The sequence below is a fragment of the Colossoma macropomum genome, unplaced genomic scaffold (assembly GCF_904425465.1).
Source record: "Colossoma macropomum unplaced genomic scaffold, Colossoma_macropomum, whole genome shotgun sequence".
Taxonomy (NCBI): Eukaryota; Metazoa; Chordata; class Actinopteri; order Characiformes; family Serrasalmidae; genus Colossoma; species Colossoma macropomum.
The window spans coordinates 20,661,333-20,804,039 of record NW_023494800.1 but is presented as its reverse complement, the minus strand read 5'-3'; the positions used below and the strand labels follow the sequence as shown (position 1 = coordinate 20,804,039).

At 38.1% G+C, this 142,707-nt stretch overlaps 1 protein-coding gene across 1 annotated transcript; it reads right to left on the bottom strand.

Moving 5' to 3' along the window:
- Window positions 1–26,342: 26,342 nt before the first annotated feature.
- Window positions 26,343–139,650, bottom strand: LOC118820565 (teneurin-2). Its single transcript, XM_036588925.1, has 5 exons — window positions 139,442–139,650; window positions 60,083–60,360; window positions 53,479–53,485; window positions 29,357–29,628; window positions 26,343–26,431 (listed from the first exon to the last, which is right to left on the bottom strand). The coding sequence occupies exons 2-5, from the start codon at window positions 60,309–60,311 to the stop codon at window positions 26,343–26,345; spliced, it is 597 nt and encodes a 198-aa protein (XP_036444818.1). The 5' UTR covers window positions 60,312–60,360; window positions 139,442–139,650.
- Between the last annotated feature and the right edge of the window lie 3,057 nt (window positions 139,651–142,707).

Here is a 142,707-nt window from a genome sequence, read left to right as displayed (position 1 = left end):
TTGTTTTATTGTTGAATATGTACTATGTAGCACGTTCTATGTGCAGAAATAGCATTTTAAGATTAAAAGATTAACACAATGCTATAACAGCACTGCACAGCTCGATATGGAAAGTTTATCCAGACTAAAAACCAATTTTGCAATGTTGTTTGAAACTACTGCATGATGACTAAACCTAAAGCATAATTTAATCTTATACTCAGTTTTATATTTTACTCATCCATGATCTAATGATGACTGTAATTGTCACAAAATACCATCCCATAAGGTTTAATTAGCACTTTGTGTGATGATGTGCCATTCTGGGTCAGTTTTCGACAGAATTTTGTGGGACTGGTTTTGGACTCAAAACTTTGTGATGTGGTTTGGGTCGAGTTCAGACAATACTTTGTCAAGCTCAGGTTGGGTTTAGACTTAAAACCTGATGATGTGGTGTGGGTTGGGCTTGGACAGAAACTTCTTGAGTTGTATTAGAGCTTGGACCAAAATTTTATGCCTGATTAAAGCTCTGGAAAGTTAGCTGTATTAAAAGGGAAGCGAATGAAAGCGAACAAAGTTCAACTAAATCAATGTTTCGATTACAACCAATAATGAAAGTTAAATGCACTTTCTGACCCAAATTATTCTCGTGGTATTTTTCAAAGATGCATTGTATTTATTGTCTGTATTCCACTACTGTATGAATACGTCCTCCTGCCACATTTGTTTTCAGTGTATATAAGAATTGAGTTGCATCAAAATAATGTAATCAAATTGAATCATGTTGAAATTTAAGATTTAATGACACATTAAATTGTTTCCTAGAGAATATAATCATATTGCTGTAAGATCAGAGATTTACACTTATGCATTTGGCAGACACTCTTTTCCAGAGTAATTTACAATTTAATCTTGTTACAGAGGTAGGCAAACATAGCGTCGCAAGTCTTGCCCCAGGACACTTTGGTGTACTGTGATGGTGTACCTGCCTGGCGGGGAATTGAACCCCAGTCTTACCCCAGATTTTCCCCAGCATTACCCACTATGCTACACCGACCACCGCCCTGAATCTCTGAAAGAACATCACAGCTGTTTCTAGTTTAATTCTAAAAGAGAGCATGATAAATTCACATAGATGTACATCATGCATTGTTGATACTGCAATAGAATAATCCACTGATCACTGAATGAGACATTAACTCATTGAGATGATATTTAAGATGATATGAGATTAAGCAGACCACCAGAAGCACAGACATAGAAAGACAGAGAGAGAAAGAGAGTATGAGCATGGGACTCCTGCAGGGCTACAGAATGGTGGTTATGTCTAAAGTCTTGCTCATTTGCTGATAGAGGTGCTGGCTGAGAAGATTTTACTCACAGAATCACAAGTCAATGTGCTGAGCAGCATAATAGCTTCATTGCCACATAAGCAGGTTGTTACTACGCACCACATGAGGCAAAATGGGCAGGAGGAAGAGCATATGAGACAATAACATGCCGACTCTGCTGGCCCTCTATCACTCAGCAGAGGCTCATTTGGCCAAAGTGTTTTGTTGTCCCACCCCACCATATAAGCAAAATCCCTGAACACTGCGCACTTCTACAATCTTAAAAATAAAGGTTCCCAACTGGTTCTTGGCTTGGATAATTGGTACAAGGAAAAAACATTTATTGACCTAATTACACTCCGCCCACAAATGCATTCTTTCATAGCAATTGTTATGTAGCTTTCTATTATGAGGAGGGTCTGTTGTGGGGATTTGGAGACCACTCTGGTGAAAATGTTTAATGGCCTGCAAAATGCGGAAGAACATCTTGTAAGGTTGGTTGTGCTTCGGACTACTTCCCAAAGTGGATGAATCTGATGATTGAGCACATTGAAAGAGAATTCAAAGAGAACTTATTCAAAACTTGGTGAAGGACAGAGGATCTTCAGAGGATGTACATGAATTATCTTTTGTCTTCATTTCATCAGTATAACTGTCATTATATCAACTACTATACTACTGCTATATTTTTACTAAAATGACAATAATTATAGAAATTGAGATCTAAACATCATGCTAGACCTTGTTTTTCAGCCCATGTGTGTGACATTAATATTTAAAAACATATAACCGCTGAGTTTTTATTTAATCTTTACTTAACATTTTGCCATGACCCGAACTGGCCACTCTTTATTCGCGGGAAGGGGGGCAGAATGCACATTTGGTGCAGTGCATGCTGGAGACTGAAGTGCATGTCAGGGTAAAACAGGCTAGTGAAAACCAAAAATTAAACACCTTTTGTAGGCTGAATAAGACTGTGTTATGGGCCTTGTGTTTGAGATATGGCTTTTAAAGCAGAATTTAGAACCATTGGCCAACTGCGTGCACACAGGAATTAGACCTCCGCATTTTACCCATCCGTGCAGTGAAACACCCACATACATGCACACTAGTGAACACACACACACTAGGGGGCAGTGAGCACACCTGCCTGGAGTTGTGGGCAGCCCTATCCTCAGCGCCCAGGGAGCAGTTGGGGGTTAGGCGCCTTGCTTAAGGGCACTTCAATCATGTCCTGTCAGCTCAGGGGATTGAACCAGTGACCTTCCAGTCACAAGGCTGGCTCCCTAACCTCCAGCCCACGACTGCCCCCAAGTATTGTTTCCAGTTTCATAGGGCAACTCACAGAAGCACAAACACCATACACCATATTTTTTTTACGTTTTTTCTCCTGACTCAGTAATGCTTCTTTTTCCATTTTTACAAAAAAGTCCTACATAGCGCAGCTTTAAACTTTAAAAATGTTTGGCACACTTCACAAAAATGATTTTTCAAAGAACCATAAATTGAAAGAAATTGTTCTTCAAAGGAAACCAAAAGTGGTGTACTACTACCTCCTAGCAAAGACGAAAAGCTGTGCTGCCTCTCATCATCTCACCCTCTGATCCATGGTGGAAGCTGACAGCTTCTGAGAACTGCTGCAGTAATGGAACGACAGCCTGTGTCCACATAACTTAATTGTAGGTGAGGAAATCTTGTTAAAGAGACTAGGCTGACTCTGCCATGGCAGACAAAATCGTGAACAATATGTTATGACATAACTTCATGTCAAATCAATTTTAGACCTACAGAAGGGGAAAAAACTAGCTAATTCCATTTCATTTACACAGACAAAGCCAAATTCCTCAAACTCATTATAAATGTTGCTCAGTGATGGCTTTAGAATGCAACCGAGAGTAAAATGTTTGCGCAAAATGGCTTTTTCAAACGGCAATCATTCAAATAATTTTTCCAGAGCTGGACGGAGGAGGCTGGCGGCGTGCCGAGAGAGGCTAATTGGCCTTGGGTTTGTTTAAAGCATTGTGATTAATGAAGTTTCTAATGAGAGCCTTATGATGGAAGGAGCTATCCATCTGCCACCGACTGCTGCATTCATCGGGGACAGCAGAGACTGAGTGGCCAGGATTATAGCGCTGCGGGATGGGCACGGGCATTTTTCTTCTGCTGCCCCACATCTTGATATGGCAGGCAGTCAACACAGAAATCAGTCATGAGTGGAGCCCTCTGTGTAGCAAAATGACCACAAACACCAACAAAGACACGTCTCCACTGAAACCACTGAACGCCACACACAGTGAATTGGAATTAGTGAACACCTACACACACACAAACACGGTCACAACAGTGAAGTGAACTTACTGAAATGGTGATCACCGAATACATCTTCATCATCAAAGTATGCTTTAAATGAAAGACACAAAAGCAAAATAAAGATGACAGAAATAATATGAAAAAAGCAGATAAAGCAAACACATCCACACATACAGAAACAGAGTGAGTGGGTGTGAGTGACAGAAAATAAAGAACACCTCTGTACATGTCAAACTGTCTAAAATTTAATGGGTCAGTGACAGATAGGTCACCATTTCACTCTTGAGAGGTTTTCAACATGTGCTACTTGCCAAATTATTCCAATGAGTTTACATTTGCAGGAATAAAGCAGTTATTTTAATATAAAAAAGTAATTTTATACATTTTTAAAAATATTTTTGTATAAACACGATGGTTCACACATGCACACACACACACACACACACATATATATATATCATATATATATATATATATATATATATATATATATATATATATATACACACACACATTTTGGAGACAAGGTTTTCTTCCAACAACAGTGATAGTGGTGTAATTTCAGACTGTGTGTGTGTGTGTGTGTGTGTATATATATATATACAATGTGAAATTACACCTGTAGTAGATAGCTATTGATTATTTTTCAAAACTTGAATACTAGGGTATTCCAAATAGTTGCTAAGGTGTTGCTATCTGGTTACTATGGTATTCCAGATGTGGTTGGGGCTTTGCTTAGCAGTTGAAAGATGGCTCTTAGGATATTGATATGGTATTAACAGTTGCTGGTTGCGAAGGTATCCAAAGTACTTGCTTGAGTGTTATCAGGAGGTTGTAAGGATGTTGCTAGCTGACTATGTTATCATGGGTGGCTATAGAATTTCAGGTGGTTGCTCCTTTTTCCTAAGCAGTTCATGTGTTATTCCAAGTGGTTGCTAGGCTGTTGCTATGTGGTTGCTATCATATTAGAGGTTGTTTGCTAGGGGGATACTATGGTATCCCAAGTAACAAGTATGTAAATTTGTATGTAATATCTTTGAGTGTGAGGGGTATTTTGTGACATCACCTGTGGCAGTCAGATATGAATTTTCTGAACATTCTGCTATTCATTTCTTAACGCCTTTGAAACAACTTAAACCGAAAAGTCTACTCGGTTCAAAAAATCATCGGGTGATCGAGTGTTTGATGAACTGGTGGTTCTCTCTATAAGCTTAAAATGATGTTGGCTTTGCAAAGAAATAAACAAAGAACAAGAAAAATGTGTCCAGCAGAGAAACACTTTGCAGTTTCAACAGCAAATTTATAAAGGTTAAAGTCAACCTGAAATCAAAATGGACGTTTTCTATCTGGTCCTTGGTCACATTAAATACAATCTGTTGTGTCGTATCATTCAAAAGACAAAATCATTGCTTGTTGATCAAAGTGTAGGGATTTTGCCCGCCTCTAAATGCGTCAACATGCTGCAGCAGGTGGGTAAAAACGATGGAATATCTGGTGTGCATCAAGCATGTAGCTGATTTCTTGTGGGTGCTGTGTTAAACTTGCTATTGCTTGCTATTTCTGGGACAGCAATTTGTTCTTGCACTTGCGCAGAGTAAGGGTAAACATGCACTGAGAAACTCAGTCATTGAGCTAAATTCCAGCTCTTTTTATCAGATTCTTAATCAGATTTCTAGGTCTTAATCCAATCTAAGAAATCTGAGTATGCTGTTTACATGACCTCTTGAATGATTAGACAGCCGAAATCCGATAATGACTGGATTATTAAGCGTATGTAAATGCACTCACTTTTGAGTAAAGTTTGCAAAATACTGTCCACCTGATTTCAACACAGAAAGTTTGGAAAGTTTGTGCAGAATATTTTGAAGCAATGATTCCCGTTAAAATTTAACAGGGTAGGATGTCGGAGAACACTCTTGTGTGGTCTGTGTTTGCATCTTAAAACATGAAGATGCTTTTGATCCTCATTTTGTTTTGATGAAATTTTACTTTCAAGATGTTCAGAGGACACCATCAGTGCTTTCACATTTGCTCCTCATTTGGATATGGTCTAGCATCCTTTCAGAACAGACAGACATTAGAGAATGTTTGTGTGTATTAGTGCATTAGTTTAGGATTTAATCTTTTATTCAAAGCAGGTGTCCTGACCCACTGGATATGCAAAACAAGCTGATCACACGAACATGACAAGCTGAATCAAAGAGTGAAAGTGCAGGCTCTTTCAAACTTATCCACACTCTGCATCTGATCAGTACCAGATGAGTTATAAGAGCGTCACATCCTCAAACTTTATAAGTTGCAGTTATCACTGATTTTGAATATTACCAACTCACCGAAACAAGCAGAGAAAGTTTGATGAAAGTGTGGAGTCTGAACTTTCAATTGGTACCACATTTTTGTAAGGAGAACTGGAGATATTTTATTATGATTTGAATTTGAGAGAAAGTTATTGTTGTGCTTGTTTTGTGGAAAGAAAAAGACTTGCCTTACTTTTTCTTGTTTTTTTGTCATTTATTGACATCAAACCAAAACATAGAAAAAAGATATATCTATATATATATATACGCTTTTTATATATATATATATATATATATATATATACATACATACATACATCATCTAAACCGCTTATCCTTCTGGGTCGCGGTGGGGGTGCTGGAGCCTACCCCAGCTGTCATTGGGCGGAAGGCAGGATACACCCTGGACAGGTCGCCAATCCATCGCAGGGCTATATATATATATATATATATGTTTTTTTTCCTGATACTGAAAAATGAATTGTTTGTACTTAGTGGCTGTTTTGACTGGAAATGAAAAAAGTAAATGAAGTAGTCTTTTACTTTTGTACAAGACTACATATATAAAGGAAAATGTTGAACCATATAGAGGAGTTTAAAATTCTTTATTATTCAACAACAAACTGGCAGAAATACATGTCAACTGACAAAACGTGAATCTAGGCCATTTTAAAGCAAAAAAAAAAAGGATTTTGGAAACCATTAGTGAAAACCACTAATTTATCATAGTCAACATCTAAGGTAAGAAAGAAAGAAAATCTTAACATTGTACTGTAATGTTATTCATCATTAGACATTAAAGTAAACTGAGTGCTAGCAAATACAGTCACCCAGTTAAAGTTTAACCTAATTTACAGCAAACATAGACTTGCCTGTTTAGTTTAGCCAATGGTCAATAGATTATTTAGTTATATTTAAATAGTACAGAAAATCAACAGCAGGTTTCTAAAGGTTAAAGTCAACCTGAAATCAAAATGGACCTTTTTTATCATGTTAGTTCATGCCCAGGGTCATATTAAACACAATCCATTGTGTTACATCATGTAAAGGATGAAATTCTTGTTTCTCTCTAGTCTTTGACGGAAGTGTAGTGATATCTGCTCGCCTCTAAACACCATCTGACGTTTGGTTGAGTCACCATGTGGCAGCGCGTGGGAAAAATGATCCTAAACAACAATATCTTAGTATCACCCCATCACCCTAACCAATCATCATCATCACCTACACTCCTGGCTGACCTGTATGTCAGCAGACAGCCTCCTTTTATCTCCTCACTCTCTCACTTTCGGTTTCTGGAACGGTTGTAAAATAATCACTTTGAGTTATTTCAGCTGGTTTACACTGAAAACCAGTGTTCATGTTAACCGGAGTGAGGTAGATCAAATATCTGGCAGCATTTGTGCTGTTTTCTAAAGTTCTCTGCTCATCTGTGACACTGTGAGACTGTGAGGGTTGTCTGACGATGTCCATCTCTTGCTCAAATGTTAGGTTACACTCATACATGATTTATTTAACCTGACATTTTTTCCTGAAGTCTTTTTCTCTTGCTTTTGCAGTGAAAGTGTAAGAAAAGCAAGAGCAACACGGATACCAACTGCTAACCGGCACTTCGCCTCATCTATGTCTTAAAAATAAATACTGATTAAAATTAGGTTTTCAATAGTTAATAAATTGTCTTTAAGAAACTGCAGAAAATACACATCAAAATACTGCAGTGCTTCATTTTTTGACTAAACATGGTTATTTTTATTTATTATTTTCCTTTGCCTTTTCTGCAAAACCGAGACATCCTGCATCTGTGTTCATTTCCTTTGGGAACGCCCACTTTTTACAATGCAGCGAATACTGAAGAATAAAATCATGTCCCGCCCACAATTATTTCGCTCAGAAATACGTCACATAAAAAAAAAAAATCCATCCTGATTTCCAATTTCTGCTTACTTTAAGGAAGCAAACTCTTCAGGAGTAGCTCTTTTACTGTAGGAATTAGATGGCAGAGTTGGGGCAGTTTGGTGGAACTAAGAAACCTTATGAAACCAGCTTCTCTCAAGAGAAAACTACAAATAGATTAAACCACAGTACAAAGAAAACTCATTGCCACTGTAGCACCATTCAGATGAGCGCGATTCTTTAGAACGCAGTTCTTTTATCCCCTCACATTATCCATGGGTGGTTTGTCTTGCGCAAAGGACAAGGGCAGACCCCATTAAGTGGCAAATTGCCGTCTCACAGCTTAATCAGTCGGCATCAGCATTCTGCAGGGAACATATGAAAAGTCATTATGGTCAAATCAATTCTCAATTACCTCTTTTTGCTGCCTCCATCGACACATTAAATAAATGCCCGCCGCTGTCACCGCTACTTCTGCTCGCCAGGTGACAGCAAAATGGCTGCACATGCGTTATTGGAGCACCCAGCAAATGCTGGTGGATCGTAAACAATCGTGAAAAAACAGCACGGAGGGGAAAAGGGACAGCTAAGCATCAAGAGCAACAAGCACCATTAGTACATTCATTAGTGCTGTCACACCTGCACAATAAAGCAACGGCTCACTACACAGTCGTCACGGTGCTCTACACGCATAGGCACACACACACACACTAAGGCACAACTCAAATCCACCTCTTTACTCACTGCTATTCCTCCCTCTGAATTCTCACACTGATGTAATTGGTGGTTCCTCTGCTATATTATTAGGGTCACTTGCTGTTTGCTTCTGCACTGCTTCTGTTCTGTCCTCTGTCCCTTATTTTGATATTTTATAATATGTTTGATTGTAATGTTTTGGCTTATTTCTTTCTTTCTTTTTTGTTCTTTCCTATTTGGCACCCATGAGTTTGAAAAGCTCAAATATTATTAAGATATAATTAAACATATTACATACACAGACAGAAATATAATGAAAGTCAAACATACTCATTCAGTAGGAGTGACATCATGCGTTAATCATTATCGCAACATCAGCCTTGGCAATAGTGATAGTGCAGCATTCTGATGAGCCTCTGACCAATGACTGATGCTTTTTCCATGTCTGGATGAATTAAGGCATTTAGAGACAAATAATCTTGATCAAAAATATGCTAGTCAATCTTTACTCACATCAAAGGGTTCACTGATGTGTTTAAAAATGGTGTGCAAAAGTTTGTGACCAAATATATTTTTGTTGATTTCTGAAGTGAAAAGAAATAACGATAACCTCTAAAGCAAACTGTGTTAAAATATAGCATTTTTTTGCATCTTGAAAAATTGAAAAAATAGAATAATGACAGTGGCATGTGCAAAAGCCTGGACACACTTCCAGTTGCAAGGTCTCAAAACTTAATTAGTTAGGCAGGTCAAATTCGATGACAGTTTCAGAGTATAACAAATTCTCTGACTCCTAAAACCTTCTGCTAACACTCCCCAACCACGGGCTCCTCTAAGGCTATAAAAATACATCAAAGAGCCTCCAGCTTGCAATTTCCACTGTCCAAAAAGTCATTAAGAAGTGGAAGTTAAGCGGAAGTGTGGAAGTCAAGGCAAGACCTGGAAGACCAAGAAAACTCTCAGACAGAACTGCTTGTATGCTGGCCAGAAAAAAGGCAAAGCAAAACCTTCACATGACAGCAAAGGACCTGCAGTGTTGTAGTGTTCTACAGTGTTACTTGCATAAATATGTTATGTATGGAACAGTTATTAGAAGAAAATCGTACCTGCAACCTCATCACAAAAGTCAACACCTGAAGTCTGCAAAACAACATCTAGATAAGACAGAGGCATTCTGGGAGAGAGTGCTGTGGACTGATGATCTAAAATTGCAAAGGTGTGTTTGGAGAAAAAAGCAGCATATGATGAAAAGAACACCTTGTCAACTGTTAGGCACAGGGATGGATTTATTATACTTTGGGGCTGTGTTGTAGCCAGTGGCACAGGAAACACTGCACAAGTAGATATAAGAATGGATTCCACTAACCATAAACGACCATGATCCAAAACATACCATAAAATTCACAATGAACCACTTCAAGAAACACAAGATGAAGGTTTTGGAATGGTCTTCCTTGACTTGAACATCAATAAATATCTGTGTGTAGATCCTAAACATGCTGTGCGAGGGCCCAAGAAGATCCCAGAACTTAAGTGTTATGCAAGAAAGAGTGGGTAACAATTTTTAAAACAAGAACAAAAAGACTCCTAGCTGGCTACAAAAATATTTGCAAGCTGTGATCTCTGTCAAAAGAAGTGATACTATGTCATGATTTAGTAGAGTTTCCAAACTTTTACACATGCCACAATTGCTGTTTAATTTTTTTCTATTGTTTAAGTTAATCAAATATAAAATAACAGTGTTAGAGTGCCACAAAGGTGTTATTTTGTTAGAGTTACAGTATTAGTGTTGGAGTGCTACAAAGGTGTTATTTTGTTAGAGTTACAGTGTTAGTGTTGGAGTGCTACAAAGGTGTTATTTTGTTAGAGTTACAGTATTAGTGTTGGAGTGCTTACTTGTTTACTTCTAGTTTAGATCTTTTCATTTAAAAAACATGAACAGAAATGTAATTTGGCCAGAGGTGCCCAAATGTGTCCTTACAACTTTATAGTGAAAGGCATACAGCAGTCTCAAAATATAGCACACATATATGTATATACATATGACCATATAATTTAGTTCTAATCAAAATATTGGACACACATTTTAGCGGTATTTGGTATATATAGTTTATTGATCTAATCTTTTGGTTTTAAAATATCCTTTGTTTTTCTATTATCACAATAATTTCCCCCCAGTATCATCCAGCCCTAACACACAGATAGACACACACAGATGCGCACACACACACACACACATTAAAACACACTTGAGGCTCTCACACCTTTTGTGTAAATGGATGAATAAGAAATATGGTGTTTTTAACTTTATGCATTTGTCCTCAGTGAGGCAGAATGTCTCCATTTGTCCTTTCATGTCTGTAAAAGGACAATTTCGTCCATGTTTCACGCAGAGAAAATGCTCACAGAGGGAAAGGCAGCAGAGGGAGTGAGTGTTTCCACACAAGGCATCCTTAACCTGGGAGCTTTGACAGAAGCATTACTGGCTATGGTTTCAAAAGCTGATATGATGAAACACGGTGGAAACCTCAGCCTTACAGTAGTGCTAGAGTGCTACAGCTGAGCGGCATAGCGGTTAAAAACAGGCACCGACCCAATCATATCGGCACTACCAGACAGCGAAACGAGTAGAAAAATTTTGGTGCCGATGTTTAGTACACTGGCACTGTGAAAACTGTACAAAAGGCCCCGACCCAATCATATCAGTGCTGCCAGGCATCTAAACATGGAAAAGTCCTGGGCCCATCTTCGGTACTTTGGACAAAGAAAACTTCACAAGTTAAACTTGTTTGTGGCTTGTGAAAAGCTCAGTGAATAATTTAAATCCAACAAATGTCTAATGCTGTTTTACTGTGTCGTCTAATCGGTAAAGTGCTTAAAGAAACGGCTCCTCGTCACTGTACTCAGAGCTGATGTCTTCTCCTCATCATCACACTGGCAAAACACACCACAGCCCACTAGATACTAATGGACACGGCATTAACCGCTATCAGAAAGGACATATCAGTAACACTTCACTGCCTTATTTTTTCAATATAAAGAACAGGTTGTTGTGTTTTGTAAATATTTTACAAAGCTTGCAAACTAATTAGGCTTCAGTTAATGCTATAGCCAGCCTGCTCACAATCAAACAATGGTTCAGCTGTTATAAGTTTGATGTAACTGGAAAACAACACCCATTATAGAATAATTATCAAATTATACATACACATTATATATTATTTTGTTTTTTGACCTGAAATGTCAGTTTGCAAACTAATAACTACAGTTAAATTGACAAAATCTTTAGACAAATATCACTTTACCCATTTAATTTTATCCTTTCTAAAGGTATCAGTCATCAAAATATAATTCACAATGGCTACTGTTAATTATATCAGGTGACATCTAAGTACATGTAAACCATTCTCAGTACATTTTTGCACAAGCAGAGCCAATTATGACTGAAATTTGCAAAAGTACAATTATCGCATCACTCTTTTTGTTGTATGAAAAAAAAGCAGTGAATTGTGACACCATTGTATCATATCAAATTAGGAATCTTGTAAATTGTTACACACCTAATATGAACAATACATGAAGAAATGCAGAACAACAGCTGAAGTCAAGGACAGACCTGGGTCCGTATTTTTGAAGCTTCTCAAAGTAGGATTATAGATCCAGGATCTGTTCTTGTCAGTAAAATTTTAGTAAATATGAGGGGAACCTGATCTTAGTTCAGCACTCCTACTCTGAGGAGCTCTGTGAATACAGACCCAGAGATAATTTCTTAGGGCTGGCTAGCTTGTTTGCCAGCTAGATGTCCTCTTTTAAGACAAATAAAACTTCAAGTATATTTACACATGAACAGGCTTTCTGTTAATTTGATACATTAGCCTGATACATCAATTAGATTAAACAGGAACGTACAGTTAAATGTTAATGCCCTAATACATATGCCATTATCTGTATTGTCTCATTAAAGTTTGCTGCAAGACTTTATGTAAAAGATGACGAGTCCTCCTCAATTTCTAACACTGCTCTGATTAGCTCCAGTGTTAGCCTTAGCATTAGCTCAACAGAAGGGGCAGCTTCTGTCACTAACATCTCTTTAATTAGAAATTAAAAGTTGCTGCTTTAACATCGAGTGACTGAAGGATTTCCCTGGTTTGATTGATGCAAATATGTTTTTTTTTTTTGGCTTGCTTTAAATTGGCCTACATGCCTATTTTGTCACTTGTCAAACATGTTTATTTTTGAATAAAACAATGTTGTAAATGTACTCCTCTGTGTGCTTCTGAACGTTACTGAAAATTATGATGGACGTAACATCAAGGCAGGAGCTTCTAAGAATGTTGCACACGGTCAATTAGTCTCACTCTCTCTGTGTGGGTAGGATAGCCTTATCTCTCTCCTCATCACTCTGTGTGATGCTAGTCTGCATGGAGTCTGATGTAACAGCACTGGCAGTTAGCACTCTCCTCTAAGTGTGCTGAGCTGTCTATTGCCATTGCATCGGTGGCAGTGCCACTTCAAGTGACTCAGATGAAGCACTGCTAGCCCTCACCCTCTCAGCTTGGCAGCTTCGTTTGATAGGGGTTGCATAGACTGGTGGACTAGTCAACTAATAAATAAATCGCCAATAAGTCGGCACTGTGGGCAGCAGTCAGCTAGTTGAGGACAGTGCCTGAAATACAGTGCTGGTACAGTGGGGCAGTGAAGAGGCAGGAAGAGGAGAACAAGAATCGTTTTTTCTGCTTAACACAAAACCCAAAGTATTTCATTACAGTGAAGTACAACACAAAATAAACCAATTCTGCTGCAAGCTGCGCAAGGCTGTGCTGTGAAACAGTCGAGGGTAGGGTTTGAGAACCGCAATAGGAATGTGCACAACAAAAACAAACTTGAGTACTGGTCAGCAAATGCACAAGAATATCTCATTGAGTGGTTTCTTAAACAAACGTTCGGTTCCCATCGGACAGCGCAAGAACCAGAGCCAGTTCAAATTCTCTGTGAGAGGTTAGATTCTGAGAACTATGGTGATTTAAGCATGCATTTTACATCACACAGGCTGTGTACGTCTGTGGGTGAATGCCTGAGGCTAAAACGTACTGAAATGCAATAAAAAACTTTTCTGTAGTGCATCTTACACCTCAAACCACAACAGCTGCTGCTAGAACCAGCCCCTATTAGCAAGCTAATAGCATCATAGTTGTCACTGATGCCCATAACAATCATTTTTTATGTGGTAATGGCAATAGTTGACTAGTCAACAAGTTAGAATGCACCATTGTGCAACCCTAATCATATGATAGAGCTAGACGGCATAAATTTCAATGACCATAATGCTGAGAAGACTGGGGAAAATACTCTGTTACATGAATCTTTTTAGAGTGTAGGCTTCAGTGGAATTTAAATTGAGGTTCCTAATGTGTGCAGACATTCATATGAGCTACAAGATGTCTCAAAATATTCATAACTTAAACCATGTCTTCAAACTGTGTGCCAAGACAGCTCCAGACACATCTTTAAAGTAGAGATAAAAAATCAAACCAATTAGACAAACTGCCATTCAGTTTGAAAAAATTATGTGTTATTATTTGTTTGGTCTAAAACTGTGCAGCTGGTCATCAAATTAAATACTGTATGTTGTCTTGAGATGACTTATGGCAAAAAAAAAGCCAGATAAATCTCCAGGTACATCTTCAGATGTAAAGTCTTACATTAGAATGTTTTGATAACACATGCTTTAAGACATCTTGAGATATTAGTCAAGACGTTGCTGAAGGCATGCACGACTCATCAAACCAACATGACAGAAAAAGATTTGAACTATAAATGATATATGCTGCTTGTTATGATTAATCTAATTCAAAGCACCTCACAAATCAGTTGTGACTCCACATAATACACCTCTAAAGAACTTGGTAAATATGCCTACTTATATAATGATGTAGTTGCTTTTAGATTCTCAGATGTGAAGGCTGAGGGCTGAAGGAAGTATAAAAAAAAAATATGGCATCAAAACATATTGGCCCATATTTCTTTCCCTACACTGCAGCAAAATACAAACAGTATCTCAACAAATGTGTTGAAATAAACTATATATGTGTATATATATATATATATATATATATATATATATATATATATATATATATATATATATATATATATTATGTTTTGTTGTGTTTTTTAAAATCTTATTTCTTGGTGATAAAATACTTTGTTGTCTCTAATAAAATTTATTCTGCTCTTTTTGGGTGATGTAAACAGTAAGGATGGATAATCTACAAAAAGCCTACATGATGATGGTATTATGACTCTCCACATAGTGTACATTGAACCAAAGCTGTCCCAGGACACAACAGCCTTCTGGAATGCAAATAAAACTAGAACTAAACCTAGAGCCCAGTGACATAATATGTTTTTTTTTAATTCATTCATTAAGAACACTACTTGCTGGTGTTTTTTTCAGGTGCTCAGTAACAAAAAGTATCTAGTATGTTTTTTCTATTTACAGTTTTATTTATTCTGAGGGCCATAAAGTCATTCATTGAATAGCAATGTTTAAAACAGAAACCTTGCAAATCACTTTGTAAACAGTTTTTCATTCACCACTAGGATAATGCTAATTTCCACTAGTGCCTCTATGGGATTTTCTATGCAATGTTAGGGCCAAGAAAGCGGTAGTGCATATTCACATTTTCTTCCAAGCTCAAGCTTAAGTACAGTAATTTGATACTTGTGTGGTGAATATTATGTTTGGTCAGTGTTAAGTTTGGTCAGCAGGGAGACCCTATAAGCTCAGCTATTAGCTGATGAGGCACTGAATACAGTCGTTTTATTGACCACCCACTAATTATGAATTGAAGCGTGTTTCATGTTAACGATATGTAAATGTGGTATTGGTAGGCAGGCGCTTGATTTCACCCACAGGAGTTAACTCAAATTTTTTCACTCAAATCTCTGCTTGTTTCTCAGCATTAAAGGCAGTCAAATTTGCACTGTTTTTCTATGCAACTTTAATGAATAAGGGCCAATAAGTATTGTGTTACTTTTATTCTCAATCTTTTATCACTCGTATCCTTATTATGTTGTTTCTGATAAATCCCTTGTAAATTTCCACATAGGATGGGATGGGTGGTAAAAACCTACTTCCCTTTGTCAATTCATGCTACTGCAAAAGCTTTCAGTAATCCCTTTACACAGTAAGATGGAACATGGGTTACTGGATATGCACTTTTTAAAATCTATTTGTATAAAAAAAAGTAGTACACCGCACAAAAATAATTTTGTCAGATTTTCAAAATGTCTGAAAGTCATGAAGAAATATTTAATAGTTCTTAAAATATATGTTCTAATTCTACAGGTTCAGAAAATTGTGTAGGTACTGTGACCTTATTCATACATATTTATACAGTGTGATGTTGCTGTTGTCAGCCTCTAGCTCGCAATATTACCCATTACTGGCTCAAAGCCTCTTCCACATGCTGCTCTGTGCGTCACTGGCTGAATTTAGCAAGTAAATATCACAGCAAATATCATGATATTACAGTGTATTTCCCACTCCTGTATAAATACATCACTCAGCCTATTCATATCACCATCTCTTCTCGTAAACTATCCGCTGCTTAATATGGCTTATGTCGTGCTGGTACCTCTAAATGAGCTCATGTTCTATAGCCACAATTCATCATTTTCATTAAAGACTCATAAAAATGCCATCCTTATTTAGAATGTCACTTCAATTTTACCTGCAATCAGGCAAATAATTAAGCTAATGTGGTTTTAATCATTTGCTTGTGAGCTACAGTGATATTCAAAGGTACTGAAGGCTTGAATGAACAATCAGCACACTTTGTGAGTGAATAATGATTATGAATGTATGTGACAAAATAATACAGTAGGCATAACTGAACTAAATGATGAGTAATTGATGAGATACGCAGAAGGTTCTAAAGGCCCCCAATCAGCAAAGGGAACTTATTCACCACAACTGGCAACCAAGCATGGTAACCTATGGCAACCTGAGCTGTTAATGGCAGGAGCAGTTTTGATTGTGGAATATTTCACAGAAGGTACCTCACTGATTCATTCCCACACACACATGCATGCACACACACAAGCCTTCTCACACTTCCAACCCACCAAAGCAACACTGCCCTCATTATGTTTCACACACTGGTGGTCTAGGAAATCACAGCTTTTAGGTATTCACTGCTATTTCTGAAACATCTACACCCATTTAAAGATCCCACGAACTATTACACTAGTTTAACTTAAGCAGACTGGATTAGTTTATCAAGTGAATGTCTGTAAAAATAAAATAACAATGATCAAACGTGTCCATCCAGAGGGCAATAAAATTGCAACAGGAGGTGTGAGTTTTGGGCTGTAATTTCTACAGCTAGACCAGGGGTCGGCAGCCCAAATGTTAAGAAGAGCCATTTTGTCCTTTGAATAAAAAACAAACCACCCTGGGAACCACAACATTTTATGTTCTTCTTACCATCTTGGCTGTAAATATGTCTCAGTATGTGCTAATGTGCTAGTATAGGCTAAAAAAATGATATAAATGAAAACACAGTCTTACTTTGCTCTGCTTCAAGCTTTAGCTCAGCATTCTCGCATCTCCGGCAGGATACATTTCCTCAAAAGTAGAACAGTTTCTTGTAAAATGTCTCTTAACGTTCGACTTTTTATGAAGCTGAAGTCAGCTTTTCATTCGCCAGCTTCTTGTTTGCATTTTGCCGTTCCACCTTGAATGGTGCCTGAGGAGCTAGAGTGTAACTTCTGCACCATTTATGGTGGAATGGAAATATTCGAACAAGAAGCTGACTTCAGCTTTGCGACTTTGTAGTGTTTGACAGTTTCTCATTGCAGATTAAACGTATCAGCAAACCGGCTAGAATGCTTAGAAATGCAAATAAGTCCATTTGTCTCCAAATTATCAATGTTCATCTTAAATCTTCCTCTTTGCCTTTTCATTAGGTACTAGCTAGGCGAGATTGTTGTCTGCGTTGATATGGTGACCAGCAGTCTGTATGCCAACCTTAAAAGGTTGGTGAATTAGCAGTTATACATTAACTCCAACTCCAACAAGACCATTTGTTGTTACAACTGTGTACGAACGATCAGCAGAGCTACTTTACTTAAAATGAGGATTATTTTACTTTTAACTAAAGATCTAATTCTGCTGTGGAGCCACGACAGGGCAGTAAAAGAGCCGCATGTTACCAACCCTTGGGCTAGATGTTTGCGTCACATGTGGGTCATATGATCACGCTCTATTTGCTTGAAAAATGTAAGATATTGTGTAGCTATGTGAGCAGAAAGTGACTAAAAAGACTAAATAAGGCAAATAGCAGTGTTCACAAAAACTAAATGATGCAACATCTGTCTGGAAAATCCACAAAAAAACACGGACATGTGTATCCGAAGGAGGCTAAATTTATCAGTGTCTGCTGCGTTTGGTGAAAGACAGTATGCAATTCAGACTGTAAGTTCCTCAGTGGAGGACGGAGAAAAACACTGACAGGATCAATCCTGATGGAAATAAAATCACAGGGGAGCACCTGTAAAACAAGAAATTACCCCAGCACCCCATGTAAATATGATTAAAATTACAAATTTTCAAACCTTTTAAACTCTTGTTTTCCAGATTCTCCAAGTTGAGCTTGTGTGCTTGCAAACTTGCATAGTGTGGTGTCGAGTTGGTGTTGGTGTTATGCTATGTATTTAATGCCTGTCATTTTTACTGAATTCCAACCTACCTAGTTACAATTAGCTACAACAACACAGTCCAGCCTGGAAGTGTAGCATTTTATACTGTGTCGGGAATCCACACTACAGTCTAGATGTATTAGTTTGCATGGAATTGTTTTCCCAACATGCTGAAAAATCTGTGAAAACTCACAATAGTTTGTAGGCAGAGCATGGATAAGCAAAATTCTCTTTTAGTTACTGTGGCTATGTCCATCAAACTTTTAAAACAAACAAAAAGACTAATGGTCCAAAGTAGGGCTGTCATGATTCTGAAATTTTAGCATATGATTAACTGTCATTTTTTGTGAGAAACAAATTGTCTTTTGTTGTTGCTAGCTATGTTTACTCAGTAGCTAACACAGTTTGCATTGTTAAATCAGTACTGCGCACACACTCACACAAATGTCTGCAGATACACAGAACTATGTGTTGAGTTAAGCAAAGCTACATGTTGATGAGGGTGAAAATATAAGCAAAAAACAAAAACAAAATTAACTACAAAACAAAAAAAAAACACTTATTGTTCCAGCATAAATGCTAAAAACATTAGAATGAGCTACACAGTTAACAAATAAACACATGTTACTCAGCGCTTCCCTCTAAACATGTTAGAGCACCAAGTTATGAGTCAGAACCTTTTTTTGTATTCATAAGCCATGTAATGTCTCAATGAATGAAAATTATTTACATTTATTTGCCTATTTGTTGCAGCATAATATAACTGTAAAATCTAACAACTGTGGAAAATGATTGCGTTCATCTTAAATAATTGTGATCATCTTAAATCACTGCGATTAGGTGATTATGTAATAATTGTGACAGGCCTAGCCAAAACCAAGACAAGTCTGAGTGCCAATGCTTTCTGAGACAATAAGAAAAAAAAAAAAACATCTACAGCTCTATGTTGTAAACCTCTTGGTTGACACTGATCTTATGAGCATGCACTTCTACTGTGTACCGGAATAGCTGCTTTATTAATTAAGACTAACTTTATGCAACCATTAACTGTCACAATCTACACAGCTCATGCAAACTGTAAGTAAAATACTGACCTTTTCTTAGCAAGCTACAGACATAAACCAATATTTTCAAACTTATTTTAATGAAGCTAAAGTCCACAGCATGTATAATGAGTCTGCTCTGTCTGCCAGCGGTCTGACAGTACACTGTGAAAGTGACGACTTGAAAGAGTCTGAATAGCAAACACAGCCACACTGGCATTTTAATGAGTATTCTTTTTTTTTTTCTTTTCTAATCACACGACTGCTTGACTTTGACAGTGACGTGAACTATGTATAAGCAACAGCAGTGAAATTCTTGGTAGACTACAGGAAGACGGGAGGAAGAGGAGCGGAGGAGCTTCAGATGCCAACAGTGATGCTGGCAGCGCGGGTTGTCTGTGGGTTGTTTCATGACTTCCAGTGCCATTGTCTGCTCTGACTAGGTAAGATGACCTGTGACCGGTCATAAAAGCAAAATAAAGTGGTAATGAGTACAAGTGTAGCCTGAAGGTGCCGGATTTATTGTATCATCAAGTCATGCACTCACTGGCCCACACACATATACATGCATATGCTGAACACAATGCCATGAGACCACCACGGCTAGTCACACAACGTTTTCTTGATCAAATCCGCCTCTTGCTTCACTGTCCTTATTAATTAGCTCCCATGGCGAGAATCCATTAGTGGCCAGAGTCTTGCTGCGTTCACATTTAATTCAATCTACACAAACGCACAGACTGACACACATGCACATGCAGAGGATCCCTTAAAAGAAAAAGGAAGACACATTAAAACAGGCCACAGAGATGGGTCTTCTGTGAAGACAGAGCTGCTAGGTCTTTTTCAGAAAGAAGCACAGAAGGATAAGCATAAAAAGAAAGGGTGAAAGAAGGGGAGAGGGATTACATTTCTATCTCTGACAAATAAGAAAGGCCTCTCGCCAAGGCGTCTGAAGATTGGGTGGCGCAGATCAGTGCCGAGAACAATGTAAATGATTCTTCTGATGGAACCAGCAATGCAACTCTCCCCAGCATGAAAGCACGCTGGCACTTTTATAGCTAACCATTATCACAATCGCCCCGCCATAGACATAACAATAAATCACAAAGGCAGCAAGTGCTCACAATCACTACAGATTACAAACATGAAAAAATGCCACAGTTGTTCATCACTAATCAGGCGGGTTGGAATGATTAGTTGGCAAAGTCAACATGATCAATTTAAAAACCTTAAAAAAATGAAAAAAAAAAGCTCTACAATGCTATGTTCATATCTAAAATGATGCAGATTCCACTTATGTTTACATTACTGGCCTCATCACTGGGTTCCGTTTTTTTTTTATCTGACCTTTAACTTGACAGTTCTCACTGAGGTAGGTAAGTGACTCAAATCTGTCATTAATATGAACAAACGTGTCCCAAAATGACCTGTATGTACACATCCTAATCAATAATGGCACGTGAATGAACCACATGCATCATGAACAACAAACAAACTAACCAGCAGAACAAGCCTTCGGTATGAAGATAATCTGCTCAGCTGTTCATTATTAGAGTAAGACGAAGGGGAAAAAGGGTCAGATGCTTTTGCATTCACACATGAATTCTGATCTGACTGATTCTCACCACGAATCGGATATGTGTCTGAATTAGGACCACATATGAAAGTTGCTCGGATCTGATTTGAAAAGATCAGATTTGTGTGTCCACACAGCTCTGAAAACATCAGATCTAAGTCACATTAAGGCAAAAAAAATCAGGCAACTTCAGCCTGTTAATGTGAACATAGCCTAAGACTACCCTTATAAGGAGTTTATAAATGGTTTAAAATTAGTTAATTAATGGTTATTAATTAGGTCATAAACACCTTATAATTAATAATAAGTACTTCTAATTAATGAATAATGAAAGGCAACAATGATCTGTAATAGGTGATGTACATGAATTTCTGATGAATCTGAAAGGAATAATAGTGATGAAGAAGACAATAAATGATAAATGTGAAAACTATCGACAAATGTGGCCCAGAATAAATCATTTAAAAGTCAGAGGTGTCAAATCAGATTTCAACAGAGTTTTTCAGACAACATCATACATCTTTACTTATTGACATCACACCCAAAGAGTGAAAAAAGGAGATCTAATTTGATTTTTAGGTCTCAAATGCAAAATCAATATTATACTGATGAAGATATGATGACAATAGTAGACCATTCACCTGCGTCCTCAGAAGACACGTCTGAGTTACTTTTCAAGGCACTCACAATCACCAGATCTGCCTTCCTGATTCATTTATTATAGGCTGAAATGTATATATTTGAAAATGTCACATTACATACACGGTTATTGCCATTTGCCAAGCTGCTTTAGGACACAGCTGATGACTGGACTGTTAATGTAACATCAAATTTCATTACATCATGTTATGAACAACACAGAAACTACTTCATTTATTTTTGCTTTATCCATAGAGGAGAACTACAAAAAGCCAGCTTGTCTTGGACTTGGATGTTATTCCTTTCTTGTCTGTGCACCTTTCAAAAACAGAATTTTTAAAACAGAAGTCATGTGCCTTTGATAAAGGCCCTTATTTAAAAGATATGAATTAGAACTTGGGGTAGGTGTTTTATGGTTTTATAAAAGAAGAATAATCCTTTTTTATTTTTTCATTTGCTAAATGTAACATATTTGTATTTTTCATTTGCTGAATGTAACATAATTGTCAGATGAATATCTGCAGGTTTTTATTTCAAGTACTGAGTCATTAGTGGGGAAATCTTGGTCAAAAAAAAATCCTGTCTCCTGTACTCCAGTCCCCAGTTCTGTGTAAATATTTAATAATAAAGCCAAAACTACTTTGAACAAAAACTTTTTACATTAACTTACACTGAAAGTTAAGAACACACATAGAATGGTGAAGTTACCATTTTGTTATAAAAGGGCAGAGATGCAAAGCAAAGACAGTGTTTCATAGCAGTGCACTGAAGATGAGCCCGCGTTACATTTTCTGCTACTTAGATTAGTTGATTAATTGAAGAAAAAAAACAGTCGATAAATTAACTGAATACTGCAGTAATTGTAAGCTGCAGTCCTACTAAACATTAGGGATGATCCTGCCACAAAGATGACAAAGGAGAATGACAGGAACGTCTCAAATTAACTACAAATTACATGCACATCCCGGTAACTACCAGTGCTTAAGTGATCACCAGTGGTCACAAACCCATGCTACAGCACCACCACCAACACGAAACCCATTATTACTGAAAGAGTAAGGCTCTGGGAGAGAACCGTGGGAAGTAGAAAAAAAAAATGAAAAGCTCCTTTCTGAGGAGAACATAACATTACCTGTTGAGCAGATAACATGCTCTTAATAATCATGAAAGCACTTAATAAGCAGCCTTCCAAAACTCAGAGGGAACAGCATAAATTTGTGTCAACACTCCTTGAAAGAAATACATGCAAATTGCTGGGTGATATGGGAAAAAGACTGCAATAAGGAAAGTGAAGGCAATCAAGAGGAAAAAGAAAACATGATTAATTAGTGTTGTGGCATTTATACAGGCAACAAAAATACTGTATTATGATCATAATACAGTAAATAAATGATTAATAAGTGGTGAGTTTGGTGCATAAGGTGTTGCATATATCTCAGTAATAGACAATTGATTTGTATTAGTGCTCATGGAATGGACATGTCTGCTGGCCTCTGTCTGAGCTTTGTTGGTCACATATTCCAAAAACTCTATTATTACAGCTTCATAACTGAGAAAATATATTTGTTGCTTCCTTTTGTCATTAATACCACTTTGTGGCAATGTTACATGTCATTGTTTGACATCATTAGCTTTAAAACCAAATCTCTAAAAACACCACCATTACATTTTCTTTTGGGTACGCTTACATTCTCATTGTTGCTCTTTGTTTTTAATCCATTGCTGTGTAGTTCTAATAGTCAACCAATTAAAGCTAACTGAAGTCAGATTATGCTCTGTAAAAATGCTTGCACTGATTGGCTGTTTGCAGAGTGAGACAGGAGATATTTTGGAGAAGACTATATAAAATAAGCCACTTGCAAAAGTAAAAAGAAAATAAGTGAATAAACAGTAGTTTTCTAAACCTGGATTATAAAAATATTTAAAGCTTTCATCTTTGAGACAGAGGTGTTTCGTCCATCCTTTCACTGTGAGAAGAAAACGCTATGGGTCTGAAAGGATGTGTAGCTGTCAAGAAGTCATCACTGAGAAAAAAGAAAGAGACCAAAAAGAATAATATTTGAGCTAGAACACTGAATCTGACAAAAAATATCAGCTGCTGGTTTTCTTAGAACTATGCACTATCCATCCCCGAGTCCAGACCTCAATAACACTAACCGTTTGGGATTACTTGGACTGTGAGAAGCAGAACATGCAACCAACTTCTAAGACTGAACCTTGGAGTGTAAAAATTTGTCTGAAACTGAAAGCAAGTCTCCTAAAAGAATGGAAGCAGTAATGAAGGCAATAGGTGGACACACTAAATGCTGAAAATGCTGGTGTTATATTTAGTTGTTGAGGCTTCTGTGTAATTTTCTGCTAAATATATGTTTTCTCCATTTTTCCTGGTGGTGAAAAATGACATACATAATTGTGGTGTGAGACTGGAAATAAATAAAAAGGTGAGAAATGAGATAAACAATTTTCCATTTACATTCTTATCAATGCAGTTGCAGTAAAACAATAACGATTTTTTTATAACGTTATGACAGGTGACTGTTGCTATTTAGTGAAAATTGTGATTACTATCCAGCTCTGCACAGTTGTTCAAACCCACCGAACATGAATAACTCCTCCTTCTACATCCTATCCACAGTACTATATCCTGATGATATAGATAGATAGTCTTTCAAGTCACAACCTCCAGTGTGCTACTACACAATCACTACCCTGCCCTCGTCCAAGAACCCAAAGGTGACTCAATCAGTCTGATCCTCTGGCACTCACCCCATAAAGTGTAACTGCTGCCCCACTGATATTCTTTTTTTTTGCAGAATGATTTTTCTGCACAGCTGTTTTATTGCACTAATGTGTTCTTTTACACTAATGTGAGTACTGCACAGCTGTTGCTTGTAATACCCAAGCAGAATGTATTGAATATGATTTTTGTACACAGTCTACATTGCTTATTTGGAATGCGTACTGCCTTAAAGCAAAAACATTTAAACATTTAAACAAATTTCCTTATATCAAATATAGTTGATAAGCCAAGACATCTTCAGTGTCTGAGGTTTTCTTCTTTAGTTTTGCAGTAGTGCTGTGAGGCTAATGTAGCTCACAAATAATGAAAGCTTTTGTAGACCATTTAGTATTGTGCCAAAGACAGATAAAAGCGTGAACAAAATTCAGGATTCTGCTACTGCTCAATAGACAAAAGCATGTCATTCAGTATAAACCTCATAGTCACATATGTTTGAGATTACTTAACAATCTGACACGGTTTGAAGTAACTGCATGATAGTAAAAGGTAAATATAGCCACAAGCAGTAATGCACGGGGTCCAAGCATTAATCAACTCAATGAGGTGTAATGTACCAGACTGTGGCTTTTTCACAGACAGAAAAGGAGTCAGAGTTTATCAATATGTCATAAATTATCATTATTATCAGGGGCCTTCAATAAAGATATACACATGGTAAACTGACAGGCTACCTCAAAATTGTTTGTAATACAAGCCTAACAAGTTTTGTCTGAATTAGAGTAAGAGTTCATGAGTTACAGCTGTTTTAGTCAACATTTCACTGATCCAGAAGGATTTATTGGTGTATTGTTTACAAATGTCAATATATATATATAGGTACATAGGTATATATATTGGTTTGGTACACACTTACAAATGATAGTTCTTCAAGGGTTTTATTAGTAAAGAAAACACGAACACTCAAAGAACACTTTGCATGATTAAAGGGTTCTTTGCATCATGAAAGGGTTCTTCAGATTGGTGGAAGATGAGTTGTAGATGGTTCTATATAGAACCTTTTTGAAAGGGGTTCTATATAGCACCAAAAAGGGTTCTTCGAACGATGTCAAGTCTGTAACAACAGAAGAACCCTTTTTGGTGCTGTACAGAACCCTTTTCAAAAAGATTCTATATAGAACCATATAAAACATATTCTCCATCAATCTGAAGAACATTTTAATGAAGTAAAGAACCCCTTAATCATGCAAAGCGTCCTTTGGGTGTTCATGGTCCTATAACGAACCATTTTCTTTACTAAAGAACCTTTGAAGAACCATCTTTTTTAACTATGTATGAGCCAAGGATTCTAGAAGCATGGGCCAAAATGTAAAACATTAAATGTAAGACATAACAGATGTATGCTGTAGCGTCCCCTTTAGTTTATTCAGCCTCATCCTGTGTGCCTGAGTAGTGGAAAGGGGATGCTACCACCTGCTCAAATATCCTGTCTGTATGATTTGTTTTAGAGGAGAACAATAACTTTGAAAAAGCAAAAACAATAGGGATCCAGTATCTTTAGTGCTTGGACCCCTAAATAGTCTACCTTAGGTTCCATTACTTGCTAGCTACAGACATCTAACTCCAATGCAAAACTAAAAAAGCAACCTTCAGACACAAACCATGTGTTGGCTGATTGAAATTTGGGGAAATGGTAAAATTGTGCAAATCTAAACCAAACTATTATACATTGTATATCCTATTAAGTGATTAAGTGTAGGGATGGCAAGGAAGAACTCTGAAAGCAAGAACTTTTCTGGTATCGTTTACATATGTTATTAAGCCCTATAACTTGCAACATTTCATTTCAGTAGACTTCAGTCAGTTCAGTAGACTAGAAAAGCACAGGCTAAAAAAGGATTACATGCTAGATACAACAAAGACTGAAAATAAAGAAAACCATGTACAACATGAATTAAAACATAACAAAGAAATGAAACAAGTGACAGATGCACTAATTGAAAGTAAGCAGATGTATTTTTTAGAAAGAGGATATACTCCACACCACAGAGAGTCCCTAGACTTGGCACGAGTGAAAAGGATGCAGTGTCTTGAAGATCCATTTTGTTTGCCCCCTGTTTGTCATCAGAAATGTCCTTACGATGCATAACACTCTGTCTCACTGTCATACTGATGGTATTGAACACTGGCAATACCGGCATATTCCCAAGGCTGCAGCTGCCACGCTAGCAAGATCAAAGCAGATCAAAAGGCGATAAAAAGATCAAAAGACCAAAGAAGACTTAACTCACATCATTTCTCCATGGGCATTTTGATTTTTATGAACACGAATCATAGTTTCAAAATAACAGCTTGTTGTAACTTACCATAACATCAAGCACTACAGTTCAGTGCACAGCAATCAGCATGGCAACGTTAACCAAACGCCACTCTTGAATTAATCAAGAAAAATGTGCAGCAGGTGCAGTATGTTCTTTTTCATTTCCATTCATGTGATAACAAGCACCAAATGTGGGAGAACTTCACAGCTTCAAAGGCTCCAGTGTAAATTATCAAGACTGTAGCTGTAACTAAGTTTAACTCGCTTTCAGATTTTTTAAACAAATCTTTAAGGACATTTTTTCCACACCTCCAAAGTTCAGTCTTAGAAGTTGGTTACATTATCTGCTTCACACGATCCAAGTAATCCCAAACACATTCAGTGATGCTAAGGACTGGACTGTGGGGTGGTCAGTCCATTATTCTGAGAACACCGGCAGCTTCTTTGTTTGATTCGCAAAATTTCCTCTTTTGTTCTTTGCTTTTACATCTATTTTCTTGTCTGAGTATCGGTTTGTTGATAGGTACATCCTGTCTTCTCACAGTGGAAGGAGTGGGCAAAAGTTAAATTTTCTCTATATCCTTTATTTTTTGACCTCCAGTTTTCCCACTTATCTTCCACTGGCTTTTCCTTGTCTTGTGCAAGTGGACTATTTTAAATGTAATCTCTTCAGAAATATCTATTGAAAAATTAACTTGTACATTGGTGACAGCTTTGACTGAAAACTAAATAAATGAAAGATGGTCTATTTGGCACAGGACTGCATGTCATAAAGGGACAGACAAACTGATACATGGTATGAAAAGATAAGAGCTCATAACAGGAAATACACTGCACATACAATCAAAAACTGTGTATGGCAATTCAAATTAGTGTGTCATTACAACCATGTTTGGGGCTTTGATGAAGATTTTTGAAATGTTTGGAAGTACATGCCACATATATTAGCACATGTATTTATTTTTAAATAAACCATTTAGTAACTGTAAATCAGTGGTTTCCAAACTTTTTACAGTCCTGCACTCCCTCAGATTTTAAATCTTCTGCTGCATACCCCCTCTAGCTCCTTATACACACACATATATACTGCCACTGTGTACATGTAAGACATTTATCCTTATAAAGTCAATCCCCCTTAATACAGCAAACCTGTTTATGATGCAGTGACACATCACACCGGATGTACTGAATAGTACTGCATAAATAAATAATATTGGAGTTGCTTCTAAAGCCAGTGAGCTTTCTTCATTTGTAATCACAAAGGCAGCAGCACAGGAAATCACCAACGTGACTTTTGATACAAATAATGTAAAATGAAGATAAAAATATCTAACTAATATGGCACGGATCTGCCATGTGCTGGATATTATAAATACAGCACTCATTTATCACTCCTGAACACACGCCCTGGGTAAAAGTAGATTCATAAATATAGAGACAGACATCACTGTACAGATCGGTGTCCTGTATGGATGTCGTAACAGCACAGTCTGCCAGGATATGATACTCTGCATGCAACACTATCCAGACATCTTTCATTGTTTTTTGAAAAAACTCAGTATTCAAACATCTGCTCATAGTAACTTCAGAAAGGCTCTCTTGCTCAGGCATCAGACAGTGAAGCGCAGAGGTGGCAAAGAAGAGGTATCAGAGGTATCAGAGAAGTACCTGTGTAATTGTGCTGCTGGCTAATGGAATGAAGATAAAGCTGTAAATATCTGGATTTACCACAGTTTGGGAACCACAGCTGTAAGTCGTTCTAAATAACTTTGAGCGCTAAAAATCAGTAATGCTTTACAACAACCTCACTGACTGAAACTGTCAGCAATAAGGACAATAATCATCAAATATTATTAATTAAGTATTAACCATGAAGGTTTGAGGAAACAAGAAACAACCAGTTTTATTATTGATTGTGGAGTTTCTTGACTAATTTCATCATACTGCTCACTGACAGACTGCTGCAGAGTGCGCTGCCTTGGAGACCGGGCTGGCTGACCCTGCATTACTGCCACTTACCATTAGCTGAATTGGCTGTAGACTGGACTGCATGCATTTTACAAACAGTGTGAAATAACTGTGGTTCTCCCTACAAAAACAATTTCCTAGAAATCCAAATGTCATGTAATTTCTGATTGAACTGTTTGTTCAGGTGCATTGGTGGCCCTTTTCCACCATAGGCAACAACAGACCTAAATAATCAGATGTGACTCAGAGTCACTTTGAGCCAGACCTGCATTTTAAGTTTTATGCATTAACATTACTGCATGCATTGTGTGAACAAACCATTGTATGTCGATTTTTGTATATATTTACATAATTTGAAAATGCCAGCCCCAAAATTTTCTGATGAACAGACAAATGGAAACAGTCCATAAAGACTTACAATAAAGTCTTGTTAAATTAAGTTATATTGAAAGTTCTTTCCTTCTCCTGTAATGTTGTTTTTTTGGAGATATGTGGTTTTGTACTGACAGCAACAAAACAATTCTTACAATAAATGTATCTATTGTACTATAACACTGACACATTACGAAACTTCGCATTTTATTTGATCAGAAACCATTAAAACCCCAAACCAGCCCAGAATTGAGTTTTTGACTGGTTTCCACACAATTGTGCCATTCCTTCTTCAGAGTCAAAATGATAGAATGCGTCACAAATGATAGATCTGACTTTAGTGAGCTAAGTTCATCCCTGTCTGTCATTGCACCCATCTCTTCATCACTCATTGCCTCTTTCACTGTCCACACACACCCTCTTTCTTGCATGCTGCCCCCTTTCACTGACTCTTTTTTAACCCTATTTTTAACTCCTTTGAGTTTCCTACCTGACTCGTCATCAGTCTTGTGCTCGTTCTCAGAGTCGGTGAGGGTCAATGCTGAGTGGTCAGGGCTGGATAGGCCTGAGCTGCGGCAGGACTTCAGACCCTGGCCGCTCCACAGCTGGACGGCGCGCTCCGGCGTCATCACACCCTCAGGGTCCGAGTCGGCGTCAGAGCCAGTGCTCAGAGAGTAGCTCCGCTGCACCAGGCTCAGGTCAGAGCAGCACACACCCTGCTGCTGAGGAGGCTCACACACACCCAGCTCGGCCAACGTGAAGCTCCCTGAAACAGTAGATCAGCTACTCAACATACTGAGTATAGAGGAGGACAGGTGCATGTGGGTTGGCAGAAAGTTTTCAGACATTCAGTAGGGGAAAGCACTGAGCTCTGAGATAGAGGGGGCTAAACTGTATTGTGGATGTTGTACGCAGTTAAATGTGCCTTCAGCCGTCCTCTTATATTCCCATACCAACATCATCTGTGAATTTTCACAGTGACCAGAAAAATATTTTTTGAGATATACCCAGAAGAAAGTAACGTTTTACATAACTGAGCTGTGTGTATAAGTTACAGAATCCACACCTACATTATCTTAATCAGTCTCCTGGTGGCTGCAATATAGCACCATTTTGATGCAACTCAGAGCCAGCCAGGCTAAAGCACTGCCTCCATACAGTGGGGTTAGTTTCGTAAAAGATATATGCTGTAGATTCTGATATGTGCTCTTCCACTTTGGGGTCAAAAACAAACCCTGTTTGAGCCGCTTCCACAAATCAAATTTAGGTTAGGTTAGAAAGGTTATTTGGTTCAAATGACATAAAGCTTATTAATGTACTGTGTTTGCATTGATTTACCAGACTTTCAGCAACTGTTACAATTAGCCTTTCAGTCTGTTACAATTAACCCCACCTGTGGGGTAAATTGTAACATTTGTGCTCATGCTACTTTTGATCAAACTGTTTGTAGACAGTAGGTGCTGGAAAGCAAAGTTTACATTTTCATTTGTAGCTGTGATTTGTAGGTTGTTTACATTACAAATACTCATCTTGAAATATTAATCTTGCTCAAATACAAGTTATTCAGAAAAAAAAGAAAAAACAAAACTAAATGTGTTAGCGTACTGCTCATGCCTACCATTCAAACATTTGGAATGGCTGTTTAAAAGTTCTGGAATCTGTTTTTGATAATGTATGAAGCTATAAATAAAAATAAAGAAATGTTAGAATGATTAACTGAGCTGAAGAACAGGTATAATAAAAGGTATAATAAATTAAATAGGGTATAATATGCATGTATATACATTCAATGTAAATGAATGTATGTATAATAAAATTAATATTCAGAATTCACCATATTTCACAAGCGGAGACCAAATCTTGCAGAAAATAACTTGAGAAAAAATGAATAGAGATAGATTGTTACATTGTATTATTTACCATTTAATGAGTTCTTGTTCACAGTTCTTGAAATACTGAATAAAACATTTAAAAATATTTGTTAGTGAATAGATTGTAATAAATAATAATTGTATTTAAATCTACACTGTTTAAGTTATTATTGTACATAAAATAACAAAAGATGCTGGAAAGTGATTCTAAACTTATGAACGGTAGTTTACACTTTTACATTTAATAATATAAAACCAACCTGGTTGGAGACGACACTAAAATGACTTTAATAACATATTTACACTTTAATAAGAAGCTTGTAAGAAAAAAAGTACAATAACGTACAATATGATGAGATTTCTTTTATTAGCTGCCACTTGAGTTTTCACATTTCTAATTAAACTGGCTCAAACAAACTGCATATTTTACTGTACTATAAATGCTACTTAAAGATATTTCAAACAACTGAGTTTATTTGGTTTCTTTACTTCCAGTTACTGTTTCAAAAGCAGTACTGTGCAAAAGTTTTAGACACCTGAGAAAATTATATTTAAAAGCTATATTTCTGGGCAGTAAGCAATAATTTGCTTAGAAAATCACTAATATTAGAACAAAATACAAATATCATTAGCACAAAAAGGTGATTTTACGTATGTTAGAGTGTTGATGTAAACATTCCCAAACCTCTCCTAAAGGCAGCCCAGTTTTATTAGTAGTCATCATCCAATATCTGATTTGGGATTGGTTACTTCATTAAATTAGTTTCATTAAAGTTTGTTTGCATTTATCCTGATGTTATTTTGGTGTACGGGAAACACACGGTTTCACAATTTTCTTGGGTGCCTAAGACTTTTGCACAGTGCTGTATATTTCAAAAACTTTCATCTGATTCAGTGCTTAAAAACATATGCCCTCCCAATAGCTAGCTTCTGACTTCAACGCCAAAGTAGGCAAAGGCAAGCCAGATCAGCTCCATTCAGCATGTTGCCTGAAGTTGGGAAAGTATACATGTTTATGTTTCTGCTTTCCAATTTCAGTTCACCTCCAAATCCAACAACTCTGCGATAACCAAATAGTGTTTAATCATGACAAACCTACTGTCACTAAAGCCTGGAAGTGGGCACAAAAAAGCGATTAGCTCTGGCATGCCCGACTGTGCTAAACTGCTAAACAGGGGGGCTTTTGAGAACACAGCCAACTGTGCCCTCTGGGAGACTTGGCTATAGAAGTATGTAGCACAGCTGGGACTCAAACCAGATTCCATTCTGCAGAGTTTTCCTCTGTAAACATAAGCAGATCTGACGTAAGAGCTGAAAGTGAGAATGGTACAAATCAATGGTTCCAAAGGAATTATCAGGGAATTAATTATGAGGAAACTTGTGGCAATAAAGCACTCACCTCCAAAAGCAAAAAAGGTGATTAAAGAAAACTAATGAGCACCCAAGGCAACGTTCTAGCACAACACACAGAATGTATCATGCTTAAATGAATGAATAGAAAAAAATGCAGTTTTAAAAACTGGCACTGCCATCAAAGTTTTATGGCTATTGTAAAAATAAACTCAGAAACTTTACATATGTACAGACACACTATATGACCAAAAGTATCTAGACACCCTATTAAATTAATGTGAATACAGTTACTTTAACCACTCAAAATCCAGGTTTATTACATACTTAGGCTTATTATTCAGTAACTACAGGGACTTCAATGCAAACTGGTTGAGCTATTCTTAGGTTATAGAAGTGTGTACCTTGGTAACTTGGGCCATTTAAAGGGTTAAGGTGCACCCATTGCTGACACAGGCACTCAATTACACAAACACAGTTTGTACACTTTCCATCAATAAGAACTGTCAGTAGAATGGGACACTCTGAGCAGTCGCATGTGAACCTAAAGTCATTATGTCCAAAGAAAAGCGACGGCCAGAGGGATGCATCGAAACTGCTTTCTCTAGAGTGAGTGAGTGCCACTCCACCCTTTTCGATGAGTTGGACTGGAGTTCGAGATCCAGATCTCATCATTCAACATCAGTACCTGATGTCACTAACGCTCTTGTGGCTGAATGCAATCAAACCCTCACAGCAATGTTCCAACATCTTTTGTGAAGCCTTCTCAGAAGAGCAGAGTCTGTTGCTGCAGCCATGATGGGCAAATCTCCCTATTAATACCCTTAATTTCAGTAGAAATGTTAGATAAGCAAGTGTCAGCAAACCTTTAGATATATAATGGCTGCTGCTTTATAACTGCTTTCAAACTGATCTAAATAATCTTATGCAATCGAAATAGATCCCTTTGCAAATATGCAGTGTAATAAGATGTATATTCCTTGTAGCTAATATTTTCTCACAGGATAAAAGGTGTGAAACACCATAAAATATTTGTCTCAGCCTTTTAGTAGTTTTCATTAATTTCCATTAATTACATTAACTTCTTAGAAGTGTCTGATAAACAAATATGAACCCAAACATTGCAAACGTTGCAGCATAATTATGCACAACTCATGACAATGGATAGAAATGATAGTGTTGTAGAGTGACTAACAAGGTAGTTGTGTCTAACAGAGTGGACAGAGGGTGGACACAGTGTTTAAAACTCTAGCAGCACTGCTGTGTCTGATCCACTCAGACCAGCATAACACACACTAACACACCACCACCACCACATCAGTGTCACTGCAGTGCTGAGAATGATCCACCACCCAAATAATTCCTGCTCCGTGGTGGTCCTGGGAGGGTACGGACCATTAAAGAACACGGTGAAAGGAGACTAACAAAGTATGCAGAGAAACAGAGGGACTACAGTCATTGTAAAGTGTGGAAAATAGGTTTGTTACTTTGAGGCAACGTGCAATAGAGGGTTAAACAGGCAACTGAGTTTGTCTGAGTTTAAGGACTTAAATGCCAGTTTGGCAGATAATCATTTACATTACTCTGGCTAATAGAAAGTAGTGGAAATATGTTTCATGTGTCCATTTAGCCCACACACTGTGAGCTTTAGGTAAGAAAAAGGCTACAAAAAATGGCCAGACAATTCATGACTGGTGCACACCTAGTTTAATATATATCCCAGAATAAAATATGTGAGGCAAAGAGGTAAATAAAATGAACAATTTTTCTCGCACAAGCTCAGGCACTGCCATGAGCACAGTTCAGTATCTCTCTTCCATCACCTTCTATAATCTCTAAAGTGTGAAATGATTTAATTAAAAGAAGAGCTAATTGCAAAAATGACAAGGTTGTTCCTAAATATATTTCAGTGCTTTTAAGCTACATAAAAACCAGCAGTTAAAATATGCTGTGATGACTTAGTCTTAGATTTTAATGTTGAATAATTCAGGTTATAAAGTAGGCACTACATATTATTAACATTGTCTACATAAACTTTATATTTTCAGGTATAACTGCACACAACTTCGATCACTGATCAATATTTATATCCCTATTAAGAGAAAATTTATGTGCCTTAATTTATTTTTCAGTAAATATTTTAAATTTTAAATTCTAGCCATATGTTTATTAAATTGTAAGCTAAACATATACATATACACTCTTACACACAATGAGGCACAAGAAATTCCACAATCCACATTAAGAATATGCACAAGCACACAGAGGAAAGGGCAGTCGGAGGGAGTTTTTGCACTGATAAACAGCAGGTTGGTGAGGGTTAGGGGAACAATTGTATGTACTGCAGAAGTGCAGATGCATACAAGTGCACTGAGGCACATACCTGCGCACTTCATACCTGACATGAAGTACCTGAAGCCAATAGGGGCCAGCTCCACGTAGGCTGTGTAAATAAAAGTGGAGTGATTCAAAATAATAATCAGAACTCATGATCTCAGTTCATTTTTATCCTTACTTTCTTTCATACTCCTAAGAAGACTGCTGGAGAAGAACTAACAGACTGCACCCTCTTTTACAACGGAAAATGAACAGGATTACTGTTATGACTGGAATCCTCCTGACATTTCTGAGAGAAAGTAAGATCGTCCGTGAGTTCGGAAGGCGGATCCGCACTGCTGGCCAGTTCGCAAACTCCACACACTTTTTCCACAAAGCGAAACTTCTAAGGATGAAAAACAAAAACCATGGAAACTAAATCTGGTCATGTTTTCATCTGAAGAATTCTCTCAGTAAAAACCTAAATCCCTGATGTTAGCATGCCCACTCCAAAGGGAGAAATCTTCAAGGTGTAAACTTGAGATAGAACATCTAGCTGAACAGCCAGCCGGCAGCATTCTGACAAACTGGGGGTTTTTCCCTGGAGTGCTTATATATATAAAAAAAAAGCAAGAACTTCAGCTCCCCTACCACCTAGCCTGTTTAGACACAATTTCCCCCCTCGCTCAGACACCCTGGGCATTAGAGTGAATATCCCTTTTCACCAGGTGCTAAAACGAGAGAGAGCGGCAAGGTCATTTGTTGCGGGAGCCGTCGTTATGGCAACGTGGCCGTGTTCACATGCTAGCAGGTAACAGGAGTTTCTTTGAGGAAAGGGAAGTGTGTGTGTGTTGGGGAGACAGAACATCTTCATTTCAGTCTTCTCTTTACAGGCCTTGGAAACACCCTGAACAGAACAGAAGCCCTCTGAGCTCTGTTACACAGCAGTACGGTCGCCAGTCTAAAGGCCATGGCACACTGACCCAGTTCTCCAAGAAAAACCAGCATTCTGATTTGGAAGTTGGCTTTAAAATGCTCCAAAACAAAAAAGTGACAGGCCCAATTAACCTGTGTGAATGGAGAACAACATTCTAGAACAGTGACAATAGTAGAGAATGTTCTAGAACAGTGTGAATGGGAGAACATCCTAGAACACTGTGGATGTTGAGAACATTCCAGACCAGTGTGGATGTAGGATGTCTTAGAACATTGTGAAAATGAAGGGTTCTCAGTGTGAATGAAGGAGAACATTCTAGAACAGTATAAATAAGGATGGACATTCTAGTGGTTCTTCAGTAAAGACAATGGTTCTACATAGAACCACGAACACTCAAAAAACTATTTGCATGCTTAAATGGTTGTTTGCATAGTGAAAGGTTTCTTGAGATTGATGGAGAATGTGTAGTATATGGTTCTATTTAAAAGCTTTTTGAAATAGCACTAAAAAGGGGTCTTTTATTGTTATAAGCTTGACACTGTATTACATCACAGATTGCTGGCCCTGCTTTATGGTTCTCTGTGAACCATTTCAATCATGCGCCTGCTCGAAAATACGTGATTCATCTCATCAGTTAATTATCAGGTTTAGCAGGTATGTTTGAAAAAATCACCAGGATCCAGAACTCATCTCAGTAACACTTCCAATGAATAACATGTCTATGAGCATCTATAAACACATTCATATCATGGTATAATGCATTCATAAGGCATAATAAACAAGGCTATAAGTATTTATAAAAATAAATTACACTTTACAGCCATGTTTATTATGTGTTACGAACTGTTAACTTATTGCATTATAAGAAGCAGTAATAACATGTTATATTATCAATGCCAAAGAAGTCAGTCTCAGCTTGCAGAGTGTAAAATGAGACAAATAAGTTTATTTATGGCACTTCCAATATTTTATTTCTCATCATGGGTGTTGTTAGAGCTGGACTGTTGGAGCTGAAGTCCTGGATATTCAGATGCCAGCTCTAAACTAGCTGTCCAGCCCAGAGTTATTGCTACAATGCGCTTTCCTTAACCACCACTCTAATTTTAAAAATCACAACCTAGCAAGTGTTGTGGGAGTGGTTTTAAAGACTTTAGAGAGCGGACATTAGGTCAAAAAATGTTGAAGTATTCATTCCAAGCAATGTTCTTTAGAGAACCAAAGGTAACTGTTCAATGACATCACTTGTAAGATGCCTTTTTAGCACCTTATTTTTTTTAAAGAGTAAAGAACCAGCAGGGCTACTGTGGAAACTGAAAAGCTTCCGTGAGCCTGAATGAATTGCGGTTGTTAGCGCGCCCTTCAATGATGCTGGAAGATTTCGCTTCCTGAAATAGGTCTCTGCTGAATGGAGGAGAGCAGACTGGTAGCCTTTACGCTATGATGAAAGCTTCCGCTTTCCGCCGTGCACTGGGGGGACAGGGCTTTAATGAAAGCTCATAACTCTGATAAAACGGAATAAGTTTATCTCATTTTCTCTCTTCCCTCGAAAACCCCTGCTCACTCGCATGGCTGTACGTTTGCTTGTCTCCATGCGGAGTCCGGTCTCACGGCGGAAGTCGCACAGACTCCCTGGAAGATCTGCACTTATTTCCTGCTAAAAAGCGCTAGACATTTTCTTTAGAAGGGCTATATTACTTCATAAATGTCAAATCGCCAGATTTCAATAAACCCCTGACCTTTTAAAATTCCGCTCCAGACTAGGCTCTCCTCGAGCATTATTGTCTCTCTTGCACTTCTTATTTTATTCTTATTTTATTCTTTTTTCTCTCTCTCTCTAGCCAAGCAGCAGCGCTGGCCATGCACGGTGATCAATACACTCGCACTACAGAGGGAGGACGCAGTCAGCATGCCCTGAATCATGTCAATGCGCTTGACTGAGCTGCTGGAGAAAATAGCTGCTGCTAGTGGAACTGCTCTTCCTCCATTTTCAGCTTCACCGTGGGCCATTTGGGTCATTTTTGCTGTGCTTTGGCTTAGTGGTTGGGCTGGTTGTCAAACAGCTGTTTCCCCTGCCTGTCTCTCTCTTGCTCTCTCTCTTTTTATTTATGACTTCTTCAGCGTGCTCTACACTTTAATAGTGTATCCCTGATCCTGTGAAGATAGTAGACAGCTTTACCTTTTGTTAGGTCTGTCATGGCCCACTTATGTTCTGCTTTCATTTCCACAGCTATTGTTAAGAAAGCAGCTACTCACAAGTCACTCTGTGGATCCAGTCCATTCACTGGTAGAACATGGCATCAATAGCATCAACGACATGACAACGGACGCTGTACAGCATTACGGACAAAATTGGTAAAGAGACTCAAGTACAAAGCTCGGGCTAGTCGATAAATTTTAGTGATCAAAAGGTTTATCACATAAGAGATGGCTAGATCTTTAAGAAATACCACTTCATGCACTGTATAAGAACAAAAGCTTTCAGATTATGTGCGTTATTTCCTCAGAAGGAGGGAAAAAAAACCTTTCACTGGTCTGAGGATAATCGTTCTATCAGCAGGGGTTTATTTTGTTCACGTTATAAGGCAGTACCTCTTTTCATCGAAAAATGGTCCATTTTCATCGGCAGGCTAATTTTCAAGGCTTATGAACCCCCTGGAAACCTGCATTAGAGTCCATTAGGGTCTGGAGGGGGTGAGAAATCAAGGTTCACTCGACTGCATTACCGTTTGTCTTCGGCGCAATAATGAGACAGCTTCTTAAAGAACAAGAGAGCTCAGGTGTGGGCTCGGGCCAAGACTCTAATAAGGCTGCCACAAGTGCAGCAGAGAAAAGCGCCGGACTACAAAGCCAGAATGCCAAAGCGCCTCGCTTCTCTGCAAAGACTGAAAAGAAAAACCTTTCAGAATTCAGCTTTTCTTCAACACAAAGTGACAAAGTTAAACGTTCACTCCTTACTCTCTGCAGTAAAGCGGGAAAAAAGTCTACAAGTGGAACAAAAATTAGAAGGTTAAAATACTGCTGGGAAAAGCACATAGCAACTGTGACAGAGCCAACCCCCCCCCAAGTGCTTTAGCAGTTTCAAATGTCACTGTTTATCTGTGAGGGTTTCTGTCCATGAAACGATTTTACCTCAACACTCCCAATGCTCGATTTATAAGTTTAATGTCGGACCAAAAATGATGGGAGAACATGATGGTGATTAAGAGTGTTACGAGACAGTGTATTGTCTTGCATTGTCAGAGACCAGGCTTTCGATTCAATACGCACGAGTTTCAATCAATGCATTCAACAGACTGGAGCAAATAAAGTACTTATTTTAATAGAGCTTACATTGAAAAACTAACTAAATAAATAAATAAACTAGCAAACACACAATCAGGCCAGATCAGTCCTGCTCTCCAAAAGCTGGGCAGGAAGGGTATAGCTACAGGAAGCACACACATTGTTAGCGTACATAGCTTGTGGCTAGTGTGTTAGTTTGTGGTTAATATAGTAGCTTGTGGATAGTGCATTAGCTCATGGCTGTAACGGGGGGTCACATTCCTTGTAAGCATTTATTATCTTACGGCTAGTGTCTTTGTGGCAGTGTTAGGTCATGACTGCAATGGGGGACTGTATCCCTTGTAAGCATATATTAGCTTGTGGCTAGTGTGTTAGCTTGTGGCCAACATGTTAACTCATGGATAGCACATTAGCTTGCGGCTGGTATGTTGGCTGCAATGGCATGTCCTCAAGTCTGCACATACATCATCCTTTTGTCAGAGAGTGGAACTAGAAGAAAACCCAAAGGTTGTTAAGATGAGATGTTAAATCCAGTTTTCTTCATTCACATTTGATTTGTTTGAGTTACATCTGATTTTGTTTAGTACTTCTACACCGCTAAGATCTGCCCTTCTACTTAGATCAGGTCAAAGGTCCACTGCGACAATCTGAAGTCGCAATTATCACACTTTAATAATGTTGAATGAAAATAAACTGAAAATGGAAACAATAACAGTAGTATTTACTCACTTTACTCATATTCACATTTATTATTAATATACCATCAATACATCACCACACTGCATGTTTATAGACACTCCTTGTTATGGCTGTATTAAAAACATACTGAATAGAGATGCTACCATATAGTACCAGCTAAATTATACATTTTGTGAATTGCTGTACCCCTGAAGTCATCATAAATGGTGACGCCATCATACGTTTTCAGTTTTCTTCAGTGTCATTATGTTAAGAACATGGTTGTGTGAAGACTTGAGCTGTGATCAACATGCAAACACTTCTGCAACAGCCAATCACAAATTAGTTTCACCAATGCTGCAGGACAATTTAGAGGGATGAGTGAAAGAAAAGCAGCTTACCATGTTCCAGTGCTGCTCATGTTTAAAATGTTGCTGATGCATTTTTAGCATCACATATTGGCCGAATCTTGCATTATTATTGTGCTACTCAGAAAAAAAAATGCATTTAATGTCCCATAATTGAGCAACAGTGTTAAGTCTACAACATACCAACACTTCGGAAGTGTTGCAGTAAAACCACAAATAGACGTTCTATGCATGAGCTCAAGTTTAAACTCACTTCAAACTCAAGTTCATGATGGCTAAGTTCATTTTACACTTTACTGTACTCATATAGATTTAATGGAATATAAATACGGAATGTCTTTTAATGAATTTATCAGATTATGTAACCTAGCCTACATCAGTTTAAAAGGTATTCATAACATAAATGAATGGACATGCTCGATAAATTTTTGGACTAGGTGACAGGTCATAAACTAAATGATTTACTTCTTTTAAAATATTAGATTAACTGCCTTTCATGATGCATATTTCAAACCATGTCATCAATTTCTTTTGTATGTGTGTGTTGAGTATGTGGTCATAAGATGATGAGGCATTAGGTGATGTTCTAAGACGCTGAGCAGTGCTGTAAATCAGGAAATAACGGGGAGCTGCATGTAAATGATGGTGTGCAGACCTTTAGTAAAACCAAAAGGTTCAAATGTTTGGATATTCCTGACCTGACATGTCCGGTGTGTGGCAGCCTTTAGGCTACTGAAGGGCGCAGCCTGTACTTAACCCTTACAGGTTGAGACCAGGGACATTAATGATTAATCAATTAGCTGTTAAGTGACAAATACATCAATGTTCGACCAATGCTTTCAGTTCAAAAGGTAATTTAATTTCCAATAAACTACTGATATTTGAATATGTGGGTTTTTCACTTTTGAACTGTACATATGAGAGTTTTCTGGCAGCCCTGCTTAGTGATGCACAACTCTGGGCTCTCTGGAGTCGACTCAGACTATCAACTCCTGCTGCTAATGGTTAGCCTATGTGTAGTTAGTCCCATGACAAAAAAAGGTTTAAAAGCTGTGAGCTACCGACTTCGTGTTGATTGATGTTTAAACTATACATATGACACATAGTTTAGCCCCAGTCAGGTCACATATATTCATTAACTTGGACTAATAATATGTGTAAATGTTGATTACATTGCATTACTGTCATATCTGTTATGTTATATAATGTTTATGTTTATATAAAATGCAGCTTTTGAAGTTTTTTAAAACCCAGTGATGTTTTCATGGGCTATTTCTGTGATTTTAAATGATTAATCACTGACTAATTACGGTCTGTTCCCTGCTAAGAAAACAGCACAGACCAGCATTGATGGTCACCAGCAAAATCAGCACATCTTGTGTTTTGGATGCTGGTATGCTGGTCAGCTAGCATGACCATACTAGTGTAACCAGCTAAACCAGCATCAGAGTTTTTTATGTTGAGATGTCACCAAATGATAAACAGAACAAAAATGTAAAACCCTGTCTTTTTTCGGTACAACAATAACTGGAATATTATTCATTGCATATAATAATATGCTCTGAAATATCATTCATCCACTTGTACCAATGAGCTCTGAGAAACAATTATTATTGAAATACACCATGATTTTGTTATTGCCAGTGATAATGGAGACTGTTAAGGGCTAAGGAATCATGTATTTCTGCAGATTATGCACAAATAATTATTTTTATTATATGAATTTTATATTATATAAGCAAATATGATTCTTGCTGCTACTTGGCCTAGTTCTTGAGCTGTTTCAACAACACAAACATATCATCATAAGCAGCTTATATCTAGATATTAAAGATATTAGAGGGAAAAATGATCTTATTTTAATAGATCAATATTTTCATGGAAGAAATTAAACATAATATCGGTAAATATGGGCCAACGTCTCTATTACAAACTGCTATATAAATAGCTAACATGCTGGAAATTGGTGGATTCCTCAAAATATTTCTTGAAACACATAATGACAAATCTGACATATCTTGGACTTGATGTGGCAGGATACTGCTCAAACTAAGCACTGAAGTCAATTCAAAGAAAACTGCAGGAGGCAGCTATGACCTTTACAAGTGGTTTGGGCTTCTTATAGCCAAACGCTAAGGCAGGACAAGAACCTCCAGGACTTTTACCTCTGTATTTGGAGATACTTGAGAACATAACATGACCTCTAAAGCCAGGAGTCATGGTCTCAGGAGAGATTAAATCCACTCTAGCATGTTTTTAGGGCAAGTACTTTTCTCAATCTGCGCCTCACCAGATATCCATATCAATGCCACACACTCAGGGATGTGGGATAAACAGCCACTGAGGGCTAGTGATGTCAGAGAGAGAGAGAGAGAGAGAGAGAGAGAAAAGACTGCAAAGAATAAGAAGAACAGGAGCAGAAGTAAAGCACTATTTAGAGAATAAGAAACATTTTGTGTATGGCGTTCCACAAGAAGTGATGCTCGGTCCTCTCTAAATGTGAGCATGTTGCGAGTCGCCACCATAAGTGCGACATTCCTCCTGAGAGGGCATTTCATGGCTGCATGGCTTCAACAGATGTTAGGATATCTTCAACTGCAGTGGCTGTCAAGCAGCTCTAGAGCCTCGGTCTCGTCACAACGTCTCTTGAGAACTTCAAGAAATAGCTTGAACAAACATCTTAATGTTTGGCTAACTGAGGCTAACAGTGAATGCAAGCTAGCAGCCAATGATTAGCATGATTAGCATTTACATATTGCTAAATGCTGGCCATTCATTTTATTGGTTGTCAGCAATATTAGCTTTCTTGATTAAATTATTCATTTTCTTTTGTCTTGACCTCTTTAGCACCATATACTTCTGTAAATTCCAGCAGTACCTCTGGAATGTGCTGGAACAGAGAGGCAGATAAAATATGTAGGGTAATATACTCAATCATTTGGTCATTTAATTACACATGAGATGTCAAGTGCTAGCACTAGTTTATTTTGCTTATTTTCAGAAATGTGTTTCTGCTTCAATTTCACGTGCAGCGCTACAGCCCATAAGGCGAACTGCACACAGGTGGAGAAGAGATGCTAGGCTAGGCTAAAATGTCATTACTTCCTTTATCAATTTTGAAAACCTATTTTCAAGCACAGCACAGCACTGTTTAGTTCAACTTGTCCATATGACTAATATGATGGCCCAGTTAGCTGGCTGACACATAGCTTACATAAACAGAGGAGAGAGAAAGTTATCCAATGAGAGCATGGCCAGCTGCACCCCAGGGCACCTCCAACTGCGGATGGTGGATGGTACAAATGGGGCTTGAACTCAGGTCCCAGAGGTAAAATTCGCATCTGTATTTCAGGACCAGTGCCTCAGCTGGATGAGCTACTTCACTGATGAAATATGAATCACTGATTTGAAAAAGTCAACTAGCATTCTGGATGTACATTTAGACAAGCCTGTTTACTAAAAAGATCTGCTTCCCATATTGTACCCTTTAATAATGCTGTGCTCAGATGCAGTGACAGAGTGGACTTACCTCTGCTCTACACAAAAACCTTAAGGTACAAAGTCTAGTGACCTTTCCATGTAGGGTTTAACTCACCCTCAGCCACTGTTGGGGTCATGTGTTGTAAAGTCATGGTAGCACAATGGAGTACTCAAATTAGTTTTTCTGATTTATCTAGTAATGTAAAGCATCGTCTTAATTCATGCAATTGATCACTGTGCAAAGGCTAGAGACCACCCTTCACTTATTTAATTTCCAGTCAAAATGGCCATTAAGTAAGTTATTTTTCAGAGTCTGGGAAAAAAAAACAAACAAAAACAGAAAACCAGAAAAAATATATATATTTAATAAAAATTAAACAGAAGCCATAACAACTAAATATCATTAAAAAAAATTTTTAGTATTTGTGTGTTTAGCCTTTATTGCAGCTTACAGTCTTTTCCGGATACTTGCTTTAAGTTTTAGAGAAATCTACAGGAATACACACTTCCAAAGTTCAGCCTAAGAAGTTGGTTGTATTTTCTATTTCTCACCATCAAAGTAATTCCAATTACAACATTATACTCATCAGTCTATAAAACCTTAACTCACACCTCAGATTCTGTGTTCTAGTGCTTAATTTCTTCATTTTATCTATTCCCTTTTCTCAGTAATGGCTTCTTGACAACTTCACATGGTGAGAGTGAAGCTTGATTTTCTCCTCTTTCCCTAAGATGACATTTTCAAACTTATTAACTTCTTGTAGATTTTAATATAATTCTAAGCTTTCTTTTTTAGCTCTTCTTAGATCTTAGATCTTATACCCAGTCATATTTGTGATTCAGCCGATTGCCTACTAATATCTGACATTTGTATTTTCTGAGATTTCTATGTTAGCAAATTTAATATTTGGGATGATTAAGTTTCTAATTTAGGCTCCTTGTGTCATTATTTAAATGTATTTTGTAATGAAACAGAAATATAATCATTAGTTGATTCATCAAATAATAAATGATCGACCTCTATTATTATACCACTACAGTATATACTACTATATACTACCATATTATTCTACTATTATCAAAATAAACTTTAGTCGCAGCCGTAAAAGTTTATGAACCACTTCAGGTATGAACATTTTCACACATTTAATTTTTTTTTTTTTTCTGAAAAAAACAAAACAAAACAAAAAACATCACAGTATCTATGTAAATTATGTCTGACAGATATGTGTCTGTCAACTACAAAGAACTACGTCTAAATTGAAAATGCACCTGCAGCCCAAGCGCAGCTTTTTGTTTTTCATTTTTATTTTTGGTTCTGGTAATGAGGTACTTCAACATGTTGCCTTTCTCAGTAGATGAACTGAGACTGATTTTTGGTATCAAGTTACTTTAAAGTCCAGAGAAACCTGCATTCATTATTACTTTCTAATTAGGGTAATTTCGCTCTTGTAGACAGTATTCATGTACATAGTATGCCCTGCGAATAACGTTCCAGTGTCCATTAAACTGCTGGAGTGTTTCATCAAAATGATCCTCTTTCAATGTAAAATGGGCAGTCTTAAACTTGGGTAGTGCTTATGTAAGCAGTGCATCCACTAAATATGAGACTGATGTGGCTTGCTCTGCTCACACAGCTATAACAAAAGTATGTACTCCCCTCAGCATCTCTCAGCTTGAGTCAGAGAAACTTAGCAAGTGAAAGCTAATGACCAAGTGAAAGCTAACAACCATGTGAATGAAGCTAGCCTGCATGCCTTTCTGTCTATCCATCTATCTGTCTATCCATTCCAGCAGTGCCAGCATTCCCTGGATACGCATACAGCAGTAAAGTGAATAAAACCTTCTTTTAGACATCACTACATAAAGCTGGACATTCTCAGTGAGGCTTAGACACAGCAGGATCTACAACACGACCTGTACATGTAGTGTACGTTTCACTCATTTCTCTCCGCTTCACTCGCACTTTGTTTTTAGCTCTGCATTAGAGGTGTAGCAGGCTAGAAGTGCTGGATCATGGAATATGACCATGAAGTGATAGGAGTGATTGTCAATCAAGCATCAGATAGTTCTCAGACAGTTCTCAGATCCGATCAAATCAGCAGTGTTTTTAGCATATTTATCTTGTTTTATTTTCATTCAAATTTGCTGGATGTTAACTATAACACTCAAATTTACTATCGTATAGTTATTTCTTGACATTTTACATGTGTAATGATGTGTCATGCGCGTGCGAGTTGGCTCCTTCAGGTAAACATTGGGAGCTGATTAGCATTAAAGAGCAGATTTTTTTTAAACGAATATCTTATGATGCTTTATAAGAAAATCACAGGACCCTCCTCCTGGATGTCCTTAGAACATGCAAGCTCTGACCCCTCATTATCCACAAACCTGCTGCTTGTGTCAGGTTTGTCTCTGGTTTTATTCATGGTGGTTTTTCATGTAATTCTTAGCTGTTTCCATGTGTACCTCATCGGTTCTTGTTAGTTATAGCTTTTACTTGCTCTTGTTTGTTGATGATTGGATGTGCCTTCATTTTGCCCATCTGAAATTACCAAAGAAACTACTTATCAACATGTGACTTAAAAATAATAATAACAAGCATGATGCATTTTTTTGTTAATTAGTTAATTAGAAGGTAGACTAAGGTTTTGCTGAAATTTAAATGGTAGCTAATATTGCTAATCTGTCTAATTTTGGGAACAATAAACTATCAATGCTTCTGAATAAAGAGATCTGAAAGAGCCAACCAATCGATCTAACGTACTAAAAAGAGTCAAAATGTCCATCACTAGTTCCTTTGGACTTTAACAGCAGGAATACTGTACTTTTAAAGTTACTTTTAAAAGTAACTTCACCCAGTGCAGCTCTCAGCGTATCTCCATCTTATTTTATTTTAGCTCCCATTACACCCGGCTAGTTAATCAAAGGCTGTACAACGCTGATCACCTGGATAAGTCAGGCAATGGAGTAGAGTGAAAAAGTGCACTGCCATTTGTAACAGCATTCAAGCAAACCGCCATGCATTTTCTAAATCTTGAAAATTCTTAATGCTTTTATGATGTGTTAGTCACAGTGGAAAAGTGTTATTCTTAACCACCACATACTCAGTACATTTAACTTGATTATTAACATTCGCACAAACAGTAAAACAAGAGAATGTCAGTATTCATCATATTGCCTGCAGGGAGGACAATACACTGCTTCCAAGCATAAATAACTCATAATATTTTCTGTTAATGTAAATTAGTATGTACAATTAGTATGCATTATACATTTGTTTCATCCTGTTTTTTTGTTTTACTTTCACTTCATGCAATCATTCACAAATTTAATGATTATTACCAAAATATTTTACAAAAAGACAAAAATGGACTGAAATATTTTCAGCAAACACTGCAGCAATTTACTTTAATCTATGCCTTTGAGACTGCACTGGTCGTATCTCCTATAAGTGAGAATACATTTTATTATGAAAAAGCCTTGACAATTCTGTAAGAGAACTATGAAATATTTAGAGCATCTAAAACACACCACACTTAATCAAAAGAAAACCTTGAAAGCGGTCTCCAGAGAGACATACGCTCTGTGCCTGCCATAGTCTCTGTGTTACTAGCTATTGGTTTTACTTTGTTTTCCAAGGTTATGTATGAGACCAGATAGAGAAGAGAAGAGAAGAGAAGAGAAGAGAAGAGAAGAGAAGAGAAGAGAAGGAGTACAAAAAAGAGAAAAGAAGAGAAGACAAGAGAAAGAGAGAACAGAAAAAGAAAAATAGAGAAAAGAGTAGAAAATTAAAGGAAAAGAGCACACAAGAAAAGAAAGAAGAGAAGAAAATAGAAGAAAACAAAGAAAAAGAGATTAAAATGAGAACAACAAGAAGAGAGAAGAGTAGAAATGAGAAGAGAAGGAGAAAGAGAACAAAACAAAAAGAAAAGATAAGAAGAAAAGAAAAAGAAAGGAGACAAGAACAGAATAGAAGAAAAGAGAAGGGAAAAAGAGAAGAGAAGAGAAGAATGAAATGAAAGGAGAAAAGGAGAGTAGAATATTGAAGAAAAGAAAGCAGGGGAGCACAGAAGAAAAGACAGGAGAAGAAAAGAGAAAAAAGGATAAGAAAAAAGAAGAAAGAAGACACAAATAATGTAGAACAGATGAGCAAAGAAAAGAAGATATAAGAGAATAAATGAGGAGAGAAGAAATGAGGAGAAAAGAAAAGAGAGACGAAAAAGAAAATAAAGGAAAAGAACAAGCAGTAGAGAGAAGAGAGAACAAGAGTAGAAATGAGAGAAGAGAAGAGAAGAGAAGAGAAGAGAAGAGAAGAGAGAAAGGGCGAGGCTAAAGGACAGACGCTGGGACAACAGAGTCAGAGGGAATGGAGGGTCTGCATGTTAACTGAACGCTCAGGTCCTGCTCTGGAGGCGCTTCATGCTTTGTGGTGCCATTTATGAAATTACCCATATGCCACTGCACCGAGCACAAACAGTGCACCACTGGGTGCAATCTAAGCTCACTCCACAAGTCAAGGTTAACTTCTGCATGAATAGAAAAATCACAGAGGCACCAGCTGCTATACATCAGCGATGAGTATGGCTGCAATAAGCAGGTGCTTTTTTTCCTGAGTGTTTGGCCACCGCATAATCTCATATTCCTCGCTGTTGGGCTTTTGCCTCTCATTTCTAGAACTCGGGCTCATTCACATTCTGGTACAACCTCAGTGAGAGATACCAGCAGTCAAGCCCCATCAATATTACATCTCAAACGCTGCCCACCAAACACACCTTTCCCAAACAAAGGCCAAATGTCCTCCTCTATGAAAGGAGACAATCTTTAATTGCTGGCCTAATACTTGTGCATTCGCATAATAACGACGAGCGTAGGCGGGAATAAAAGAGTAGCATTAATGCCTAATTTGATTTTCATTGTGAGTTAAAGAGTACCAGCGTCAGTATATTACAGCAGCCTCTCCGTGTTGGCTTTGATAGCCACTAGCGGTAATATGAAAGAAAATCCTATCTCAAGGCTTGTTAAATTAGCTACTCTTTCTCAAACAAATCGAAACGTGGAAGTGATGCAGTCACAATGGTATTGATCTTGACTGGCAAGCCCACACAGGGCTCAAATGAGCATTCATACAGTAGTGGATTTTCATAAAGCAAAGCCCAACTGCTTTATGGAACTGCTGCTAATATAAAGGAAAGAGCAGAGCTCATATGGATCTACATTACAACAAAGTCAATATAATATTTGGAGCCCTCAATAAAGGTCTTATTTCTTCTGCCACTCCATTTGTCTTTCTCTCTCCTACCTTTCCATAATCTCTTCATCTCCTCCCTTTTTAGCTGCAACCTGGGGGCTGGGCTCACGAAGCAGGATTTTGTTTTTCTGCTTCGCCTGCTAACGTTAGGCTTAGTTCAATGTTACTCGATTCTTTGTCTTACAATGGTGGATTACTTTTTACTGAGACACATCACCATAGTAACTTAATCGACATGCTTGAAGCAGGTTAAGTTTGGGATTTAGGCTCATCAACAGTTCTTAGACCAATCAAGGCCAAACTTCTTCGTTATTTAGCTGGTTGATGTTTCTGCCATGTTCAGAGTTGGATAACTGTAGATACTTTGCAATTGAATGCATGTTATTACACTTCCATATGCTCACAATCCCCAAAATTAGCAACTCAGTGTGCCTTACCAAAGAAATCCAGCCTATATTTATCTCTCTTCAACACTGTCATGGAGTAGCTTGACTGTATTGATATCACTCAAGACAACACCTTGTGAACTCTGCTTCTGCTGTAAAGTCAACACATACGGCAAGTATGATAGGGTAAAGTAGCATTTTGCACTAAGAGAAACTTCAGGCTACAGTAGCTAGCAGTGCAGTCTACGCCATTAACTTGGCTTACTAGCCATGGCAAAATGCCAGAAGCTGTGTCAAAACCTTGATTACGCCACAGTCACCCTGGACTATCAAACTGGACTACATTTCCTTCTCCAATTGTGATGCTCTGTAAACCTTTTCCAACCTAAAACTACCAACTGTAGTTAAGAAAGAGCACAGAACATGGATAGATCAAGCACTGCAACATTTACATAATTAGTAGTCTTATCCAGAGTGACTAAACATTTCATGCCAAATTATCGGTTGTAACTACTACCGGTAATTCCAATATTCATTCACTGATAATAATAATAATTAAATTTCCTGGTTATCTGTGAATAATATTGGCAGCACAGCAAAACATTTCCTCAATCTGCTTTACCCCTGTATCCAGCACTAGTCTATAAGCTCAATTTTCGCTATGTTTGGCTCACTTTAGTAAGGCTTTGGGAAAGTAAGTGCATGACACCAGATGTTGTGGAGCCACAAAGTGCCCTAAAGGGTGGAACAGGGAGTGCTTGGACTGCCTGAGAAGCAGTGTGCTCTACTTCCACTCGCGGACAATATGAGTGTTCCTGGACCTCCTCACCTCCCTCACCATATGGCCTGCACTGCTGCAGGAGCCCTGCCGAGCCTCACATTCCCCACTGTATCCATAGCTCTGCCGGCCTGGGGCTGCAAACACCCCTCCCATCCTTCCCTCAGCTGCGTGAGGGCCTTCTAATAGGAAATTAAAGTGAGGAGAACAGCTTTGCTGTTTGAGTAGATATGATGTCCAGCGTGGTGTTGGTTCAAATTTCTATACTGTTGGCGTCATGCCGATTTTTCAAGTTTTAGTGTATCGATTGATAACAATCAATACATGATTTTAACTTTTTATTCCCTGTTGCCAAGCAGTTTGATTTCAGTTTTTTTTATAATTCTAGATTCTGCACTTGACAGGTGTCATGTTATGAAGCTACTTATTACTTAACCAGCTAATTAGCTTAGTTTGAATTAACCCTGAAATATCTGTCTCATGAAAGACAATCACTTTTTACTGGGCTCCATTGCAACTGTTGCTGCATGCTTAACCTGCTCCAGGGCAGATTAAAGTCAGGATTTTGGATCACAAACAGCTCTTGGATCAATCAAGGCCAAGCTTCTGACCAGTCAAGCCAGGCCTGCTGACGGTGATGGACCCCTCCGGTCCTTTTCGTGGTTTGGTCTTCATGATGTTTGTCCCGTCAATCATGTGAAAACTATCTAAATCATACCATATGGAAATTGTGAATACGAACCAATTATTACTCCAGTAAGCACTAACATGGTTACAGTTGAGGCAGCATTACTTTTTAGCATTGGAAATGATTTACGTCCTAAATATTTACAGGATGAATCTTTTCTCTCCTTTGAAAAATAAGCCACTTGACTCCTACTCATGTTTCCTGCACCTGGCTGTTCGTCATAAACTTTACACTTTCATGTGCATACATACAAAAAATAATCAAAACCTGAGTTAACCCTTCAAGCAGTCCATACAGGCCCAAGGAAGACACTTTATGTCATAAAAATAAGTGAAAAAAAAACTGACTTGAAAAAACTGAATAAGAAATAAAATGTGAAATGTTTTCAAACGCTAACAATATTAAGACAAGACTTGAAACAACTGTGCATGAAGACATTTCACCTGTCCACTCACAAGCAACTGGTATTAAAAAAAAAACATCACAGAGACATTCTGCTTGATTACTGGTATAAAACAAGCGCATGTCAGCCTAATCTGCTGATATTTTGAGTTCAGTATTACATGTTGCATGTCACTGAGCCCTAATATCAACAATACACTCAAACAGAAAAAAATGCAGAAAAAGGAAAGTTTGAAAAGGATAACAAAGAAAAACAGGTCACCGCTGTGATCTCCTCATTCAGAATTTTTATTTTTATTTTTATCATTTTATCGAGTTGAATGTTAAGATCAAAAAGAGACAGAGAAATATCTTTATCTTACTTTCGTTTCCTGCCCAAAATTAAAATGAAGAGTTAAATTAAGACTGATTGCTAGGTCAATATTATTTTTATTATTATTAATAATAATTTATGTTTACTTTGTTTACTATTCTAATTTCACACACTAATTTCAATGTTTCCCCCCCTTTTACATTTTATTCTGAAAAAAATCTTAATCCGGTCCTGGTCTTAACTGGGTCTCTCTTCCTGGACACCGTACATCAGTAGAGCAGTCAGAGCTAAAACTATAAACACACAATAAATTTCTTTTCTCTTTTATAATTTTCATTTAAGCTATTTTTTGTGTTTCTGTGAAAAACAGACAATTTGTTCTTTAAGGTATTGCTAAGGTCATAATTCAAGTGAGTAAGTTTCATGTGAGCACATAAGTAAGAGAAAAACGTTTTTTTTTTCTCATATTTAGGCCTTCATGCTTTCTAGAGATAAACAAGTGGACTTAAGGTGGGAATGGTTGAGAACCTCTATCATAAACAACAAAAATAAAAACAAAAAGGAATTTAATGCCTTGTGAGACACGGTCCAGGACTTGACAGCTAACTACAGTGTATGTCATTAGCTGGGTGGTTTTATTTGGAAATAAGTGTTCAAAATATGAAAAAATAAAAAGTTTTGTTTCTGAGAGTATGATTTTAGACTGGTTAACACATTTTAGAGTTTATGATTCCTATTGAAGAGAATACAATAAAATAGAACAACAGTCCAATCAAAATAAGCTCCATCAGGATTTTAACTACTCAGAAAGCAAAGATTCATTTACTTCATTAATTTGAAACTGCAATAATGTGATATATTAGAAAATTATTGTGATATTGAATTGTGTTCTCAATACCTTTCAGCACAAAGTAGGTTACAGCTGGTGTCTAACTGCTAATACACCTAACCAATCAAAGTCTGGCCTAAAAAACCTCAAGTTTCTCAGTTGCACGGGCAACAAACCCAGTGCCCGCCAGTTCTGCTTCAGCCTCTCATTCCCTTGAATATCCGTTTCCGTCCCTGTCTTTCTATTTGTATCTCTGCCCCCCCGTATACTCCAACCACTCCAGAGAGGATTCAGTCATGTGAAGGAGAGTGAGGGCCACCACAGTATAGGCTACAGCTGCTCTATTTTTACAGCAGGATGCAGTGGGAGAGGAGTGAGGACAAGGTCGCCCCTTGCTTTAGGGAGATGGAGATTTTCTGTAATGAGATGTGGGCCCTGCTAGTGGAGCACGTTTCATCTGCGGCTATTGGAGAAGTCCAGACTTTTCCGGCTGTGTTTGATCAGGGCCCGTGTCTATGGAAATAGCAAGACTGCAAATAAACCGTATGAACAGCGGTAGGCCTCAGCAGGACGTTTCGAAATCAAAACCTGACAAAGAAAGCCGCAGGTTGTAGTTTGAATTCTGCAACGTCTTTTCTGGACCAGCCTGTGGAAGGCAAAAGCTGAGCCCACAGTGGAAAATAGGCTCTGACACTAACCAAATGCCACACAGAGAAACAGACGCGCACATCATTTCTTTTGCATCCTAAGATGAAATGGGAACAAATAACATAATCGGGCCACACATCACGGCTGAAGGGTCCTGTGCCAGTAAGTCACTAATGTTGGTGATAAAAGCCGACATGAATGTGACAAAACTGACTTAGGTTTAAAGTCCTTTTCAAAGGACAAACTCTCAGCAGGATGCACTGTTTCTCTCTCCTTTCTTTTGTGCTCCTTTTTCATTAAATGGACGGTAGGAATGGACAACAGCATTAGACGCTTATCAGTCCAATTCCAGCTTTGCATAACTGTGCAGGACATAATTAAAGAGCAAACTTGCCTTTATACATAGGGTGGACAAAATAACAGAAACAAAACATCAAACTTGATATATCTCAGTGCAACATGAGGCGAATAACAGAGTTCCAGGTCAGTTCCGAATTGCAAATGCATCTGTGGAAAAACTGCAAAGTAAGGTGTCTTCACAGCTTGCTGCTGTGCCTGATATACTCGTACCAACACAACACACACTATGATAATGTGATAATGGTCCAGCACCCAAAAATAATATTTGGTCAGTGGCAGTCTTATAGTGGTCCCTTTCTATTGATAGACAGGGTAAAACTGGGCTGCCACAGATACAGTCAGTAATTGTGAACCAACAAAGCGCACTTATATGCAGAGGCGAGTAGAGTAGCCAAAACTAGTACGCTACTGTTACTTTATTCATTCAGTTTGTGTCATAAACTACCTATTTAAACAAGAAAATACATGAATAGGAAGTCACGCATCAGTCATGCTTCATCATCACTCTGAATGAACAAACAATAGCTTTGTTTCCATCCAAAGGTTTTTTTTGACAACATTTCAATGCCTCAAAAATGCGGACTACGGAAACATAAGATGGTGGTAATATTTTATGATTGTCAACTAAAATTTTCTCCATTCAACTTGTTTTCTGACATTTGCTGATACCTGAACTTTTGACCTACAAAAAAAAACCTACAGTGGAAACTTTTTTTCAGGAAAAATAATGCATTCATGCATAAATACAGTGTTGTGACAGATTTCCCTCTGCCTTACACAAAACATAAATAAACAGAATTACCATGAAGGAGAGGTCTAGTTAGACTCTTGAGGGGATGAGAGCATTTCTAAAAGAAATGCTGCCACTTTTACTGTCTACTAATTTTCATGATTGTCTTCTAACTGTTATCTATAGTTTTTGTGATGCCTTTACAGTGAAATGGCAGAGAAAGAATGCTGTTGGTCTTTTTCTGTTGGGAGATTTTCACAATGACTGTTTCTGCTGTTTTCTTCAGTTCAATCTGAGTTGGGTGGGACTGATTTGCTGCAGGGGACAGATTTTTCGACATTGTTTGAACAAGGCAGGTGTCTTTTACATTGTGTGAAAATGTCATGATGAATGGACCAATACAAATGCCCTATTTGTACTAGAATAGTCCAATAATGTAAGCTGTAAGGGAATCAACTGGCCAGTCTATATGGGATAAAACATTTGTGCAGTTCCCAAAATTACCTCAGGTGGCCTGAATCAAAACATCATAGCCCATACGTTCACTTAAAAATGAGAATTAAACCAACCAAACAAACAAACCACAAAAACAAACTTACAGTTAATACTAGACAGAACTGCATTAGACTAAAACAGTAGGTTCATTCAACTTAACAAATGTCAACCATCAGGACAGACATCTCACTGGCCTCTGAGAGGCACCTTCAGATATTTAATTTTTTTCTCCTTAAAATTAGCCTATCACCAAAAATACTGTAGATTATGGTAGTCCTGTGTTGATCGTGAAGTCTTTTAAAGCGAGTCTATTACCATGATTTGTTATTACATTAAGAAGAGGTTAATCTAAAAGTAAATAGGTAAAACTAAAAGGCAGACAAAAGAGAGACAGTGGCAGGTGAGCTACTATACACCACAAACACACCACAGAACTATACCAGCTCCTCTGTATCCCTGTCTCTACAGAAACTGTATACTGTGGGTTTCACAAAGAAGGGATTTATGGCAGAGCTGTATTCAAGGCCAACACACAAAGAAGGATAATCTATTGTAAAGAGCACAAAACCCGTAGCCCTCAGTAGTGGAAAAAAAGGTAATACGGTCTGATGAGTCATGTCTTACACTCTGTAATCATCAAATCACTGCACCTTTAACAAGAAAGTAGATTTGCTTCATTCCTTAAAAGAACTGGAGGATTTTTTCCTTTATCATTGGCCCCATGTCCTGCAGTTAAAGACCTAAATGATGCCATTCCAAATGAATTTGTACAGAAGGCTCTATTTATAAGGTACTTCAAACTGTGGCGTCTGCCACAGGTGTTGGTTTTGTTGGTTCAAGTTGTGTTTATGTGTTGACTGTGATTTATTGTCTTGGGCTGTGGGTTAGTTAGTGTGGGTTTGTGAGTCTACCATAGATAGAAGTATGGCTAAAAGTGACCATCCCTGCTATTATTACTGTTTCCCAGTGGCCTCTTCTGCTTTGTTCAATAAAAGAGCATTTCCTTGAACAGAAACAATGGCATCCTCTGGTTCATCTTCACTGAGGATGCCAAATATTAATCTACCCTTTGGTGTTTACACTTTATAGCAAGCAAAGAAAGAAATGACAGAAATAGATATGGACAGCAATTATAAGTATCAGTGCCAAATTTCTATAAATGCTTCTCTGATCAATAATCATTTGTTAGAAGGTCGATTACTGGACTGTCTAACGCTGTACAGATGCAAGAGTTACATGAAAGAAAGCAAAATGTTCATGAGTTACTCAAGTAAAACTTATAGAAGTCCAGTTAAATGAGAAAGGAGGCCAACCTACTCAGTGTTGGTTCTTTTTTCTTGCTAACATACTCAATCGGAGAAGCGTTTTTTTTTCTCTCACCAAGTAATTTTACACCATCAATTTGACTTCATTCCATTTCAGAGTGGGGAATAATGACCAAACCTTTTGTTCAGTACAATGTTGTATGATTACAGTACAAAGTGAATGGCACATAACTGAATAACAGTGATTGAGGGACAATGGTTCTATATTTATTTATTTTTTTATTTCCCAGATATAAATAGTCTGAATTGAGCAGAATGAAGGCCTTTATTGGATTGTGGCCAACTGTAAGAGTGGCAGAAACTTTTTCAGTGCAGAAAAGACAAATGTGGGGAAAGTGAATGACAAACTAATTCATAGAATTCATGAAAGTTTATGGGGTTTTTTTTAACTAGGCTGATGGAGGAAATCAACTGCATTATCATTGATTACAACCATCTGTTGTTTTAGCCAAGTCTAGCATGCGCCTCCTTTTTCATTAGCTTCTCTCTCATTCAAACTGCTTCGCATTTGCTCGCCTCTATCTCTTGCCTGTTTTCCTGATACAGACCACAGCTACACATGTTCCTCTCAAAATATTTAAGGCAGAAGTTATCAAAAATAGATTGATTTTCTCAACAGCTGCAAATGAAAACTTCGCAGTGACTGGAAATCGTGGCAATCGGATTCACAAACGAGCACTAACGGATTACACGCGGATAAAATTTAATCACAGTGTCATTTGTTTTAGAGTTTCAATTAGTCAGAGTGAAGGCAGGAGTTATGCACCAGCATTTTTTCAGCAGATCTGAAGTGAACAGTCCTTATGGAAAAAAGTGACTGGGACTCAGAGAACAGCTTAACAAATCATGGAACATTTCCTTATTTTTTTGAAAATAAAAGTCTGATACACTATGTAAACCTGAAATGTAAAGTATGGTTCATAAATACATTTTGGCAACACTTCACTGTAAAGCAGTGTTCATAAGGCTACCTGACACCTACTTAAGCTCATCATGACAACTGACTTAAACCTATATAAACATTTTAAAAGGCGTGTTCCAATAGGCATTCTCTGTTGTACAGCTGCTTCTGTCAACATTGATGTCAAGTCATGTGACATTGGCTGCTTCTGGGGGGGGTGACACAGTGTGTTATAACAAATGGCTTTGTAGGTTACAGGCAGATTTACTCACATTTTGTGCTGTTGTCTAGCACTAAAATGTGGCTGTCGCAATTTACTAAAAAGGAGCAACGGCTCTTAGTGCCTATAATAAGATGAAGGGATGATCGCTGCTCTCCTTCCCTCATGGCACGCGCATTTATAGCAGTTTCCCTCACAAGGTGCAAAATACTGGGAGGAGATTATTATAATGAAGCGCCAACTCCAATTTACCAAGCCTGACAGTACATACTGTACATACTTAACGCCTGAAAAAAGCTTCTTTTTGGTGCTAATGTGTTTGACGTTGTTGTTGCTGAGAGACAGAGAAAGAAGGGAGTTAATCAACACACATTTATTTATTTTCAACTTTGACAAAAAAAAATTGTGAACACCTGCACTTGTCATGCTATTCTTAATATAATTAAGGAAATAAAAAACTGAACCAAATGGTTTTCTGTCAGGTATGAGATAGAGACTGGATGCAAATGCAGAAAGGTTTTAATGATAGCCAAATGGCCAATAAAGCCAATAAAGAATTAAAGCCAGCAAACAGTACCGAAACAAGGAGCAGACAGCGTTTAAAAAAAAAAGTCCAGGGTCAATAAAATGTGGAAAAGGAAAAAGGCAAAAAAAAACCCTCAGAAACTCAGCTGGGTAGCAAGAGACTTCACAACCTGGGGAGGCGTGGAGAGGGTTTTTAAAGGGGAGAGTGAAATGATCTTCAGGTGTGAAAGGGAGTGAGAAGGAGGATGGGCAGAGTTGGTGATCAATAGGCCAATGAAGCCGAGCGCTGGAGAGTGGAAGGAGGCGAAGCCTTGGATGTGACAAAACTGGTATTTCCTAAACAAGTGTGTAGGGGTGGACAATATGACGATATATTATATGTAATCTTTTTTGTTATCGTGACACACTATCTGTTCTTTTTTCCCCATAGTTGTGGATATAACTGTAAATGTTTCGTTACAAAGGGATCAAAATTCATCTTGTTTAGAAGACTTTAGTGCAGCACAACATGTGAAATGATTGTATTTTGTGGTTCAGGGTAGCAGTTTTTAAGTGTGACACTGCTAGCATATGTTGTCTGTGTGGCAAAGTATTGCGTATCATGACAATATCTTTATGTATTATGATATACAATTGTTTTGAAATGGCTCAACCCTAACTGTGGCTATATTTTACACTCACCAATGTGTCTTAAGAGCAGGCTTTGTCTAAATAATGACTCAACCATTTTCATTCCAAACTATTGTGATACTCGTTGGCTCTGCGGTCCCTGCATTACTAACACTACTCATTACTGTGTTACTTTGTTCAAGCTGTGTCTTCTGTTACAGAAATGTCACAGTCATTGTTTGATGCACTATACAGAGCTAAGACGATGCGCTCACCATAAGGTCATTATAACAGTTCCCAATCAAGCAGGAAGCTTGAGAGATTTAACAATATCACACAAATTTTAAATGCACTCAGCATACAGCTCAAGTTTAGAAATCACCTACAAAAAGACCTAAAATTCTTGCAATCGAGCCTCTAACTATGCCTGTTCATTAAGGACGAGTCCTTTCCTGGCTGCTTCTTTTATACCCAAGTATGATTACATCACCTCTTTTAAAATGTTTTCTGAACATTTATCAGTGTTCCTAGACTAATATTACCCCTGTCCCAACTTTTTGTAGGCATCAATTTCAGTGTAAATTTGATGTGTGAATTTGATGAGATAAAACATTGAATTTCTTGTCTTTAAACTTTTATTTAAGCATAGGTCAAAGGTTAAAAAAACACTGCTTTCTGTTTTTATGTGCATTCTACCTACTGTCTGACCTTTTTTTTAAATTAAAATTTCTAAATCCAGCCCCTCGTGTATATCTGAGTGACATAAATAGTGATGATGTAACATAGCTTACATTTGATTTGGCAAGCTCTGCCATATTATCAGCATTATGTCACTGTGACAAACACTGAGCTAAAAGTCTGTGTCATTTCACCCCAGAAAGCGTCATGATACAACCTAATGTCAGAAAAAGTTAAGTTAAAGTATAGATGTTATGCCAAATGGCAAATATGACATTTATGACAAATGATGCCCATTGGAGTGTTTTCTAGGTGTTTATGTATGTCATTATGTCAGCCATTATGAAGGTGTCATGTAACCTTAAGAGCTGCCTTACAGTAAACTACATTTTTCACAAATAACTACATTATGTCTGCATATCACACATGCTGAAACATGTCCTGTTTCTTGCTGTCAGGAAGCAAATGTGTCACTTACAACTGAAAGCTTATTTTTTTCTGACATCCCTGAAGATTTCAGTCCAAACTTAACAGTTTGTTTCCTGCATTTCAGCCCAAAATGCTTTTTGAAATACATGATACAGGGTAATCAAAACAGAAGCCAATTATATGCAGTCATATGCAACAGACGTGGGCAAATGGCATGTTTTGTTGATTTTCTGAAGTGAAAATAAGTTAACACATTCTCTAGAGAACAAAACAAAACACAAAAGCTGGCCTGAACAAAAGTTATGGCACATTTTATATTTCACTTTTTTCCACAATGATAAACTCAGCAAATAGACAGAAATTATGCACTAAAATTTGCAGAAAAATGCCATGTTTATGTTTGGTCCATATAGAGGATGTGTTAACTTACTTATTTTGTCTGCTCTGTTTAGTGTATTGTATGTTATACATATGTGTACTCACCAAGACAAAGTTCCTGTATGCGTAACACACTCGGCAAAACAGTGATTCTAATTCTGATTTCTTGTAATTTGACTGGTTGTTCAGACTTTTGCAAGTGTATCAGTCGTAAAGACACAGTAAGAAACATGCCTGCTCAAATTCCACTATTTTTTATAAATTCATGGCTTATTCAATTGTAGAGATGTAAACAAAGATGTTCAGATTGTTTTGATGTGAAATAGAAATAAATTTCCGTGAGGAAGCTTTTAGAGGCATTAAACTCTTCGGTCATCTGGTTCCCCATCACCACCACTGTGAACAATTCTGACTATTCTGTCAGTTTCTTTAGACTATTAAAAAAGATGTTTCTTCAAGAAAATGGTTCTATATAGAACCATGAACACTCAAAGAACCCTCTGCATGATTAAAGGTTCTTTGCATAATGAAAGGGTTCTTTGGATTGATGGAGAATGTGCTGTAAATGGTTCTATAGAGAACCTTTTTAAAAATGGTACTATATACCACCCAAAAGGGTTCTTCTATTGTTAGGATGCCAAACTTGTAATAATAGAAGAGCCCTTTTGGATGCCACATAGAATCATTTTCAAAAAGGTTCTATATGGAACCATTTTCTTTACTAAACAACTCTTGAAGAACCATCTTTTTTTAGAGTGCAGAATAGAGCACTTCACAAGAAACCACTCTGACCCACTTTATTTACATCTTAATGATTTAATTATGCAGAGCTCTTGAAAAATCAGTGAAATTCTTCTTTAATTCTAAGGGATAACAAAAAATGGTCATGTAGACTTAAAATCACACAAACATTGTAAGTGGACTCATTAAAATACTTGAAAGACGTAGAATATGGGCTCTTTAAGATGGTTGAGTGCACTGTGCCTCACCTTGCCTGACGTACTCCTCTGTCTCATGGTGTACGAGCTCAGCCACACAGCCCCCGTAGCGCAGCCGTCCTGCATCCTGCTCATAGGCTTTGAGCGTCTCGCTGGAGCTGTAGGATTTCTGGGTGGCTACGCAGCACTCGTCTGTGTCCAGCGAGGATGTGGCATAGTGCTGCTCCTTCCTGCACCTGCCCCGTGTCAGAGAGCGGTGACGCCTCTCCTTCATGTCCATCACGGCGGGGAGCCAAACAGCTCAGTGGAATGCCAGTTGTATTGATCACCTGGAAGAACAGAGGAGCAGAAAGAAAACACAGTCAGTGCAGAAGACTTAAAACAATGATTCAGTTACACTTTTGCTCTTACTCCATATTTAGACCGTCAGCTAACAAGTAGCGAAAGCGTCAGTCATCCTATTAGCATGTTGCTTAAAAAGGCCTTTATTCTTAAATTAATATACACTTCGCTTAAACCGCATCAAGTTACTAAGTTATCTCAAATAGACTTGCTAATGTGTTTTACGACACTGTATAACATAATATTATCTACTAAAACGGACAAAAGTGTTGGCAAAAAAAGTGTCAGGCTTTAGGATAGCTATTGTTCCTAGCTAATGTACTCTTGTAAATTGTTGCTGTCAAAACAAAATCTCAATTTATGTCATGTAATTTAATATTTATTTATTTATTTTTCACAGAACATGGAAATGCCAGGTGTCCTTCACATTATGTGAACATTTCACGATTAGCGGACCAAACGAAATGCTCCAAAAGTACTTGGATTAACTTCCCTTTAACTTCCATTCAAAGTTAAGAATATTTTTTTCCCTTTCCTTTAAAGTTACCATATGAGGAAACTAATTTGGCTCGAAATTATAATTAAAATATGCATTAGGTGGAGCTATTTTGCAATATTTAAATCATAGTTATACAGCATTAAAAGCATTCTGCAGTAGCTGCCTGTAAATGAAGCAAATACAGCAGTGCAAACAGTGAGTTAACAGGTTTAGATGAAGCTTTGCAGCTATCTGTAATGCAAATTGATGGGGGTCATTACACAATAAAAACATCCTCTAAACATCATCATCCAAACACAAACAGAACCTGCTGACTGCAGATCAAGCCCAGACCGAGACACAGCAGCAGGGGGGAGGAGAGCTGAGGCACACTCACAATTTTATTATCACCCACAGAGAGGGAGAAGGAGGGAGGGAGAGAGGGAGAGAGCGAGAGAGAAAGAGAGATGGCCATCCGCCCTCTTTGACACCCTCCTACTCTGCATCTGTGGCTTGGTGTTGAGTCATCACCAGCAACGCTTATCAAAAATTTGGTCTTTGGCTGAGCACACAAAATCCACTCGCAGTCCACGAACAGCATTCAGTCAAACACTGTATGTCTTACATGTTGGTGGTTTATGAAAAACTGATTATGGTGAATTTATTGCATGACATTACATATCTTTTTTTTTTGTTTTTTGGTAGGCCAAAGTGCTGTTTGTTGTGGGCTGAGAGGCAAAAAGACAAAATAATTGCAAAATAAATATAAATAAACAATGTACATTTCAAAAAGCTATAAAACATAGAACATTATGCTATTTTATTACTAAAATACTTAAAAAAAAACAAGTGTCATGTATAGTATAAAAATATAGACCATCCATCTGTTTCTCTGCATACTTTGTTAGCCCCCTTTTACCCTGTTCTTCAGTGGTCAGGACCCCCATGGACCCTCACAGAGCAGGTACTATTTGGGTGGTGGATCAGTCTCAGCACTGCAGTAACACTGACGTGGTGGCGGTGTGTTAGTGTGTGTTGCACTGGTCTGAGTGGATCAGACACAACAGTGCTACTGGAGTTTTTAAACACTGTGTCCACTCACTGTCCATTCTATTTGACACACCTACTTTGTCAGTCCACCTTGTAGTCAGAGACGATAGCTCATCTGCTGCTGCACAGCTTGTGTTGGTCATCCTCTAGTCCTTAATCAGTGGTCACAGGATGCTGTTCGCTGGATATTTCTGGTTGGTGGACTATTCTCAGTCCAGCAGTGACACTGAGGTGTTTAAAAACTCCAGCAGCACTGCTGTGTCTGATCCACCAGCGCAACACACACTAACACACCACCACCACGTCAGTGTTACTGCAGTGCTGAGACTGATCCACCACCCAAATAGTACCTGCTCTGTGAGGGTCCATGGGGGTCCTGACCACTGAAGAACAGGGTAAAAGGGGGCTAACAAAGTATGCAGAGAAACAGAGGGACTACAGTCTGTAACTGTAGAACTACAAAGTGCACCTATATAGTAAGTGGAGCTGATAAAACGGACAATGAACGTAGAAACAAGGAGGTGGTCATAATGTTATGCCTGATCAGTGTATGTTCAATAGGTACTCTTACTGAATAAGGCGTTGGGGCTAGGGTAACTTTCTGGCAGGCCAAATCAAAAGGCCTCATCAGCCAACTTTGGCCAGCCCTGCCCTATACTTTACTTTCTGTATGTGTATGTGTATTGCACGGTATTGTGTATCTGTTTGTCCTGTTATGAACTCTGTGTGTATTACGTTTTGTGTTGTTGGCAAATATGTATTATACAATCATCAGTTAAGGCTATCAATTTTGATTGTTGTCACAATAACTGTGAGCAATCCTGTCTCTGAGCACCAGTTGATAAATAACAGCTAACTAACGCTGCAGCTAACTGTTACTAATTTTTACCTACATTAGATACATTAGACAACTTATAAGATAACATTTGCAGTTCTGATCGGATTCTGAAGAAGAGTGTAACAGCAGGCCGACATCAAAGTCTGAACCTGTTGTTACCTCTTCAAGAAACCTTTTCAGTCAGCAGCTATGACAGAGGAGCAACTAAATAAAGTGGAATTTACCAGAAATAAACAGAATACAATTCGGCAAACAGGATGGGCAGTCAACTGGCTGGAGTACAATGACATTCATCTGACAAATACTCGAAAAGCTGAGCTGAACCTGATACTGCAACAGTTTTATGGTCTTATAGCATCAGTAGTTTACTTGGAGTTTACTGCGCGCAGGTCTCAATAGGTATGTTAAATAACCCCACTCGTTCCTGTGAACTACTTTAGTGGCGGAAGGAATTGCTAATATTAAAACATATTTTATACAGTGTTTGGGATTCTTTGCTTTACCCTTTATTTTGCAGAACTGTTGTACAAAAGCTATAGAACACTGTCTGTCTACCTAATTATCTATCTATCTGCTGATTTAGACTTATTGTGTAAATATGCAAATGGGAAGCAAAGACAAACCATCTTTTATGGAGTACAATTTATTTTCTCTGCCGTTTGACAATTTGCATGTTGATAATGCACATTTTCCATTTTTCTCCCTTCTCAATGTAGTCTTTGCCAATTCCACCAGCTAGCTAGGTCTCCTCCATCACACCATGCTAAAGAGTTAGGAGGAAGAAGGCCAGCACGTTTCCTCAGAGACATGAGAAGCACCACCACATCTTTTCAAACTGCTGCTGCTATAAAATCATTGGACAGCTCAACACGTTTGGAGAGAACGCTAATTGTCAATTCTGTTACGTTAGCTAACAGACGCCTCCACTGGCAGACAACATGTGAGCGATGGGGGCGATGGAGACCCCTCCCATTAAGATAATGTGTATTTTAAATTCTCCCAGCAGTTTTTCTTACAGTAAAGAGAGTCTGATGCACTCATCTATTTACATACATTTAAATTTACAAGTTTGTTTTTTAATACGTTATTTAAAAAGTTTCCCAGTTTACATGTTTCCAAAAAGGTATTTTTTGAAAAAACATGGTTTGTTATTGTTTTGTCCATTTTTATTTTTTTATGTTTGTTTGGCCTTTACTCAGTTAAACTTTTTTTTTTTTAGTTGTATCTCCAACAGTTAGGACTTCCCCAATACGATACCACCAGTGCTAGGAGGGCGAAGGCTGGCACAGGTTTCCTCCAAGGCCTGTGCGAACTGCCGCTCGCGCAACGTCATTGGACAATCAAAAGGCACCTGTAGGAAAGTGCCAGCCACTAGATCTGTTGACTAGCATTGCACTGGTTAATGGGGGAGAGGGAGGGGCCATCCTACCCACCCAGAGAGCAAGGCTAATTAACCTTTTAACTGCAGCCCCACATTTACCTGAAACGGCACACCCAAAGTTAAAGGAGTACCATTCCCACGTACTTTGGAGTATGATCTCAGTCTCAAGTTTTTTTTTTCCAATAGTAAGAGTTTATATTCATCTGACTCACAGATCACTAAACTGATCTCTGACTCTTGTCGTGTTATCAAGACAACCTGTTTTGGATTATGATGTGGATAGCACCAAGGCTTTGAAGGTATGAACCCAAAGATTTCTTAGTGTTTGCTCATTTGTTGCTTATGTTTCAAATGAGATGACCGTTACTGCTGTGATTAGCAGATCATAAAATGGTTTGTGGGACTCGAATCCTGAGACTTCAAGCTTATTAACAGTACACTGCATCATCATATTGCTGAAAGATTAGATGCATAAAAATGATCTACAAAAAACCTGAGAAAGAACGCTTCGACAGTGTGCCGGTACCGGTACAGTGATCTACAAAAGGTTAAAATAACTGACAAACGACTGGATTATTAATATAATCGACCGTGACAGCCCTAGTCTCACACAGTGAAAGGAAGAGGGTGGTGCTAGTGGCCGCCTTGTTCGGCTGAGCTGAAAATATCTTTGTAGTGCTTTAAGTGTTTGCTTAGGACACAGATGTCTGCGTTCAGTTAAACACTCAATCAGCAGTATTCAGTCGCTAAAGAACCGATCTATTATTCGTGCTTGATATTTACCAGCATCAAACAAAGGCTAATCAATGTGCAACCAAGGCAGTGAAAAGCAGCACTGTAATTGCACTGAGCGAACAGACATCAGGCTCTGCCCAGTCAATACTCTCAATGAGGACTCAGACATGTTTACATAGGGGGAGGCACTTCAGTGATGTTCATTGATTGGCAATTGATATTTACATAAATAAATGCTACAGTTGCACATGGAACATGCTAACGAAGCAAACTATTTATGCTTCACAACAATAAGCAGGCAAGATATGTTCACTCTGAATCTGCGGTCAGTTGAGGAACAGTGGCCTGGACCCTGTGCCAGATAAAGCAAAACACAGAACCTGTTAAAGGTCTGGACACATATGATTGATTGTATGTTTGTTGTGATCGAAAAGACATTTCAAGCTAAAGGCAAATGCAAATGCTTAAACTTTGTTTCTAAGGGAATTGTAGATGATAATACTGATATTTTTTTTTTGTACCACACCATAAATTGTATTTATTTATTTTGCTTTAACTTTTTGCTTTTAACTTTATGGAAAAGCTACAAAAAAACACTTATTGTTGTAAAATGTATTATTTTATTATTGAATAATTTGTTATTATTATTATTGCAAAATTTAGTTTTTCAAAAGGAGATCAACCTGAGTTACAGAGAACTGAGTTATACTGTTTTAGCCTGCAACAAGGTGCTGGCACTGTTTGAATGCAGAGGTGATGTCCGGTGCAGGGGAGCAGAGTAAACAAAGTCTTTTTAACCATGATTTGTAATTCTGATTAGCACTGAATTGATTTGTAGAGTGTCATACTGTGGCACTTCGCAGTTGGCCTACTTCATCCTAAAAAATGGAAATAGTACATTTTTCAAAGTTTTTTTGTTGGTATTTTCACTTTTTCGACTAAAAACCTTTCAGAGTCTGAAATTTTGGTGCCTAAACTGTCGGATGAATCCTATTTATCTCTGTAAAGCAACGTTGAGATTTGAAAAGGTGCTATATAAATAAAACGTATTAATGTTTTATTTATTTATTAAGGGATATAATAGGGAGTTTATCCCCTCTTTGCTGCAGTAACAGCCTCTACTCTTCTGGGAAGACTTTACACTAGATGTTGGAACATTGCTGTGGGGATCTGATTGCAGCCACAAGAACGTTAGTGAGGTCAGGTACTGATATTGGATGATTAGTTCACACTGGATCACACTGGAACACCACTTCAACTAATCTCAATCATATTTCACTCCGGAGAACGCAGCTCATTGGGCATGGTGACCTTGGGCTCATGTGTGGCTGCTCTTGAGTGTCCTATTTTATCGTCAATGCTTTTCTAGGGAGATTGTAAGCTGTGTGATCAGCAACAGATGCACCTTAGTAAATTCACTAATCAGAAGTGGTGTCTGGATATTTTTGGATAAATAGTGTATGTCATTTTGTAGTTTTTTTATATTCTTATTATTATTCTATAGGGTGGAAATTTTGTCTACGAGTAGGTGTGTCCAAAATTTTGAGTGCTGCTGTGTGTCACAGAAAAACTAAAATACTGGACACAATCTGCTGTTGGTGCTGCTTTATAGCTCTGATGGATGAGACAAGGGAGACAACGTTTTCTGATGACTTTGTAAAGTTCTGTCGGTTGTTGATACAGATACTGGCAGCTCAAAAGAGTTCACCCAGCAGAAGAACCATCATGCTGTTTGTGAAACTCTGCCTCTGCACTATCATCATTATCACCTTGGGCTACTGTAACACACACAGAGACAACAATCATGATCAAACCTTTACATCCACTGTGCTTTCTCACAATCATGCCATTATTTGTGACACATTTTTCTTTCTCTTTCTCTTTCACTACTTTCAAATGGTCAAAATGTTTGATTACACTCCTATTTTCAGTGCACGCTTTTTAGTTCCTCTTTACCAATCATTTTGAGGGCTATCCAGCTTATTCATTTGGTTGCTCTTAGGTAACAGTGTTCCAGTGATGAAGCAGGTCTAAACTACAGCAGCAAGAAACTAGTACCACAAATAACGAGGCTAATGGATCTTTTCATTTCAAAGAAATACAGTTGTATGCAATCGTTTGAACATACATTTTGTTGATTTTCTATGTGAAAATAACCTATCATGTCCTGTCCAGGGAACTGAAAAATGTGCAGTTTTAGTAGTTCTATTTATTTGCTGATTGTGAAATGCACCACAACTTTTGCACTGGCCATATGTTACGTTTGATTTTTTGTTCCAGTATGTTACACTCAGCAAACGAACAGTAACTGTGCATCAAAATGTGCAGAAGTGTGTTCTCTGTAGAGGTCTCTTTGTTAACTTATTTTCACTGAGGAAATCAACAAAACATGTAATTTGACCAAGGAGCCCAAACTCTGGTATACAACTGTACATTCATAAAGGAAGGAAGCTTTTTATTTCATTCAGTTAAGCTGCACTGTCTCTTAAGATTAACCATCCATCTTGTGCCATTATTTGACAATATTGCATACAAAATACATCAGCATCAAAATGTTCACTCTAATACTAATCTATACGTACCATTAGGGGTGGGAATCTCTAGGCACCTCAAGATTCGATTCAATTACGATTCAGAGGGCTGCGATGCGATTATAAAACGATTATCGATGCATCTCAATGCATCTTTTTTTCTATATAGCATTTATATTTTCTCACTGTGTGAGCTCAAGTTTATTTGTCACTTGCACAACATGTCAGGACATTTATGCATTGAAATGCTTGTGGTGAGGCTCAGCTAATCACTCTACAGAAAGTAAATAAGTAAAAATAAAAATACAAGAAAAAACAACTGAAATATATTAAATATACACAAAATATACACAAGATATATACACAATGTGGATTTCATTTTAAAGTGACTGTGTTATTGTTATTTAAAGTGACTTGGTACTTTTAAAGCAAAGTATTTATAATGATCCATAATGAACTTTCCAATATCTTTTATAATAAAACAAATGGAAGTGATGTGGCAAGTGAACTAGAAGGCTCTCATTTAGTGCTCTTGTTCGGAGCACGAGAAGCTGCTACCACTCATCTGTGATAAAATGCGCAGTTACGGTGAAATAAGATCCAGTGGCAGTGGATGTCCACGCAGCACATCTTACAGCTATTCTACCCGTTTTCATTAGTGATTTTATAACTTCGGTTTTTAACTGATCTACTTCTGAGGAAAAGTTTTCTGGCGGAGATGGGAGGAAAGCGGCTGTAGGCGAAGCTTAAAGCACAGCAAAGTAAATCTGCGTTTTCGTTTATATTGTTTAGTCTATACTAGAACATTATCACATACTGACACATACTGGACATTAAATGTTGTGGCTCCCAAGGTGTTTTTTTTTTTTTGTTGAAAGGACAAAATGGCTCTTCTGAACATTTGTGTTGTGACTCCTGACCTGACCTGGCTTTAATGCAGAGGGAGTCAGTCGGATGAGTGCATCCAGTAGTGTTATTGTTGTGTGCCGTCACAGATTGAACTTCCAAGTTCTGCCTTTTGCATTCCGTCAACATTACATTATGAATTAAAAATTTAGAAAATCGATTTTTGACATTTGTGAATCAATTCAGAATCGTTCACGTCTAAGAATCGATTTTTTCCCACACCCCTCCATACCATACTATACAAAATCACACAAAATAAAGTAGTCAATGTGCAGACGATACTCTCACCAAAAACTGTCACTCAGAGTCAATGTTACAGTGGTCACATCAAATAAGTAATTCTGGTTTGTGCTTGGGGCAGAACCAAGGGGTGGACAGGGCCACCCCAGAATGAAAACTGACCACCCTTCTGGCCATCCCAGTCATGCAAAGTATGACCGGTCACCATCACTTGTGAAACAGTGAGCAGAGAAAACCTTTTCACCATAAAGCGGGACTGTTCACACAGGGCCTGAAATTTACTACTAGCAAGGTTGCAGATTTGGTCTTGGAAAAATATTTTGCCAAGCTGTTGTCAATGCACAGCAGAAGCCATATGTTAACAATGTTCAGAAACACTGCCGACTTCTCTGAGCTCGAGCTTATCTGAAATAGCTGATGCACAGTGGAAACTTATTGTGGTCTGACAAGTCAAACTTACAAACTGATTGTTTATGGAAATAATGGATGTTGTGTTTTCTGGGCCAATCTATCCAGATTGTTACCAGCATAAAGTTCAAAGGCCAGGGTCTGTTATGGTAAGGGTGGTGTATTAGTAACTTACACATCTTTGAAAGCATTATTAATGCTCCAATATATATAAATGTATTTAGGAATAACATATGCTGCCTTCTAGATGACATCATTTTCAAGAATGCCCATGATAGCAGCAAGCCACATTGTGCGTGTGTTATAATAGCATGGCTGCATAATCAGAAAGTGTAGGAGTTGAACTAGTACAGACCTGTCTCGCTTTGAAACTATGGTGCTACATAAAGTATAAAGTTTATATGATGATGAAGACCACATATGGTCACTTTGTGAAAGGAGGGAAAAAAAAAATTACACTTTCAAACCTGGCTCAATTAGCATCTTCAGTCTCCAAACCATTATTCGGTGTTGTTAAAAGGAAAGGCGATGTAACACAATGGTAAAGCTGCTCCTGTTCCAACTTTTATGGAACGTAAAAAAATGTAAGGCATCAAATGTGGAATTAGCATATATTTACAACATATAAAGTAAAATCAAATTTAGAACATAAAGCATCAAATATCTGGTTTGTGTACTGTTTTTTATTTAATATAGGTGAAACAGGCCACATTTATTTTTACGGACTTTTTAACTTATTTTCACTTTAAAAAAACAACTAAATATGTAATCTGACTGGGGTTTTTCAAACTTTTGATTATGACTGTAAATATGTACTCACATTAGTTTAATTTATAATATACAGGCAAAACAGGTTAGTGCATCTTACCTTTTGTTCCATTAAGTAAGTTTAATTAAGTTGTATTTTATTTTCAATATCACGTTTAAAGTAATGCATGTACATCACATTATGGCTGTAACTGAGGCAGACTGGTGCTCTTCTTCATTGCTTGTTTCTATCTGTATATGAAATAGATTCTTTTTTCTCCAGAAATGTAAATGTTGTTTGCTGCAATTTTTCATATGTGAATGAGCAGAAATAAATGAATTACATATCACTGTATATTTTTAGGCAGTTACTTTTTTTTTTCTTAGAGCTGTTTGTAAGATCAGTGAAATCACTAGCAACACTACTCTAAAAGTTCTGGCCTCATCCCCGTTCAGTAAGAGTTAACGCAAAGTCCAGAGTTCAGATGTAAACCTTTCTGCTCTGCTGCTGCTGCTGGGTGGCTGTAATTCTTATTGCAAAACCTAAATGGAAAAAGAACTGCATGACAGACTGACATTATGCAAGAAGGGCCAGAAGGCCAAGTCTGAAAGTTTTCATTCACAGCATCACTGCCATACTTTTTTGACTGACTGAAGAGCTAAGTGATGGAAAGGAATCCCCAGAAATCCCCAGGCAGAACCGTTCTAGAGGTGAAGACGAAACCCAGTCAGGCGAAACGCCAGCCCAGAGAGCTTCTCTCACTATCAATAAGTGATGACCAGTCCCCGCTATCTACTCCGTCATCTTCTTGGCAAACTGAGGCAGGTTCTGTCCTGGCACCCCATTAAAATTAATCCCCTAAAATCCACCTCAGGCAGAGCGGAGCAGAGTGCCCACCTTCATCTGTGTGGAAACAAAAGGCCACTGGGTGAGCCACGCTGTCAGTGAGCAGCACTTGCCTAGTAAAGGATGAGCTCTGGCTCAGAGAGAGAGAGAGACAGACAGACAGACAGAGAAAATGAGAGAGAGAGAGAGAGAGAGAGAGAGAGAGAGAGAGAGAGAAAAAGAGAGAACATGAGAGAGAGACAGAGAGGCAGAAGCAGAATGAGAGAGACAGAGAGACACATAGAGACAGAGAATGAAACACACACAGAATGAGAAAGAGAATAAGAGACACAGAGAAAGAGTGAGAATAAGCGACCAAAAGACAGTAAGAGATAATGAGAAAAATAGAGAATGAGAGGCAATAAGAGATTGAGACAGTGAGAGACAGAGTAGAAGAGAGACACAGAGAGACAGAGAGAATGAGAAAGAGAGAAAATGAGAAAAAGAAAGGTAGAGAGAGAGAACAAGACAGAGACAAAGAGAGAGAGAGTATGAGAGAGACAAAGACAGAATGAGTTAGAAAGTGACAGAAACAGAGAGAGAATAACAGAGACAGAGAGCGACAGACAGAAAGAGAGAGAATGAGAGACAGAGATGGAGATAGAATGAGAAAGACACTAGAGAGACACTAACTGGGTTTCCATCCATATATTTATGCATATTTTGACATATCAGATAAAAAAAAAACTGGATGGAAAAGGAAAATATCAAATAAAATTAGTAAATGTCTAATAAATTTTTGTAAGCTGGTTTGAAGTGGGTCCATGCAGATCTGGCAGATCTGGAGTCACTATGTTTCTATTTCTGCCAGTACATTTTGTCTCCACACTCTTATGATACAGCCAAAAGCCACAACTTTAAACAAAACAGCCAAGAGAAGCTGCTGAACATTTAAGATTTCTCTGTAAACTCACTTCATATTTATCAGAAGTGTTTTTATAAATGTGACATAGAGTTTACTGAACTGATGGAGACACAGCATAATGTGTATAATTCATTTATTCATGTCCATTTTGCTTATTCATTTGAATTGAATTTGACAGCTGGATGGAAACCTGGCAACACAGAGAGAGAGAGAGAGAGAGAGAGAGAGAGAGAGAGAGAGAGAAACAGCTAGCTAGGTTTTCGAGCTGTGAAAATTCAATCGAACGACTGAGATGAATAATGCGGTGTTTCCATCAGGTCTGTTCAAGAGAATCAAACTTCTTTTTCAGGTTTTCACACTTCAGAGAGACACAGATAGAGTCTACAGAGAAATCCTTAATGTGGAGCAACTTCCTGTTGCTGTGTATGCAAGCACCTAATGTCTATGAGCGCATTGCACATCATGCTGCTGTTTACTGTCTAATATAACTGAAATGTTTTTCATTGATAAGATAAACGCATGTTTTAATTTCTCTGTTAGTCCACTGGTACCTACAGCCTTCTGCTCTGTTTCATATCTACACCTGTACACAAACGGAAACAGTTCATCAGTCATAACACTTGAGACTGCCTGTGTATTCACTTGGCAAACCTGTTTCCATCTTAAAACTTTCATGCAAATTTTCAGGATGTTATTCAGCCGATTTCATCAATCCTTCTTTAAATACATGGGTGGAAACTTAGAGAGAGAGAGAGAGAGAGAGAGAGAGAGTTCAAGATGGAGTGAGAGAGATGATGAATGAGAGAGAAAGAAAGAGCTAAAGAGTATGAAAGAGAGAGAGAAGAAAGAGAATATAAAGAGGGAGAGAGAAAGAGAATATAAAAGCCAGAGGGAGAGAATGACAGAAATGGAGAAGAAAGAAAGAAAGAAAGAAAGAAGGAAAGCTAAAAAGCAAGGCAGAGAGAAAGAGAGAATGAAAGAAAAAGAGAGAAAGCGAGATGAAGTGAGAGAGCTAGAGAATGAGAGAAATAAAAGAGATTAAAGACCAAAAAAGAGAGAGAAAGGAGAGAGAATGAGAATATAAGAGACAGACAGAGAATGAGAGAAACAGGGGGAAAGCAAGATAGATAGATAGATAGAAAGCTAAAAAGACAGACAAAGAAAGAATGAGTAAAAGAACGAAAGAGCGAGCTGGAGTGAGAGAGCTAGAGAGAGAGAGAGAGGGGAAAAAAGTCCGAGAAACAGATCTTGGCTTGCAGACGTGGAGTAAGGAGAGGAATGAGGAGGATGGCCTGGCAGGGTGGCTTTTACACTCGGGGGAATTGGGGTAAAGAGCAGGTACTAAAGAAAGATGGAAGTTTGAAAAGTTCAGATATGAACAGAATCGTGAGTGGTGGCATCCAACTGAGCAGAACTGGCAGTTATAGACCAGAATTCTTGAAGTTTAAGGGGGGACGACCTTGCAGAGCCTCGGGGGAAAAGATCTCTGCTGTCAAACAGTCACACCTTTAACACCCCAAAGCAGTGACACTCAGTAAGCAGTGAGCAGGCTGAAGGTGCTAGAACATCTCCGGAACATGTAAGCGTTGCCAGCACACACCCGGCAGCATTGTGTAGAGTGGAGAAAAGTCTAATTAACTCAATTTTCTCCTAAACCAAAATGTAGTGGCTCAGCCAAGTCATGTTCAGTGTCTAAAGTTTGCTTCTTTAATTTTAAAGTGAATGAGGCTAATGTAGCTAACAAGTATTGAAAGCTTCTACCTCACCAATTACCATCACACTACCTCCATGCTTAAATCAACAAAATCTTCCCTCAAACTGTGTGTAACTGTGTAGGTAAATAATCCCACACAGACTGACACTGTATGACAAACCGTTACCTATAGTCAAACAAAAACACATTACATTAATCATGCACTGAAATAAAAATGACCCAGATGGAAACTGAAATTTAGGCTGCGTTATAAAAAGTGGCCCAAATCTGATTTTCTCACCAGATTTTTTTGTTAGGCTGTTCACAATAACTTTCAATTGTGATCCATATGCGACATTAGTCTGAACAGATTACGCTCCTAAACTAACCCGAATGCGCAAAAGTATAATTCACATGGCACACTCATCCAGAGGTAAACGATGGATTCAACAGTAACAGCCGAGGTTTCAGTTCATCTTCGCCAGCATCACAGGAGCTAATAAGTTCTGTGTTTAAGTTTTACTTCCAGACTTTTAACTTTTCTTTAACACTGCAACCTCATTTTCCTAAGGCCACGTTCGGTCATGTCTTTCAAAATCTCTCTGAACATGGAGCGGTTTGGATAAACGTCTTCTAATATTTTGATGATGAATGTCAAGTTGGACTGATGTAAAAGTCACATGAATTCCGATCTGGCTGTTCACACTAAGTCAGACTGCCACATACTGGATATGTATCAGATTTCAGTACCACGTATGAAAGCGTTGTAAATCGGAACTGAAAATGTCCGATTCAGTATATATTTTGCTGTTCACACTGCCACACAGATAACACATCTTTGTCACATATGAAGAAAAAGATCAGATTTGGGCCACTTTTACTGCTGTGTGAATAAAGCCTTAGCACACTTTGGCTCGAAAACTGAAGCCATCGGCCAAAAAAGGTAACAATAAACAAAAACAGTTGACATAAAATAACTGTTGTGTTTCGACAACAGAGAATAGTTGGTCACCCAAAGGCAATGGATCCAGTTATCCTTTAGATATGCTTTACATTTCGGCACTGTTGTTTGTGAATGTTTTCCTAATTTTAAAAACTGTGGCAGATGGCATCAGATAACATGGACTTTTCTTTCCGCTTCTGTTGTTTTGCTGTATTCTGCATATCGAGCGGGATGACGTGTTTTTAAATGGTATTAAACCCGTAACCCAAAGTCAAGTCAAGTCAAAATTTATTTATATAGTGCTTTTTACAACAGGCGTTGTCACAAAGCAGCTTTACAGAAAAATCCGGATCCAAGCCCCCATGAACAAGCCAACGGCGATAGTGGCAAGGAAAAACTCCCTAAGAGCAAGAGAAAGAAACCTTGAGAGGAACCAATACTCAAAAGGGGAACCCATCCTCCTCTAGTCGACACCAGATAGCAAACAAAAACACGAGCAATCTGAGCAAAGAATGAGGTTTTAACGTTGTACATATAAAATATTAAAATACAGAAAATGAGAAAAGCAGGTGAAGCCATGGCTATAATTAAACAGTTTGAGTCTATGCAGCAGCAGCAGCACCAGGAAGGTCAGTTCATGCAGGTGAGGTTTGCACAGCGTTGTACAGCAGGAAGCTCCACGGTGGTCAAACTGGTCCAAAAGGCTGGCAAGTAGTGCGCACCTGATCAAGGCAGAAGAAGCAACAGCATCAGACCACACAGGATGGGCGGTTGTTCAAAGTCACTGGACGTTGAACCCTCTCCTGATACTTTCTCCTTTTCATTACTATCAAAATTATTTATTAAGTCATAGATTTTAACTCCTGGTTGTGGGCCTATTTAATCTTGTTTTTTTTCTGTCAAATTTTTCTTTCGGCCAAAAACCAAACGCAAGTTCCATTTTTGACCTTTTCAAGCGAAATATTTTTGGTGGCCAAAGCTAAAACCATGTTAGAAATCATTTTGAATCTTGAATTTTGTCTATGCTTTTTAAGAATGTCCTATATTTCAGTCAAGACCACTTTGCCAAAGAAATTTTATTTCTATTAGCAGTAAGTTATATTTGGTGGATATTTTACCTAACATTTCGAATTACATTAGTCTTGTAGCTCCTGTACAAGACTAATAAAGAGAACTTCAGGCACCAAATGCCCCAGCTGATTGACTACATTTGAGGTATGGGGGAGCTGTGTAAATGAGATTTTTGTCTAACTGTTCCTTTATCCAATTAATCCTATTTGTTGAATTTCATTCCAGCTTAGTGAAAAAGCCATTTCAAGTAGCGTTATGAGGGCTTGGAAATGGCGTCCAGGCGGCATTCAGCCAATTGATTCCAGAGAAACGAGTGAGGTGGAGATGTAGGTTATTCTCTCAATTATCCAATTGAAACAGTCCTTTTAGCTGAAAATGTCAGAACTCAGCTGACAATTTATCGCTGCATTGGGCCCAAGAGGGCTATTCATCATCCTTTTTTTCCCTCCCCACACTGGGATCACTCCTCCATGAACGCGAATGTTCTGGAGAAGAACCGACATCTATTTTTGACACCACAAACAGGAGGCAAAGTAGAAATGTCAAATTCTCCTCCTCCTTTTCCTCCACTGGCACCAGAGGCAGCAACAGAGAAGAGGTTTTTCGAGGAGATTCTGAAGGCTTAGACGGGAACATGTGGTATAGAACATGTATCTGGAAGTGCAGGACCCCCAAGAGGAACCACAGCATGGATTAGCTTTACCGCCAGTCCTGAGGCAAGAATGTGTTGAGTCTCTTGAGCTGGAAGAGAACATAGCTAGGAATGTGATGCCCCCTGAATGCATCTGTTAGTGTATCAGCACATCTCTTAGAGGATAGATCAGTGAAAAAGCAAATGAACACAATTTAACCTTTAGCCTAACTTTATGCCAAATGAATGTTACCTTAAACAGATTTGCTTACATGGCTTGTGACACTGTATAAAATCTATTCATCTATAAAAATGAACGAGTGCATTGCACAGCTAAAAACAGAATGTATTAGTATTACTGAATTTTGTCTTTTCTTTTGTCCATGTAGATTAACAATGTTATACAGTGTCAGAATCTGAAGTCTGTTTGAGATTACTTAACAACTTGATGTGGTTTAAGGGTTAGGGGTCAATCAATATGTGTTTTTCTGGGTTGATACAGATACTGATTGCTGGTAAACAAAGTCACTGATATATACTATACAGTATACTGAGCTGATCTTCGCTGACCACTGACTGAAGTTTGAATTGTGTATAAAATTTATACGAACACAGTGCCTAATGAAATGAGCATTAAAGCTACACTATGTAAGATTTGGGGATTTGGAAATGTGTAATTGCATGCAACATGTGCATGAACATCGGTTGTGCTTTGGACAATATGATAATTAAGAATGAGCATTCAAAGAGAACTCAGTGAAAACTTGGTGAAGTGTGTGTCTTCCAAGGACTTTTGAGGACATAAGTGAACCTTCTTTTTGACCCTGTATGGGTGACTCTAATATGTAAAGACGTACAATGTGGTTCGAAAAGCTCTCACAAAATCCAACCCGACACTTTTGACTTTTAAATTATTATTTCAGGCCTTACAGGGTGACTTGCTGGAGTTCACGGACACTATTTTGCATGTTTTTTTCTCCTGACTCAGTGATGCTGCTCCTTTCAATTTTAACAAAAAATCACACATAGCGTAGCTTTAAGTGAACATAATGTTGAACAAAAATACTAAAACTGAACATTCGAACATTATAAAAATAAGTACATTGGGCCTTCAGACAGTATATATTTAGAAATGATGATGACAAAATATAATGATACATTTTAAAATAAACTTTAATAGATAGAAAAAAAACATTTTAATATCTCTTTAAAAATAATATAAAAATTAAACAAAATAATTCCCCTAAATCAAGCACGTAAACAAATTTAAGACTGTATTTTGTTAAGAGCATACATTAGCCTTGTAGCTTCCACATAAAAGTAAAGATGCAAACGTCAGAGACTGAACTTGGCCTTGCCGATTGAGTGCTTTTGGGGTGAAGGGACTTTTGAGGTAAACTCTTGCCTTAATATTGTGCTGGTTCTGTAGAAAATTTTGTTATATGTGTAAGAAAAGGTACAGCTACTGATGCTAGTGCAGTCACCCAGGTCTGACCTGGTTTGGCTGGATGATCAAGACTGTATTTTGTGCTGTCTCATCCTCTCTCAGCTCATTACTCCTTGTTTGGTTTTCAAAGTGCACTGATACAAAAACACTTACTGCCAACACTTTTACATTTGTTTTAAAAGGATATTTCTTGCACCATCTGTCTCTTTCACAGTACATGAGTAAGAAAGGCATTTGACTAAGCAGTTCTTTTTTAAAAGAAAGCTTGCTAACAATTACTTGTTAGCTACATTAGCCTCATAGCCCCAGTGCAAAACTAAAGAAGCAAACACATGTCCTGGCTGAACAACTTGGCTGATCAGTGCAGCGATAAACTGTCAGCTGAGTTCTGATATTTTCAGCTACAAGGAGTTTCAATTAGATAACCAAGACAATTACATACATCTCCACCTTGCCTGTTTCTCTGGAATCTACTGGCTGTATGCCGCCTGGAAGCCATTTCTGAGCTCCCACCGTGCTACTTCTACGCCGGAATGGTTTTGAATGAAATTCAACAAATAGGATTAATCGGATAAAGGAATAATTTGGCAAAAATCTAATTTGCATAGTTAGCCCTCTATCCCTCAAATGTAGTTGATCAGCCTGGACATTTGGCACTGAAACTCTGCTTCTTTAGTTCTGCACTGGAGCTATGAGGCTAATGTAGCTAACAAACAACGGAAGCTTACCTCAACAATTAAGACGGTCTGCGCGGTCTGTATGTCTAAATCATCACAGCTGCATCAAACCATGTCAGGTTGTTAAAGGGGAACTCCACCGATTTTGAGAAAATTACTTCATCAGCTCCTCACTCATGAATACTCACATTATTATAAGTTTCGCTGAGACTGCCTGACCCAAACAACAAAACGTGCAGGGTGGAGAGGTACATGCAGGGTGTTGTAAGGAAAAAATAGCAATTCATAGTTCAATGGTGAACAACTGTGATTCGGGAAACTTCTCTAGAAAGGTGCATTTCACACCAAACCACTCTGAATGATTTTGTTTACATCTAAACTATTGAATGATGAAGGAATTTTGCAAAATCGGTGGACTTCCCCTTAAGCTAATCTTAAACAGAATTGCCTATGTGGTTTCTGGCACTGTACGACACACAATTACTATAAACAATGATGAAAGTTCCTGCTCAGAAACTTACAAGCTAACTTAATTTTTGTTCATGATTCAGTAGTTCTTGCTGTGAGTTAAATCAAAATTGTACAGCCTATAAACTGTTTCTTGTCATTTTTAATCAAATTAATGTAACCACAAAGCCAAAATCACTTCAGCGCTTCTTCATGTTTCACAAGGGAAGACATTCCGGGTGTGGAATACTGCGGCACTGCTTTATCTGTCTAATAAGCAAAAATAGTGCTGCCTTGCGCTGCTACAGCATGTTCTAAAGCTGGACAATATATTTGGACTGATATGAACATAGACTAAAAAAGGACACATTACATAATGCGCTACATCCCTGCTCCTATGATATAGGAGACGTAGTGCTGTTCTTTGACATTACAGGTAACTCATTAAGTGGGCGCGGAATGGCCATGAACTGTGATATAACTTTAATTATGTTTAATAAAGTATATCAACTTTAAACTAGTACCACTTTTTAGACATGACTCAAGCGGATTTAATAAACTGACTAAATTAACAATTACAAAAAAGCAGAGATACATCTTTTGTGATTTTCTGTGGTCACCTTAGCACCTCACCTTGTGGTGCCCAGTTTGAGAACCGAAGAAAAAAAAAAGATACAATTATCCATCTTAAAGCTGTGTATGGTGCATTTTCTGACATTTAAATAATCTAACATGATTGACAATCGGAGTAGACAAAGCCTAGTAGCTAGTTTAAAAAATCTAAAACACAGTTTGTACCAAGATGTGATTTGTCTTTTGGCTATTTGTATAAGACTCTCTCCCTCTCTCTCTCTCTCTCTCTCTGTTTTTTGGGCAAAGTATCATGTATCGTTTTAAATTTTTTGATACCAATACAAATCCCATATCTTGAATTCAATACCGATACCAGAACACTGATTAGAAAGAATACTTCTTTCTAATTGTGACAAACATAACAAAGATCACTTATTAATAATAATCCCCCCCTTATTTTGGTCCTCCACATGAATCACTTAAAAGATCTTCCGAGGTAAGGCATAGTGTTTCTCATTATCACTGATTTCATAATAATCTGACTGTAGAATCTGCTAAACAATTAATAACGTCATACAATGGAGGAAAAACAACTCTCCAGCTAGTTGACCTACCTAAACTAAGGAGCCTAAACAGTCGAAAAAGGTTGAAATCATTGCTAATGATGAATTTGGTTACTGCTCTGCGACATTCATGCCCCCTTAAACAGAACATCATAGTAATAGGGCTCATATGAAACCCCTGATTTAGTATGTGTATGTATGGTTCAATCTAGCAGCAGAATGAAGTGCTAGTTTTGGTGCTAACTGAATCTAAACATGTTCACTGCACTGACAAACACCACAGTAGTTAACTTTCTCTTGCAAATGTCAGACAGCTGCCCAGTAAATTGTCAACTTTCTTGCTGATATGTCCTGACTGAAAACATCTGTGTCTTTGTTTGGTTGTGTTCTGTTTCACCCAAGTTCTCCCATCCCCATCTCGCATCTCCAACTACTGTTGAAGGAACTGGTTTCATCTAATATTAACTTACATTTACAGAATACCGGAAGAACTTGAACTTCTGTGACTCTGCGACAGTTGTGTGTAGTTTCTCTTTTCACTCTCCGTGCATCTACGAGCCAGCCAGACTAACATATCCTCTTTTTTTTTCTCTTTTCTTTTTACTCTTTATTTAAAATGATTCTAATATTTATTGCATTGAAATACTCAGTAGTACTAAAATGTTTCAGTTGGTGCCTGCTGGCCCTCCTCTCCCTCTCTTTACTCCTTTATTTGGTTTTGAAAGCTACCTTTTTTATCTATGAATGGCACTAATCCAAAAATACACTTATTACTGACACCTGCTCAGTAGTTTTGAGTGGACAATTCTTTTTTATGGTGCCATCTGTCTGTTTCATAGTGCGTAAGGAAGAACGGTATCAAAGCTGCCTTCAGTGCTTGAGTATAAAAAGTACATACTTTCCGCTCCTTTGGACCCCCTTACACTGATCTCAACTTAACAGACTGTTGTGTAGCTCTCGTATGAAAAACCATGACCCTTCAGTTCCATTTCTGGGTCGTAATTGATGTTGAGTGTGACAGACCTGATCTTGAAAGAGGAAAAAAAAAAACGCACATATAGGCCCCACTTTTAAAACGAAAGTTTTAATGTTGTACTGACACGAGGCCTAGAGAAAGAGAAGCAAGAGTAAAGAAAGAACGAGAGGGAGGAAGAAATGAGCGCAAGAAAGAGAAAAAAGACAAGGAAAAATGTACATGGAAGAAAAACAGAGCGAGATATAGAGGTGAGTGAGTGCTCTTGTGGGGGGTTTGCTCACAGGTTTGCTCCCACTCAGCCAAGCAGGAGAGCTGGTGTTTGAGGAGCGCTGCTAATGAAGACAGAGACAGTACTGGGAAGTGTCATTCACACACACACACACACACATACATGTACGCACCTGTCTAAAGGGCTGTTTCATAGACCACTTCAGTTCCTCCACCCCCCCAGGCCTGGATAATGGGCTTGCTCTCCAAACACATTATATTCCATAGCAGACAGGCAGCACAAGTGGCTAGAGAGGCCCCCACTCTTTTACTCCCAAGTGCCATAAAATTAGAATGCAGACACTACACGGCGCTTCAATTCGCACTCTCCGAGTGTCTCTCCCTCACACACTGGCTCATTATTTGCCCTATTCACATTGTGGAAATAATGTATTTTTCACCCTACTTTTTCAAAATTAGTATGGATAGAGCACCTCTTCTCTCTCAGGTACTGCACCATCTTCTGATATTGATGGGGTATTCCACCTGGCTATGAGCTACTACAGGCCTCCTACCCTCTACTATTGAAACAGGCTTGTCTCCAGCCTTTAGAAGACAATAAATCCAATCAACCAAACACACACAACAAGGACAAGCCCCGAAATAGTTTACCCTGTTTGCTCAGAAGCCCTAGCGTAAGACAAAAATACCAGAGATGGCATCAATTTGATACTTCTTTAGAAAAAAAAACTGTACCTTTCAGGTACAAACACTGTCACTGTGGTGGTAGCCTCAATGGTACATCTTCAGTACCTTAAAAAAGTACACACATTGTAAATTTAAACGCTTTTATCATGTTCATGCATCCACAAATGATAATTTGTTATTTTTTTAATCTAAGTAAATTAAGACATATTTAAAAAATCTTTGCAAATTTGGATTTTCTTTTTTTTTGGAACAAAAAAATTGCACAAAATGTTTAAGGTACACAATTGGACCATGCTTTACAGTGCGTATATATTCTCACAGCTTTTACCTTGGGTAACTAAAATGTATTTTTCTGACGGTGTATCTGTATCAGGCCAACACTAGCAGAAAATGTTAAATCAAATATCAGACATAAAAAAAACAAAAAATTGTTTGTTGAGCAACCGTAATATAAAGTGTAGCACTTTAAAAAGCCACGATAATTATAGTAGCCATATGAAGCCATTACATTTACAATTCATTTATATTAATCAGCCTTATATGATTTTTCTATATGAAATTTACACAAATGTCCACTTACCCCTGATACAGCTGATTTTTTTTTTTTTAGAACTGGAGCTATGAGGCTAACATCGCTAACAAACACTAGAACGCAATAGTTAATAATCATGCAGGACTGATCCTGGATCAGATTCCATCATACTTATGATAGTCACTCTCACAAATACTGATTGTAGAATAGCATTCCTACTGCTCAGGTAGTTTATGAGTACCAGCTCTGGTGTTGTCTGAAATGGCTGCCTGCAGCAGTGAAGTGCTGTTTATTTTTATAGTTCAAGTCGTACTGCTCTCTAAACCCCATCAGCACTCCACTGACAACTCTGTGCAACCTTAGTGAAGACCTAGATGCAGTTTGTTTTGGTGTTTTGGTGATGTATTTTTACAGAAGTTATCTGTATCTGGGCTGTTTGGGTGAATATTGGGTTCTAGTGTTTGCCTCAGCTCCAGCTCTAAACTAAAGAAGAAAAATTTGTTCTCCAAACATATTTTTGGCCGATCCACTACATCTGGGATAAGTGGAAAATTGGGGAAAACTATTCCTTTAATAGAACAAAGAAAGGTGGTTTTGTGTAAATCATGCTGTTGGCTATGCATTTCATCCTTAGGGTAGCAGTGTTTGTTTGAGCATGGTACTTTTAGATGGCAGTCTTCAGTGAAATGCTTAAATTAAAACATGGCTAATTGTTTTTAAAGAAATAATACTGGATCAGCATCAGCCGATACACAGTACTATACATATATATTGTTTATAATTTAATGTGTTTGTACTGTACTTGTGTGTACCTGCCTGCCTGTTTTTGGCCCCTGCCTGTGATGATGATGCATATTGGATTTGCCCTACTAAAACTACTCTGTCCATTCAAGCTGCCTACACACCCCAATCTTTACAAATGCACATTTTCATAGTTCATACTAAATTATACCTGCTATTAAAGCCCTGTCAGTCTCTCAGTGAATGGATCTCACTTTTCCCCTCATAACAGACAATTTAACCCTTGACAACAACATACTCAGCTTCCAGACAAGTGAACATTTTAGGTTGAGAATGAATTATCTACTCCTCCAAACACACTCACTCTGGCCACGTTCGTAGTGTAAGAGCATTGCACATGATTACACCTGGCATTACTTTTTATTATTGTTACCCAAATGTCATCTAGTTCGCATGTTAATGGGAGGTATAAAAGGAGCCTAAGCCTGTGAGTAATGCTCGGAAGCTTCAGGGAAATGTTAAATAATCTTTTATATGATGGAATGACAGTCTTCCACTATTCTGATAGAGAAATGAACGTCTAAAAAGAGACTGAGGGACTGAATATAATGTGCCATTCTCTAAACCAGCAGGGTGTAAGTAAATAGCTTTTGAACAGCCAACTGTGTAGACCGTGTTCCAACCAATGAGCAACAGAGCTATTTAAGATCATCAAGAAATCAATGTCCTTAATGCCCTCGATGAACTAAATTAGAAGGCAATAGCAGGATTATGTAGGCAAGATGCTCTGCCTCTGTTAAACAACCTTAAAACAAGAGTGGAAATCAAACCACATACACACTCACTGGCCAGTTTATCAGAAACACATATCTGCTACACTTCATGATAAACTAAAGCTGCTGCTGTGCAGAGTTTGTGTCAGTCATCCTGTAGCCCTTAATCACTGGTCAGTTTCTGATCACAGAGCTGCTCCCGACTGGATATTTTTAGATGATGGACTGCTCTCATTCTAGCAGTGACACTGACGTGTGAGTAAAAAAAAAAACACAGCAAACACCGTGCCACATACATTACCATGTCATTACCATGTCAGTGTCACTGCTGTGTTAAAAATGGTCCACTATTTAAATATTACCTGGTCAGTAGTAACAAACTGACTAATAATGAATAAGGTATAGGATTTATATACCTATATTTATTTGTCTCACTTACATGGCTGTTTAATTCATCAAATAAAAATAAACAGTAATTGAGAATTAAAATGTTCAGAGGTGTATTCTCTATAGAGAAACTTGTTCTCACTTAGAAATTCAACAAAATGTAATTTGACCAGTGTTGCTAAAACTTTTGCATTTGACTGTATCCTGTGTGCTGTACAGTTTTAAGCAAGAACAGCTATCAGAAAAACTTCTTTTTTCCTGTATTCCTTTGTAGCCAAACTGACATGACAGTGAGTGCATTTACAAGCACTTAATAATCTGATAACTGCAGAAAATCAGATTTTGACAGTAATCCAATCAACGAGTTTATATGCACTTGAGTAATCAGATAATGGAAACTCAGGGTCTATATGAGTCAGGCAGGCATACCTGAAACTATGAACATACATCATCTAGAAGATGAAGAATATTAAATCTTTCATTTCATCGAGAATGCAGTTGGTTTCAGCGTCGCTCCAACAGTGTTTTCGCGGCAACGCTGCTTGCTTATTTTCCGATACAGCAGATGTGCAGAATGAGAAATCCAAAAGAAATCAGAGTAAGAGTTTACATGCACTGAGAAATCTGATTACTGAGCTAAAATACAGCTCTCTCTATCGGATTTCTTAACCGGAGTTCTAGATCGGAATATGGTGTTTACATGACCATTTGAATAATCGGATAACTGCAGAAACTGCAGTTATGATCGGATTATTAAGTTCATGTAAACACACTCAGAGTTTTGTAAGTAAAATCAAAATGCTGTCAAAACTAATCACAACAAACAGCACAATTTACATGCATTCACAGTCAGTGCCTAATCTAGTATCAGCCTCTGACGCTCCATTAGTTAAGCTGAACACAACTGTCGGGATTTTGCAAGATGCATGCTGACTAACTGTATGCACATGCGTGCAGTGGGTTTAATTAGTCCAATGGGAAAGTTCTGCAAGTAGTCATCGCTCTGCATGTCATTACAGAGTCCTTCGAACTTAGATTGACAAATTCTTGGGGTTTAAAAAAGTCTGTGAAGTTCATGCCATATTTTAAAGTTATTTACAAGTTGTCCTTCACTTGCTTTAAAGCACGATATCCGCACATTTGCTTATGCATATCAATTTGTTATGCATGAGTTTGTTCTGGTCTGTGCTAAAACAACAGTCTGTGACAGGCTATTTTACATGTTAGTAGGCCATTCTTGGCCATGTTAAGGAACTAAACTCACAAGACTCTCTGATAATGTTAGTGTCTCTAATGTTTGTGTTATGGATAACTTTACATATACTATCCTCCGGTCACATACAGATATTCTCTCCCCTCAATTCATACCATTTGCCCATCCAGCATCAAAGCAGTAGATACCAGTAGCCTACCTTTAATGACATCCAGACGTTCACCACAGTACAACAGACTGTGTACTAAAAATACATATATATGTCTGTAGACATTTCATTTACCCTTTAGCAGATGCTCTTGTCGATAGTGATTTAAAGTCGTGGGTGAGTGCAGCATAAAGAGTGACTCTTCTTTTATTGGTATAGCAGTGTGTCTGAAGCATGTGTGTGATCCATTGTTCAGATCAGTAACTATTGGGAACTACATACACATTAAAAACATTTTTTTTTTTACATTTCAGCTTCAGACCCCTTTCCTGAGGAGATTAAACTGATCATTGTGAACTCATTGAAAGAGTATTTAAAGAGACCTTGAAACTCGGTGAAGGACATGCCTCTGAGAAGGTAAGTGCATCATCTACTTTTGTCATCATATCTTAACCAGTATAATGATGATTTTGTAAATGAGACGTAAAAATCAAGCCACATTTTCTTTCTGAGCCTGTGGGTGTGATGTTAAAGATGTATGACGTGGTCCAAAAAACCCTGCGAATCTGGCCTGACGTCTCTGGCATTTGAATTATTATTTCAGGCTTTACAGAGCGACTCGCAGTAGAGTATGGACACATTTTAGTATGTTTTCGCTTCCTCATTCACTACTTCTTTCACAAAAAGTCTTACACAGAGCAGCTTTAGTACTGAAAAAGATCACATCACTGAAACAGACGAACTGTGGACCTATACGGTAGGCAGAGTCAGTAACTGCGAGTACAAGGTTGTTGCTTTAAATGCAGTGTATGGGAAAGTAGTGATGAATTTCGTACTGATATTGACATTTTGTTTACTCGATCAGGTTTTTTTGTGATATTGTCTATAGTTTTGCTGCGGCTGCATGAGTATATGCGTGAGGCATACATATCTGAAAAGAGTGCAATTTGGAAATAGTTTAACCTGAATAGACTGAATTCTGTCTCTCTCTTTCTCTCTCTTCACCAATAGCCAATCAGAACATGCTTTTACAGAGTATAATTTGACAATTACCGCTAAGTGGATAGCCTATTTGATTTCCACCTAAACAGATAAAAAATGGGCGACGAGAATGTATATAATGGTGCTTCATCTTTCCTCCTAAATGTCATCACATTTACTGTTGTCAAGGTGATTTGCTATGTACTACAATATTTTTTCAATGTCACCCAGCTCTAACAGTTAGTGTATCTCTTATATGCCAAAACTCTAAAATAACCTGACTCCAGATTTGCACTGCTATAACCATTCTGCACTTACGATGACCTTTCTGCTGAGCTGGGCCCTGCTCTCAATCCTCATGAAGCCATAATTATCAGAGAGCGATTAGTGCCAATTTGTCACCGTGTGCCACTGTGAGATGGGAAAAAACTCCCCTCTTGTGATTTGTGTCAGATTCCACGAGGCTGAGAGAACAAGCCGAGGTCAGGGAGAGACAAAAGAGCTAATTAAAGAATCCTACAGTTCGACTGTTCATATTTCGCTAGCAGAGCGGGCTGAAAAGGAAGGCAGAACAAAACAGCGCGACATAATAGAGAAATCGCTCTTGTGTGGATGATAGTGATTGCTGGTTGTGGACACTTACGTTCAATTGTGTTAAGGGGTTGACATGATTTGGAGATAATCAAACCAGATGTGTTAAGTTCAAGTTCAAGAAGAAAAGCAAGTATATGACTTAAGAGATAGGAGTCGAATCCTCTCAGTTCCTCAGAAAGACAACAAAAGCTTTTGATCTTATTTTATGGTGATTAGCTGCTGCTTTCTCTTCTTCTTCTTCTGCTACATATGCTTCTCTGTGCATCTGGTCTTCAGTTAAGACAACATTTTTTGGATGTATGAAGAGACTTAACAGGTTTTTAAAACAGCCAAATAAAGCTGTAGACTTGTCAGTGAGATTCAGATAAGATCACACTATCATGCCATAAAATCCATGTGATCTCACTTAGCTTCAGTTTTCTGCTAATGAGCTACTAGGGATGGGCACACCAGTCAAATCTGGTATTTGAAAATATTTGAATAACAGCTCCCAAAAAGTTCAGGAGTCTTAAAGGATTCAAGGTACGGCACACTAGGTGTGCTGGGTGGACGCCAATCAGTATCTCACTATTACTGTGCTATGTTAAACCCAGACCACAAATCCATAGTAGGTGACGTGGCTTGAAATTTACACAGAGAAGGCTGTCTGTCTTAAGATTTTAAAATAATATACTAAGTGTGTGTTTTCATTAGCCTAGCCATGTCATATTTCACCTCACATCTTTCAGAAAATTCACTAAATGAAAGTGAAAGTTTTATTCTATGAAGTATATACAAGTAGTGTGTAAAATGACCTTGAGCATGTTGTTAATCTATACTTTTCTGTGACGCTACCTATGTGCTATGTTCTATTCTTGCGTTTCACGCGACATCACGCTGTATAGTCGCCACCATTTTGAGGACTGAATCAGGTAGTGACTGTGCTAGCGCGATGCCTTCAATTTGCTGTGCTTCGTGAACGACTCACCTGCAAGACACAACAGAGGCTAAAAAAGACGAGAGACTACACAGACCTTTAATTCAGTTCAGTGTTTTCAAACTCCAGGCTTGGAGCCCCTGCACTGTATAGTTTAGTGTTTTTCTCTGCTGTACACACCTCGTTCAGCTCAAGAAGGGATTAATTAGCTAATAATATAAAGTATTTTAACCAGGGAAACCACAGTTATGCAGTGCAGGGGTTGCAGGACTGGAGCTGGGGAACTCTGCACTAACTGCACTAGCAGACTTACTAAATCATGTCTGTCGAACCACAATGTAGTTTTCCGACCCACAACATTCAGTCTTATATTTAACGTTTATGTTTCTCCATTCAAACATCATTTAAATCTCCAGAAGCAGAGAAGTAAAGTTATACCCAGCTGTTTGCTAGCTCCGTTAGGGGGACAACGTTTACGTTAGCGAAAGTTATCTAAAGGCTAGCGTTGTTCACATCTGTGTTAATTAGCTGATGTGGCCTTACCCTTCCTATGAGGAGGTTTTCTCCTCTTTATGCAACACCATGGGATGCTTTACCCACCCTGACATGAAGAGCCAGTAGGCTTCTGTGCTTTTAAATGCCTTGAGAGACTCTCCAGAATGGGGAGATAAATATGTATGTAAATATGTATGTCAGGAAAACACAAATTTGGTAGCTTTCCGCCAGTTTAAGTGGGACCAGGAGTTCAGGGGAAACTGTATAAGGATCACAGCCTATTTTATCGACTTTGTAAAGGTAACATTTTTTCTCTACCAAAGTAAGGTGAGTAATTTTAGCCATCTTTCACCTATAGTCACGTACGTGTGGAGCAGCGAAACCAGAAATTCGGTCCCAAATATGGAGGCCACAACAGAAAAATTACGGGATTGAAACCCTAGGGAGAGATATTATAATTTGCATGCCAAAAATCCTAATTTACTTTTTAATTTGGCAAGCAATCTAATTTGCACATTTTTTTCCTGTTACCCCAAATTACTTAAGTTTGCTTCTTTAGTTTTGCATTGGATTTATGAGGCTAATGTAGCTAACCAGTAATGGAAGCTAATACACACAATTAGCATTTTGCCAGCTGAAAGCTTGCCTGATCACATTGAATTATTAAGCATTCTCAAAGAGACTTATGTAGTCTGTATTCTGACACTACATGACATACTGTTATCTATAAAATTGGACATATAAGGTATGTCAGATATTAATAATAATTACTACTAAAAATACTAAAATTAATTCATATGGATAACAGTATGTCTTACAGCATCAGAAACTACATAAGCAAGTCTATTTGACATTACTGAACAACTTGATGTGGTTTGAGGCAAGCATGTATTAAATTAAGCACACAGTTCGCGTAATACTAATTGGTGTACATAAGCTTCCACTACTTATAAGCTACATTAGCCTCATATCTCCAGTGCAAAATAAAAAAAAGCAGATTTCAGACACAAAAATATGTCTTGACTGATCAACTACATTTGGGAAAACGTGTAAATCAGATTTTTCACCAAAGCCAGGTCAGCAGTCTCTGAAATGTAGAAGTCATAGTGAGTCAGCAGTGAGGAAAGGAGGTGAGCCACACTGGCTTAAGCTTAGCACGTCTGTCAGCAGCTGCTAAGGACAAACAGATCCAAAACTAAAGAGCCACCACTGGGGTGGATCAGAGCGCCACAACGCTATCAGTGCCATCTGATCCAGACTTAGCAACGAATGAAACGCTCCGGGACGCAGGCATGAGAAGCCGCTAAGCACAAACGTTCCCGGTACGCTCCCTGGCCGTTGCACTTAGCTATGCGGATCAGGCGAGCAGCAGGGAACCCTCTCTAAGCACTTTACCACAAACAGATAAAGCAGGCCACACAATTACATTCACTCATATCCCCACGGATTGCTTTTTAATGCCCCAGAGACATAAGCAGGCCCTTGTCCGCATCCTGCATCAACACGAGCACATAACATTCAATTTTCTGCTCTCTCTCTCTCTCTCTCTCTTCGGAGCAAGTAGCCTGAGCGTAGAAGACAGGAAAAAAAGGAATTGCATCGCAATAATTGAACAAAATGCCATTAACACCATCTCAAGTTGGGTGTTGAAGTTCAATTTAAATATGTATGATCTGCGTCTCATTTGTATTGTGAGGTAATGCCCAGATATGGAAGAAATAGAACATGAACGCAGGCTGAATTTGTTAGGGCTCATTTAACTTGCTTCAGGATTTGTAATGCAACACAGAAGGTTGAGGATGAAACCATTGAGGACGACGTGTGACGGTCTCCCTGATAAACAAAACAAGCAACCTGTTTTTGATTCTTCAAATTTGCGAGATACGGAGCTGCGGTGCCATAATAAATAAGCGACTACTGAAAGTGAGTTGTCAAATTAGTTTAATTATTAAACCCTTTTCACACCTCTGACAGGATTATTAAACCCCTTTGGACTTGTAAATTACTTGCACCGTGAAGTAAAATTGGTGCGCATCCTTATTTCAAAACTCACCACCAAACAAGCTTCTAAACATGTTTTTTAATTAAGTTTCTATTCCCATATGAGCATGCTGCTAGACTCAGTTATAATAACATTGAAAAAAAAACTTCAACTCACTCCTGTGCTCTTGTTTGAAGCCCAGACAGCAATGTGTACTGCATAAAGACTCCACAGTAGAAGCCAGCAGGACACTGTGTCAAATGTGTCTCTGCTTCTGCTGACCACTGTCAATGTGCTCCTGCGAAAAACACTTACCCCAAAAAGCAGACCTTATAAATCTCAGCCAAAGCAAAGCTAATCTCTCAAGCTACAAAAGATCAGATATTCAAAAGTTCAACAGTTTGCACAAAGATGATGCAACCAAAAGTCACCTTCAAGAACGTTGCATTCAAATAAGAGTGCAAACGTGGCTGTTGTTTTGTGTATCTGGGGCCATAACTCTGAAATCTTATCTTTTTCATGACAGTTAGGACTGAATTTAGGTCAAATCCTAACTTCATAATCTTATCCCAACTCCAGATAAGACAAAAGTGTGACAGAAACATTCTACCTAGACAATGTCCTAAATACTATCCTAAGACAAAAGACAGGAAGTTTCTGTAACACAGCCCCAGATCAAGAATTTGGAACACAGTAAGCATTATGACACCATAAGAACCATTAAGAGTCATAATGAGTCATAATTACAGCCTATTAAATGGCCCATATTATGAAAGAATAAATCACGTTTTTGAAATAAAAGTTTTTTTGTTGTAGGTAAACAATTGCCGTGTCTGAAATGGGGTATCACTATACCCTACATTCGAAAATCTGGATCACTATATAGCACACTATTTCAGGGAACAGAATTTGTGATGGTAGTAATGATTTCAGACACTACATAATACATGCTCACTACTGGGAGACAACAGATTCCATCTATAAACCCTATAAACGTCATTCCACCAGTCCACTATAACCACTGAGTCTGACTGCGCACTTCAAAAGAGCTTACTTACTTTTGCAGCAGGTCTGAAGAGAGATCTGTGGAGATGCTGCCACTGCAACTGAGCTCAGTAATCCTCCTCAGACAAGTTATGAATCTTCGAACCAACCAACACAGTGCATAGTGGGTATCCCATATCCGCTAGGGTACACCAATTGCACACTACTTATTGCAGCGCGAGGTGAAATTGTATGAGTGCACTGGATCTTCTGCACTGTTTTCAGCACAACTACAAAATGGTGGAACCCCAAATGTAGTGCACTATATAGGCCTACTGAATAGGGCACAGTTTCAAACACAACTAATGTTACAGTTTCAGGAATACACTGTTCACTCCCCAGTCCATACAGTCCATATATGCAAACTAAACTGCAAAAACAGCCAAATTTGAGTTTATCCCTTCTGCGATGTCGAGACTACAAAAACACTCCCAGTCAAGTTACACATTTTGTTGATGAAAATGAATTAACACATATTCTATAGCCTAAATATGACATTTTTTCAGAAAATTTCAGTGTAGTGTCAGTTTATTTGCTGAGTTTAACGTATTCAACAAAAATTAAACATAAAAGCTAAAATGTGTCATATTTTATGCACAGGCCATATTTTACGTTTTATTTCATTCCCCAGTGTTAAATTCAGCATTAATTGTGCATGAACATGTACATTACTGTGTTCTCTGTAGAGGATGTGATAACTTATTTTTACTTCAATTAAACATGCAATTTGACCAGGTGTGTCTAAACTTTTAGCCACATCCATTCACGCTGCAGTTCTAAGGAGAGTTTCAGTCTGGGCTGCTTTTTGAAACAGGCATAACCCGAGCAGCCAATCAGAACAGATCTCATTTACATATATCATTCTTAAAGGCAGAGTAACTAAAACAGCCTGTTTAATTCTATGGGATTAAGAGAGGCTGGAAAATGGTCATGTAAAAATGAATTATGACTTTTTACTACATAAAACCACCCAAATGCACAAAAGTAGACCTTTTTTTGGAGGAAAAAATAAAATACAGGAAAAATGCAGAATATGGACCCTTTAACACAAAAAAGAAAGTGAACTGGAAAGCAAATGCATTAAGTCAGTGTAAAAGATTTTTTACTTTTTACTTTACTATTAAAGATAATTTACTTGTGAAAGTTTTCTGCACTCTACATAGGCTGTCTGCAGACTGCAAATGTTTAAGTTTATCCTCAGAGCAAGATGGCTGTAAAAAAAAGATTGCAAATAGATTTTAGTGTAAAAGTTATAAGAAGATCTCTCTTGTAAGATCAGTCAGATTTGTTCTCCAAAGCACCAGCACTGCACATTACTGCAGACATTACACTCCATTGAATCCAAGCAATAAATCTAACACACAGTGCAGTCCATAAGTAATTGGACAGTAATGCAATTTTTTGTTGTTCTGCACATTAGATTGGAAAACAAACAATGACACTAGACAGTTTTACATCAACTTGATGAATTTTGCTGCTGGCAACATGTTTCCATCAAATTGACTTACAGAGATAAAAATGCTTTATGTACTGATGTCGTCTCCTGCAAACCAACTTAATGAAGTCATTTCCCTAAAAAAAACTAAGATCTTGTAAGTTTTGTTTTACTGAATAAAAAAGTTGTGTTTGCTTTTCATCATCTACAGTACATAATATCATTAAAAGATTCAGAGAATCTGGAGAAATCTCTGTATACAGGGGGACAAGGCCAAAAAACAGTATTTGCTGACCATGATCTTTGGGCCCTCAGGTAGCACTGCATTAAAAACAGACATAATTCCTCAAAAGTCAGTATTCATGATGGTATAGTGCATTAGTGCACATGGCATGGATGATGTGCACATCTGTGAAGGCACAATTAATGCTGAATAATATATACAGGTTTTGGCAACATATGTCTTTTTCAGGGAAGGCCTAAACTGTATCAGCAAGACAATGCCAAACCACATTCTGCATGTTTTACAACAGCATTGCTCCTTATTAAAAGAGCCCAAGTGCTAAACTGGCCTGTCTGCAATCCAGAACTGTCACCCACTGAAAACATTTGTTGGGTTAAGAAATGAAAAATACGACAAAGGTCACCCCGAACTGTTGACCAGCTGAAATCCTATATAAAACAAGAATGGGAAAACATTTCACCGTCAAAACTACAGCAATTGGTCTCCTCAGTTCCCAAACGCTTGCAGAGTGTTGTTAAAAGAAGAGGTGATAAAACACAGTGGTAAATGTGCCCCGTCCCAACTTTTTTGGAACGTGTTGTTGGCAAATCAAAATGGGCATACGTTTTTTAAAAAACAATAATATTTCTCAGTTTCAACATTTGATTTGTTGTCTTTGTAGTATTTTCCTTTAAAAATATGGTTTACATGATTTTCATATCATTGCATTCTATTTTCATTACATTCTGCACAGCGTCCCAACTTTTTGGGAAATGGGGTTGTATTTATGAAACAGTGTGACAGTGCTAGTAAGTGAAAAAACAACAGTCCTCTTTTCTCCCTAGCTCATCACTTCTAAAAAAATAGGGATTAGATGCCAAAACGTAACTACTGCACCATTTAAGGTGGAAAGGGAAAATTCAAACAAGAAGCTGGCGAATAGGAAACCAAATTCAGACTCACATGTCTGTAGTCACAGTCGGTGCATTGGAAATTATTAAACCAGAAGGGACACGTAAACGTGAGTTTAAGTATTTGATAAGTAAGTTGCTTGACAGCCAACCAAGTTGTTGTAATGGCAATATTTTGTTAGAGCTCAGAGCACATTGATATGCTGTGACATGTAATCCGGTTAATTCAATTAATTCTTTAAACAATAATACAACTGATGTTTATTTGTGTTCATAACACTACAGTGTCAAAACCTAAAGTTGCAAGTTATTTTAATACTGCTTTATGTTATCTTTGTGAGGACTCTATACATAAGAAATGTTAGGGAAAATCTTTCTTTATGTTATGTATTTTTGAAGGAAAAATAAAAAAATATCAGCAGATATTTTAATATATCGAATTTTTAAATCCTCAAATATCAAAATCGATATCCGTCTTAAAAATCCTATTTTGATGGGGCTCTATTCTGTTCTATGGTGTTCACTGAAGTGCTCAATGTCATCAGGTCGAAAACTTTGAGGCCACAAGTCTAGAAGCCTATAAAAAATGCAAACTCACTTCCACAGTTGATTCTGACACCAAAATCTGCACATTATCACATGAAATGTGTATTACTTACTTGACATTGTTTATTTGTTTTTATAAAAAGCTTTGTTGTTATTTACTATTTTTTGGAACATCTCCCGCTTCATTTGTGTGGCGCTACAAATTTTAAGTAACTCCACAATTAAACTCTGCAGATGCCTTCATCTCAAGAAGAAGAACCTCTCTGGACACTCTGTATTACCCCTCTAGTGGCCATTGATGAATAGCAGAATTAGACATCCCTCTATCCCAGTGGACTGTCTCGGTAACGCAGATAATAATTCTGCATGTCTGCAAGCCTGGAGAAGACCGGAGGTTTAGACTGGGCAGTTATGTTTGTGTACCGTTTGTTTTTACTGTGAACAGTAGTGTCATATGGGAAATCATGTCACCCTCACACAATAACAAAAACCTGAGCAATTTTCACAGGTGCCATTGTGTGATGGGATATGGACACAAGTACTCAACCAGGATACGGCCAGTAGACCCCCACCGCAGTGAAACACAAGTAATTACACAAGTCGACATAATCCTAAACAAAATTGTCATGTTTATCCACTTTATCTATGAGTACTTGGTTGCAAATCCCTTCAATGATCTTTCCTTTCAAATCAACAACTGCATGAAGTCTGTGACACACAGACATCACCAGACGCTCTGTATTTTCCCTGGAATGCAGCCATTTTCATTTCCTTCTTGTTTCGGGTGCTTTGGGCCTTCAGTCTTTTCTTCAGTGAGTAAAGTATGTGTTCAGTAGAGTTCACACTGAGTGACTGACCTGGCAAGTCAAGAACATTTGCATTTTCTGGCCTAAAAAAAAGTTTGTTTTGCCCACCGTTCTCCAGCAAGGCCCATCCACTGCGTTTTTGAGGCATTTGGTTGGATCTGAGTTGGTGATGGTTCTTGCACTTCCTAATTCATCCTGCTGCCGCTGTTGGCAGTCACATCACAGTAAAAACAAGTGAGCAAGTTCCAGTGGCAGCCATACATGCCCATGCTACAGATGGAGGTGGTATGAATTGGATCGTGATCAGCTTTTTTTCTCTCCACACTTTCCTGATTCCGTCACTCTGGTGCAGGTTTAACTTCACTCCATCAGTCCAACAAAGACAGAACTTTACAGGCTTTTTATGTTTTTTTCTTCATAACAAACCTGTTCATGATGCATCTGGGAAATCTCATGATGGTATGTCCTTCTCTTTATGCTACTGAGACTTCTTTGCTTATGTCCTGGATAGTGTTCTTGATCTGTTGATCTGTTCAACAGTTTTTCTTCACAACTGAAAGCTTTCTTGGTCTACTACTGTGGTTCTTCCATGGTCTTACTTGTTTGCATTGCTAAGCTTACCAATAAGTTCTTTCTTCTGAGCAATTCTTAACATACATAATGTTTTGGCATAGTCCCTGATTGATTCTTTTTCAGCCTCATGATGGCCTGTTTTACGGGCATATTGACATTCTTGGGTTGTCATTTTGAGAGACAACCACAACAGACTCCAGATACAAATGCCATATATAGAAACTAGACATCTTTCTGCATAAACTAAAGATGCAATGAAATATAATTTCCCCAAGAAACAACTGAGCAGACCACTGTCCAGTTACTAGTTACATTTACTCAGTTACATGAGCATGAGTAAAATTCTGATGGAGTACTTCTTTTGCTTCCGCAACTACCTTTTACATTTTAGTTTACATTCGATTACTAATTCCTTTTTTGTCTCTAATTTCACTTTGTGTTGTTGGCAACAGCATCTGTACTGATTTGCAATTGGTCCAACCTGTCACTTCTGAGGCTTGGTAGACCACGAGAGCAACAAAAAAGACAAGAACAAACTTCAGTTCATTTGCTGATAAACGGCAGATGTGCTAAAAAGCTTCACTGCAGTTCTACAAGTCACACAGTACTTCAAGGGGAATTCAATCATTTAAAAAAGCGCTTAAATTATCTGGGTGTAAACAAAGTCACTGAGAGCAGAAGTTCGGCAGGGATTTCTTTACAGTGGTGACAGGAACTAGTCCACAACGCAATTTCAAACATTCATGTGTAAACAAAATCATTCAGAGTGGGCTGATGTGAAATGGTTCATGGTAGAGAAACTTACTCACTCAAATAATTTACATTGGTGGTGACAGGGATCATTTGGTATCCAAAATGACCAGCGTACCTACACCTGTCTTCTGAGTTTTTATGTTATGTTGATGATAGTAAAATAGTGATAAATCTGAAAGAAGACAAGGCCCTGCATGTAATTAAAGGCCTGCAATGCAATTACAAACTTTGTTTTAGGCCACTTTATCTTCAAACTATCATAAAACAATGCCTCAGGCATCTGGCAACAGACTGGCAACAATCTCATGTAATAACTTTCAGAGGCGTCTGGTTCCTATCACCATCACTATGAACCATTCTGATTTGGTAAGTATCTCTAGAAGAGAGAATTTCACATCAAACCACTCTGAATGACTTTGTTTACATTTAAACCGTTTAATTCTGCAGACATTTTGAAAAACTGGTGTAATTACTTGTACTTGAGTCATTATTTTACAGAAGTAACTACTTTTACCTCAGTATGTGTTTAGGCTACTTTATCCACCGCTGTAAATGCCCTTGAATTAAAAAGCTGAAATTCTGCACTTTAACCTCATAAACAGTTTCATTTCAAATCTAATGTGCTGAAGTGTACAGCCAAAAATTGTATCACTCTCCACTTATTCATGGACCTCCCTGTATTTCCTCATTAGATGTTACCTCACACTTGCATTACTTAGGCCGTTTTTAGACATGTTTACTTATTTCAGGTGACCTTACTAGCCCTTTTTTTAAAACTACATCTTTACAAGAGCAAATACATTGAATCTAAGCCAAAAAATAACATTTTTCCTCCTGCCTGAGCTTAGCACTTTGCATGTAAGACATGCTTACTTATTTCATGTTAATCTTATCAAGTGAAATGATTTCACTCCGTTCGCAGATATTCTGCTTCATTCAAGCATTTATTTTTTAAATCTCCCCTTTTTTCCCTCTTGTTTTTTGAACCTTTTTTTCTTCGCAATGTGGCAGAGACAGAAAGCAAAAGCCTCTTCTTCTCTATTTTACGCACTGAGAGTCCGAAGTCATTAAAACAGTCCATGAACCAATTTTTCACATTTTCCATCAATTTTCCAGCCTGCGTAGAAACATGGTACACTGTACTCCTCATCTGCTATTCCCCTTCCTTCCAAAAGAGCAGTGACTGCTCAATGCCCCTAGCATGGATGAATAAAGAATTAAAAAACTACAGAAATTATGCAGGCCTCTATATTTCACTTTCATCTGTTCACCAGGCTGCGATGGAAGGAAGCAGGCAAGTTGATCAATGAACTTTAAAGGCTGTAATAAAATAGCAGCCATATCTCATCTTCACCTGACCTGACTTCAGCCCATCTCTCTCTCTCTCTGTCTCTCTCTCTCTCTCTGTCTCTCTCTCTCTCCCCCTTTCTCTCTCCCTCACTTTTCTCTATCCTAATGGAGTCTTTTAGAGTTGGAGAGGGATGGCAGGACTTCTGCGCTGACAATAATCAGATTTGTCTGTCCAGCAAAAGTGCTCAGAGATAAAAGTGTCTGAGACTCTCCACACAATGACCCATTACTGAGAGAGTAAGAGTGAGAGAGAGAGAGAGAGAGAGAGAGAGAGAGAGAGAGAGATAGACACTCCCCACTTTGTCATTATCACTGCATCTGTCTGTCTTGGTCAAATGGGCATACAAAGGAACAGTAACTGTTCTATTCAGCAACTGCCTTTCAGTGACACTGCAACACTCTGCACCATTAGCCAGTAACATCTCATGTCTGGTGGCCAGGCAGCAGTACACAGAGCTCTTGTAAAACTTGTCTTCAAATTTTACAAAAAAGTCAACAGAAAAAAGTGTGCAATTACTTATTGCTAATAACTGTCCAATTACTTATAGCTGTGTAAATACCCAGAGGCCGGTTATCAACTAATTTACTCAATTACATGTACTTAAGTAAGACTTTTAAGTCTGAGTATTTTTCTTAATTCTTTTGCTTCTACTCTATTTATGAAGTAACCTTAACTTTATGGCCAAAAGTATATAGACACCTGACCATTACTTCTGTTTGAGCTTGTTGGACATCCCATTACAAAACCATGGTCTTTAATATGTAGTAGCCCCAACACTGCTATAGCAGCCTCCAGTCTTCTAAGGCTTTCCACAAGATTTTGGAGTGTGTCTGTGAGAATTTGTGCTCATTCAGTCAAAAAAAAATTTGTGAGATCAGGCACTGATGTTGGGTGAGAAGGCCTGTCATTGGACTGACATTCCAATTCATCCAATCCTGTGTTCAGTGAGGATGAGATCAGGGCTCTGGGCTGCAGGCCACTGGTGTTCCTCCTCATCAAACTGGTCGAACTATGTCTTCATGGAGCTCGCTTTATGCACAGGGGCACAGTCATGCTTAAACAGGAAAGGGCCTTCCTCAAACTGTTGCTACAAAGTTGGAAGCAGAGGACTGTCTAAAATGTCTTTGTATGCTGTAGCATTAACATTACCCTTCGCTGGAACTGAGGGGCCAAGCAGAAACCCTGAAAAAAGAGCTCAGACCATTATCCCTCCTCCACCAAATTGTAGTGTTGGCATTACGCATTCCAGTCCAGTTGCTGTAAGTTGTTTACATTCGCTAAGTAATTCCTTTTTTGTGTTTAACTTTATTATGTTTTGTTAACAACAGCATCTGCACTGATTTGCGATTTGCTGAAAAGTTCCTCTGCAGTTCTGTAAGTCACTTAGTTCTCAAAAGGGAATTCCATCACTTAAAAAATCCAAGTAATTCAGTCATTGAGGTACCAAGGCATAAAGTCATAAAGAGTGGTAGAGAATAGACTGACTCTAAATTACAGTGGTGGTGAATGGAAACAAGGGTGATCATGGCTACGATGCAAATGTAGCCGTTTTTATTTGCTATAATTTGCTAGAAAAACGTCTGACAAACACTGGTATATATGGGCATAACTGCAGTATGTCCACCACATCCTTGAGGACCTCCAGTCAGTCAGCAATGTTCTTTAAAGCAGTAGTCCTCAAACTGGTCCTCAGGGCCCCTGAGGTGGTCCATGTTTTTGATTGATTCAAACTCCCAACACTTATACAGAGAACAAAAATATGGACCATCTGGGGTCTTTGAGGACCAGTTTGGGAACCACAGCTTTAAAGGAATACTCTAGATTTTTGTAAACTGTTACAACATTTGATATAAAAATATAATGCAAAACTACAAACAACAACCCTCACACTCTAACAATATACATCTTAGAATGAGAGAGACATGAGAGAATGCCTTACCAAAGTTATTCCTATCAGGATTTATCCATACTTTGAACACTGGAACAACGTTCTCTGTGATTACATTGTCTTTCCCTCAGGTGTTTGATGTCCATATCCGATCAGGCAGAAACAGTATAAAAAATGGAGGATTTTGTCAATATTATACAGTAGGGGTGGGAATCTCTAGGCACCTCACGATTCGATTCGTTTACGATTCAGACGGCTGCGATGCGATTATAAAACGATTATCGATGCATCTTTTTTTTCTATATAGCATTTATATTTTCTCACTGTGTGAGCTCAAGTTTCAAGTTTATTTGTCATTTGCACAACATGTCAGGACATTTATGCATTGAAATGCTTGTGGTGAAGCTCAGCTAATCACTCTACAGAAAGTAAATAAGTAAAAATAAAAATACAAGAAAAACCAACTGAAATATATTAAATATACACAAGATATATACAGAATATGGAGACAATATACATTTTAAAGTGACTAAGTGACTCTGTGTTATTGTTATTTAAAGTGACTTGGTACTTTTAAAGCAAAGTATTTGTAATGATCCATAATGAATTTACTTCCAATATCTTTTTTATTAAAACAAATGGAAGTGATGTGGCAAGTGAACTAGAAGGCTCTCATTCACTGCTCTTGTTTGGAGCACGAGAAGCTGCTGCTACTCATCTGCGATAAAATGCGCAGTTATGGTGAAATAAGATCAGTGGATGTCCACGCAGCACATGTTACGGCTATTCTGCCAGTTTTCATTAGTGATTTTATAACTTTGGTTTTGGTCTCGTTGTAGAGACGAGGAGGATCGCTGTGTCAGTAAAATATCTTCAGGTCGTGTGAAACATAGCGCGAAAGCCCTGTTTCGCAACGACTGAGAACCGGCGTGCGGACTGCAGGTCACATAGCAGCGATGCGTTATTCGCATTTATAAGCAGCGCAGTTGGTTTCCTGGTACGTTAAAGCTGCAACGAGAGACTGTTACACACTTAAAAGTGGCGAGGCTGAAGTCAGTTTCTCTTTCAAATTTTCCCGTTCCACCATAAATGGTGCCGCATTTGCATTCGGCGCCTCCGTCAGAATTTAAGGTGGAACGGGTACATTTGAACAAGAGGCTGGAGAATAAGAAGCGACTTCAGCCTCGTAAAACAGTCGAACGTTGAGAGACATTTAACTGATCTACTTCTGAGGAAAAGTTTTCTGGCGGAGATGGGAGGAAAGCGGCTGTAGGCGAAGCTTAAAGCAGAGCGAAGTAAATCTGCGTTTTTGTTTATATTGTTTAGTCTATACTAGAACATTATCACATACTGACACATACTGGACATTAAATGTTGTGGCCCCCAAAGTGGTTTGATTTTTGCTGAAAGGACAAAATGTTAACATTTATGTTGTGACTGACCTGACCTGGCTTTTAATGCAGAGGGTGTCGGTCGGATTTCTCACTCATCCAGTTGTGTTTTTCTTATGTGCCGCCACAGACTGTCCGGGCGCAGCACTTCCGTACTTCCAATTCCGCCTTTTGCGTTCCGTCAACATTACGTTATAAATTAAATATTTAGAAAATCGATTTTTGACATTTGTGAATCGATTCAGAATCGTTCACGTCCACATCGCGATGCATCTAAGAATCTATTTTTTCCCGCACCCCTATTATACAGTGTAATTTACAAGTATATCTAACTGAAAAATTTCTAAGTGTTTTGAATAAACTGATGGAATTCAGCAACTGCCCAATAGCTTCTAAGTAAACGTTAGGTAAAGTTTTCTGTTCTTTTCTACACTCTCAGGAATAAAGGTAGTAAACGGTCAGTACCCCTCTTGTCACTAGGGTGGTACCCTCAAGGGTACATCTCACTACCTTTAGTCAGGGAATATAACTGTACCATAATCCACTGAACTTATATTTTCTAAGTTGTATTGACTCCACATACCTCGTCTCATCTCTAGGGTTTTTATTTTATTGTTCTGTTTTAAAAAATTAGGTTATGAAAAGGTAAAGATACAAACTTTTCACCTGGAAAAAACTTATTTGAGGTTCGCAATTGGACCTTAAAACCACTGTTGTACCTTTCAGGGAACATTTACATTGTTTGTACCTTGATGAACAAAAATGTACCTGCACAGAATCTTTATTTTATTAACAGTGTAAGTACAGTGTTAAAATTATTATGATGTAAACAGTACATTACAGATGTAAAAGATAGAGATAAGGTTTAAAAATACTGGACTATTCCTTTAATTCCATTTCAACTATAGAACTCTTACGATATTATGAAAAGCCACAGGCTGATGCTAGTGAAGATCAAGCGCTTCAATATAGCATGCCTTTGAAATACATAGAAATCTAAAGAGCAGAGGAGGATAGGAGAGTGAAAAAAACACAGAATGTGGTACTGACTGGTGTTACTGTTAGACTGATGGGACTGTGTCTGGCTACTGAAGGGATCTGGAGGTTTGGATGCCTTGGAAATGTTAAAGAAAGACTGAGCACTCAGAAGATGCTAAAGATAACGAGTGTATTACACATTAGATAACAGAGCAGAAGCAACAGCGGCTCTTCTGTGTCAATGATATCTCTCTAGGATTTCATTTCCATGGAAAAGTCTGCGCATTTCTTAATTCAAAGAGGGAAAAATCCCTCTATAAGGTTTTATCTTACTTTATAACTCTTTTCTGTTCTTTCTCTCTCTCTCATCACTCTGTCTGTCTCTCTTTCGCACTCCTTCTTCATTAATATTTTGTAGAATCCGGACAGTGGTATTGTGCCACAGGAGGTACAGAAGCATGCTTCCCGGCATCGATCAAATAGGTCCGGGATAAATAATTAAAAAGCTCACGTCCCCGGACAAACGCAGAGGGTGCTGGAGGCGTTCTTCTACTCCAGCGTACTAACAATGTTCGGAGCCCAATTACATCTGCACATGTGCTTTTGACCTTTTCATGTTTGTAATGGAGCCGCTAATGGTAAGAATAACCCTGAGTAATCCCAAAGACTGTGCGAGCCAAAGGATGCCCTAGCAAGAAGGCACATAAGAAGGGCCGGGCTCTGGACGCCGAGCGCAATGAGAAGTCGAATAGAGGCCAATTCAGTGCGCCGGTGCTTCCCCCAGCCAGAGATTTGTTTTGGTAAGCACGGCACACACCAGACGCCGCAGCCAGCATATTCTTAGTTTTAATCAGAGAGGAGAAAGACTTGCCTCAGTACACTAATGAAATGGGGGAGCAGCTGGGCTTGGAAATGCGCTGTAACCACACATTCAGTTTGGCAGCACGCGACTTAGGCAGGGGAGAACAGGCGTGTAAGGAAGTTACCAGGACATGAATGTTAATCAGGGTTTTCTGATACCTAATGACTTAACCCTCAGGTGAACACATTCATTTTGCTCATTAATGCACATCTATTCTACATTACGCCATTAACTTCACAGTCTCCTTCACAAGCCCATCTTAATGTCTCTGGCACATTATCGTCTTATAGGCAATTATTCTACCAGCAACATGTAATTCTGGTTCTAAAATCGGACTGGCCATTCTCAACGCCAGTGTAAAATATTCAGATGTGTACATTTGATCTAAGTTCTGTATTAAAGGCAAGTTATTGAAGAAAACTCTGTGCTGTTCATGGAATCATCTTTGACTGTTATGTTGCTTGGCAACTCGGCATGTGCAGGGGGTATTTGAGGCAACCACTCCAGGTGTCAGTATTCAAATACTGAAATCACTATTTGGGCCGTGGTTATGTTCCATCACGGGAAGATGTGAAAAATTTGAACAATACAGGGAAATACCATTTTTATGTCTTAACATGACTGTAACGTACGACAGTTTTGCTTGAATTTGAGAGTAGTTTGCTACTAAAGTTTATGAGTAGCTTAACATGAGTGCTTTTCCCAAAGAGATGCTGTAAAGAATGTGACTATTCCGCTACTCACAGCACTCCGCGTCCATAGCCCAGCCCTGCCTTCTTTTTGGACATTCTGTGCAAGTCAGAGGCAGTGCAGCTTTATCGCTAACTAGGTTAACTACCCTATCCGTTGTTATCTAGGTCCATAAACAATAAAAAGATATTTATCTGGCCAGCTAACATGATGGCACATCATCCACTGTGGAGAAAAGACATCCTGTAGAGGACAACGAGTCCTCATCCCGCGTTTTGGATAGTATTTGTGAGCAGGTATGCATGTCATGCTACTACAAATCACGTCCCTTATGGTGAGGAGTATGTTTGCCAAGGACAAGTTGTTAAGGACAAAACTATGAAGCCAGAGGTAGCGTGGCTTTATAACTAGGTTAACTACTCTGTCTGATATTAGCCAGGTCCAGAAACACTAAAAAAATTCTCTTACAAAACGTCACAGGTTTCACATGTGAAAAAACATGTGCTCACATGTGAAAATCTGTTCACATGTAAAAAAACATGGGATTACTTGTGAAAACATGGTTTTTGCACATTTCACATGTGAAATGTACGTCACTTTGCTGTGAAAGTTTCTCTGACAAATTAACATTGTCCACTGAGGAGAAAACACCTCCTGATCAGCATCCAGCATTCTACAAACTACTCTAGCTGATGTTAGCTAGGTCTAGAAACAATAAAAACAGATGTCTCTGACAAACTGACATTATGGTACATTGTTCACTGAAGAAAAAAGACCTCCTGTAGAAAACAGCAAGTCCTCATCAGCATCCAGTGCTGCCCATATTTATGAGTATATTATACTATACTAGTATACTTTTAAGTTGGGAGTGCTGAAATTCTAAGCAGCATATACATGACACGAAAAACGATAATTTACATAAAAAACAATGTGTCAAAACGTGGCATAACGATGCGAAAGACGACAATACACTGTAGCGACCTGCTACTGGCTGGCGCTGGCTCCAGGATCTTGGCAAAAGCTCATGGTAGGCGTGCGCCCTCACGTAAAGAACTGTTTATGTTTAAGTGGGCAACAGTATTAACTTAAACAGTTCCTGGCTACTGCAGGTTTTGAAAACACATAAATAAAATATAAAATTACAATAATATGCTCAAATCATTATAAAGTTCAGAATGTTTTATTATTGTTGTTTTTAGCAGTTGCAGTCCTGAAATCTGGAGGTGCTGACAAACTAACATGATGGCACACTGTCCACTGAGTTGAAATGATCTCCAATAGAACACAACGAGTCCTCATCACCATCCAGCATTGTAGTGGTTAGCCTAGAGGTAGTGTTAGCTCATTAGCATTAAACATTAAACATTAAACATTATTAACATAAAAGCTTTTCAACTTTTCCAGGCTACTTTTGATTGATACAACATGTTATCGGATGTATTCCTCTGTGTGCTGTTTTTGTTGTGCTACTGATTTTTAGCCTCCTAACACAAGTGTTATCAACTAAAAGACCTACAACCCTACGTTAATTTCAGCAGAAGTCCTTTTTTTTCCCTCATCCTATTATCAACCAGAGCTACACTGAACAACATGGTTGGAGACAACAGCTTGGTTGGAGAATTTTTATTGAAATTATTATATATAAGAAATTACATTTATTTAATATTTTACAGTTTAAATGTATTAAACACTGATGTATTTCATCATACTGTGGTTTGCTGTTGTTTGATAATAAGCCACTCAAGGCCACATGTTTGTACCACAGCTAAGGAGTTTACTGTGTGGTAAAATCACTGTAATGCACAGCCTTTCGTGGCTTATTGCTTTCTTTAACACCTTTCAAATGGAGGTGAACATGCAATTTTCTTATTCCTAAAAGATGGTAATAAGAAACACATTTAAATATATTTATTTTACCTCAAGGTAGAATTTTATAACTAATAACAGCCCACACAAGAGTGCTTACTGCTCTGCTTAAACACACCCACTCCAAGAAACGATAAAAAAGAGTCTATAAAAATGTTCTATACTGTTGTAGTAATATAGGACATGGCTGAGCAATGCAATCCATTTCTACTTCTCTCAATTGATCTTTATCACCTTCCCTGTCTTGAAGTTAATGAGTGATACTGTACATACAGTTCTCACACCTTCACCCACGCAGCAGTGTGCTGTGTAACAGATGATTAAATTAGAACACACAAGTGCTCAGCGCTCAGCCCACACTGCTTAATTCCATACAACTGAAAAAGCAGTTCTGCGCCGCACTGATATAAAACGTGTTTTCCTTTTGTTGTCCTACACTACTTTGCATGTTTATTTGTGTCTGCACCATCTGTACAAAGTTTGGGGACGCCTAGCTTTTCAACTTTTTATGCAAATGTACATATTCAAGACTAAGCAGGTTTACCTTGAGGAAAGCATATTCTACATTAACTTTTTCCCAAACTTGCTCGATCAGGCAAGAAAAAATAAAGTTCACATCCCCCAAACAAAGCTTAGACTGTTCCAAACTTTTTTTGCAAATATTAATAAATACACACACACACATTTCTTTAGAGCAACTGATTTCATTTTAAATTATAAGCTATATTGTTATTATTATGGATCTATATGGAGGACTTACGGTTAAAATTAGGAGGTGTGTATATAGACCGAATTCATTCAAACGGCAGTCGCACAGTTAAAAACTATTTAAAAAACATTCAAGTATTCAAAACTTAGATACTTACAAGGATAATGTTATGATCTATTTTAACTCGAAAAATTAATAGACATAGTAATAAGCTAAAAAATACACAAAATCATAATTTATAGAGTACTTTCTATTGGGAGGTGTTTGTCCCAAACCCTCAACCCTTAAATTCCCAACTTGGGAAAATAATACTTTACTTTAAATAATACTATACTTTTTTTTTAATTTCTTTTTAAGTAAAGTTTAATGATTTAGATCTATCACAAGTTTAATTTAAGGTACATTGTTTAATGAAAAAAACTTTATTAAAAAAAATGCTGTCCCACGTTTTCATTCCAGAACACAGTCCACACGCAGAAGCTTATTGTAGCCACACCCCTGCATTTTGCAGTGAGACTGCATCCATGGCCACATTTAGAATTTAGAATTAGCTAAAATTGTCACTATAAGAAGTTAAAAGTCTGAAATGTGTTTTCAGCTCTCACAAATTGGTATAATGATCCATATATTTACAACCCTGTTACCAAAAAAGTTAGGACACTATGCAAAATGTAAATAAAAACACAATGCAATGAAATGCAAATCATTTAAACCACATAATCGATTGAAAATAGTACAAAGACAACATATCAAATGTTAAAACTGAGAAATTTGATTGAAAAAGTTTGAAAAATGTATGCCCATTTTGAATTTGATGCCAACACGTTTCAGAAAAGTTGGGACGAGGCGACAAAAGACCCGTAAAGTTGCTGAAAAAAACTGGTGGTTAACTGGCAAAAGGTCAGTAACATGACTGAGTATAAAAAGAGCATCCCAGGGAGGCTGAAGGCCTCAGCATACTTCTTGCGGAGACGGCATTCACTTGGCTTCAGCGAACACAGCGAATGTGACGTAATTGCGGAGAAAACGAACAACCGCTGACATCACGCGGAGGCTTCGTTCGCTGTGTTGTGCACATGGCAGCTGGGCGAACTCCGTGGACGAAGATGCCATGCAAGAAAGCCTCTAATTGGTCGGTAAAAAAGAGGCGTGCTATGAAACAAAGATGGACAACTTTGAAGAGCTTCGGCTTCGGCAGACACACTAATATTTTACTGTGAAACGCGCATTTGTTAAATAAACAATGAATACCTCCTAAATGTAAGATGCCAAGTCTGTTATTCGGTAATACTACCTAGTACTGAGCACCAAAACATACAGGTTATCTTATATTTAGGTTCACAAGAGGACGAGGCTGAAGTTGTCTTTCTACTCACCAGCTTCTTGTTCAAATTTTCCCGTTCCACCTTAAATGGTGGCAGTATTCTGAACTCAAACTTCGCCATAGTTAGAACATTGAAAGAATCATTTTCCAGCAGTCATGAAAGCATAAAATGTCATAGCATCACATGGAGCATCCGCAACACGAAACCGCAGAAAGTATGCAAGCTTGTAAGCTTGCGAAGGCAATTTCGGCTTCGGACAACCCTCGAGAATTTCGTTTCGCAACAAGTATGCTGAGGCCTTGAGTTTTTCAGAAGCAAAGTAAAACGTAAAATAGCAAAAAACTTGGGGATTACATCATCTACAGTACATAATATCATTAAGAGATTCAAAGAATCTCTGTATGCGAGGGACGAGGCCGAAAACCAGTATCGACTGGCCATGATCTTTGGTCCCTTAGGCGGCACTGCATTAAAAACAGTAGTGGAAATCACTGCATGGACTCAGGAACACTTCCAAAAACCACTGTTGGTGAACACAGTTCATCACTGCATTCACAAATAAGTTAAAACTCTACCGTGCAAAGATATATAAACAGCATCCAGAAAAAGCGCCACCTTCTCTGAGCACTGAGCTCATTTAAGATGGACAGAGGTGAAGTAAAAAGTGTCCTGTGGACCGACGAATCAAAATTTGAAATTCATTGGAACTTTTTGAAAATCATGGATACTGTGTCCTCCAGGCTAAAGACCACCGAGCTTGTTATTAGCGCACAGTTCTAAAGCAAGCATCTGTTATGGTATGGGGGTGCATTAGTGCACATGGCATAGGTGATCTGCACATCTGTGAAGGCACCATTAATGCTGAACAATGTATACAGGTTTTGGTACAACATTTGCTGCCATTCAGATGACGTCTTTTTCAGGGAAGGCCTTGCTTATTAGAGCAAAACAAACCACATTCTGCCCTTATTACAACAGCATAGCTCCTTAGTAAAAAAGGCTAGGCGCTAAACTGGCCTGCTTGCAGTCCACACCTGTCACCCACTGAAAACATCAGTCATAATATGAAATGAAACAGAGTTTGTTAAAACAAGAGGTGATGCAACTCAGGGGTGAACATGCCCCTTTCCCAACTTTTTTAGAATGTGTTGCTGGCATCAAATTCAAAATAGACATATGTTTTCCCAAAAAAACAAACAAATTTCTCAGTTTCAACATTTGACATGTTGTTTTTGTACTATTTTCAATTAAATATAGGATTTACATGATTTGCATATCATGGAAATGGGGTTGTACCAATTTGCTGCAAAAACAGTCATGTCCAATAACAAAACAAAAGTTACTTATACATTTGTGCGTTATATTTTCAAAAACAAATTTTTACTATTGTTTTTGCGTGTGCCTACATATGAGTACAGGAAGGCAAGGCAGCCTCTTCTGTATAATGATATGGAACTATGGCCATAAGCAAGCAGGCTTTTTGGCTCATACATGTGAGATAACAGGGATTTTTGATAACACTGTAATAACTGCTTTCTATAAATGGTGGTGTTTTGTAAGGGTGCTTTTGTTTGCTTTGTTAAGGCAAGATCTAGAAACAGATTTCTGGTATAGATGCGTCAAAAGCAAAACAGATTTTTCCACAGGGGCGCAAAGTTTTACACTCATTTTGTTACACACTTCTGCTGCGCTGGCATTTTGAATCACGCCTCATGTTACAATTACCAACAAACAACACAACTGGATTAAACTGCTTTCCCATAGCGAGGTGGTGTTTGCATGTAAAAGTGAATGAAGGCAGTCAAGCATGTAGTTCACTGAATGTATTTTCCCCCAGAAAAGTCCAAACGATCTCATTACTGAACATCAGAGACTGGGCAAGTGATTTTCATCACTGCTCTCCCCACTTTGTGTTTTACTTGCCCCAGGCAATCGGGCAATTATTAATGTTGAACCTGATTGCATGTAAATATTGACAATATGTGCAAAAATCCTAAGGTAGGAATACTGCCATATGCCCTCCACATCATATCCCCTTGCTGTGATATAAGCACCAGACTTTCAATATGTTCTTTTAACAACAGTACAACAAAAGAAAACTGTCCAAACCTATTCTTCACTCTAAAGTACCACTATATAGCTGTTTATCGATAATAAACATTTTCCTGTGTTTTATTCCTACTGATCTATCCATGCTCCACCCATAAATGGGTTCTTTGAAAGAACTGCCTAAATAATAAGAAACCAAAATAATAAGAAAATGTAGCGAGATTGAACATATCCGTTCAGAGTCGCTACATTATGTGCAGTTCCCTGTGTAAAATGCTTTGCTACTGAGCTGTTATGCTGTTCAGCTAATCAAAAGACAGGCACTACCACGGCCGTAACTAGGTAGGAGGACACTGAGGTCTGGACCCTGTTAATATCAATTGGGGTTTTTCACACATCTTTATTCATGAAATCTAATGTGGAAACAGTGTCATTGTGCTAAAGCGGTAACCTACTCATGGGCAGAGGCAGGGGTATGACAGGCTCACCCTATCAAATGGGGATGGAATTTATTTTTTAAGATAATGAAATTTGATTTGTTTTCTGTGGGTCTGTCACTGTATTAGGACCAATCAAATCATTACCCTCTCCGCCAAGCTCTGCCTTATTTTCTCAGCCCTCCAATCACTGCTTAGCGACTCATGCTATTGCCTCAAGCCTTCGTCTGTTATCAGCATTCGTAATTAGCATGAGGACACAGAAGTTTTGAAAGAATAGGAAGAAACATGAAAGGAAAAGGTGAATAACAGTTAGGGGTGGGCGATATAGCAAAAAATATTTTATCACAATACTTCATTTTCACATATGCATAAGTTTTTATAAGATTTAATACATTGGAACAGATAAAAAAAGGAACCTGCAGTGCCACATATAAAAAAAAATAATACTACATTCTTGAAAAATATGGTTCTATAAAAGGTTTTTAGTAAAGACAGTGGTTCTATATAGAACCATGAACACTCAAAGAACTCTTTGCATGATTAAAGGGTTCTTTTCATGGTGAAACAGCTCTCCAGATTGATGAAGAATGTGCTGTAACTAGTTCTATACAGAACATATTTGGAAAAGGGTTCTATATAGCACCCAAAAAGATTATTCTATTATTACAAGCTTGACATCATAATTATAGAATATTTGAGTGTTCATGGTTCTATATAGAATCATTTTGTTTACTAAAGAACCCCTGAAGAGTGTATAATATAATAATAACAATAAATCTATAAGCACAGTGCTTTTATTCAATGCTTTAACTGCACTAAATCCATTTAAACAGGCCTAATTGCGCTTATTTTGACTCAGAAAAGCACATTGTAACATAATACACCATGATTACGATGAAATATTGCTATATTGCCCACCCCATATAACAGTTATGAATGGATAAAAACAATAACTTGGTATAAAAAAACCCTAAAGAAGAAATTAGGTGGTGTAATACTGCTGTAGGTGGACCTCACCAAAATTTTGATCCTAGTTATATCCAAGGGAGTAACAATGGCACATTTGCCACCATGCTAACGTTAGCATGGTTACATAACACTGTGACTGTGTATGCACATGTAAAATATATATAATTTTAGATTTAATACAATTTGATACTTTAATACAAGTGTAACGCACTATACATTTCCATATTTTGACAAAAACTGAAGCAGGGACTGGGATTTCTGCCAGCCTTCTGTGAAGCTTGGCTAACATCACAACAGATGAAAATGATGCATTTGTGGCAGGAGCATGAACAGGCTGGTTAAAAATACTGATGTAACAAAGTAACAATAGGTTAGTTGAAAAGCAGCATTGAGAAAATGAACCTTTTAAAGCTGTCCCTACACCTGTGACGGGCAGTGTATGTGTGTGCTTGTATGGAATCGAGAAAGTCAGGTAGTGAACAAACCTGACAGTTAGGAAATATGCACTAGTTACCATAAAATTAATCTCATCCCGTCTCCCTCTGCAGGTTTTGGCACTGATTTAATTGAGCACAACATTCCCTCCAAGTGCAGGTGTTGTGAGCTTCTTGCCAATCAATTCTAACTACAATGGAGAAGGCCCATCAAACCAGACATAATACACCACAAGAGCATGTCTTTGACAGCTCCCTGTCAAGCCTGAGCTTACAGACATCTGCTTCGACCTTCAGCTTCAGAGGGTTCTCTGGCTCCATGTGCTCTAAGGACCTAAACCGCAACCGTCTGACCGTGAAGGGTCCACTGAGAGCTACTCCTACACAACTCCACAGTCCACCTCACAGCCTTGTATCCAGCCTGAGAACATGGTCAGGGCAGCAAGAGTCAGAAGCTACTGCTCTCCAACCCCAGCACTATTAGCTGGAGACATGAGCAGATGCATAAGCATGTACTGAGGCCTAGTCAGGCCTGGAGCTGGATTTATAGAAGCTCTCTAAAAAAATACCACAGAATCAGATTAAAAGATACAAAATGTAAAATAAAATGTTTATATAAATCAGTTTGATTTTAGCCACAGACAGCACAAGTAAACATTCAGCAAGCACCTTCAGACTTAAGAAACTCCTTTTCTACAGGTCAAGGCATTTTAAGTGACATTTTGATTTGCACACAATTAAAATAACCTGCTTTTTTTTAAGGCTTATTTTATAGAAGGTTAAAGGCACAGGAATCTTTACTGACAAGGGCTCGGGTAGTCTTTAAAATGACTGACGTGATCAGATGGGACTAAAATCACTGAGAAACACCGGTAAAAATGACATTAACCCTCTTCTCCATGTAAAACTAATCCCATCCAAATAGTGTTTATGACAAATATGAGGCTACCGTCTGATTTTTAATATTGTTAGAGAAATGGAAATTAAAGTTAAGACCAAAAAGCACGTTTAATGTCAATGTGAATCAGAAATCATAAGACATGTTATTGGCTGATATTATTTTGCCCTGCCTGCTGGAAAAATATATAATATAATAATTGTGCTTAATATGACCAGAGACATTAACTAAAAAGGTTAAAAGGTCAATTTTTATTTCAGTTTGACTTTAAGAAGATTTTATTTCTTAAGACACTTTGCAAAATCTGGCCCCTGGTCCAGCGTCCTGCTGAATGAACGGTCCAGACTGGCTCTCCAGCTGAGAAAGAGAGTGAATTAGAAAAAAAAAACACTATCTGCCAGGCCTGATATTAATGGCGCTCCTCAGTAATGAGGGAGAAACAGTTGGCTCGGCTCCAGCTCTCTGCACTAGCCTCATGCTCGACTACGGATGATTGACTGGACGTAGTCCAGCTTTGGCTCCCGCCACAAAAGCTCAGATAATCCTCGGCATGGGCCATCGCACTTTTCACTCCAATTACACCTTTAATCAAATAATGACTATAGATTGTTCACGAGGATGTCAGTAATATTGTGTGCTGTTAACGATGAAAAACAGGTTAGGGGATATTTTGTGGTGGATGTGATACAGTACAGGTGATGGGATTAAACACCTCATGCTGAGAATCAGACTGAAGATATCGACAGCATCATGTTTAACATGTAATGAACATGCTGAGACACCTTGGAGACTATAGGCCTTTCTAGGAAAAGTCAGAGTAAAATCTATAGTATAGAAACAATAAATGCAGCAAAAAGCTATCAGCATTCAGATGCTGTATTTGAAGTCATTGCGCTCAAAGTGTGGCATTATGACTTTCACATATTCGTAATGCTTACAGAAATGTCAGCTCGTTCTCAAAATGAAACAAAGACATTTACTGTACTGTATACTTAACACCCAAATAAGAAAAAACGTTTATTTTTAAGGCTCCTTTGGCAGTAGACAGACAGTGAAAAGCAGCATATCTTCACAGCTGCAGCGGCATCCTCATCCTTATTTGCTAACGTCACACAAAATAATTAAATTGTCCATATCCACAACATCAAGGGCCAATGCAGATAATTGCACAATATATCAAGTCAAATATTGACTTGATATATTGGCTACCTCAATATATGTATCCAGAGCTAATGGGATACATTTCATTTTCTATTCATTTTCAATTCATATTTTGATTTTATACAGCAGCAACATAAAATATGAATGATAAAGAGAGGCAATGAGAAGCAAACTCTTTTCGATTGGCAGATAAAGATTACAGAGTGGCTCATGCTTGAGAAAGGTCAGGCCTGGATAACCAAATGAATATTAATTAATTAACAAAGTAATTCAGAGTGTTTTTGAGGTGAACTGTGCCATTCTAGAGAGAGAGACCAAACTGACTGTGAAATTTCTTGCCCACTAATTATTGTTGCCATGTCCATCAAACTTTCAGTTCAGGCTACCTGGTAGCATCTGGAACACTTACTAACAGACTAAAAAGTTCAATAGTATGAAGGAAAATTTAGAAGCACATAGAGAAGCACACATCAAATGTTTTATAATCAAAAATAAACTGGCTTTACAAGACGTTCAGTGCAGATATACATGTTTGAGAGCTGACAAAATAGGCATGTAGGCCATCTTAGAGCAAACAAAAAAGAATTGTAGGAAACCACATTTGCATTAATCACACCAGGGAAATCCTTTAGACACTCTTAAAGCAGCTCTGTTAGAGCAGCAGGTTTTCTCACCTAATAAAAAGGTTTCGGTGACGGACGCTGCCCCTTCAGATGAGCTAATGCTAAAGCTAATACTGCAGCAGTGTTAGGTACTGAGGAGGACTTGTCATCTTTTACATAAGGTCTTGCAGCACTTTGTTTCATTAAAGAAACTTCAATAAAACAATAAAAAGATTGGCATGTGTACAAGCCCATTCATATTTATCTTTAGACAGAACATGTTTTAATCACAAACGTGAGCACTGTACAGTTCTGTTCTGTTTGACTGATGTATCAGCTAACTGTCAGCAGCTAAGCTAACAAAAGCTAGCGAGTTAGATAACTGTGTTAACATTTCTGTAATGTTGTTTATTGCTAGACGTCATACTGCAATTATTTCAGCAAGCTAACCTGTTTTATAAGTTTAGCGTACCTTAAGGCAAGCATAAGTCTGTCTGTTAATGTTTTAACTCCCAACACCTTTTCGCCATTTCTTACTATGATAATATTGACTAATTTAGTGCCAGCACCATTCTCACTGGGGTTTGTTTTGAGGAGTTCTGTCAAGGTTTTTCCATCGTTTGATGGAGTAAGGAACGTTCAGAGATGGTTGTGATTGGCTAACAGGCGTTTCAATCGTAATTTTGCCAATGTTCAACTTTTCACATCAGCGGTGATAGGAACCAGACTAGATGTAGCCAAAGCTACCAACCAGAAAGATATCTAACAAGGCTATACCATGAAATGGGTACAAATGCAGCACCTGACATCTGAGATAATAACAGGTTTTGACCTAAAATATATTTTTTAATAGTGGAGAGGTACATGCAGGGTGTTATAAGGCAAAACAGTCTCTAAAGAACACTTTTTCCAGATTTGCCACCATTTTATGATCATCAACATTACATATTAAGCTCAAAAGATTTAAATTGTGGGTTCACTGCTTATTTTTGATAGTGAATAAAACAGCTACATTTATATCATAGAGATTTTGATCCCTGGTTCCTCTAACCACCACTGTAAAGAATCAGTACACCTTTCTACAATTCACCATTTCATATCCAACCACTCTAAATTACTATGTTTACATTTTAAGAACTAAATTATGCTAAAATTTTTTTAAGAACTGTGGAATTTCCCTTCAGTGGTTATTGCTGATACATCTCTTTTATCAAGCCAGCTGAAGTGGCTGTCCTGCATAAGGGCATGTGCTCTCTCTCACATACTGATTACTGCCTATCATTAGGAGGCCTCAGAAGACACATGGGAGCCTCATGCAGCGCAGTGTGTGCACACAGTGACGATGTTCTCTGGACCCTGACTTTTTTACTGGAGCTCTGAGAAAACTTCACACTTCACAGTTCTTTAGGTTTTCGGTCTGATTAATTGAAATGCAAACTCTTAATCATCTGCAGTGAATTTAATTGCATAGGCTACTTACTGTATGCGATCCCAATTTCACTTTAATGAACTTTTTAATTAGTCTTAAAAAAGAAAAATGACAAAAGTCTTGTTCATGGTCACCTGTGATAATGAATAAGCATTTCTGAGGTATGAGGAGGTCCACTTTGACATTTGACCAATCGGGTCAATTAAAATAACCGGATGACTGATTAACTAGGGGTAAGCAACAGGATGATCTTTTGTATTATTATCATGATAAATTACTTCACAATATGCCTGTTTTAACCCCATTTGAACCAAGCTACAAGACAACTTGGCTGGCACATTGTGGTCTGATGAAACAGAACACTTTACAATACTTTTTTGGCTACAGTCACCAAAAGTGTGTTTAGATACAAAAAAGGAGCAGCATTTGAAGAAAAGAACACTTTGTCCACTGTTAAGCATGGTGGATCTATTGTGCTTTGGGGTTGTGTGATAGCCAGCGGCACAGGAAATGTTATGGGGACAGAGGGAGGAAAGGATTCTACTAACTATCAACACATTCTGGAATATAGTGTCCCACAAGCAGGGAAGAAACTGAGGATGAAAAAAGTTGGATATTATAATAAGGCAGTAATACAAAACATACATCAAAATCAACCTTGAACTACCTCAAGAAACGAAAGATTTTGGAAAGGCAAGACCATCCTCACATTTATGGAAGCATTATGGAAGCAAGTGGGAAAAAAAATCCTAGATCAAGAATAGAAAGACTTTTAGCTGGCTACAAGAAACATTTGGAGGCTGTGATTGGTTCTTGCTGAATGCTGATTAAAAGGGTGTCCAAACTTATGTCCATGACACATTTCATGTTTCAATCATTATTTTAAATTCAGCAAATAAATAAAAATTGTGCACTCAAATTCCTAAATACACTGATCAGGCATAATATTATGACCACGTCCTTTTTTCTATGCTCACTGTCCATTTTATCAGCTCCACTTACTATATAGGTGCACTTTGTAGTTCTACAATTACAGACTGTAGTCCCTCTGTTTCACTGCATACTTGTTAGCCCCCTTTTACCCTGTTCTTCAGTGGTCAGGACGCCCATGGACCCTCACAGGCACTATTTGGGTGGTGGATCATTCTCAGCACTGCAGTAACACTGACGTGGTGGTGGTGTGTTAGTGTTTGTTGCGCTGGTCTGAGTGGATCAGACACAGCAGTGCTACTGAAGTTTTTAAACACCTCAGTGTCACTGCTGGACTGAGAATGGTCCACCAACCAAAAATATCCAGCCAACAGCGTCCTGTGGGCAGCGTCCTGTGACCACTGATGAAGGACTAGAGGATGACCAAACTGTGCAGCAGCAGATGAGCTATCGTCTGTGACTTTACATGTACAAGGTGGACTGACAAGGTAGGAGTGTCTAATAGAGTGGACAGTGAGTGGACACAGTGTTTAAAAACTCCAACAGCACTGCTGTGTCTGATCCACTCGTACCAGCGCAACACACACTAACACACCACCACCACATCAGTGTTACTGCAGTGCTGAGAATGATGCACCACCCAAATAGTGCCTGCTCTGTGAGGGTCCATGGAGGTCCTGACCCCTGAAGAACAGGGTAAAAGGGGGCTAACAAAGTATGCAGAGAAACAGATGGACTACAGTCTGTAACTGTAGAACTACAAAGTGCACCTATATAGTAAGTGGAGCTGATAAAATGGACAATGAGCGTAGAAACAAGGAGGTGGTCATAATGTTATGCCTGATCGGTGTATGTCATATATAAGATTAATACACATTGTTTCACCTAAAAAAAATCAACAAACTGTGTAATTTGACCAAATGTGCCCAAACATTTCTGTACAATTGTATATAAGATACACATGGCTTTCGTTTTTGTTGATTGCACGATGATTTTTTTCTAAAAGAGCTTGCAAGCTCATTCAGAGCACAGTTTGGCTCGGTAAGCTTTTATGATTAATTTGTTTAATCAGAGTAACGATAAAACACTACTGATGAGTGACTTCTTCTCTTGTTTGAAAAGGTAGTCTGTGACACAAGCTATATACAAGTGTATATACACAAGTATATACAACAATTTCTCAGCTTTGTTAGATCATATTCTGTTACCTATCAAATCAATACAGCAACAATACTGAGAAATCATGTAGTTAATGGAAAATAGAGGATTAAACAACACGTTGTTTTGCACTGGCCTCAGGGGTTAATTGGATTTATTGCAGTATGAAAAATGTTTAAATGTCGAACAGCATTTTTTGAGATTTAGCACCACTGCTGCATTGTGACTATTCCAACGCAACAAACCTCACAATATTGTAATACATACTGTGTACTGTGAAAAGATCAACTATCATAATATTACATTTAAATTGCAACTTCATCATCAGTTACAACTACAACCAATGGATCATAACTGGGGATGTGGGAAGTGATTTGAGTGCTGCGACTGCCAATAACAATTCTAATAATACAGAGATCTACATTTTTTAAATAATTTAAGTGTCACAAAGACTCAAGTGTGCTTGTTGCTTTTCAAAACCTGCAGTAGCCGTGCACTGTTTAAGTTATTGCTGTATTTTCATTACAGCAAGTCGAATCACTTCTCTCGACAACTGCTGGCCACTTTGGGGATTTGTCATTAAAACACATGCAGATTGAGGCACAAAGAGAGAAAGTATGAGCGGAGATAGAGGCCAGCTCTGAAGCCCACAGCAGCACAACACTGTTTAAAAACTTAATACTCAATAACAACATTTAATCAACCATTATTTCTCTCGCTCTGTGTGCTTTCTGGTGTTAAATCTCACTGCGTGACTGTGAGTGTGTCACAATGGGTTACCGCGCCATGTATCAACAACCTGACTGGTCACCACTTAATTAATTTGCATAAAGTTCACCCAGAATGAGAGAGCAGAGAGAGGATGTGTATCAGCATTCTGGTGTGTCAGCTTTATTTATATATTTTCAGCTCTCTCCTCATTATTGTGCAGTATGACACATTCTGTTTGATTTAAATGATCAAAAAAAAAAAATGAAACGGGGAAAAAGGCAAATAATTTAGCATGATATCATCGTTCACATCACATATATGCTGCTTAAAATTTCAGCACCCTCAACTTAAAACACCTTCCCGCATCCCTGGCCATAACTACGTTTCCTAAAAAGCTCAGAGTATCTGTATGTTTGTTTGTCGATGTGCATGCCAAGTATGTATGTATGCAACAGGTGGTGCTTTCATCCTTGAGTGTGCTGACTGATTTGTAGAGTGTGTGTGCGTGTGTACGTGGTAAAGGCTGATTATCCTTCTCTCTCAGACTGTGCTTGTGCTCTCCTTGCTCATTAAAACAGGCCTGTGAGTAATCTACTTAGAGCTGTCAGAAATCGGCCCTGGCTCTATATGAAGGTTTAAAGCTAGGCAGGAAAAGATGAAAGAACAGATTGCTGCAGCCCTTTCACACTTAATCAGTTTTAACTAAAAAAGGCCTTTTCAGAACGCTTTAAAAATATGCAGTATATGCAGTAGACACGGACATGTATGGTGCACTTGGTTTGACCTGCCAGCAGAGCTCATAATGACTTAAAACTGACGCCTTGTTGGTTTATGTAGTCCATAGGCCTGTTACAATTATTACATAATCACCTGATCACATTTATTTCAGCCAATTGCAATGATTTTTTTCACAGCTGTTAGCTCTGATTTTGCTAGTTGTTAGCAAAATTATATGTTTTGGTTGCAACAAATGGTAAGTGTGTTTTTATCTGTTGAGGAAATGCCTGTAAATGAGAGAAAAACAAATGTTTTACTTCAAACTTCAAACTGGTGCTCTAACACTTTTACACATCAGTGATGAGTAACGACTGTTTATTTAAGTTCAATAGGTGTCTTGTCAGTTGAGAGGTATTAAACATAGTATCAACAGATAATTTAATTGTTTATCACAACATTCTCTATTCTCTACAGGGAAATTATAGTCCATAATTAGTATGCATAATTGTTGAAAAATTCTAGACTATGCTTTTGATATCATCTTTTTCTTCTGATATAGTGAAGAAGTCATATAACACCCACTCATCCAGCAAACAGAACATACCAGATGATGTGTGCAGAAATAGACACTACCTTGTATTTATTTCATTTCCAGTCACAGCAGCCATACAAAAACTGTTAAAAGTTACAGAGAAATTGGGACCGCTAACAACTGTGTAAGACCTGGTAGACCATCTGAACTCTCAGCATCAAATAAACTGTACTTAAAGCTTTCATCTTTTAGAGAGAGGAGAAAATTAAGCTACCTTCCTGCTTCAGATCTGAAAAAAAATCCACAGGTGAAACAGCAAGCAAAAGTGGAGCTCCTCTCTCTGTCCATTGTGAGAAGACAATTCAACACTATGGGCCTGAAAGGATGTGTAGCTGTTAAGAAAGAAATAGAAAAAAGAAAAAAAAGAAAAAGAAAATTTGTAAATCAAACAAAAAAGGTTGCTGGCCTGTATTTAAAACAACTGACAGACCACACCACAGTCCAGACGTGAAAATAACTGATTGTGTTTGGAATTACTTGGATTGTGAGAAGCCGAAAATAAAACCAACTTCTAAGACCGAACTCTGCAGGTGTGGAAAAATATCCCTGCAGATTTCTTTGGAAAACTGAAAGCAAGCCTCCTGAAAAGAATGGAAGCTGCGAAAGGCAAAGAGTGGACATAGCAAATACTGAACATTCTGATCTTATATTTAGTTGCTGAGACGTCTGTGCAATTTTTAGCGAAATACATGTTTTCAGCTTTATTCCTGACACTAAAAAACAAATAACTTGTACTTAATGGCTGGACTGGAAATCAAATAAATGAAAGGTGGTCTCTGACTTATGCACAGTGCCGTAAATCATCTTCCGTCTCACGTCTGTGGCATTTTTACTTGAAAAAATATGAAGGAGCTTGGTTGGTAAGACACACATTAAACATTTGGGATCGGAGCAACAGAGGGGACAAATTTTATCCCTGGCATAGAGCAAAGGATATAACTCATTTTACAAGGCTCAATTTACAGAGCAATCAGGGATTAATGTCGACCTCTGTCTATAAATCAGCATTTTTATCAGGCCTGAGACCTCCTGAGCATGCTAATGGACAGCAATGAGTACAGCCACGTTAGAGAGCGTACAAATACAGCGCTGGAAGGAATGAGCCCACTGTAATAACTGGAACTGTTTCCCCCACAGGGTCCTGTAGAGAGAGGGAGAGAGTAAATTAAGCAAATACTGCTTTGGGATGGGTGACAGTCACTTAAGTCCTCCTTGCTACAAACAGTGATGGACAGACATTAGGACTGGGCAGTATATCTTTTGTTAATGGTTATTGTGGTATTAGCTCTTGCAAATCTGACATTACAGAAAAATGCAATAAGCAGATGAGCTCTTAAACCAATCACAATGTTTCTACTGTGTCTTGTGAGCATGTTGACTATTTTTGACTGTTTCAGATGTGTTTCTTCAGGTTTTCTGATGAATGGAGGTATTCATATGATCTAACAAAAGTCAGTTATTTTGGTCTAAATAAGGTGGCCTGCTCTTTAACCATGTCACATTGTTGATTTAGCTAAGCAACCTTAATACCTTCTAAGGTAAATCTCAATTAGGAATGTGTACAGTTCAATACAGCCAATTTTAAGCATTTTCTCACTGCACAAAGTGCCAGAACCTATAGAACCAGAAAACTAGAACTGTGTTTTATCAGCTGGCCATCAGTCCAGTACCAAAGGTACCAAATTTTTGGTTTTTGGCACCTATTCAAGGCACTAACAGAACCTAGGGTGTGCTTCTCTGTCTTTAGCACTTACAACTGAAGCCAATGACAGTTTAGTAAATTCTTTACTCTTCTAGGTGAAGATGAGGTTCGTAAAGCACTATTAAATGACCAATAACAATACTAAAAATGCAAACTACAATATGTTTGTGTGTTGATCGCTTCTTAAAATTGCTAAAATGCTAACTCAATTCCCGTTTGAATGTGTAATGTGTAAAAAAATGCCTTTGTTTTTTGTTAACCTCTTAAAATCTGAGGCTTATTACATACTAGGTCTTATTATTCAGTAATTACGGGGACTTCAACGCAAACTGGTAAAGTTATTCTCAGGTTACAGAAGTGTATAATAAAACTTCTGGCCATTTAAGGGGTTAAGCTACCAGCAATAATTTAATGAAAGGCTGACATTATGTTTTAATAATTCAATAATAACCATGTTTGTGTTTTATGAGCAAAACACCAAGTAGAGCTGTCATATTTTGACATTTATTAAAGCTTGCTTTGCTGTGCATTTAATATTTTAGTTCATTATTTCTCTATATTACTTTTGTCAAACACAAACTGTGCCCACACAGATGGAGTGAATATTAATTGCAGTAGGAAATAATTTAAATGTTGATATCAGCCAACATCTTATTTTCTGCCTTTACTAAGTGCTTATCTGAACATTCCTTTATTAACTTTCCCTAAAATGTGAACAACAAAATTAGTCATAATGTTCATCCCTAATCACAATCCCAGTATGATTCCTGTACTAAGAGCTTGTCTTTATTGTGCAGCCCCCAGTAGAATTTAATCAAGTTTATACCTTCCAGCACTGGGGCCATTTTATACAACCTCTGTATGTTACACTGTACAATGATCCATCCAGAAATATCCAGAACAAAGAAATAAAACCTGCAAGCACAGGAAAAATGTCTTTCTTTTAAGTAAGGGCAACTGGGGTTGGTTGTTCTCCAAAGATTCATCTGAAGTGTATCACCCACAGACCAAGCTCTTTAGCAAGCCCCAGTCTAAAACCCCAGGAGCAGTCTGACATATATAACCCAACGCCTTCAGCCAGCTGCATCTAGAGATTTTATGCCTGCTGCACAGAGCAGGTAGAATCAACCCAGAGTTTATCCACTTATAGTGAATTACTGAAATGGGAACATTTGCCAACATCGTATTTAAATGCCATGATTGTACTTCACTGAGGTAGAAGAAGAATATGAGAGAGAGTGAGTATGATGGAGAGAGAGAAAGAAAGAGAGAGAGAGAGAGTGCAAAATTTCCTCTGCAGAGCCCTATACCATTATGTGGAACATTGCCCAGAAGAGCCAGTAAGATAGATCCTACTGGAGTGATCAGATTCCACTCAAGTAATGAAGCAGTCAACCACTTTAATGTCTTTGAAATTACAGGGGGAAAATGGCTATTTAAATGTAGTACTTGACCACGATAAAAATGAGTTTCTCTCTCCATTATCTTGGCTGGGTCCTGCATCAAGCAAAGATTACACGCTTCTGATTTCATTAGACTTTGGCCAACGCACAATTACACCGGCCACCGGCGACTGACTGCAGCCAGTTCTGACTTACGCAATTTGCCTGATATCATGACGATGAGATATTGTCAGTGAATTGCATGCAAAATGTGGTCAGTATGTAAATACTGAAAAGCCAGTTACTTCCAGTGTTGTCCTTAATCCAAATGATTTTGATTAGAAGTTGATTTGTTATTCGTGAAAGGGGAATCATGCATATCTTTTTAACTAATCTTATATGTAAGTTAAGACGGAATTAGGATCAGTTTTTTGTCTAGTTACTAGACAAAAAAGTCACTAGACATTTTTTGTCAAATCATCAGTACCTATTGTATTACACTGTACACTGGGCAAGCATAAATATGTGAACGCTAATTTCTCATTTACAGTCCTGTGTAAAAGTCAGAGAGCACCCTTCATTTTTGTAGTTTCCAAAGAAAATGACCATCAAGTACAAGTTATTTATTTTTCAGCATCAAGAAAAAAATACACAGAAGCCTCAACAACTTAACATAATAGTAATTTCTTCGTTCTTCATTTAGTGTGTACACTGGGCCTCACTGACCAGTCGTTCTTCTTTTTAAGAAGAAATTTCTTCTTAAAACCCACTTACACAGTTTTCACGAAGATTCTGATTCACCAGTGTTTTCTTAATTGGGATTTGTTCTTCGGTAATAACAGAATCTACACACACTCAAGAGCGCAAAGGTGAAAACAATTCTGCAGTTTAAGAACACATCCTGAATCTGACACAGACTTCTTCCTAGGACCTTTCTTAAGAACACATTTAAGAAAAATCTTAAGAATATATTGGAGAATGAGGCCCGTTCTTTGCCTTTTTTTTGCTTCCATTCTATTTGGGAGACTTTCTGTTCGTCAACAAAATCTGCCAGGATATTTTTTCACATCTTTAAAGTTCAGTCTTTAAAGTTGGTTGCATTTTCTGCTTCTTATAATCAAAGCAATCCCAAACATATTTAATTATTTGTGATTTCCTTTTCAAAGTAGCAGCTTCTTTACAGCTACACATCCTGTCAGACCCATAGCACTGAGGTGTCTTCTCACAGTGGTAGGATTGACAGAAACTCTAGATTTTTTCAGATCTGAAGCAAGAATAGAGCTTTATTTTTCTCTCTCTCTCAAATATTAAAGCTTTAAGCTCTGCTTAACTGATGGTGACAGTTCTGGTGGTCTACTAGGTCACTTCTTTCACTTTTACTTTTTTTTCTTTGATTTCACCCTTCCTTATGCAAGTGGATTATCTCATATCTAATCTCCTCAGAAATCTCTTTGAAAAATTAATAAATTGTACTTAATGGCTGTCCTGACTGGAAATTAAATAACTGAAGGGTGGCCAGTTCTTTTGCAGAGTAACTAATAATTAATATCAGTTCTTTAATCTTCATGTCATAGTTAGGGCTGTTCAGGTCTTTGTTATTTTTGTTTCGATACAGATACCAGTACTGATACATTAACTTCAATACAGATTCCTGAACAATACTTTCTTCACACACACACATTTTCTAAGCCACTTATCCTTCAGGGTCGTGGGGGGAGCTGGAGCCTTTCCCAGCGGTCTCTGAGTGGAAAGCAGGATACAACCCAGACAGGTCGCCAGTCCATCGCAGGACAATACTCTCTGTAATATTGAAATTCAAACTGAAAGTGGGTGTGGCTTAAACCAAAAATGAGTGTGAGATGCTAGAAAGGGGTACATTTACTGACTGCAATTAGAACAAGCATGCTCTTTGGTGCACTAATGCTGATAGGACTGGCTACTTGTACTGAAATTTGGTACTGAATGATCTTTTTGATACCCAGTGGTATTGAGATAATTTCATCAGTACCATAACACTACTGACTTACATCCAGACCTAATCATATCATTTACCCCTATTTCGCAACAATGCAGTTGTGCATCAGAGAAGGGGAGAAGAAAAATGTATTTGATGTTGGAAAAATCATAAAACTAGGGCAATGTCCTGACTTCAACAGCAAATGAACACTGCTTTGTCATGAGTTTTTGGCAAGTGGGAAATCCAAGCTTCCAAAGAGCACTCGAGTGTGGCACATTCTACAAGTGTCTACAAGGACCTAATTAAAGAAACCGTGTTGTGACAGCCGAAGTCCACTCTTTTAGTCTTTGACTGGGTTTCCCAGTTGGAAGATTGTAATTTGGATCATTCTAGTGCTGCAATCAAACTGTCTTGCAAGTAGTGCAAATTTGAAGCTAAATGAGAGAAAATGCTGAAGTGTCATGTTAAATCACAGCTACTACAAATTCAGGAAAAGAAAATGAAGCCCACAGTTCACAATCTGTATGGCATGTTCTTTTCTCCTGTACTGCTCATCTGGCTTGTAATACAGCACAATGTTTTTTTTCTTTTTTTTTCAGGAAGTACAAGTAAATAAGCTATTAGATTTGCAGCATTTCAGTAATGAGGTACCTCAATCAAAGCTTTTATTCTCTACCCAGCTTCAAAGTAGTTAGCTACCTTTTAGAAGCAGTTTTAATGTGAGTAATTACTTTCTTTTATGGGATCTGCATTGAAGTTTAACTGTCTCCACTGGCGGTTCTTAGCAACAACATCTGGCTTCAGAGAGTGCTGCCTGTGTAAAGTGCAGCCGTAAAGATGTCTTTTTTTTTTGATAAATGATTAATTCAGGATTGCCAATAGACAAGCATCAGATTGGGGGTAGGCGTTATGGCATAAATATAACATCCCATGACTTCAAGACATATTCAGGACTTGAAATGCATCAGGATCTTTAGTTTTTCTGAGATTTGGAACAGTTACAACAGACAAAAGAGAATCAGAAGTGCCACATGTAAATAAATTAATAAAATAATAATAATAATAATAATAATAATAATAGTAATTAAAAAATTATGAACACAAAAAATTGTATTCAACACTTTGCATGCTGCAGTGGACTAATGTGAAATAAACATGACTAATTACGCTCTCTGTACAATTAAACATGCAGATGGTCAGTGCTTTTAAGTACTCACAATATCCACAATGTGCTCAGAAATGTATTACATAAATTAATCTAATACGATAAAACGATAAATAGTGTCATATTGTCCACACCTAATTAAGATTACACATCAGGCCAGTGCTGACCAGCATTGATAAAATTCAACATGATAATATTTTCCAAATACATCACAGCATCATGGTGTCAGGTGATATTTAAGTTTGCACTAGTAAATGTAGCAAGAATTCTGCTGCCTCTTTACACACAATAAAAATGACATGAGAAGTTCAGCTGCATTTGAATGAAACTTTATAGTCTGTAATAGTGAGGAGCATGAGGCATTAACAAAGACTTGCAGCCTTTATAAAGTGCCACAGGGAATATTTAATACATCTTTGCCTAATACAGAGAAACATTTCCAAATGCTACATTGTTTCACATAATCTTTCACCTGCAACATGTGTTTTCAATGTCAGTGAACCAAAGCTGACATTTGCTAAGCAATTGCAAGATTTAAGTCAGCCCTGCAGCTGCCCCACAGAGTCATATGAGCATGAATGGACATTTGGAGCTATTATCTTCATTAGCGTGTCTCATCAGATCTACTGCATAGCCAGTGCACAGACATTTACAGGGCCAGTGGCTCAGACCAAAAAAGGGCAACTCCCTCTCTGTGGCATAACTTTTCAGCGGTATTACAATCTATTGTATAAACAGAGAGAATTCCAGTTCTAAGATCTGATTGGCTGAGCTGCTGTAAAATACTCAATACAGACCCTTATGAACGCACACATCAATTAAATTCTGTATTAATGCAACAAGTTGTTAAAAATCATTGAGCTGTTCATGGAATAATGCTTGACGTTTATGCTGCTGGGAACCATAGGCTATTCTTAATGAAGACAGTGCTTAGCAGTGAAATTCTTTATTGCAATTATTATTAATAATTAACTGACCTATTTATAGGGGACCGCTCACATGGTCAAATAGTCGTGATTAACTGTCCAGCATTCTCAATAAACATTCACAACAAACATCATGACATTCTGCGGTAGTTCTACAGATTTTGACCTGTTTTATTCCAGAACCTACAAAGCATTATTTTTATCTCCCAGGCATTATTTCTATCTCTTGCTTCTGGCTATGTCTGCACTGTATGACCAAAATATCTCCTGCTGAGGTACTTTAGCACTGAACTCCAGTAAACTTACGTTTTCTGTGAAATGAACAACATCTTCAATCACACACCACTGAAAGACTGTGAAACTGGTAAAAAAAAAAAGGCCAGACAATTTCAAAACAGATTCATTCTCTTTGTGGATACTAAGAAAACTGGAGCTGAGGTAAGGTGCCTATAATAACATGCATTAGCTGCTAGAAAAAGTGGTCACTTGATAACATCATAAAACCAGCAAACTTGTCTGAAATACACTGAGGCAAAACTGTTTTGCATTTATGAACTTATAAACCACTCACATCATGCCACTGTGATTCTTGAGCCTCACTCTGTTTGATACATAACCAAAGACATTTGAACAAGGCAAGCTATGTCTGAAATGGCTTTGGCAGCAAATGTAAGGTTAAGTTCTGTGTAAGTTCAGTTAACTCAAAAAAGCTGTAAAAACAATTTTAAGTTGAATTGACTTTTCATTTTTACAGTGTAGTTCACCAATATATATATATATATATATATATATATATATATATATGATCGCATTTTCAATACTTTGAGTACTTTAGGTAGTTGTGCAATAGTAATGTCTATATACCATGAAAGCATAAAATAAGCCAATATTAGCAAACTAGCAGCAAGGTTCATTGTTGGGCTGGGTAATATTGGTTTATGGACAGGGTATTGGAGACTCAAAAGAAACTCACTGGTGACCTTGACAATGAAGCCAACATTGTGAGGCATTTAAAATGTTCAAATACTTTATAGTATAGGAGTTTGCATCCAGGCAAAACATCATTCGCCACTTTAAGCAGCCACCATTCCAGACTCATAGCTTCTAAAAGTGGCCATCTCAAAACCTTTCCTCCTATTTTATTCTTTTTAAGTCTTGGAAGAATAAAAGTGCTGTGAGCATGATTCCTGCAATGACCAAAGTGATGTTGGGCCATGTCCCAGAATCCTCTCGCTCCAAGCCAGCGCCGCTGTCCCTGGTACTGAAGCAGGATTAGCACCACTGTTTTGGACAGCACTGGAGCACATGGGCAGCAGGCCTCTGAGGCTCAGCTGCTCAGCACGGCACTTAAAAATGTCTCTCTTTTGTGCTCGCTCACCTCATACACACAGAGTGCAAGTAAATCTAGACAGTCCCAAACCAGTCCACATCTCAGGGTGCACTGACCTTAGCCAACGGAATCGGTCAGTGAATGAGCTCCGTCAGACCTGCTGCACTGCCTGGGGCTGCCCAACACAACACCTCCACTTCAGTTCACTTCATCTGAAGAAAACTCCCCACAATAAATTCAATAAAGTCATGCCCTCCGGGACCTTGTGCTGCCCACATTTGTGTACGCAGTGATTGAAGTTCAGCCCTTGCTAGCTGAGCTCTCACACATTATGCAGCTGAACTTCAGGTATTTTACGCAGAGTAGTGGCTGTAGCAATTTGCCCTACTTGCAATTTATAATACTTTTGTACTTATGTGAAAAACATTAATTTATTTACATATGTTCTAATATTATAAGATTACTTTTTAGACTTACAATAAAGTTCAACAACGCTGTGACTTTATGAATGTGTACTTGAATGCAGGAAAGACTTACATAATATATATCAACTAAATATAACTAAACTTAACTGTTGGTGGAACTAAAAAAGCACAATGCCAAACAAACTGGAGAACTAACAGTGGGCACCTAGATGGATAAAGGAAAGGTTTGATGAAAAATCTAATTCACATAATTTTCCACATACCCCAGATGTAGTCTATCAACCAAGACATGTTTGGTGACCAAATTTTGCTTTTTTAGATTAGTGCTGGAGCTATGATGCTATCACTGCTAACAAGCAGTAGAAGTCAATAGACACCCAAATGTTTTCCCTAAATACATCCACAAAACCTCTCACAACCTACTCAAACCACATGCAGGTCTTCATTAAGTTGTGGTGTAGACCACAATATGGCTTGCAGTAAACTACTGCAAAAATGAACAAAACTTCAGGGTGTAGCTAAACACTGAGGACAGCCACTTTAGACCACAGATGCCACTCCCCTCCCAGGGCAGAATCCCACTCCCTGTCACATGCACATATGTTATGCCAGCATATGGACGCCAAAGATTACTGCTGTTTCTATTTATAAATAACTGGTAATCTTACATTTTCAAAAAATGTATGTTTAAAAACAGAAACAACGTAAATCAATAACATAATCCAGCATCCATGCATCCAGAACGCCTGAGTGACGTGTGTGCATGCAAAGGTTAGTCGGATTCTGCAGGGGAGGAGGTTTCTGGCCCACCAGTAAGCTACACAGTGAAGTTTTATTCATTTTTATAGTTCACAGTAAGACCCGCACGTCTGCATAAAGGTTAAGAGATGCTTTGGGGATGTGTTTATGAAAATTTTTTGGGTGTCTACTGACTTCCATTGTTAGTTAGTAAAGTTAGCTTTGTAGCTTCAGCACTAAACTAAAGTAGCAAAAGTGGATAACAAATGCACTGGCTAACTGACCACATCTGGCATAAATGGAAAATTGTGTAAATTTGTATTTTGATGATTAAGAATACTTTCTGATTTAAAAATGCTTTTTGAATGATTCTCCTGTGACAGTGTATTATACAGCATATTAACTAGTTAGGTATTTTACAATGTTTACAAAGCAATAGGTAGATCAGTGATGAGAACTCAGCACTGCTTTGTATTTTAATACTCCAAAACTGTACACTGTCCTGTTATTCAGTCCTATGTAGCAGGAGACGAGTCAAGCTTTCAAGCCTAGCACAGCATTTTCCTCTCGCCTACAAACAAAATTCAAAGAGTGGGCCTTGTTGGCGTACATTTGACATAGCTCAGTAAGGCGGGTGATGTTTTGAATCACTTGTTGTGCATTAGAAGAGAACTCAGACCAACAGCCCATTGCTCTTGAGTTATGCTCATGAAGTACTCACACAAAAACTGTAGCCATGGAGTGAGCACGTCCTGGCACGAGTCTCTCCAGGCCTTCTGTTTTACACCATTTCAATATTTCAGTGGCAGCACTCTTGCCAAGAAAGCCTAACCCGGCCCAACTACCAGCTGGCCATCCGACCTCCTGCTTCATGTAGTGGAAAGATGGGATTTCAATTAAAATTTGTACCCTCACCAGTTTTAATGCTGAAAATAATTAAAACTTGCTAATGAAATGTGGTACACCCTGTGAAGTGCAAAAATGACAATGCCCTACATGATGACAAGGAGGAAAATTTGAGAATAAATTTTATGCTGGTTGCCTAACTTCCCCTTTGGCCTCTATTTGCTAAACAAGTTAAGAGCATGCAGATGCACTCCTGCCCCAACAAACACACTTTCAACTTTCTGGAGATTCAACAGTCCCATCCATTCTCCCAGGCACCAGAGCACCTTGAGGGCATCAGTGTGTGCATGTGCAAGCGTGCTAGTCACTTTTTGCAATGCCAAACACTTTACATTTCATAGCTTGCCGGGTGACGGAGCACTTGCCCGCTTAGGAATCCATAAAGTACTAAAATGACAGAGCTCCGCATGAACAGGCTTGGCCACAAAGGCAGTGAATAAATACATAAACAAGCAAAACATTTAAATATACATGCACATACATGAGTACCCTCTGCCCACTGACTCTGAAGCAGAGTAGTGGGTTGGTAAATTGCTTTGGAAATAGGCTCTGCTTCATGGGCGGAGGTTTTGAAGCCAGACAAAAAGCTCCAGTAGTTTCCTCAAGCCATTGAGGACTAAACAACTACAACCAGTTGTTGACTTTCTAGGACAATATAGGCAAAAGCAGGGGAGAGGATTCACTGCCACACTTCAGTTTTTGAAGTTTTGATGCTGAAGCCTTCAAATCTACTGATTTGACATGTTACTGTCAGAACAAAACCTCATCACAATCTGTCAGAACAAAGACACAAATCTCAAAAATACATTCTTAAAGAAATGGTGTTCAACTGACCCTAGATGTGGTCGATCAGCCAAGACATATTTAGTGTCCAGATTTTGCTTTATTAATTTAGTACTTGAGCTATGAGTCTAATGTTGCTAATAAACACTAGAAATCAATATTCACCCTAATGTTTTCCATAAATACATCCCCAAAACTTCTCTCAACCCCCTCAAACCACATCCAGCTGATCAAGACCTAAATGCAGTCTGAGAGAACTATTAGGCGTGTATTTATGGAGAAGATCTCAGTGACAATAACAGCTGCACTAGACATTTGCACTGGAATCTGTGGTGTTGTCTTGATTATGGCTGGCAAAGTCAAACTTTTCGTGGCACTTTTACTTTTATGGTTAAGTTTTTTGTGTTTTTGTGAAACTAAATTTCCACATTCTACTAGACTGTACAATACTTTTTCAAAATTTTATTGGCTCTAAAACAAATGTAATACGGTGAACGTAAGTCCAACAGCTATCTGAGCAACACTACATTAATTTTTAAAATCTTCAGCCACCAGAATGACCAAGAACACAAAATAATGTTTGCTGCAGGTGTCCATCAATAACTCTATTTTTTTGTACAGCTGTGGGTGTGATTGATTAGATAAGACATTTTTTCACAGAAGTTGAGCAACTTCCCCCGGCCCCCATATCTCCTTTCTGTCTCTCATTAGTAACAGCAGGCCCAGCCGCACCTTGTTTGGCGGAGAATTGGAGCACAGACTGGGCAGCGGAACAAGGGCTCTGCCAACGGCCATGGAGCTCAGCTGGCCGGGTGAGGGATTAAATGAAAAAGCGTTACACAAAATGGAAGCCTGAGCCTGTTCAGGGATCAGCGCTGTGGGCCATGCACATGTATGCTGTAATGCTGTAATAGGATTGAGTGGGAGCAGCGTAGGGGAAGAGCCAGGCCTCAGCACCCTCCACAAAGTCTAGGTGATTGGGCAGGATTTGAAAGCTGTAAATGTCACATTTCTGTTTTCCATGCGACGGTGCTATATTGAGCATGTTTTCTATGGATGCATCATGGTGTTTAAGGCACTTAAGCACAGATGTTTTTTGATTTTATTTCATTTTCACATTGCACATTTACAAAACTGTATTGCGTGTTTACAATACCCATATATCTGCGGGCTGGGATAGACACACCATCTATTTTTTCACAGGTTCAGAGTTTTAATATACAGTGTATTCATCAGCGGTCTCAAATGATTTAAACAATTAACATTTCACACTTAAGGATTTAAAATAGCCCTACACTTGTAGTTGTCATGTGCATGTAATTAGAGCTGTCAAATGATATAACAAGTTAATTACAGGATTCATTTTAAGTTGATATAATTGAGTAATATATCTATACAGTAGTGGACTGCTCAATCAGTCTATCTATCTATCTACCTATCTATCCATCTATCTATCTATCTATGTATCTATCTATTCATCCATTCATCCATCCATCTATCTATCTGTAGTTTATGCTGCTTTAACCTTTGTGTTTACACAGTCTCTCTAGGGAGGCATTTTTTTCTTAGTATTCAGACCTTCTTTTTCATAGTAATCTTCATCTTTGCCAGTTTAGTATTTTAATCCAAATCTGTGGCATACAACAACAAGGGTACTTATCCTGAATTTACCAAATTAAAGCAATAAGTCATTAGAGGCTGTGTGCTGTTGTTAGGCACAACGTGATGCAACAAACTATTTGATTAAATAATTGTGTATTATTCTTGATTACAGATCATTTAATAATATACATAGATTAATACAAATAATATAAAACACTTTTCACACTCAAGATTGCATTACAATTACAATTTGGAGCAGAAAAAGGGGGGTGTATACAGAGGAAGAAAGGTGAAAGTATTGTGAAAATAAATATGTTTTAAGAAGAATTTTAATGAGGGGGGAATGACTGTCACAGAGGTCCTGAGGGGTGGCATTCCAACGTCTGGGGGCCTACACTAATGTCAGTCTGCTTGCGGGCTGGTGGAAAGGAAAAGGAAAGCCAGGGTAATTGATGAAGAGTGGATGAGCTTTCATTCTTTATTAATAGTAATGTCAAAAAAATAATTATTACATAAACAGCACAGTGGGTTTTGGTAACTTGGAACATTAACACTAAACAATTGTTTCAATACAATATTGGAAAAAAACAAACAAACGAAAAAACCCAAAAACAAATGTATTCAAACTGAGTACATTAAACAAATATTTTTAAATGTATTGACAGTATGCTCCTCGCTCTCTTCACATGATTTTTTTTTTGTGGAAGTGACTCTCAATGATCAGTTCATTCATTCATTAACTCAGACACGGAACATTTTTGTAAAAAACCAAAACAGTAACTTAGTTATAGTACATGCCTAGTGTTAGACTTTAAACAGTGCTTCTGTGACATGTTATTGTTGATATTTCTGTTTGGGGTTGAACATAGAGACATGCTAAAGGTTTTATTCGAGACGCTGCAGGTTTTTGTACTGTTTATAGCTCAGTTGCACTGTTTTATAAGCTCAATGTTTGCACAAAGACATGCTACTTTACAGTGTTCTGTTTTGAAATAAGATGTGCATTTCAATCTGTGTAGTATATAATTAGAGCTCTGTAGAATCAAGACATTTAAAACATTAAATGTCACATATTTCTGAATATGGAGTCTTAAGCTCAGAATCAAAAAATAACCTACAAAGTGCATCATTACACCTCTAATTAAATCAGAATTCAATGATGCTTCATCTAAGTGTGCACACTGTGTACATTACAATGGCTTTGATCAAATTTCAGAACTAAAAAATGCAGAGGCTTTGTTAACTGGAGCAGAGACAGACAGTTATAAACTTCAGTCTAAGATAAAGGTAGAGGAGATTTTTTTGACTATTTTCAATGGACAACAAACATACCTCTAACTGCTTTTAACCTCTTAAAATCCCAGGCTTAATGCATCCTGAGTAATTACATGTAAAACAAAGCAAACAGGCTGATTTATTCCCCATTTCATAGAAATCTGAATTCCCCTCACTTTTTGAAATAAAGGAGTTGTATAATATATAAATATTTATAAAAGATTCACAACATACCTTTCACTCTCCGGTCCTTATAGTCCATATAAACAGAAACTAAGCTGCAAAAACAGCCTGTGTTGAATTAATTGTTTCTGTGATGTCACAAAAACCAACACATTGTAAATGAGTTATTACACATGCTACTCAGCGTACAGCAGTTTAGCTCTGCCCATTCCCACTGAAGTTATCAGGAGCGTTTCAGCCCAGACTGCTTTCTGAATGAGCCGCAACATAAGGCAGCCAATTAGAAAGGAGATAATTTACATATATCAGCCTTAAAGGTGCAATAACAAAAAACAGACTGTTTAATTGTAAGGGATAAAAAGAGATTGGAAAATGGTCGTATAAAAATGAATTATGACTGTTTGGGTACATTGAGCCATCACACATTATAAATGAACCTCAGAGGGAGAAAACAAAATACAAGAAAAACATAGGATATGGGCTCTTTATGGTACACAAACGTGTAATAAACGTTTGGACCTGCTGTCAGGTCCTGCCCATTTAAAGAGTTAAAAAGAATTTTTGTGTTTATTTTTATCACATTGTTTTATTGACTGTTTCTGCTCCTCTTCTGTCAGTTACAACTTTTCCTTTCAAGCATAAGCAACCTTTACTGTAGGTCAGTGATCCTGCTTTTCATACTCAAATGGGGTTTTCCATTCATCTCTCCACATTCTTAAACAAGTTCACACAAAATTGATGTCTAATGGTTTCCTTCCCTTTCTAGGTTGGGTTATCTGCTTTTAACTGCTCTTTATAAAGAGATTCAATGGTAAAAAATAAATGTTAAACAGAATCTAAAAAAATAAAAATGATAAAGCATTCCTATTATGAAATATTCAGCCTTTCAATTATTCAACTAATAAAAGATGGATTTTTCCACTTATAAAAGAGAGAAAAGAGGGAGATCAATGTTGTTTCCTGTGGTAATGTTCAACCTGTAGCCTACAAAGGCTTGATAACTGATTGTGCCCTTTTATTAATTTAGACTATGTTCCATTACCTGCAAGGCAAGGCACCTTGCCTGTGAAGACAAGGTAGTTTATTTAATAGGATCTTTAAAGAGTCTCTGGAGGAAGTGTGAAACTACCAACGGCAAAACAGTACACTCATACAAAAGCCCTTCAACTAGCTACGTTCAGAGGAAATTAACATTTAACAGAAAAAAAAATGCCAAAGCTATTATGTTGGAAGAGGTGAGGCAGTTGGATGGTTAAGATTTGATGAAGTGACATACAAAATCCAATACGAGTAGCCAAACTCGGTCTAAGAGATCTGCAGCTTTCCCCAGGCCTGCGCTCTGCTGCTGGAGTTGTGTGTGAGCATACTGTGAGGTGAGGAAAAATAACAGTACTGATGTTTAAACTGCCAAACCAGAGCAGATGTTTATTTTTTTTACTGATGTAGCAGTTCATTAGTATCATTTCACTCTATAGGGTTCATATTCTGCCTTTTACACTCATGACATATGTGTTGTTTTATGTACCAAAAACAGTAATGATTTATTTACACATGGTCACTTTCCAACCTCTCTTTATCCCTCTGAATTAAACATGCTGTTTTTGCTACTGTGCATTTAAAATGTATGCATGTTAAAATGAAACTCTAAATGCATGCAAGTTAAACCGCTCTGTTCTGAATATGTAAACCAAGTTTTGTGACAAAAAATTCATAGTGGGCTGTTTTTGTTTCCATATATGGACTGTAGAGACCAAGGAGTGAACAGTATATTTTAAAACATAAATCCCAAAAAAAAAATTCACAATTATGAAATTTTAGCTGGTGATTAATTGTCATACATATAAATATTTGTTCATCATATGCAACTATCAAATCAAAGATCAAACCTAAAGTGGCAATGTGATGAAGCTACAGGCCTCTAGCTTCACCACAGGCAAAATGAACTTAATAAGGATCTTCATTCCTAGATACATTTACTAAAACTAATGTCTACACATAATCATGTGTAGAGTCAAAGCCACTTTTGTAGAGTAAAAATGTAAACAACAAACATTGATTCAGCTAACATACACACTAAAAAAAGGTTAGAATTAGCTACATAGCTAAAAAATAAATGAGCATTATTGCCACTGCCCTCTCAACATGTGTTTCACAATGTGCCTCAATGAATGCATTTACTGCTTTCTTTTATTTACATTTGTTTGCCTCAACCCAACACACCCAATTTACATTCTGCTTGTTGTATGACTGTGACATCTAATGACTGTGGAAAATGACAGCAGTCTGTTAAATAATTGCAATCATTTCATATAAATGCAATAATTTTAAATATTTGCGATTAGGTGACAGGCCTAGTGAGAAATATTCCATTTTCCACTATATGAGCCCTTTAACTGTTCACTGGGGTTCTTCTGTAAGTGCACCCAAGTCATAAACAATAATGGAACTTTTATATATAAAACAAGCCATATGTTTCAGCAATTTGCCATGCCTACTTGGCATATAAAACATGCTATATTTGTCCTGGCCTGCGCTGTAGTAATTTAAATAGAACAGGTTTAACACAGTCAGTAAAGTGGGTCAGTCAATGAAAGTGTAACACACTCAGTAGGACATGGACAAGGAGGCCAGTTGGAACAGAAGAGGTAATAGCAGGTTACTGATGTCTTGCATTAGGTAGACACTATACTGTGCAGTCATCCAACCACTGTCTGCTGCTGCTGATGCATTAAGGATATTGCACAAAGTCTATATCTCTTAATCCCTGTAATCTGCGGAGCTTAGGGAATTGCTGGCTGCATCTGTCAGACCCTGGGCTGCTGGGGCTACACTCCTGCCATACCATCATCACATTCATGCTCGACTGCAGAAGCCTGAGCACATATCACCTACATGCATGGTAATTTGTTGTAAGCTGTTGTGTTAATGGGGTGGTAATGGGATTTTAACAGGTGAGGCTGCGATGACAGCTTGCATATGGCTCGCACTGATGACACGTAGAGCAGAAGAATGGAAAAGCTTACGGGCTCAAAAGCTGGCCCATGCAGTGGCCCATGCATGGCTAGAGCTAAAGCTAAGATATTTTATGGCCTCTCAAGATATCGAGAACAATGTTCAAATAGGGCTATCACTATTAATAATATATCCGTACTCGAGTAATCTACTGACCATGCGCAGCCTTTTTAAAGACTCCAAAATACTTTATTTGAAAAAGACAAACTAGAAGACATCATTAAAATATAAAAAAATACTACATGGCCAAAAATATTTTTTATTGTTGAGTTTCATGAAGTAATCAGTGACCAATCTTTTGTTTATTTAATTTCCGTCAAAATGGCCAATAAGTACAATTTTTTATTGTCAGAAAAACGCAAGAAACATAAATTTTACGAAAAAAAAACAGGAATCCTCCAACATTTATATATCATTATAATGTGTAATATATTTTATAATACTTTATAAAATTTACAATTATCTATTAGTATTTAATTTGTGTGCATCTACAGCCACTTTAGCTCCTCCATCCTTCATACCTTGCAAATTTCTTTCTCATGTGCTTCTAAAATAGCTAAAATGGCTATATTTCTGAGGGGATTAGATATAAGACAATCCCCTTGAATAAGAAAGGGGAAAGTCATAGGAAAATAAATAAAAAAAACAGGAGGTTTTAAAACTGGAATTTAAATAAATATTTAAAATATAGATAAAATAGGATTCCTAACAACCCAACAAGACCTGGTAGACCATCAAAACTGTCACCATCAGATAAACAGAAGGTAAATCTTTCATCTTTGAGAGAGAGGAGAAGATCAAGCTCCACTTTTGCATCAGAAAAAATCCACAGGTGTTTCTGTCCGTCCTTCCACTGTGAGAAGGCAATTTAACACTCTGGGCCTAAAAGGGTGTGAAGCTGTCAAGAAGCCCTTAATGAGAAAATCCATAAAGTAAACAGACAAAAAGTGTACTAGAACAGCACAACTGGATACTGGAGAGTGGAGAGAGGTTTTCTGGACTGACGAGTCTAAATTTGTAATTGGTATTACTTGGATTGTGCAAAACAGAAAATGTAAACTTCTAAGACTGAACTTTGGAGGTGTGGAAGAACTTCCCTGCAGATTTCTGTGAAAAAATCAAAGCAAGTCACCTGAAAAGAATGGACGCTGTAATAAAAGCAAAGAGTGGACACACTAAATACTGAAAAAAAAATTTAGTTGGTAAAGTTTCTGATAAATAGATGTTTTCTTCCTTTTCCCTGGTGCTGAAAAGTAAATAACTTGTCCTCAATGGCTGTACTGGAAATGAACAAATTGAAAGACATTCTCTGACTTTTGCACAGTACTGTCTATAAGTCCACGATCAGAGCTGCTCCTTTTATTGTGTGCTGGCCAGGCACTTGCTTAGGCTATATTGTTTTTAGAGCTTAAGGAGTGACACTAATCTACCTCTCTATGCAGTGGATTAGCGTTGTCTATTCATTCTCTAATCTCCTAAACCCAACTCCTCAAAGTCTCCGCTTCGTTAGAAAGTGCCCATCAGCATGTCCAGGAGCAAACAGAGTTGTGTTGCTGAGAAAGGAAGCTTTGTCAGCCTTGTGAGATAACACAGACAGCCCTCAAAAATGTAAGAGCATCAGCGTGTAAAGACTCAGTAAACCTCCAACGTCATTGTACAAGGTCCAGAGGCCAGCCGGCACAGCTCACCCTTCAGAAACGCCTCTTTCGAAAAGGGCTTCTGGGATGATGGATGACTAAATGCCAATGATAAATGACCAGGTCACTCAGGCCCAGTAAAGCCATTAGTAAAGCTTTTACTGAGACGTCTGACCACCAAGATCGACTTTCGCCGGCTTTAAGTTCCCAGTGTAAACAAGTAGGCTATTTGCACTAAGTGCGCACCTGCGCCAGTTTACAATGTGCTGCTAAACAGCCTAATTACAATTCACTGTGATGTTCCAGTAGCTAACATACAAGAGTGGCACCTCACTACACTTCTCATTCTGTCTTCACAGCCGGTTTAATAGATTTAGGATTAAAAACGGGGTGAACACCACATCTCACAGAGCAGGAAACACGCTGTGTACAAGCTGTGACTGGAATGAGAAACGTTTTCAACGACGTGTAAAGGAAAAGAGAGACGGTTTTGTAAAAACGAAGTGGAAGCAGTGAGTGCCAATAGAGGGTCCCGTGTAAAGTCAGTAAACACACAGCTGAGAAGGTAAATCATGAACTCCGAGAGTTAAACTCTCGAGTAAAAAGACTAAAACGAACGGTAAAAGAAGTGGAGCAGCAGACGGTAGTCGTAGCCGTTACCGTTAGCCTCTTCACTCACTGACTGACTGACTGACTGCAGCAGCAGCAGCGTGTTAGCATGCGTTACCTTCACCGGCCGACACGGCGCCTTCAGGAGACCGCGCGGCGGAAACGAGCTCAGTCCTTTCTAAATAAAACGCAGGGCGCGCTCCACACGGTCATTTTTTTTCGAAATGTCCTACCTCTTCAGAAGCTCGTCTTTCTCTCAGAGGCGCGGCATGCTCTTTTTTCAACCGTGTAACGAACTTTTAGTCCGCAGTGCCGCTCTCTTCCCGCCGGAGTCCTGCTCGCGCATCCGCCTCAGAGAGCAGCACTTTCACAGACAGCAGAGACGCTCAGTAACTTACAGCTGCCTCGCGATTCAGATCAACAGGGCAAACGGCGCGTCGCCGCACAGTCCTCCTCTCAGAGCCTAACGGTCAAAAACAAGCGGGGGGAGCACATGTGGACTGTTTTCATCGTGAAGCAACAGTGAGAGGGGGAGGAGGAGGGGCCGCGCGGCGTCACCTCAGGATTTACGAGGGAAAAATGTGAGGAATTAGCAGATTTATTTATTTATTTATTTATTTATTTAACAGCTGTGCAGCCCTGTCTGCTCACTCAAGGTGAGAGAGATGATTTATCCACTGCTCACAACCCACTTTCAGGTTCGTTTTAGCTCTTCTCGAAACTTCATACAGAATGGCAACTGTGCCGTTCTTAAAGAACGCTATCAAAAGGTCTACAGCACTCACTCAGCTAAAAGGGTTCTATATAGTACCCTACAAGGTTACTACACACTCGACAAAGATGGTTCTTCGAGGGTTCTTTAGCCAAGGCAATGAACCATGACTTCTCTATAGAGCCATTTGCAGTGGAAATGGTGTAATGGAACCTTTGCTGAAAATGGTTCTGCAAAGCACCAAAAAGGGTTCTTCTACTGTAACCGTTTCTATTCAAAAAGATTTTATTCTATTTAAGCATGCAAATGTCTCTATACAGAGCTCTGTTATAAATTGAATCACTGCCTTTACTAAAGAACTATTGAAGAACCATCTTTGTTAAATGTGCATGACAATATCAGAACCCGTTTTTGGTGCTAAATAGAACCATTTTCAAAAAGGTTCTATATAGAAATATATACAACACATTCTCCAATAATCTGAAGAACCATTTCACCATGCAAAGAACCATTTAAGCATGCAAAAGGTTATAAATAGAATTTATGTTTGTAAATGGAACCACTGCCTTTACTAAAGAACCATTGAAGAACCATCTTTGTTAAGTGTGTATGACAATATTAGAGCCCTTTTTGGTGCTAAATAGAACAATTTTCAAAAATGTTCTATATAGAAATACAGTGGTGTGAAAAAGTGTTTGCCCCCTTCCTGATTTCATATTCTTTTGCATGTTTGTCACACTTAAATGTTTCAGATCACCAAACAAATTTAAATATTAGACAAAGATAACACAAGTAAACACAAAATGCAGTTAATAAATGAAGGTCTTTATTATTAAGGGAAAAAGAAATCCAAACCTACAGGGCTCTGTGTGAAAAAGTGATTGCCCCCCCTGTTAAAACATAAATTAACTGTGGTTTATCACATCTTTGGAAAGCTGAGTTCAATTTCCCTAGCCACACCCAGGCCTGATTACTGCCACACCTGTTCTCAAATCAAGAAATCACTTAAACAGGACCTGCCTGACAAAGTGAAGTAGACCAAAAGATCCTCAAAAGCTAGACATCATGCTGCGATCCAAAGAAATTCAGGAACAAATGAAAAACAAAGTAACTGAGATCTATCAGTCTGGAAAAGGTTATAAAGCCTTTTCTAAAGCTTTGGGACTCCAGCGAACCATGGTGAGAGCCATTATCCACATATGGCGAAAACATGGAACACTGGTGAACCTTCCCAGGAGTGGCCGACCGACCAAAATTACCCCAAGAGCGCAGCAACGACTCATCCAATGGGTCACAAAAGACCCCACAACAACATCCTAAGAACTGCAGGCCTCACTTGCCTCAGTTAAGGTCAGTGTTCATGACTCCACCATAAGAAAAAGACTGGGCAAAAATGGCCTGCATGGCAGAGTTCCAAGACGAAAACCATGGCTGAGCAAAAAGAACATAAAGGCTAGTTTCAGTTTTGCCAGAAAACATCTTGATGATCCCCAAGACTTTTGGGAGAATACTCTGTGGACTGACGAGAAGGTGTATGTCCCATTACATCTGGCGTAGAAGTAACACAGCATTTCAGAAAAGGAACATCATACCAACAGTAAAATATGGTGGTGGTAGTGTGATGGTCTGGGGCTGTTTTGCTGCTTCAGGACCTGGAAGACTTGCTGTGGTAAATGGAACCATGAATTCTGCTGTCTACCAAAAAAATCCTGAAGGAGAATATCCGGCCATCTGTTCGTGACCTCAAGCTGAAGCGCACTTGGGTTCTGCAGCAGGACAATGATCCAAAACACACCAGCAAGTCCACCTCTGAATGGCTTAAGAAAAACAAAATTAAGACTTTGGAGTGGCCTAGTCAAAGTCCTGACCTGAATCTGAATGAGATGCTGTGGCATGACCTTAAAAAGGCGGTTCATGCTTGGAAACCCTCCAATGTGGCTGAATTACAACAATTCTGCAAAGATGAGTGGGCCAAAATTCCTCCATAGCCCTGTAAAAGACTCATTGCCAGTTATCAGAAACGCTTGATTGCAGTTGTTGCTGCTAAAGGTGGCCCAACCAGTTATTAAGTTTAGGGGGCAATCACTTTTTCACACAGAGCCCTGTAGGTTTGGATTTCTTTTTCCCTTAATAATAAAGACCTTCATTTATTAACTGCATTTTGTGTTTACTTGTGTTATCTTTGTCTAATATTTAAATTTGTTTGGTGATCTGAAACATTTAAGTGTGACAAACATGCAAAAGAATAAGAAATCAGGAAGGGGGCAAACACTTTTTCACACCACTGTATATACAACACATTATCTGTTAATCTGAAGAACGATTCCACCATGCAAAGAACTATTTAAACATGCAAATGGTTCTATATAGAACTCATAGACTGTCTTTGTTAAGTGTGTATAATAATATCAGAACTCTTTTTGGTGCTATATATGTTTCTATATAGAATCATATACAACACATTCTACATCAGTCTGAAGGACCATGTCACCATGCAACAGGTTTTCCATCAGTGAGAAGAACAACTGCATTCAAATGGTTCTTTGAGATGTCGTGGTTCTCTATATAACCATTCCTCTCACCAAAGAACTACTACTTTTAAGGGTGTACAGGCATTTCTATAGGATTTCTATAAGCATCTTATAGTAAATCCAGTGAATTATTATAGTTTACTGAAGGACACTAGATCACTATAAGATGTACATTATAGAAGGTTAAAATATTATAAAGCATTACGAAAGTATACATCACTACAGAAATCTTAGTTTCAATATATCTTATTTGTAA

Coding starts and splice junctions, on each gene's coding strand:
- LOC118820565 (XM_036588925.1), bottom strand. CDS start 60,311: ATGGACATGAAGGAGAGGCGTCACCGCTCTCTGACACGGGGCAGGTGC. Junction 26,432..29,356: donor CAAGACTGATGACGAGTCAG/GTAGGAAACTCA, acceptor TGATCTTGCTAG/CGTGGCAGCTGCAGCCTTGG.